General features: G+C 41.5%; 2 protein-coding genes across 6 annotated transcripts; one reads left to right on the plus strand and one right to left on the minus strand.

Moving 5' to 3' along the window:
• Positions 1–8,731: 8,731 nt before the first annotated feature.
• Positions 8,732–91,190, plus strand: gpatch8 (G patch domain containing 8). Of its 5 annotated transcripts, none has more exons than XM_060902056.1 (9): positions 45,333–45,413; positions 46,301–46,336; positions 57,536–57,554; positions 59,903–59,975; positions 81,721–81,788; positions 81,888–81,974; positions 82,159–82,302; positions 85,826–85,956; positions 86,190–91,190. In XM_060902056.1, the coding sequence occupies exons 4-9, from the start codon at positions 59,969–59,971 to the stop codon at positions 90,064–90,066; spliced, it is 4,314 nt and encodes a 1,437-aa protein (XP_060758039.1). In that variant the 5' UTR covers positions 45,333–45,413; positions 46,301–46,336; positions 57,536–57,554; positions 59,903–59,968; the 3' UTR covers positions 90,067–91,190. The 5 variants fall into 5 exon arrangements, with proteins under 5 accessions (XP_060758035.1, XP_060758036.1, XP_060758039.1 ...); XM_060902057.1 differs by lacking the exon at positions 46,301–46,336 and adding an exon at positions 76,918–76,959; XM_060902052.1 differs by lacking the exons at positions 46,301–46,336; positions 57,536–57,554 and adding an exon at positions 8,732–8,820 and having other exon boundaries at positions 45,336–45,413.
• A 3,586-nt stretch (positions 91,191–94,776) lies between these two features.
• gosr2 (golgi SNAP receptor complex member 2) lies at positions 94,777–114,970 on the minus strand. The gene is made up of 6 exons (XM_060902070.1): positions 114,790–114,970; positions 109,631–109,695; positions 106,027–106,135; positions 99,657–99,789; positions 99,430–99,570; positions 94,777–97,835 (listed from the first exon to the last, which is right to left on the minus strand). Exons 1-6 carry the CDS (start codon positions 114,816–114,818, stop codon positions 97,674–97,676), a joined length of 639 nt encoding a protein of 212 aa, XP_060758053.1. The 5' UTR covers positions 114,819–114,970; the 3' UTR covers positions 94,777–97,673.
• Positions 114,971–144,179: the final 29,209 nt, after the last annotated feature.

Raw genomic sequence — 144,179 nt, forward strand, 5'->3', positions numbered from 1 at the left:
AAGGTGATGTGACCTCAGCATGAGTTCAATCACATTATCATATACATGCATGAGTAAGAATAAAGAAGAGAAAGGTCAAGAATTAATAACGAGTTCTGGAGAAAAAACAAGTGGTTCGATAAGAGGAAGTGTAACCTACACCAGACCGATGGAAAGAGGGAAGTGTGTAAAAAAAAACAACAACTATTACCTCACATGTAAAATATGTGACATTTGGCTGTCAGCTAAACTGTCTCAGTTTATGATTTACAACCCCGATTCCAAAAAAGTTGGGACAAAGTACAAATTGTAAATAAAAACGAAATGCAATCATTTACAAATCTCAAAAACTGATATTGTATTCACAATAGAACATAGACAACATATCAAATATCGAAAGTGAGACAATTTGAAATTTCATGACAGCAACACATCTCAAAAAAGTTGGGACAGGGGCAATAAGAGGCTGGAAAAGTTAAAGGTACAAAAAAGGAACAGCTGGAGGACCAAATTGCAACTCATTAGGTCAATTGGCAATAGGTCATTAACATGACTGGGTATAAAAAGAGCATCTTGGAGTGGCAGCGGCTCTCAGAAGTAAAGATGGGAAGAGGATCACCAATCCCCCTAATTCTGCGCCAACAAATAGTGGAGCAATATCAGAAAGGAGTTCGACAGTGTAAAATTGCAAAGAGTTTGAACATATCATCATCTACAGTGCATAATATCATCAAAAGATTCAGAGAATCTGGAAGAATCTCTGTGCGTAAGGGTCAAGGCCGGAAAACCATACTGGGTGGCCGTGATCTTCGGGCCCTTAGACGGCACTGCATCACATACAGGCACGCTTCTGTATTGGAAATCACAAAATGGGCTCAGGAATATTTCCGGAGAACATTATCTGTGAACACAATTCACTGTGCCATCCGCCGTTGCCAGCTAAAACTCTATAGTTCAAAGAAGAAGCCGTATCTAAACATGATCCAGAAGCGCAGACGTCTTCTCTGGACCAAGGCTCATTTAAAATGGACTGTGGCAAAGTGGAAAACTGTTCTGTGGTCAGATGAATCAAAATTTGAAGTTCTTTATGGAAATCAGGGACGCCGTGTCATTTGGACTAAAGAGGAGAAGGACGACCCAAGTTGTTATCAGCGCTCAGTTCAGAAGCCTGCATCTCTGATGGTATGGGGTTACATTAGTGCGTGTGGCATGGGCAGCTTACACATCTGGAAAGACACCATCAATGCTGAAAGGTATATCCAGGTTCTAGAGCAACATATGCTCCTATCCAGACGACATCTCTTTCAGGGAAGACCTTGCATTTTCCAACATGACAATGCCAAACCACATACTGCATCAATTACAGCATCATGGCTGCGTCGAAGAAGGGTCCGGGTACTGAACTGGCCAGCCTGCAGTCCAGATCTTTCACCCATAGAAAACATTTGGCGCATCATAAAACGGAAGATACGACAAAAAAGACCTAAGACAGTTGAGCAACTAGAATCCTACATTAGACAAGAATGGGTTAACATTCCTATCCCTAAACTTGAGCAACTTGTCTCCTCAGTCCCCAGACGTTTACAGACTGTTGTAAAGAGAAAAGGGGATGTCTCACAGTGGGAAACATGGCCTTGTCCCAACTTTTTTGAGATGTGTTGTTGTCATGAAATTTAAAATCACCTAATTTTTCTCTTTAAATTATACATTTTCTCAGTTTAAACATTTGATATGTCATCTATGTTCTATTCTGAATAAAACATGAAATTTTGAAACTTCCACATCATTGCATTCTGTTTTTATTTACAATTTGTACTTTGTCCCAACTTTTTTGGAATCGGGGTTGTATGATGATGTGACAAGCAGCAAACAATCACGAAATATACAGTATATGATACAAAACAGGGGTTCTAAAAGTTTTCGTACACTCTCAGAAAATAAAGTACATGACTACCTTTAGGGGAGCAACAGCTTGTACCCTCTAAGGTACTTATTTGTATCCTTTATATACTGCTTGGGAACATGTAAATACCTTTTTGGCCCTAAAAAGGTACACAGTTACTCCAAGGACCAATAATGAGCCCGAGGGGGTACAGTGGTGCTTGAAAGTTTGTGAACTCTTTAGAATTTTCTAAATTTCTGCATAAATACAACCTAAAACATCATCAGATTTTCACACAAGTCCTAAAAGTAGATAAAGAGAACCCAGTTAAACAAATGAGACAAAAATATTATACTTGGTCATTTATTTATTGAGGAAAATTATCCAATATTACATATCTGTGAGTGGCAGAAGTATGTGAACCTTTGCTTCCAGTATCTGGTGTGACCCCCTTGTGCAGCAATAACTGCAACTAAACGTTTGCGGTAACTGTTGATCAGTCCTGCACACCGGCTTGGAGGAATTTTAGCCCATTCCTCCGTACAGAACAGCTTCAACTCTGGGATGTTGGTGGGTTTCCTCACATGAACTGCTCGCTTCAGGTCCTTCCACAACATTTCAACTGGATTAAGGTCAGGACTTTGACTTGGCCATTCCAAAACATTAACTTTATTCTTCTTTAACCATTCTTTGGTAGAACGACTTGTGTGCTTAGGGTCGTTGTCTTGCTGCATGACCCACCTTCTCTTGAGATTCAGTTCATGGATAGATGTTCTGACATTTTCCTTTAGAATTCGCTGGTATAATTCAGAATTCATTGTTCCATCAATGATGGCAAGCCGTCCTGACCTAGATGCAGCAAAACAGGCCCAAACCATGATACTACCACCACCATGTTTCACAGATGGGATAAGGTTCTTATGCTGGAATGCAGTGTTTTCCCTTCTCCAAACATAACGCTTTTCATTTAAACCAAAAAATTCTATTTCGGTTTCATCGGTCCACAAAACTTTTTTCCAATAGCTTTCTGGCTTGTCCATGTGATCTTTAGCAAACTGCAGACGAGCAGCAATGTTCTTTTTGGAGAGCAGTGGCTTTCTCCTTGCGATCCTGCCATGCACACCGTTGTTGTTCAGTGTTCTCCTGATGGTGGACTCATGAACATTAACATTAGCCAATGTGAGAGAGGCCTTCAGTTGCTTAGAAGTTACCCTGGGGTCCTTTGTGACCTCGCCGACTATTACACGCCTTGCTGTTGGAGTGATCTTTGTTGGTCGACCACTCCTGGGGAGGGTAACAATGGTCTTGAATTTCCTCCATTTGTACACAACCTGTCTGACTGTGGATTGGTGGAGTCCAAACTCTTTAGAGATGGTTTTGTAACCTTTTCCAGCCTGATGAGCATCAACAATGCTTTTTCTGAGGTCCTCAGAAATCTCCTTTGTTTGTGCCATGATACACTTCCACAAACATGTGTTGTGAAGATCAGACTTTGATAGATCCCTGTTCTTTAAATAAAACAGGGTGCCCACTCACACCTGATTGTCATCCCATTGATTGAAAACACCTGACTCTAATTTCACCTTCAAATTAACTGCTAATCCTAGAGGTTCACATACTTTTGCCACTCACAGATATGTAATATTGGATCATTTTCCTCAATAAATAAATGACCAAGTATAATATTTTTGTCTCATTTGTTTAACTGGGTTCTCTTTATCTACTTTTAGGACTTGTGTGAAAATCTGATGATGTTTTAGGTCATATTTATGCAGAAATATAGAAAATTCTAAAGGGTTCACAATCTTTCAAGCACCACTGTACCTTGAGGGACAGAAATGGACTCCTACTGGACTCCTGTTTCTGACAGTGTGTGATAGCTTGTGTCCCCTAAGACAAAAATCCACTAACCTATCGGTCCAGATTTATGTCATGAACATTATTTAAATGTTTACAATAATACTTTGGATATTTATTGGAGCCATCGAGCTTTGTATTTCTGAACATCTCACCAACAGGATGCATTAGGTCCATGTTGACAGACCCCTATGGCTGTGCTTCATGGAGCCCAGGTTAAGAACCAGTGATATAAACACTTGAGTTTTCTTCAGACCCAAAGATTGGCTGGGCACCTGACCTGAAAGCTACTGAGCTTCATTCCACTTCCTGAGGGCACATCTCATGAGAAAACCACTGAAAGAAACAGGAAGTGAAAATAGCTGAATGATTCTAAATGTAACAGATGGTTACAGATGGTCATCATCAACAAAAGATATTTTATTTAAAATTATCTTCGTTTTCAGTTCCAGCAGAGATAGCAGCTCCAGACTCCTCACTCTCATAAAACCTTTACTGATACACCGTCTTGCGAAAATATTCATCCCCCTTGGTGTTTGTCCTGTTTTGTCGCATTACAAGCTGGAATTAAAATGGATTATTTGGGGGGTTAGCAGCATTTGATTTACACAACATGCCTACCAATTTAAAGGTGCAAATTTTGTTTTATTTTGACATAAAGAATAATTAAGGTGAACCCCCCCAGAAATCTAGAGTGTGCATAGGTATTCACCCCTTTCGTATGAAACCCCTAAATAAGAGCTGGTCCAACCAATTCACTTCATAAGTCACATAATTAGTTGATTAAGATCCACTTGTGTGCAATCAAAGTGTCACATGGTCTGTCACATGATGTCTGTATAAATCAACCTGTTCTAGAAGGACCCTGACTCTGCAACACTACTAAGCAAGCAACATGAAAACCAAGCAGCCTCCAAACAGGTCAGAGACAAAGTTGTGAAGAAGTATGGATCAGGGTTGGGTTATAAAAAATATCCCAAACTTTGAATATCCCAGGGTGCACCATTAAATGCAAAACATGGGTCAAAAGTGACCCGGCTGAGTTTTTATCTTCTATATCTTTGCAATAAATTAATTCCATCATTCAGTATTCAAGGTATTCCTCAAGTAACTTGTTTTTGATCATCATACATCCTTATTTTATTTTTTCCTTTCTTACTTTTTGAATAAAAACCCTTTTTTGTATCACTACCCTTCTAATGCACAACATGGGTCAAAAACGACCTGCATTCATTTTCCAGGTTATTTCATGTACGGCTGAGTGTTTCTATGATATACTTTTGAAATAAATTCATTTTGTCATTTACTTTTCCAAATATGCAGTAAATATCTTGTTTTTGTTTAGCACAAATCATCATTTTTATTTTTCCTTTCTTAAGTTATGAACAAGCACAGCTTTTGTAATTCTACATCACGTTTACACACATGGGTCAGAACCGACCCGCATGCATTTACTCCAGCGTTTGGTGGGAACTGTGAATTGTGCTTGTGTCAGACATTTCACAGCTCAGCACAGCGCCCTTTGCCCATCTAATACATGGAAGTAATGTTTTTCAATTGTTCTAACATTACCTTAGAAAAAAATGGATTATGTTTAGGTTCCCTTGAGAGTGAGTAGATTACTTGTCAGAAAGTTACAAGTAATTACTATTAGCTACCGAGCTGTTGACATATTCTACTTTAGTTAGCTAATTTTATTGTAGTTGGCTTCGCTAACTACATAGTTAATAAATAAATAACTGGCCCCATTCACTGCTAAAGTAATTACTTGAAACAAATTATTATTATAATATTAAGACATTTAATTTTAAATCACACTTGGATGACCCATGTGTAGTAATATAAAAAGTATTTTTGTTCATAAAGTAGGAAAGGAAAAAATTAAATGAATGATTTGTGGTAATTAAAAAGATATTTAAAGAATACTTGGAGCATTCAATCATAAAATAAATTGATTTCAAAAGATAGAGCAAAGAAAAAGTCAGCATGAAATAACCTGGAAAATGAATGCGGGTCATTTTTTACCCATGTTGTGCATTAGAAGGGGGGTGCATATGTTTTGCATCAAAGGGTAAAATCCATTATAGAAAAGTGGAAAGAATATGGCACCACAACAAACCTCACAAGAGAAGGCCCCACCCACCAAAACTCACAGACGGGCAAGGAGGGCATTAATCAGAGATTGTTAGGACTGGGACTGTTTTGGCCTCTAGAGGCCGCTGTTATTTCCTTTTCTTGTCATGTTTGTTTTGGCCTCTAGAGGCCGCCACTGTTCCTGTGTTTTGTGTTTGTCTTTATTGCCTGTTTTGTCTTCATTAGTGTCACCTGTGTTCAATTTATTTTGTGTATAAATACTCCTCTGTTTGTCCCCTAGTCAGAGAGTCTTTATGCTATGCTGTTAGTGCTAGTTCCCTCTGTCCCATGTACCTTGCCTGTGGCTTTGTATTCTTGGTTTTTGCTTCTTTCTTTTGGACTTTGTGGATTTTGTTTTGACCTTTGGATCTTCTGTGCGTTTGAGTTTTTGCCTCTTCTTTTCTCGTTTGGATTTTGGACTTTGAACCTTGGGATATTTTATTTCTGTTTATCTTCTGAGCTTTGGATTATTCTTTTTGTTTTTTTCCCTTGGATTGTACATATTGTAAATAAACTATTTTTGATACTCTACTTTCGCCTCACGCCTCTGCACTTGAGTTATCCCCCTGGTGGTCTTGTGGGGGTTTGCTGGATTATCACACCAGTGATCCGGGTTCAAATCCCAGCAAAACCCTATCAGAGATGCAATAAAGACACTGAAGTAACTGAAAGATCCACAGCGGAGATGGAAGTATCCCTTTAAGCCATACACTCCACTTTATGGACCACTTTAAGCCATACACTCCACAGAGTGAGGCTTTATGGAAGAATGGCCAGAAAAAAGTCATTGCTTAAAAAAATCACATTTGGAGTTTGCCCAACAGCATGTAGCAGACTCCCCAAACACCTGGAAGAAGATTCTCTGGTCAAATGAGACTAAAATTGGCCATCATGGGAAATGTCATGTATGGTACAAACCCAACAGCCTGAGAACACCATTCTTGCAGTGAAGCATGGTGGTGGCAGCATCATGCTGTGGGGATCTTTTTCATCTGCATGGACAGGAAAGCTGGTCAGGACGGAAGGAAAGATGGATGACACTAAATACAGGGCAATTCTGGAGGAAAAACCTGTTTGAGTCGGCCAGAAGTTTGAGACTGGGACGAAGGTTCACGTTCCAGCAGGACAATGACCCTAAACATACTGCTAAAGCTACAATGGTGTGGTTTAAAGGGAAATGTTTAAATATCTTGGAATGGCCTAGTCAAAGCCCAGACCTCAATCCAACTGAGAATCTATGGCATAACTTGAAGATTGCTGTACACCAACGCAACCCATTTAACTTGAAAGAGTTGGAGCAGTTTTGCCTTGAGGAATGGGCAAAAATCCCAGTGGCTAGATGTGCTAAGCTAATAGAGACATACCCCAAGAGACTTGTAGCTGTAATTGCAGCAAAAATACGGTATTGACTTTGGGGGTGAATACCTATGCACACTCCAGATTTGTTTTTTTCATCTTAATTATTGTTTGTGTCACAATAAATAAATAATTTTCACCTTTAAAGTTGTAGGCATGTTGTGTAAATCAAATGGTGCCTAACCCCCCCCCCCCCCCCCCCAAAAAAAAAAAAAAATCCATTTTAATTCCAGCTTGTAATGTGAAAAAACAGGACAAACACCAAGGGGGATGAATACTTTTGCAAGACACTGTACTTTTACCTCACAGTAGTTTAAAGGAGTTACAGCAGTTACTGTACAATATATCATTTAAATTAGCGACCATCGGATCTTCGTTCTCTTTTTATGAGATCTTTGCTATAACGATTTACAATTTTCGCAACTGTGTGTCTTATGGTAAAGTCTGTATTTCTGTATAGCTAAAAAAAAAAACCAACTGTCCACCTGAGCACTTAATACTTCATAAATACACCTTTCTTAAAAGTGAAACTTTTAATTCTGGCTTATTTTAGTTCCAGTTGTCTCTGTTATAGACTGATTAGATCAGTTATGATAAAATATTCTTTATTGATCTCCATGAGGGAAAATTCATGTGTTGCAGCAGCTCAAGTACAGAGTAAAATATAGATAAATGTAGGTTAAGTAATAAATAATATTATATTATAATAAAGACAGGGCAGGGTGGCACAGTGGTGTAGTGGTTAGCGCTGTCGCCTCACAGCAAGAAGGTCCGGGTTTGAGCCCCGTGGCCAGCGAGGGCCTTTCTGTGTGGAGCTTGTATGTTCTCCCCGTGTCCGCGTGGGTTTCCTCCGGGTGCTCCGGTTTCCCCCACAGTCCAAAGACATGCAGGTTAGGTTAACTGGTGACTCTAAATTGACCGTAGGTGTGAATGTGAGTGTGAATGGTTGTCTGTGTCTATGTGTCAGCCCTGTGATGACCTGGCGACTTGTCCAGGGTGTACCCCGCCTTTCGCCCGTAGTCAGCTGGGATAGGCTCCAGCTTGCCTGCGACCCTGTAGAACAGGATAAAGCGGCTACAGATAATGAGATGAGAATGAGACATGGTTTTTGTTTGTTTGTTTGTTTAGATTTAAATGGCACTCCATAGTTTTGTAATCTAAATGAAAGTGGTGTGTACACGCGCAAATCCACCACTAGGAGGCGCTCTATTCATACAGCTCAGCAACTCTATTTACACAGTGCAGCAAACATTTATCGAATTATTGACCAAATAACGGATAAAGACGAATGCTTTTTTAAGCGTACAATTCATAAAAATTGTAGATAAATACAATTCGTTATGAAATCGTTGCAGCAAGAGTTGAAACCGAGCATTTAAAACACATAAGACCGTTTAAATGACATAACACTATGTTAGTGTCAGCCATTCTATCTGTCGAATCTGATTGGACAATACGCCCATCAATCAACTTGACCCGCTCTGCCATTGGTCCTTTTTACCCTTCTGCTTGGTCTGTAGGCGTTCAGATTCAGAAACGAAGGAGAGAGAGAGGGGAGCTGAGACAAAATGGCTGACAGATTTTCAAGGTTCAACGAGGAACGTGATTTCCAGGTAAATACAACGAAAAGGTTGAGGGTATAAACTATGAATTGTGCGCGGTGATTGTTTTGCAGCCTCTATCTTTCTTTTGAGGTAATTTTTATCGCGTTGTAAGGAGTGAGACAGCTAGCTGTTAGCTCAAGTGTTTAGGTCGCTATGTGTGACAGACCTACAGCAGAGAAAGAGCTTCATAGCTAACGCGCTAATCGTTTTTTTTTTAAATATGTATTATTATCTTTAAAATAAATTATGCACTAAATTGAACCTTTTTAAATTTTTGCATTTAAAATTGTTATTGAGATGGATAGCGGCTAGCCTGCTTTTAATAGCCAGGTATGATAAGTGAGCTAAATTGGGTTTATTATATTTTAATAAACAATTAATACACTTTAACACACATATAAGACTGTTTTAATACCAATACCATCCCTCTATCTGCTTAGTGTTGTTTAAAAAAATATTCTCAAGTAAAAATAATAATAATTATAAAAAGCCGTCAGCTATGCTAACATGCTAATCCGTAAACACGCCCCACGGTTTGTCCTATTGTTGTTGCAAGTCGGAGGAAAAGTTTCATCCTAATTTGATGAGCTGTAATGTGCGATTTATGATTTGCAATTGGAAAACTAGGATGCCTGATTTATGAGTTGCTTCGTAATAAAGCGAGCTGGCGCGGAGGATTTGTGCGTGTTTGACCCGAGTGGTGGGAAAGACCGACAGTCTGCCTGGAGGTTTTTCTCCTTCCACGGTCTTTTCAGGGGAAAGTAGCTCATCCTGATCCCAGCAAGAGCTGGAAGTCGCTGCGTGACGTCATAAGCGTTTTTGCGTATTTACCAGATCCTCGTGCATATCATTTGCATATCATTACTTGAAGGTTTTATGGTGAAGGTGAATGTTATTCGAATTGGAGTTAACTTGTTTGTTTTAGACATAAGTCATCTTTGGGCACGGCACCATAAACGAGCTGCTTATGTATTTTTAATTTACTGTGTGTTCTAAAACACGAAGAATATAAATGGAGCTGGTGAGTGAGGGGTTGGGAAATGTTTATACTTTGTTAGGAAACGGTTACAGATGGAATCGCTTGCTAAGGGAAGTATCTTACTGGGCTGCGACAGCCCGCGACTAGTTGGAGACACAATTACGATAAAATATGCGAATAGTGACAGTTTTCACTTGGAATCACACTGAATTGATATTCGCATATTTTTACCGCAATTATTGTGTTTGCAACTAGTCGCAGCCTGGCTTTCCCTTGGCAGGCAGGGAACCTGACTTGAGAAGGGTTTGCGACGGCTTTGCGGCTGTTTTTATTTTTTTAAGATATTTTTTGGGGCTTTTTTCATCTTTGTTGGATAGGACAGTGTCGAGACAGGAAATGAGCGGGAGAGAGAGATGGGGAGGGATCGGGAAATGACCTCGGGTTGGAATCGAACCCGGGTCCCCGGATTTATGGTATGGCGCCTTATCCACCTGAGCCACAACGCCCCCATTTGCGGCTGTTTTGAGGGAAATTTTGTCGCATGAATTTTTTGAACATGTTCAAAATTTCAGCGACGAAGGAGCAACACTTTGCGAGGAAATTGAGAGGCCCCACGAATGTTTCAAGACACTTTTGAAAAACTCTCGCAAATGATGTTCGCAATTTGTTGCAGCCCAGTGAGGTACTGGTTTAAGAGAATGTGAGGGATGAATAACGGTGATCAGTGATTGGTTGTTGGGAAACAGTGGTGATCAGTTATAGGTTGTTGAGGAGAATAGTGGTCAGTGGTTGGTTGCTGGGAAACAACTGTGATTGTTGGAGTCAGTGATGGTTTGTTTAGAAAATGGTGATTCGTTAGTGGTCATTTGGAATGGTTGTGATTGGTCATTGGGAACCGTGGAGATCAATTGTTGGTTGTTGGAAATGATAGTGGTCAGTGATTGTTTTTTGGGAAACAATGGTGATCAGTTATGTGCTGGGAACAGTGATGATTAGTGATTGGTCTTTGGAAAAATAGTGGCCAGTGGTTGTTGGAAACAATGGTGATGAGTGGTTGTTGGAGTCAGTGGTGAGCAGTGATGGGTTGTTGGGGGGGAATGGTGATTGATGATTGGCCATTGGGAACAGCAGTTATTGGTCATTGAGAACAGTGGTGATTTGTGGTTGGTCATTGGGAACAGCTGTGATCAGTGGTTGGTTATTGGAAATGATAGTAGTCAGTGATTTTGTTGGAATCGATGGCAATTAGTTATAGGATGTTGAAAAAATAGTGTTCAATGATTGGTTGTTGGGAAACAATGGTGATTAATGATTGCTGGAATCAGTGGTGATTTAGTGAGCAGTCATTTGGAATAATGGTGATTAATGGTTGGTCATTGGGAACAGCTGTGATCAGTGGTTGGCTGTTGGAAATGAGAGTAGTCAGTGATTTGTTGGAATTGATGGTGATCAGTTATAGGTTGTTGAGGATAATGGTGATCAGTGATTGGCTGTTGAAAAAATAGTGGTCAATGATTGGGAGCCAATGGTGATTAATGATTAGAGTCAGTGGTGATCAGTGATGGGGTTGATTAGTTGGGGTGGTTAGTGAGCAGTAATTTGGAATAATAGTGATTGGTCATTGGGAGCAGTGGTCATCAGTCAGTACGTTTACATGCACATCCAAATCGAGCAAAGGGTCCCAGCAGGGGTGCCAGAGAAATCCAATCCTACATGCATACTGTGAAATCGATCCATTGAGTGAGGTGCATTGTGCACCCGAGCCACAGGTGGCGCTACACGCCCTATCGTGTTGGTACACTTCTGGTTGTCGTCATGAAGAAGAGCTATTCAAGAGTATAAACAAAGGGACTACAGGCGGAAATTAGCATGTACTGCTATAACCTGGTACAGATATCTGTCCTTACCACAAGGATAATGTTTAATTTGTACACTGTCCCTTTTAAAAATAAAATAAACTCTAAGAAGAGTGTTTGTAGTTTGTATGTACGAACAGAAGTGTTCCTAATAAAGTGGGTGGCTAAGGTGAAGTGTCATGCCGACCGAGGCTGTTGTGTTTCCCGCTTGTGGTCTCGTCACTTCCGGAAGGGGCAGTGCTGAAGTAAGTAGCTGGACTACGTAGCTCGATAGGGTTTACATGCACTAAGTAGCTCGGCAAAAATCGCATAATCTAGGTCGTGTAGCTCGATTGCGAGAAATCAACTTCGGTTCAATTTCAGCCTAGCTAAGGTGTTTACATGCCATTTAGAACTTCGATTTCAGACGAGCAATGGCAGAAATTCGATTTTCTCTATGTGCATGTAAACGCACTGAGTGATAGGTTGTTGGAAATGATAGTGGTCAGTGATTGGCTGTTGGCTTGCACAATTGCAGCTGACACTGGTGTTCTGAGCCTGCTTTCTCAACTCCTCTAACCAGTAGCAGTGATGGAAGCTGTAGAGCCGTATCGAGTTCAGGACGTGTGAATGTCTGCTCAAAACTCACTCCGTTTGTCATTAAACTGTTCTTTATTTTTTTTGGAATAAAGTTGCTTAAGAGGCCTAAAATTTGACCAGGCCAAGCGACAAAGGCACCGAGCTGGTAACTGTGGACGTAGTATAATTTAAAGCTTGGTGCTGTTTTATATGCTGAATGCGTCTCTCTTGGCTTTACCCAGCACAATGCCTCTCTTGTGTTCATGCTTTTGCATCACTAATTTGTAAGGTCGTGCTTATAAAGCTGGAATTGTCTTCCTTATGGCTCGTCCAGCAGATATTAAACTGGATTTATGTTTGGTTTTGTCAAAATGATTCGCTAGATCACGTCCATCACTTTGGCTCTCATGTTTATAGAAATACTGTGATTTTAAAAATCATAATTTCATCTTCTGTATTAAATATTAAATGTTTGGCTCAACGTTAACTATTTAATCCACTCGCCCAGTCAGACAAGCAGCAAGATTTCTCACTTATCCTGACCAGAACCTTTTTATTACTCTGTCTTTAGTAGTTCAATGAAAGGAAACTTTGTGGTTCACAAAGTTTATCAAAAGGCAGGTGTAATTATGATAATCATTACGCTTTTATGATTTATAATTTTTCAATTAAATCAAACTTTAACCGTAACAATAAACAAAAATTATCCAATATCCCATTATGGTGCGTGTGGTGGTGTAACCCATTACCTGATCTGCAGTTTTAAAAGTTGGAGTCGCCCAAATTCAAAGTTAAATCTTGATTTAGTCCAGTAAAACTTGATGTATAAATTAATTTAAAGAAAACAAGTTGAACGTCATCACGTTGCGAATGAAAACAAACCATGAGTGAGTTTGGCGCTGTCATAAAATCCACACAAAATATTTTACGACATTTGTGATGGTTAATGTGAATCATAAATCGAAAATTACAATGAATGAAATGAAGATTTGCCACAGATTTATTTTCTTGAGGTATTTGATTGCCATTTCTCTGATTTTGATGAATTCAGAGTCTAATAATCTATAATTAGAGATTACGACGTGGTTATTTTTACACACACCCCTGCTGTACTCGGCTTCCCTGGAATTTCGTGAACAATAACGCAGCTAGATCGCTGAGGTGATTGAACTAGTTTCTTTGGAACTTAAATTACACATGAGTAATTGCTATAAAAATGCTGGCTTTCTACAAATATTCAACTCGGACTGGCAGATGCAGATTTGACTTGTCCGGACCAAACATTTGGTTGTCCCGGACAGTCGGACTACCATTAATGTCGAACCCTGAGTAAAGACTGGGTTGATATTCTAACGTGTAGTAAAAAAAAACATTTTTTAACATTTTTGTGCTTGTTCTGCAGTGTGTGTTGCTTGGTTATCGGGCCACATGCTGACACGAGTTTGTAAATTCAGCTTTTCTGCCACCTACCTCATAGAAATGCCTTGATGAGATGCTGTTATCTGCAGACAGATGGTCTTTCACGTCGAACAAATGTTCAGCTCGGTTCTTCACAAAACGTATCTCTCTAATGGAGGAAACAGATGCTCTTTTCTGTGATGACCATAAAGTGTCCTTGGCACTTTAACAGTGAAGTTAATGATGTCCTAACATCTAAGCAAAGTTAAATCGTCACTTGCTATAGACGTAGAGAAGAGTCGTACGGTGTTTGACGGTTGGATGTTCTGTTCTGTTCTGTTGAGGAGAAATTTATTGCACTATGAAGCTATGGACTGCTTGAACCTTTTTTTTTTTTTTTTTAATTTTTTTAGCTTGGAGTGAAATAAGCTGAGCTGAGTGGAGTTAGTATTGTACCCATCCAGATTGTTTTGACATTTACGTTCAGGAGATTGAGTGGGTTCATTGCTGTTTATTTCTAAAAATGTTTTTAGTCAGTGCCTGAATAAATCTTCCAGCATGAGATTGAAGTTTTGTCATGATCAGGGATACGATTCGCTTGTCTTCACTGTGTACCTATTATCTGAATTTCACCGTTTACCAGAGCTGATAGCTAGAATACCAATCCACCGCTCCACTTTCCTCTCACGTCTGAGATTTGTGTGTGTGTTTGCGCATGTTTTTGTGCATATTTGCAATTCATATTTCGTTATTAACGTACCTCTGGTCCTCTGGCGCATTTCCAAAGCTTCGGTGATGCATCATCTGTTTAATTCGCAGGCATGTTTAAACTGTTTTTTACGTTATGGAAGACTGTTGGTTTTTATTTGGGCAGCTCGCTTGGAATTTATTGGTTCACCACTTGTCCAGAATGCTTGGCCTTTTTTTTTTTTTTTAAAAGTCTTGGATGACCTTGAATCCCGGGTCTCTATATTCAGTAGCAATGGATTTTGGTCTGTGGCATTCCTCAGGCAGGATGGTGGCCATGTTGACAGCTGTGGGTTCTACTCAGTCCGTGTGTGTGTGTGTGAGAGAGATTAGATCTGTGTTTTCCTCTCTCTGACCTTCTGTGACAGCAGTATGTCTGTCAGCTACGCGCGCACACAGTATCTAGACACATCAACAGTTGTTGTATGAATAAATAAAGTCCCGGCGCACTGACTGACAATGTTTATTTTTATTTTTATTTTTTCCTGCGTTTGTTTTTGAATTTGAAAACAAAACAGCAGCGTGATTGTCTCCGCTAATCACTCTTAAAAGGACACCCCACCCTGTTATGTGAAATTTAATTAACCGAATAGATTTGTAACAGTCCGTCAGCGAAGAAAGCATTTCGGGGACACATGATTTCGGAGAGCAGCCTGATGAGAAGGTGTTCGGTTGGGTCTCAAGCCTACGCTGAAACTTTAAGCTTGCTGAGCTTTTGAAAGTGCCTCCAGAAGGTCGGAGCAGGTCATTGCTTTCTGTCAAAGGCTTCTGCTGATTTTGTACTTTCTTCCTGTCTGGCCTTTTCAGTGTGCTCGGGTTTTCCGTCATGAGGCACACAGATGTACAGTAGGCTTGTGAGATTGTGTAAAACGCTGTCGTAATATCATGCCACCCAACTATTGATAATGATCAGTACCTGTAGCTTTCGGGGGAACAGAAGGGGGTGTGGCCAGAGATGCAGTGCATGCCATGTACACGTTGCATCATAAGAGAGCGCATACCTCCTCCGAGCCACATATTAGAATGTCCAGATGGGATGGGATGTGATTTGGTTTTTGGGAAACAATAGTGATCAGGCCATCCTTAAAAAAAAATCCGTTTCCTGTCCACCGGGTGGGCAGCAAAAATTTCAGTCGGGAGGGAGGGATGATTTTTTATTTATTTATTTATTTTTTTTAATATATGGATGGATAAGAAATCGCAATGCTGTGTTTGCTTTTACTTTCAGTACTTTTTTTTTTATTACAAAAGCAGACACATTGAATAAAATGACAGTTAAATCAACTGAAACTTGTACAAAAACTTTAAGTTAGCATTTTAAATGCTGACTGCAACATTTGCAAAACTTTTACAAAGGTACTTAAAATGTCCGACACACGGACTTTTTGTAGTTCTAAATCGAGCGTTAGGCCTAGTTCGGATGAAATTACACTATTAAAATGATCACTGAATGATTTATTTTTCTGAATCTTTACTATTTTGTTGTTCGCTAGAATACCATTTTGCGATTTCACACTTAAGCAAATGTTTGAAAACTCCAGATCTCCTTCCTTCATGGTGGCTGCCATTTTTTTGTGCCGCACGGCGCATGCGCAGAGCTGATTCGACAGGGCTTTCCACAAGCGCCGGCCACACAATTAAGTCCAGCCGGCTACTTTAATGACTATTTTTGTAGCCCACAGGCTCTAAATATTAATTTTCGATTTTAATAAAATTAAATGTTTATCTAACGGACTGACAATAATGTCAAACTGAACTGTTAATCAGGGGAGAGTAACTCATCCGCGCCCCGACATGCGGTGTGCGCGCGCACTCGGCGGAGGCAGTAGTGTGCTAAGTGGGCTAAGCCCCACTGCAGACCGTTGTCGTTGTTAATTCATAGCATGCCCAGCTGCGTGAATGTGTCATGCACCGAAAATAAGAGATTTACAAGCCAGGAACGCCTCATGATGCAATACGCAAGAAAAGAAAAGATTTACTGCCATTTTACTTTGTATTTGAGTAAAGTGAATAAATAAATGGTCTGTGGAAAATACACTTAACCCTGGGAACTGCGTGCACAGGAGTTTTTGTGTTTACCTCCCCCCTGGGCTGGCTACTTATTTGTCATGGCTGGCTAGTATGATCCTGAGTGGAAAGCCCTGGGAATGCGTAAATATCAAGTTCGATTTTAGATTTACGAACCCGAAAAAAAATGTCGAAAAACCGGCATTAAAAAAAAAAATTTCACCCGCACAAACGGCACTCACCCGGCCGGTGGACCGGAAACAGAACATTTTTTAATAATGGCCTCAGTTGTTGGGGATAATGGTGATCAGTGATTGGTCACTGGGAACAGTGGTTGTTGCAAACAACGGTGATGAGTGATGGTTGTTTTTTTGGGGGGGAATGGTGATTAGTGAGCGGCCATTTAGAATAATGGTGATTGGCCATTGTGAATAGTGTTGATTTGTGGTTGGTTGTTGGGAGCAGCGGATCAGTGGTTGGTTGTTGGAAATGATAGTCGTCAGTGGTTGTTGGAATCAGTGGTGAGACGTTATATAAGTTGTTGGGGATAATGGTGGTCAGTGATCGGTTGCTAGGAACAACGGTGATCAGTGGTTGGTTGTTGCAGTGTGTATGCACTGACAGTGAAATCAGACCAGTAGTTACCCTATTACAGTTTTCTGGATCCAGGATCCAGAAGATGATATGGATTACTTCCAAAAGTTGACCAGTTCAAAGCTGGGTTAGGACAAGTCTACACAGCAAATTTCATCAAAATCCATTTGGTACTTTTTGAGTGACGCTGGGAACAGACACAAGAATCCTGTATCCACATACATATCCGGATTTGTATCAAAATTTAATCAGTTGTTCCTTGGCCCATGGCTCACTTTTCATCTGAATTTGATCCAAATCCGTTCACTACTTATTGAGTTACGTTGAGAACAAATAAACAAACAGAGGCGAAAATATAACATCCTACAACAAAGTTGGCAGAGGTAAAAAGTACTGGATGTTCCTCGCGAGTCGGCTGTAGCTGCAAGTGTTAGTGTTTTGTCAGGTTTTTAGAATTGTTTACCCGTTAACTAGGTCACTAATGTTGCAGAAGTAAGGGCGGTAAATAATCACATGGTCTGTGAGGGATCTGTGTAAACCTTCAGTTGGATTACGAGCAGCTACGCCACTGAAATTAGACCCCCATCGCTTTTGAAGGACTCAGTAATTGTAAAGCTACTTTGGGTGTGAGACATTTATATTTATTAAATGGGAAGTATTATTAGCTCTTAGTAAGCTCATTATTAGGTGGCAAGTAAGCAGTCAGTTCTTGAAGATATGTTGGAAGCATGAAAAACGGGCAGGTGTCAGGTGAGCGACTTGGTCGTTTGACAGGGACCAAATTGCGATGGCTAGACGAGACGACTGGGTCAGAGCGTCTTCAGAACAGCAGGTCTTGCAGTGTATTCCTGCTATGCAGTGGTTAGGACAAGAGAAGTAATGGCACACAAGGCTCACTGATGAAGAACTGTCCAGGAATGGTTTGAGGAGCATGATGAAGCGTGTTGACTCAGCCTCCAAATTCCCCAAAACTAAATCTGATCGAGTGTCTGTGGGATGTGCTGGACAAACAAGTCTGATTCATGGAGGCTCCACTTCACAACTTGAATAACTTAAAGGTTCTGCTGCTAACGTCTGGGTGCCGGATACCACAGCACAACTTCAGAGATCTTTTGGAGTCCAGGCCTCGATGGATCAGAGCTGTTTTGGCAGCACAATATTGGGCAGGTGGTTTTAATGTTCTGGTTGATCGGTGTAGGATACAAACTAGATGGAAAGGAAACGCACATTAAGGAATGTAACACTATTAAAGCTGCAGACGCCACGTACTCCAACAAATATTTAAATCATCCAACTTCAAAGCCATCACGATTGTTGACTCGATAACGATCATAATTAGACATCCCAAACCTAGTTTACATTGCTGTACGAAAGTCTTTAGCATGTCTAAAGAAGTATATTAAGTCATCAATCAATGTTAAATCGACCTGCCATTTGCCTTTGTATTTTTAAAACTGTATAAATTCTCTTCAGTACCCAAGTCTTTTTCTTTCTTTTTTTTTTTTAATTTTGGATGTCGGAAGTTTTCTTTGCTATTGATGCCCAAGTGCAGCTGATGTAAAATAACCAGACGTGTATTTTCGAATCGGAGTACTGAAAGCTGTATTTGTTTGTTTCTTCGTGAAGACACCTCTGAAGGCTCCAGAGTGTTTGAGCAGCACTTTAAAGTCACTGTGAAGTAGAAACGTTTGACCTTGACTTTGTTTCCTCTGCAGCGACCGTTAGGGCAGGAGCTTTAACGACATAAAGATGTTTAACGAGAGTTTGTCATATGCAGTGTTTGGTCGTAGTGAAGGTGTAAGTGTAATCACTGACGTTTTAACAAAGTAGTTAAAGGTGTCCAACAACTCTTTTTAGGAAAAAAAATTGACAGGATTTGTAAACGTGAAATCGTGTGACATGGCAGCTTTTGTCCATCAGTCGAAATATTTAATATTTTGGCAACACGTTAGTCATTCGGCAGCTCTGTACTGTGTCTCTCCGGATTCATGTTGATTTCATGAGCAGGAAAGTTGTTTTGGCTTTGCCTTACGCAACAGGAACACTTCATACTCCAGACCACCATGGTTTCAGTCTAAAGCACTCTGTTTTCCACTTAGCTCGGAGTTTCTTTTTTTTTTTTCTTCTTCTTCTTCTTTCAGCAGTTTTAAAGCTCGGCTCCAGCTCATTTGCTCCGTCAGCGCGCACACGTATAGTCCCAGTTCTGTTAAAAAGGTATTGGTGTAAAATTCAGGCAGCAGGGAAATACCTTGAGCAAAAATATGGCTGTGGTCAGCTTGCCTCACACTTGCCCTTCTAGTGCATATCCTACTCATTTTTGCCAAGATCAGCATTCCTTCACCGCCGTTTTCCTTTCAGCCGTAAAGAGGATATCTGAACTGCTGTTTCTTAAAGCAGATACGCAGAGCCTTTATTTTTAAATACATTTCTGAGTGGATAGTATCTCCATCCTTGACTCTTGTATGCTGCATAAATGTGAATAATAAAAAAAATTAAAATTGACCGCAAAGTTGGTGTTCGAGCTGCCCCGCTGAGCCAGCCAGGTCTGAGTACGTGACGTCAATGCGGTAACCGGTTTTAACGCCGAGGCCTTTTACGGCTATAGACCAAAGTCATACAAATAAAAATTTATGCTGAAAGTAAGAAATACCGTCACCGACTTGCTCAACGAAGACTGATTTGACTTCATTGATTGTGGGTTGACTCTCATTAAAACAGGATGGGTGTTGTAACTTATGCAACATACATGTACATGCATGCATTTTCACTGATAAAACGTAAAAGGCTCATTTAAATAATCCGATGAACTGAGACAATAATAATAAATAATCTTATACCGATAACTTAAACACACAATACAAGTTACATGGATTAATCTAAATGCAGGTAAACAACGTGTTGTTTTGTATCCAAATGAGAGTCGGAGCTTACCCGTCTGTGTTCTTGCTTCTTGAAGGCCAATCTTGTGGCCGATTGTTTCAAAACAATCTGACTTTCAGTTCTTCATTCAGTTCTCCGTTCATTCACTTCTTCCACGTAAGGGCGAAATGGCAGCAATATCCAGTGTGGAAATAAGACGGCTGGTCCACTCATTCTCCATTCTTTCCATTACCGAGTACTCGGGCAATTACTAAAACCCGGGACGGAACGGGGCGTCACTGGTTTTAGCAGCAACCGCAGGGAGGTCATTGCCTGAGTGATATGTCCCATCCTGTTCCGTCCCGGGTTTTACCAACAACCCTCGGCTCACTCCGGGAGAACTGGTGTGCAACTGAACTCACTTTCCTAAAAAAAAAAAACCTTTCCTTTTCTTGTAGTTTTCTTTTCCTTTAATTGTTGATACTGCACCCTCCTTCAATACGGGCTTATAGCCAACGCTCCTCAACAGATCAGAGGTCTTGTACGAGTCTTCAGTAAAATGTGCAGAGCAGAGGAGAGACCACTTCGTAGGCGCCCAACGTGCCCGTGAAGAACTCATAAAACGCGTCCAAATCTTTGCAGTTTGAACATTCTTGGGCCTTGAATGCAACGTAAATCCACCTTCTGTCGTGTTGCTGCACCCTCCAGCAACACATCTGAGTGACATGGCGATAAATTAGCTCAAAATGGAGGCTCGGAGTTGCAGCCAGCTCTGTTTTAGTATAGCGGAAATGGCGATGAGACTGATAGACTTCCTGCTGTGATGTTACAGATGTCAAGGTCATTCACTCAGACCGCTACCTATATAAATCACTTAAATCGTAAAAATTACTATATTAGATTTATTGTTAACGCTTAAAACTATTCCTGTGCCATTCTTGAGGTCTCAAGGCATTTATAAATGAAAGTGAGGCCATGGTTCTGCGTATCTACTTTAACCTACGAAGAATTAAGATGTCATAGAAGTAGGGGTGTGCGATGTTACTGATTACAATTTTGAATTTTTTTTTTTGGTGCAATCTGCTGACTTCTAGAGCTGCAATTGAGCCTTAAAAAGCAATGAAAGAAAGCATTAATTTTAAGTGTGAATTATATTTTATTAGGCATTTAACACATTTTATTTACTAACTTGATAAAATGTTATAACAAAGTTTAAATTTAGTTTCTTATTCATTAACCAGAACTTTACAAATCGCTTTGCAACTTTACAAAGAAAATCTTCTACAAATTCCTCCAATAAAAGCAGAAACCTTAAATTATAAAAAAAAAAAAAATACAAATTGCTGCAATCGAGTCCTATTATACAGAATACGTCTTCACTACGTACAACAAAGATAACACATGAGATTCAGCCGACTGTGCAGGGCTCGACATTAACAGTAGCCCGATTGCCCGGGGCAACCATTCAATAGATTCGGACAACCAGACTCTCACAAATGCTTGCCCGATCGGGCAACTACCCAAATGTGTCAACTTGCGTGAAAAACGATGTTTATTCATTCATATTATGATGAAATTCCATCACAATTTGCGATTGTTTGACTCGGAAAGACCGCGTCCGTGTTATCATTACGGGATGTTCAACAACTAGCGGAATTCACATTTGCACATTGCGGGCTCGCAATGCAGTTTCCCATTGCTAATAATTATCGCGTAGTGCATATTCAGTGTTCTATTCAGACCCTCCAGGATGTTGCGATTTGCAACTTCAATGCAAATTCAACCAATCCCCGCTAATTCAGGGCGGTGTTGCAATTGTATCCAATCACTGCAACGTTGCCGCAAATTTGACCAGTCGTTGGCGTCGTCTTGAGGTGACGTCGACAAACTACCTTCCGCCTTACTTCCGTGTGTACGTTCAAGAGAAGCAGCATGTGTGCAGTGTTGCCAGATTGGGTGGTTTTAAGTGCATTTTGGCGGGGTTTGAACATATTTTGGGCTGGAAAACTTCAGCAGTATCTGGCAACATTGCATGATGCGCGAGTCAGTGTTTATATAGGCTTAAATTCTGTTACTAAAAGTGTGTTATGTTTACAGTGAAGGACTGTGTGCACTTTATTTTTTTTACTTAATACAAGAAATTAATGGATGCCAACATTTTTGCCAAAAAGGTATTTTATTTTCCATTGTTTAGGCAGCTTCAGCATCATACTGTGAGATTCTGTTCCAATTGTTTTGTTTTTTTTCTTCTATGAAGCCTGAGCCATTTATTTTATTAGTTTATAATTATTGTTTAATTTAGTATTCAGGAGAGACTGCCTGCACACAGTACTAGTATTAATAGTTTTTTTTTTTTCTTACATGAAAGCTGAGGCATTTATATTATATTTTAAGGTAACTTCATGTTGTGCTGTGAGGTTCTCTGCACTTTAACTTTTGAACCAACAGGTGCATTTGGATAAGTAAAGCCTATTTTTCTGCATTTTTGTAGTCCTGGTAATCTTTTATATTGGTCAAGTTGTTTATAGGACCATTTCTCAGTGTCTGTTTTTTTTTAATCAATAATAACTTAATATTTAACATATCACTCAATTTTAATCACAAAAAGAGAAAATCGCAACTTTCACTTCCTCCCGCAATGTAATCGCAACAAAAACCTAAAAAACACCGCAACTTTCATCACAATTTTTTGGAAAACCCCCCGCAACATCAGACATTTTAGCCCGCAACAATCACAAAAAAGGCCTGCGGAATCCTGGGGGGACTGAATATTGGTATGTCCTTCACTACATGACTAATTACCGCATTACTCGCACGGGGCGCTAGTGTCAATGCTTGTTGATACAGACAGCATCTGAGAAGGTTGAATAATAAATTAAAAAAAATTTAATATTTGGGCAACCATGTTCTGAGTTCGGGCAACCAGATTTCTACAAATGGTTGCCCGAATGGGCAACCATGTCTCAAAGTTAACGTAGATCCCTGCTCTGAAGATTAATGTTATGAAACATGTACGTCTGAAAATAATAGATACCTTCTGTAACAAGTTTTGATTTTACGAAATATACATAATGCTAATGTTACATCACAAAAATGTTAGGAATCATTTTGATTCTGTTAAGTGCAATAAACAGGAGTTGAAAATAAGCTACAAATGAAAGGAAATTTTCCTGTAGTTACTTGAAATGTAAATGTTGTAAACAAGACAAAATTCAATAATAACGGTAGTTTATGAAAGTACTATTTAAGATAATGTAATTCTTGGCAAAAAAGTGAAGGTGAATAATGCTGTTACCATAGGAACAGTCTTTTATGAATGTGGAAGTGGGCTCTCAGCGCGCCGAGTCCGGTGGGACTGAGGAAGGTGACAAGTTTTATGTTTCTTCTAATTTAGGTCATTTAAAAACTATATTATTATTATTTGGCAGTGGGCACATAGGAAAGTATAAAGTTTCTGTCTTGATCATGCTTGTATGACTTTTGCCCCTGAAGCTGACGGGCTTTGGGCTTTTTTGACCGTGAAACTGGCCAATAAATGGATAGGAAATGCTAAATCATTGTTAAAATCATTTTACAAAAAATTAACACATTCTTACTGTACATATCGTCTTTATTATCAATGTGAGACTCGTTTGACATTTCAGTTGAGACTCGTGTGCCTGTTGTGCCTCCCTGAATTAGTTATTTTTTTGTGTGTGTGAAAAATAAACGAACTTCCGTGCATAAACAAAATACCCAATTACAATAAATGCATACATTTTTTACAATACACATAATGTTAATTGGGTGAAACCACTCCAGTCCATGCACGAGCTGGTGCGTGTGCCCGAGACTGGCACTACAAAGCCACCCTGGCCTCTGTGGTTCGGGTCCTTTGACCCAGGAACCCGGAAGTCCTGCAGTAAACAACCACAGGGAAGCAACGGGAAAATGCAGCTCTCGCCTGCACAATCACAGATACGTAAAATAAAAGACCTGAACTTAACTAATGTGTGTGTGCTGTTATATGATTACTGTAAGTGTGTATGGTCAGAAAAGACGATAGATAAGCGGAACCGTTGCACAATAATGCTACAAACACCCGCAAAGTTATTTAGCTGCTAGCTAGCTACAGCTTCCAGCGTTCCTATGTGTCCGTATAGTGTAATGCGGTGCGGTGTAGTGTGACGCAGGGATAGACCCGTATGCATTTGTTTAATGGTCTTCTGCGTGTTAAAGGGGAATGGACATTAAAATTTGTCCTAAAACTGTTTCCATATCGCGATCTAGCATAAAATTTGCTTTCTTTTGATATACGGCAAGCTAGTATCCAAATCACAAAATCCAAGATATTTAACAATAACATCGGCAGTAATCGCTATCCCAGTTCGTTTTTTTTTTTTTTTGCTGCCATACGATAATCTGGGCGCCATATTGTGATGTCAGCGCAGTAATCCACTCCGTGTAAACAACAAGGAAAAGCAATGTCTGACTCGGATGTCAGTGAAATTAGCGTGGATTTGTCCGAATTTTCAGAAGAATTATCTGATGATAATGGGTTAGAAGAAAGAGAACTTTCACAGGTTCAACCTAGAGATATTCAACCATATCGATTTGAACCATATGTGCCAGATACAGAACTCGAAGTGTCTGATGATGATTTTTGCTCCATGCAGTCCATGCAATGTCCTTTCAGCCATGTTTTTGCTCCGTGTCATGGCTGAATCCTGAATGACTCCTATTTGTATAAATAGGGCACTACATAGGCAGCAGTGGTAGTTTCTTTTTCCCTGCCATGGAAGCGCACTTGTATACTGAGGAGGAAAGCAATTTGCATTACAGCCGTGAGGCGGCTCGGCTCGGTTTTCCCTTTCGGGCGCTCTCGTTTTCTGTTAGAATTTGGTAAAGAAAAAAATAAATAAATATTATTTACCAGCTTACTGGGTCCATGAACATAAATCTGACAGCTGACAAGGTCGGGATATAAACGAATCAAATACAAACCACCCGCCGGGACTCCTACTTATGCGGCTCCAGCTTATCCTTGAAGCTGGAGCCGCAGCCGGATGAAGCCGGCAGCGCGCAGTGATAAGAAGGGAGAGAAAATGGTGCCAAGCAATTGCGAGGTCTGACTTTTTATTTGGCAACGGTTTTGTGATGCAAATATGTCACTCTTTTGAACACATACTGTTTTGAGACGAAAAAAGTTTTACTTTCGTGACCCCAACAAACTTGCCGGACTACTTTCGTCTGGACCAAAACTGGGCAAGAACTGGACTCACAGGATGCTGTCGGGGGTAAGTCAGTGTGTTTGCACGACACTATTGATGGGGATGCTATACAGATTCATGTCAAAAATCCCGAACTATCCCTTTAACATAATATTTTGTGAATGTTACATTGAGCACGGGTTCGTTGTACTTGTTTTGTCCATAGATTCCTCATATGCGAGTCCTTTGGAAACCTAAAAAGTGTCACATTGTGACTAGGAATATTACAGCAACACATCGATTTGGCATTCTCACATAATATGTAGGGGAATCTACAACAAAAAAAACGATTCTGCAACTCAACGCATATAAAGGAATGTAAACATTCATCCGAGAATTTTCCTGGTTACTGCGCTGACGTCATATCCGGCTTCTTCCTGGCGAGTAGAACGGTTTTCGGCGGGGTGCTTGAATCTGTGATATTTCGAACTATTGTGTCGATTTGTAAAAAAACGATGTGTTTACTGATAAAAACTGCCGTGTATTGGTGGACAAAATATTATAATCTTTACGAATAAATGAACTTGTGTTGGTCCTTTCTGTATCCCTTTAAATAGTTACAAAGTTATAATAAAGCAAATACTTTACGATTTATTTGGTGTATACTCATGAAGTTACGCATTTTTATTTAAATTTTTTTGGCCAAGGGAAGGGCGGCGGGCCAGAATTATAATGTGTCGGTGCGCCACTTTAAAAGCACCCGTGGAGAACACTGAAGTCATTAAAGAAAATTTCCAGTCGAGTCCACTATTGATCTGAATCAAGTCCAAGACTCCAGTAGCACCATTCGATGGTGTCTGTTTCAGTGCCATTAACGTTCGTCTGTTCCTGAACATGACACATGAACAGGTGAATGTGCTTCTCTTTGTCAGGGAGCATGAAGTATTCTGTCAGAGATGGTTGGGAGATGGATGTGAGTGCAGAAGGTGTGTTTATTAATACAAGCGAAGACGGTAAACGACCCAGAACGGCAGGCAGAATCGTAAAACAGTGAAGCAGGCGATAGGTCGAGCGAGGCACAAACAAACTATTGTAGACTCGGCAGAATCAAAGACGAGAAACAGGAAATCAGGGATCAGGAAAGCAAACAAGGAAATGAGGCTCGGTAATGTATCAGCAACACAACTCAATACTTTGCAAAGTAAGCATGTTTTGACAGTTTTTATATAGGCGTGATGATTATGCCTTAATCCTGTGCAGGCGCGAGTCATTTACGGCGCATGCGCGAGAGTCCGCTAGGTGCGCACGCTGTCCGGAGCGCGCCCGAGAGTGTGTCTGATGCACAAGCCAAGTCGCGCAGGTGTGACGCACTCTTGCGTGAAATTGGTATAAAAATTAATGTAGACACAAATATCTTATGCCAAATTCTTATAGCATGTTACAAAAATGAATTAAAAAATCCAAGTCCTCGTCTCCAATTTACAAGTCCTGATGCAGTTAATGCATGAGTCCGAGTCATCAGTGCTCAAGTCCAAGCCTGATCGTGATATGTATTGTATCAGAGCTTCATTGCTGATACTCACCCCTACATAGAAGAGAAGAAGAGATTTTGCCACACCTTTAATCCATGATGATTTAGAAATACTTTTTCGCGGCCCGGTTTCCATCAAATCCTGCTCTCTGATTAGCTGGCGAGCCCCGGTTACGGACCTCTGGCAACTCGCTCGTTCACAACAACAAACATAGCATTTTTTGGGTCAACATTTATCTTTTTTTTTTTTTAAAAGATTTATTTATAAGGGGCGGCACGGTGGTGTAGTGGTTAGCGCTGTCGCCTCACAGCAAGAAGGTCCTGGGTTCGAGCCCCGGGGCCGGCGAGGGCCTTTCTGTGTGGAGTTTGCATGTTCTCCCCGTGTCCGCGTGGGTTTCCTCCGGGTGCTCCGGTTTCCCCCACAGTCCAAAGACATGCAGGTTAGGTTAACTGGTGGCTCTAAATTGACCGTAGGTGTGAATGTGAGTGTGAATGGTTGTCTGTGTCTATGTGTCAGCCCTGTGATGACCTGGCGACTTGTCCAGGGTGTACCCCGCCTTTCGCCCATAGTCAGCTGGGATAGGCTCCAGCTTGCCTGCGACCCTGTAGAAGGATAAAGCGGCTAGAGATAATGAGATGAGATGAGATGATTTATTTATAAGATTATCAAAAATCTTATAAATTTGCACCAGCATTTCTCAGGAGAACAGAATTAATTTTACAGCATGGATAGCGATAACGACAGTGTTCACAGCGAAAGCGAGTTTTACTACCCTGAGGAAGAAGAAATAAAAGAAAACATTTCAGGAGAAAGCTAAAAACCTGTAACTGTTGCTAACGCCGAGCAAAAACATGGCTGAATCCTGAATTACTCAGTTTTGTATAAATAGGGGACTACATAGGCGGCAAAATGTAGTTTTTTTTCCTGCCATGGAAGTGCACTTGTATACCGAGGAGGAAGCAATTTGCATTACAGCCGCAAATGAGGATTCAAAATGGCGGCTCGGCTCGGTTTTCCCTTTCGGGCGCTCTCGTTTTCTGTTAGGATTTGGTAAAGAAAAAAATAAATGTTATTTACCAGCTTAAGGTCGGTCCGTATGGTGAAATACCGTGACCTTGGCCTTGAATACTGACCTCGGCCCAGAGGACCTCGCTCAGTACTTTCAAGACCTCAGTCACGGTATTTCACCATACAGACCTCCCAGCTGGTAAATAACGCGTATATCTGTGACTGGATTAATGGGTATGATAAAATTCAAATACGGTGTAAATAGTTTGTTCTGATCGCGCTGAAGTGCTAACCTTTGTTGTCCTGGATGAAACCGTCTTCATTCACTGCGCCGATGATGCTTTTGTCCTGGCAGAACCCAGTCGCATGCGAACAGATGGTTTGTTTTCTGTTGTTCGCCACAGCAAGACAGTGACTAATAGCTCATGTTTCTGTAATGCACCGATAGAGCTTTGTTCTTCACCTTTGAAAGAGCGACGAATTCGTAGGTAGAGAGAGTCGAGAGACGCTTGTGAAAGTGCCCAGTGTTGTGGGAGGATATGGTGTTATGATAAAATCGCACACCATTAATCACTAAGTAAATCAGTCATTGCAGCTCACACTCAAAGTAATCATAATGGCTGTAATTATTTTTAAAAGCACACAATCCTACTGCCAGTTATGAAAAATGATCGTGTGCTTCATGTTCTGTGGAACGAAAGCAGTAGACGGTGGATTTAAGATGAGTTCTGCATGTTTTTGTTTTGTGTAAACCGCCTAGTTTCGTGTCTTGTTGTGCTATGGGTCGAGACACTCCTTGAACGTTTCGTACCGTGTTGTAAACGCACACAGCTGTATTGTTTAAGAGTGTTTGACATGCGGTGTTATTTCAGGTGACGCCCTGAGAAAATGTTTGCATCTCTCCTTTGTGATCTAGATCAGAAGTATGGCCTTAGTTAAAGCAGATACGCAGAATCTTTATTTTTAAATAAATTTGAGTGGATAGTATCTCCATCCTTGACTCTTGTATGCTGCATAAATGGGAATAAAAAAGATATTTTTGAGAGTTAAAATCGACCGCCAAGTTGGCGTTCGAGCTGCCCCGCTGAGCCAGCCAGCCCTGAGCGCGTGTCGTCACTGCGGTAACCGGTTTTAAGGCCGAAGCCTTTGACAGCTATAGACCAAAGTCATATAAATAAAAATTTATGCTGAAAGTAAGAAATACCGTTACCGACTTGCTCAACTAAGACTGATTTGACTAGACTGATTGTGGGTTGACTCTCATTAAAACAGGATGGGTGTTGTAACTTATGCAACATACATGTACACTACCGTTCAAAAGTTTGGGGTCACTTTGAAATGTCCTTATTTTTGAAAGAAAAGCACTGTTCTTTTCAATGAAGATGACTTTAAACTAATCAGAAATCCACTCTATACATTGCTAATGTGGTAAATGACTATTCTAGCTGCAAATGTGTGGTTTTTGGTGCAATATCTCCATAGGTGTATAGAGGCCCATTTCCAGCAACTCTCACTCCAGTGTTCTAATGGTACAATGTGTTTGCTCATTGCCTCAGAAGGCTAATGGATGATTAGAAAACCCTTGTACAATCATGTTAGCACAGCTGAAAACAGTTGAGCTCTTTAGAGAAGCTATAAAACTGACCTTCCTTTGAGCAGATTGAGGTGGGGTTTACATTAGACCGTATCAGCGGATCATCAGATTAACGTTTTTAAAAACGATTAGCGTGTACACAGCAACGCCAATACACGATTCGCGTGCACACAGCAACGCCAATACACGGATACGCTAATCACATGACTAATTCGGCACGTAAGTTGAAATGTGTCAGTGCGGCTCATCGCTTCCTCCTCAGCGGCTGCGCTCCAAATCACTCCGCCCTGAACAGCGAGTGCCCTCTGGAGGGTGCGCACTCCGGCCCTGCGCAGCTCACAGAGCGCGTGAGTGTAGTGCACGAGCAGTGATTCGGGACTGAGCCGCTGTGCGCAAGTCACTTACCACTTGCAAGTGGAAGGATGGCAAGCCTAAAGACAATCATAACTACACAATGGGCAGTATTTGCATCAGTATTTGCAGTATTTTCATACTTTTATACTCTTTAATGAAAGGTGATACAAGGCGGAAGTCCGCGCCGTTTTTCAGCAGTCGCGTCACATGACCAACGCCAGCGAATCAGGAAGGTGGATGTCACCGTGACGTTGTCCAATGACGACGCCAGCTAGAGCTCAGCACAGCGTATCCGCGTATTCTCAATGTTTACACAGCACCGGAGCTGACACGATCTAGATTGAATACGTGGACCCTGGCGGATTCCCGTTTCCCGGCGTTTCCAGGCGTTTTAATGTAAACGGACAGTGCATCCGCGAAGAAAACGAGACAGATACGGTCTAATGTAAACTTGGCCTGAGTTTCTGGAGCATCACATTTGTGGGGTCGATTAAATGCTCAAAATGGACAGAAAAATGTCTTGACTATATTTTCTATTCATTTTACAACTTATGGTGGTAAATAAAGGTGTGACTTTTCATGGAAAACACAAAATTGTCTGGGTGACCCCAAACTTTTGAATGGTAGTATACAGTTGAGGAAATAATTATTTGATCCCTTGCTGATTTTGTAAGTTTGCCCACTGGCAAAGATATGAACAGTCTTTAATTTTAAGGGTAGGTTTATTTTAACAGTGAGAGAATATCAAAAAGAAAATCACATTTGATAAAATATTGATTTGCATTTCGTTGAGTGAAATAAGTATTTGATTCCCTACTAACCATTAAGAGTTCTGGCTCCCACAGACCAGTTAGACACTCCTAATCAACTCGTTACCTGCATTAAAGACAGCTGTCTTAAATTGACACCTGTATAAAAGACACCTGTCCACAGAATCAATCAATCAGACTCCAACCTCTCCAACATGGGCAAGACCAAAGAGCTGTCTAAGGATGTCAGGGACAAGATTGTAAAGCTGGACTGGGCTACAAAACCATAAGCAAGAAGCTGGGTGAGAAGGAGACAACTGTTGGTGCAATAGTTCGAAAATGGAAGAAATACAAAATTACCATCAATCGACCTCGTTCTGGGGCCCCACGCAAGATCTCACCTCGTGGGCCATCAATGATCATGAGAAAGGTGAGAGATCAGCCTAGAACTACACGGGAGGAGCTTGTTAATGATCTTAAGGCAGCTGGGACCACAGTCACCAAGAAAACCATTGGTAACACATTATGCCATAATGGATTAAAATCCTGCAGTGCCCTCAAGGTCCCCCTGCTCAAGAAGGCACATGTGCAGGCCCGTCTGAAGTTTGCCAATGAATGCCTGAATGATTCTGAGAGTGATTTGGGAGAAGGTGCTGTGGTCAGATGAGACCAAAATCGAGCTCTTTGGCATTAACTCAACTCGCCGTGTTTGGAGGAAGAAAAATGCTGACTATGACCTGAGGAACACCATCCCCACTGTCAAGCATGGAGGTGGAAACATTATGCTTTGGGGGTGTTTCTCTGCTAAGGCCACAGGACTACTTCACCGCATCAACGGAAGAATGGACACGGCCATGTACCGTAAAATCCTGAGTGACAACCTCCTTCCCTCTGCCAGGACACTGAAAATGGGTCGTGGATGGGTCTTCCAGCATGACCGTGACCCAAAACATACAGCCAAGGCAACAATGGAGTAGCTCAAGAAGAAGCACATTAAGGTCATGGAGTGGCCTAGCCAGTCTCCGGACCTTAATCCCATAGAAAACTTATGGAGGGAGCTGAAGCTCCGAGTTGCAAAGCGACAGCCTCAAAACCTTAATGATCCAGAGATGATCTGCAAAGAGGAGCGGACCAAAAGTCCTCCTGACGTGCGCAAACCTGGTCATCAACTACAAGAAACGTCTGACCGCTGTGCTTGCCAACAAGGGTTTTGCCACCAAATACTAAGTCTTGTTTGCTAGAGGGTTCAAATACTTTTCACTCAAAGAAATGCAAATCAGTTTATATCTTTTCTATGAAGTTATTTTCTGGATTTTCTTTTTGATGTTTTGTCTCTCGCAGTTAAAATAAACCTACCGTTAAAATTATAGAATGTTCATTTCTTTGTCAGTGGACAAACTTACAAAATCAGCAAGGGATTAAATAATTATTTCCCTCACTGTACATGCATGCATTTTCACTGATAAAACGTAAAAGGCTCATTAAATAATCAGATGAACTGAAGCAAATTAAATAATCTAATACCGGTAACTTAAACACACAATACAAGTTACATGTATTAATCTAAATGCAGGTAAACAACGTGGTGTTGTTTTTGTTTTTTATTTATCCAAATGAGAGTCGGAGTTTCCCCGTCTGTGTTCTCGCTTCTTGAAGACGGATCTTGTGGCCGATTGTTTTGAAACAATCTGACTTTCAGTTGTTCGTTCAGTTCTCCGTTTGCTTGCTTCTTCCATGTAAGGGCGAGATGGCAGCAATATCCAGTTTAGAAATCAGGCAGCTACTCTACTCATTCTCTCCATACTGTGTACTCCGCCATTACTGCTCGGCTCAGGCAATTACTAAAACCTGGGACGGAACGAGATGACACCGGTTTTAGCAATAACCGCGGGGAGGTCACTGCCCGAGCGATATGTCCCGTCCCAGGTTTTCCCAACAACCCTCTGCTCACGCTCCAGGAGAACTAGTGCAACTGAACTCACTTGAAAATAAATAATTTTCTTTAATTGTTGGTACTGCACCGTCTTTTCAATACGGGCTTATAGCCAACGCTCCTCAACAGATCAGAGGTCTCGTACAAGTCTTCAGTAAAATGTACAGAGCAGAGGAAAGACCACTTCGTAGGTGCCCAATGTGCCCGTGAACTTCTCGCAAAACACGGAGTTGCACTCAGCTCTGTGTTTTAGTATAGCGGAAATGGCGATGAGACCAATAGACTTCCTGCTGTGACGTTACGGATGTCAAGGTCATTCACTCAGACCGCTTCCTATATGAATCACTTTAATCGTAAAAAATTACTATATTAGATTTATTCTTAACGCTTAAAACTGTTCCTGTGCCATTCTTGAGGTCTTGAGGCATTTATAAACGAAAGTGAGGCCATGGCTCTGCGTATATGCTTTAAGGAAGGAAGATGGCCGTGGATTGTGGGACCTCAATAAATATCTTTTACAAGACATGCCGTGTTTAATCTCTGCCCTGTGCTTATTTATAAGAGCTGTTGGCAGGCAGATTTCTAATTTAGAATAGACAAGGCCAGTCCTTTCACAAGCTCGGAGCGGTTTGCGATCACGATGAGACTGTTCACAAACTCGGACAAGGGTCTCCATGGAGCAGACCGCGACGCCGAGCCTAAACCGTGCTTCAGGGTTCTTTGTGTGTCAGTGCAGGAAGGTTCCGTGTCAGTGTGTTAAACCTCATTAATTTGTGGCCCTTGGCACCGTAATTCAGATGGAAAAATGGTAGCAGTTTAAAGTAATTATGACTCGCTCCTAGTATGTGGTGCAAGAGTGAGAGCTGGTTCGAGCCGTTTGAATGTAGATGAGATGAGGGCAGGGATTTGAATGACTGACTTGTCATTGGAATGTCATTGAGGTTCGGTTTTGCTGCCTGCAGCAAATTTGTATTTTTTTAATTAAAATTATCAGCTTTTTCATGGTGAGTGGTGTTTGCACTTTGTAAGCAAAACCTCAGTAAAAATAAATATCGTGGGACGTATCAGACATGCTGATAAATATGTATTGATGTAATATTTTCTGCTTTATATCAAACTGCCGTTGAAGTGTATAATTTTCTATCACGGCACTTCTGACAAGGAAATCGCAGGTTTATAGCCGTTAGTGCACTCTGTCAATCAGTGGCATTGCTTCTCTCGTAACAGCTTGCACAGGGCTCGATGGGGAACACACTACATCAGCTGATTATAAACGTGTAACTGTACATATGGCCAGGTTTTCTGGAAGGAGATGTTTATCATTAGAGAGAGAGAGCAGTAACTTTTACGTTTTCTGCTATAAGCTTTGCAGTTTATCTGTAATTCAACAAGCAACTTTTTGTTTGTTTGTCTTAAGCCCTATTCTGGCTGGATTAGTTTATCAATGGGGGACGTCTTTAACTCTTTACCCCTTAACGACGACCCTGCGTATATCCCATAATGACGACATATGACGCCTTGTCTAAAACCTTGTCAAAACTTTGTCTTTAGACTTGTAAATATGTTCTAAGGGTGAACAGTATATACTTGCCACCAAGGGTGGCTGTAGCAACTGCTTTAAAGTGCATATTCTGGACCAATTTCGTGTTTTGTTTTGTTTTTTTTTAAATATATGAAAGTATGTCCCTTTACACACTCATCCAGAAGGGTAATTTTGCACAAGGCCATCTGTCTACAGCAGAAAAAAATAAAATTACAAAACGCATCTGGAAAAATCCCAAGGGAGTCTGGAGCCAGATTCGTGACGTTACCTGCGGGAGCGCCAGCAGGCTGCGAGAGCTTTGCACGGTTTCAGTGCACAGCCTGTGTAGACCAAACCAAGCGCTCCCATTTCTCTCTCATTGTCCGGTCTTTTGGAAAACGATGAGTACTAATCCCATCAAGATTGGTGTTGCTACACCCTCCTACGATACATCTGTTAACCATTTTAATAATTACGCGATGACATTGAAGAACTTCCCGAGATACTTAAACTCCTCCACTTGAGGCAGAACTTCTCCACCAACCTTTGAGCTTTGAGCAACCATGAGCTTTGGGTAATGACCGAAAGGACAAGATCGCGGATACAAGCGGCCGAAATTAGTTTCCTTCGCAGGGTGGCTGGGCGCTCCCTTAGAGATAGGGTGAGAAGCACAGTCACTCGGGAGGAGCTCGGAGTAGAGCCGCTGCTGCTCCACATCGAGAGGAATCGGCTGAGGTGGCTCGGGCATCTTTTTCGGATGCCTCCTGGACGCCTCCCTGGGGAGGTGTTCCAGGCATGTCCCCCCGGGAGGAGGCCCCGGGGAAGACCCAGGACACGCTGGAGGGACTATGTCTCTCGGCTGGCCTGGGAACGCCTCGGTGTTCTTCCCGAGGAGCTGGCCGAGGTGTCTGGGGAAAGGGAAGTTTGGGCTTCCCTGCTTAGACTGCTGCCTCCGCGACCCGGTCCCGGATAAAGCGGAAGAAGACGAGACGAGACGAGACATTGAAGAACTTTGCAGAAAACCACCAGGTCGTTTTCTCATAAACAAACCAGCGCTGATGTAGGATTCAGAAGGAGGCGTCCCGCACGCGACATCACGAAAATCAATGTTTGCCGGGAAATCCAAACGCCATGTTTTTTCAGAGGCGGACCAATTCGCCTCAAATGGCTTGATTTCAACTGAATTTTTCTGGTATTGCGCAAAGTAAAAAAAAAAAAATTGCATAGAATGCAAAATGTGACAGACATTTGACCAAAGTTTAATGTACAGGGATGAGAATTTTCCGCCGATTGGCGGTTTTCCAACTTTTTCAGACCAAAATGATCGTTTTTGAGATCGATGTAAATCCGTTGAGAATTTTTTTTTTGGGGGGGGGGGCGGGGGGATGATTAATGATCTGTGGTCACCTTATAATGCAGACATCCCAAGTGTCCCGGGATTCTCCTGCATATTGATAGAAGCGAGCAAGAGCGTGCGCGCGCAATATTAAGGTCTGCATCACGCATCTTAGAATGTGCGCGCGTGAGGGAGACTGTGTGCAGTGTTGCCAGATATTGCTGACGTTTTCCAGCCCAAAATATGTTCAAGACCTGCCAAAATGCACTTAAAACCACCCAATCTGGCAACACTGCCTGTGTGCCTGTTCATGTAGCGCATGCCAGACAAAGAGCATCTTGATTGGGTTACTCAGCAAAATACGCCAATCAGCTTTCAGTGTGGGCGGGCTTTTATCTCTTTTCTCGAGGACCGGAGTTTTCAGTTGTATTGAGTCAGTGCAACCTACAGGATCGGCATGGCAGAGAGAGCGCACGCCCCAAAAAATATATATCAATTACATGTCATATATAAGTGTGTTTCTTTTATAAATGGGGTTAGCTTATCTAATGTAGCATGTTGGGGAGAATCATAGTATCGTATCTATATTTCTGATAAAATTTTAAGTATGATAGCATGTATAACTCTCCTACTTATTGCTCATTTCATGGGGGGGAATTGCTGGGATGTGCCGCGCGGGAGCGTCTGCCCAAACTTTTTAGGCCGAGATGAACTTAGAGTTTTTGATTTAAAAAAAATTTCCAGTATGTAATGCCCATTGTACACGCCTGTTCTTTAATTCAAACTCACCATCTTGATCTTCAAATTGACCATATGGTATCTGTATTACATTACACAGCATCCTGTCCAGATAAAACCTAGTTAGTCCACACAACAGTTGAAAGGGAAGTGATGTTGAATGTTGCCTGCTTAATATGCAAGACCTCCTGCTACCATGATGATAACATCAGAAGAAAGCTTAAGAGAATGATATGATAGAACTTTTTTCTGGTTTGCACTTCATTTTAAAGGATTAGAGTATTCAAAGACATGAATAGCTAAAATGCAGAAATATAATACTGTAGAGCTCGTTTATATTAAAAGGTGCATTGATTTTTTGAAATCATCAAATGTGAATTGATTAAAAACAAGTCTCTTGTACCTAATAATTTTCACCTGGTAGTCCACCAAGAAGGGGAATTTATTTCCAAATAAATTGCAAATTTTTGCTGATAAAATTAATGGTTTTGGGGTAAAAAAAAAAAAAATAGCCAAAAATTATTAGTCCCATGGGCCCTGCGCCCCGCCCCGGCTTTTTCAGACTTTTAAAATATTTTTCATTCTCATCCCTGAATATAAAATAGGAGAATTACATTGATCTTGCTCCTGAATTTACCCGTGAGATGCACTTTAAGGGGTAAAGAGTTAAAAATGTCCCACACGTCTCATCAGGGATGAAGCTCTCGCATCCGGACAGGAGGAGCGATTTTCTCATGAGGTGTATTTTCTATGAACCCGTTTTTTGTCCTCTGATAGTGAATGTTGATAAATTAATAACGGTGATTAAATGCAGTTGGAATATTAAATCATTTACAGTTTAAATTTATCAGTATTTAACGTTTATTAGAGGAGATATTTAACGAACTGTCCGTGATAGAAAGCTAAAAGTTGATGGTATTGTGCGTATTTGTAACTGTTTTATATCTGTAGCTGCTTTTGCACTTTTTTTTTCCTTTCTCCCCTTTAAATTGAGCAGTGTGTGTCGTCAAAGTTTATTTCCTAGACCAAGTATATAGTTCAGTGCCTCTTCTAAAGCATCCGTTTTTATCCCCCCGCTGGCCGAAAGGCCCGAAGGGGGATGATGTGGCGACGTCCGTCCATCCATCCGTCCCGGGAAGGGTGCTCACCTTCTGAAATCAACTCCTCTTGCAATTTTTGGAGCAATTTCACAAAACTTGGCAGGATTCTTTGTTACGTGTCGGTAATACGTATATTGCAGTTTCGTTAAATTCGGTCACATTTTACCAGAGTTACAGCCCTTGACTTAACAAAATTTATAATTTTGACAATTTCATGAGTGTTTTCCTTCTGAAATCAACTCCTCTCACATTTTGTGGAGGAATTTCACTCAACTTGGCAAAAGGCTTTGTTATATGTCGGTAGTACGCATGTTGTTTTGTTCAATTTGGTTGCTTTTTACCAGAGTTACAGTCCTCGATTAACAACCTTGTATTTTCACAATTTCCTGAAGGTGTGTTTGCCTTCTGACATCAACTCCTCTTAGAATTTTTGGACGAATTTCTCGAAGCTTGGTAAAAAGGCCTTGTTATATGACGGTAATACACATATTGCGATTTTAATTTCGTTTGTGAAAATTTTCCCAGAGTTTTGACCCTTGATTAAATAACTTTGACAATTTCTTGAGGGTGTACGTTCTTCTGAAATCAACTCCGCTCACAATTTCTGGAGGAATTTCACCAAATTTGGTAAAAGGCTTTGTTATATGACAGTTATACGCGTATTGAAATTTCGTTTAATTTGGGCAAATTTTACCAGAGTTATGCCCTTGATTATTAACAAACTTTGGCAATTTCATCAAGGTGTGCTCGCTTTCTGAAATCAACTTCCTTCACAATTTTTATTATCCCCCGCTGGCTGAAGGGCCCGAAGGGGGATTATGTCACGGCGATGTCCATCCCGAGAAGGGTACTTGCCTTCTGAATTCAACTCCTCTCTCAATTTTTTGAGGAATTTCACTAAACTTGACAATATTCTTTGTTACATGTCAGTAATGTGCATATTGCAATTTCGTTCAGTTCAGTCACGTTTTACCAGAGTTATGGCCGAGTTGCCAGCGGGGGATATTTGTGCTCTCAGAGCACTCGTTCATTTCATGATTCAGGAAGTGTGCAGTATCGACGGGAGGGTCACTGATGCACACTGAGATGAGTAGGGGAGACCGGGTATGGTTGTAACACATTTTTCTTCAGCACATAAAACTCTCATTTCTTTTTAAACTACAGTTGTAGAACTTTTAGGCAAAGTACCCACATTTGTCTACTGCAGTTTGCAACCATTTAAATCTCCTCAACTACATCACAAAATTTGTCTGATTGTGTCAAATACAGAGTGTACCTTTGTTACAACCTACCCCACTACTGGGGTAGGTTGCAACACGTATTGGGGTAGGTTGTAACAGGTAGTTAAAACACAGAAAAAAAACAACAGAAGTCCATTTCATATGCCGATTTATTGCATGAACATGGAAAATAGATTCACCAACTATGTTGTATGACATACAATCCACTCTCCATATTGAAAATTAAGATCATATTAATGTTATAAACAAAATATAAAAAGCATAATGTTTACACTGTGTATGTGTGTGCGTGTATTTATTGAAAAGTCACACACACAAAGATGAACTGAATGAGCATGTCTGTTAAGGGTAACATGGCAGATGCCATGGTTTCTTGCCACTGCCCTTACAGATGTACCTTTCCTAATCTCTTCTGCTGCTCTTTTTAGCAGTTTAGCATCCACTCCACGAGTTGTTTTCCTCACCCATGTTCTAGGCATTCTGCAGAATTATCAAAATCACAAAAAAATCTTTTTTGTATGTAAGGGGATGGTTGTAACACTTTCAAAAAACTTGTTACAACCTACCCCACCACTGTCATCCATTGCTTAGCTAGCTGTATTAGCATGGTGCTTTGACATTAGCAGGGGATAAGTACACCATTCTTTACCTTAGAGACTGTAGTTTGACCTGATATAACTCATACAACGTTACCTACAATGTGTAAAGCACTAGGAAAAAAAATAATATATTAAAAAAAGTTACTTTCTTACCTCAGACTTTGTTTTTTTCACTTCTCTCCATGAGAACTTGCGCCAACGATTTCCAAATGTCCATGCGTGGTCGAAAAGGAACTATGAAGAGATTCTAATTGCCACATGACTTGTATCTTATCCCTGATTGGTGGAATTAGTGGCGTTACAACTCCCCCCGTGTTACAACCATACCCGGTTTCCCCTACTGCGTTCCAGTTGAACTGGGAATTTGGAATTTCCGGCTTAGAAAGTTGAAAGGACGTCGCCAACCCCGGCCTCAAAATCCAGGATGGCTGCTTTGTACATCAGCAGTAAAAAGCTGGAGTGATCTCTTGCTTATTAGCACTTGTGTCTTATTTGTGTCTCGTTAAATCAGTCACACACAGAGTACGGTCCAGTTTCTATTTGTGGACAATCTGCTACGGCGTTTGAACCGCGAAGTAATGAATAATGCGTCGTCGTTAACTGGTAATGCTAAAAATGGCTAACCTGGCTAGAACTGGCATTGCTAACAATGGAGTCCATCTTGGTTTTCTGATTCATTGTACTGGAACCTGGTCAACTCAGGTGTGACGTCGTTCCCAGACATTGTTCCCAGACAATGCCAGGCAACAGCTTTGGAGAAAAATCACATCCAGAAGTGACTCAAATTGGATAGGTAATTCGGATTATAAGTTTCTCAGAGGAAGGCTAAGAAAAATACCGACATGGCCGATTGGACGGAAATAAACTCGCAGAGTAGCATCTGTAAGTTAGGAAGTCACCCCAGGACTCTTTGTAAACTTAATTCTGGCTGAATAGGGCTTTATTTAATTCAAGAGAAGGGGGAAAAAAAAAGGATGGTGAGGGGGAATTAGAGTTTATAGCTGCTGTAATGTAAGTGACTTGATTCACAGATGTTCCACAACATTAAAAAGGCTTCAAGCAGATTAAAAAGTACAAAGTATGGCACGTTGTTCTTTAATCAGTAGAACATTGTTAGCATGCAGGGCTCGACATTAACAGTAGCCCGATTGCCCGGGGCAACCATTCAATAGATTCGGACAACCAGACTCTCACAAATGCTTGCCCGATCGGGCAACTACCCAAATATGTCAACTTGCGTGAAAAACGATGTTTATTCATTCATATTATGATGAAATTCCATCACGATTTGGGATTGTTTGACTCGGAAGACCGCGTTCATGTTATCATTACGGGATGTTCAACAACTAGCGGAATTCACATTTGCACATCGCGGGCTCGCAATGCAGTTTCCCATTAGGGATGGCGAAAACTAAAAAAAATCTTGACCGACCACCGAGCCTCATTAGCCGGTTAAATTCGGTTAACCTATGAGTTTAAACAGGGATGCAAACGGCGCGCCTTTTTCACGGCTCGTGCAGATCCGATTTTTTTTTTAGGGGGGGGGCGTTGGAGTGTCTGAATAATTTCATCAGAGTAAATTCTGTATTAAAATTACTACATGAGCAAATGCCGTTACAGTCCACGAAAAAGCCGTGAAAAGTCGGCATCTGCACCTTTAGTTTGTGTGGAGAGATATGATCTGCAATAACATGCATTGTTGGCTACAGACCGAAACATACTTTCAGAATGCACTGGCCAAGGCAGGACTAAACTCGATGTGCCTTCTAATAATAATTAAAAAAAAAAACAGAATAGTAATTTGTAAGCTAAAAAGCCTGTCTACACTTTTTTTTTCTTTCGCCGAGTGGCAGCTGTGTTCAACTGGGGCGGGACATGACTGAATGGGTGTTTCTGATTTGTCAGCTGTCGTCCTTACACCACATGGCGTGCCCCAAGCGTTTACAACACAGAATTCCAGGTTCTCCGCTCCAAAATCGGCAGCTTCAAAACGATTTTTTTTTTTTTTTTCACTGACAACCAAAAAAAAATTAACCGGTTGACGTTGATACGATCATCGGTTAACATCCCTATTTCCCATTGTTAATAATTATTGCATAGTGCATATTCAGTGTTCTATTCAGACCCTCCAGGATTTCGCGATGTTGCGATTTGCAACTTCAAGGCAAATTCAACCAATCCCCGCGAATTCAGGGCGGTGTTGCAATTATATCCAATCACCGCAACTTTCCTGCAAATTTGACCAATCGCTGGCGTCGTCTTGAGGTGACGTCGGCAAACTACCTTCCGCCTTACTTCCGTGTATACATTCAAGAGAAGCAGCATGTGCGAGTCAGTGTTTATATAGGCTTAAATTCTGTTCCTGAAAGTGTGTTATGTTTACAGTGAAGGACTGTGCGCACTTTTTTTTTTTTTTTTTTTTACTTAATACAAGAAATTAATGGATACCAACATTTTTGCCAAAATGGTATTTTATTTTCCATTGTTTAGGCAGCTTCAGTATCATACTGTGAGATTCTGTTCAAATTATTATTTTTTTCTTCTATGAAGCCTGAGCCATTTATTTTATTAGTTCATAATTATTGTTCAATTTAGTCTTCAGGAGAGACTGCCTGCACACAGTACTAGTATTAAGTTTTTTTCTTACATGAAAGCTGAGGCATTTATATTATATTTTAAGGTAACTTCATGTTGTGCTGTGAGGTTCTCTGCACTTTAACTTTTGAACCAACAGGTGCATTTGGATAAGTAAAGCCTATTTTTCTGCATTTTTGTAGTCCTGGTAATCTTTTATATTGGTAAAGTTGTTTATAGGACCATTTCTCAGTGTCTGTTTTTTTTTTAATCAATAATAACTTAATATTTAACATATCAATTTTAATCACAAAAAGAGAAAATCGCAACAATTTCTCACAACTTTCACTTCCTCCCATAATGTAATCGCAACAAAAACCTAAACACCGCAACTTTCATCGCAATTTTTTGGAAAAACACCCCCGCAACATCAGACATTTTAGCCCGCAACAATCACAAAAATGGCCTGCGGAATCCTGGGGGGACTGAATATTGGTATGTCCTTCACTACATGACTAATTACCGCATTGACACTAGCGCCCCGTGCGAGTAATGCTTGTTGATACAGACAGCGTCTGAGAAGGTTGAATAATAAATAAATAAAAAAAATGTAATATTTGGGCAACCATGTTCTGAGTTCGGGCAACCAGATTTCTACAAATGGGCAACCATGTCTCAAAGTTAACGTAGAGCCCTGGCATGTGCACATTGTTGTGGAATAAGAGGACTAAAATGTTTTGGGATATTCTGTTATTAGAAAGTAATCAACTTTGGGGCTGTAACAGTGCTTTATCACGCCACCCTGATGTGGATTATTTTCGTGTTTGAGAACATGTATTTTGATCCAGTTGTGACTGAGGGAGTCTCTGATATCGTGACCTCTCTTCTCTAAGGAAAAAAGATGTGGTAATTTAGATCCTCCTTCTGAAGGTGCCCTTATTTGGGCTGATTATCTGGGTTGAGTATCTCAATACAGACTCTCATGCAAATGACTGAAGAAGTTCTGTCATACGGAATTGTGAATTCTTGCACAGTTTTCTGAATGAGTTGGATCTGAGATTTATAAAACAGAATGCTTTGTGTATCTCTTCCCATTGAAAGTGAGTAAATAGGAGAGATGCGTCTTTTTTTTCCTTCCTTTTTATTATACCAGTACTAGTATCGAAAACTTGAGTATTGGCTGATATTGATACTCATCAAGAAAAACTACATTGACGAAATCATTATTTGATTTCCCAATTCGGTTTATTCAGTTAAACCCTTGGAGACACATATAACTAGGACACTTGGAGAGCGCAGACCTCATTCCACCAGTGACGATAGTCAGCTCTTCTATGATCTGCAAATCTGCAGCCGTAACCAAGTCATACATACTGGCAATGATTCTACAGCCTGTTTGTTCCGCATCAAGACACATTTTGAAACCAGTGTCCCATGATATGTTTCTGTATTACATTTGTGCAGACACGTGCATCCCAGAGGACTACTAGTGCTCATGTAATAGTCATCGTACTTCTACGTTGATTGATTTGTTTTGCCTCTCTTGAACTTTTTACTACCATCTCCTACGTTTTAAGATGTATGGTAGTGTTGAGCACAGACTTCCACCAAGGATACATGTCATGTCTCGCAATGTTCTTGAAAGTGAAACTAAATTTGTGGATCTGCAACGTAACTCCAAAGTAGGGTTGGGCGGTATCCAAATTTTGATACCTTTAAACCGTCTCTGTGTTTTCCCGGGGTATACGGTATTACCGAGAAAAAAATATTTTGTTTCGGCCTACTGTGTAACGTGCGCCTATGCCTCAAATGTACTATTTAAAAGCAGCATAGCGAATTGTGTGCATTGTGGTATGGATTAAGCAGCAAAGTGAATTTTGTGCATTGATGAATGGATTAAGAGATATTTCAAAGCATCACGCAACTCTTCCTTCATCTTGAAAATAGCATTCAACTGTCGTTTACACGTCTGCGTTGAAACGCCATTTGCAGCACTATTTCACCTCCTCCATCAAAAAAAAGTACACGATGAGCAGGATCATACCCTTTCAAGCATGGGAAATAAAAAAAAGAAAAAGAATCAACCAACACCCAAGTCCGTTTAGACTGCGCGATAAACCATATTCTTCAGCGCAGATGAGGCGAACCTAATTCAAATGCGTGATAGCTGCACAAGGCAAAATCATATGGGCCCACGTCATGCCATGGCGGGGAAATTAATAATCAAATGGCCTTACCTTGCTTAAAACGTTGTCTTGATCACATAACTCCTTACAATTATTCCACTTAAATCCATACGGTTTAACACGCCCAACAAAGATAGCAAGCGCATTGCTAATTCCCACCAGAAACCTAACAGTTTACGCTACGATGTTTTCTTCCGTTTCTTCAGTAGAGGACATTTCAAACGTTTATTACCCACATCCCAAATGTCATACGTTATATTATTTTACCTTGTTGTTACTCATGTAACCTACTCAAAACACAACTCATTGGAGAGATCTCGTGGAAGTGGAGTACCCCAGGCTATGGTGTGCCTTAGGGGACATATTAGATTTTTCGTTTGGTTTGAAACCAAAATACTGCCACACTGCCGATGTTGTATTTTTTTTTTTTGCCACTAACTCGTTATCTTGACTTGCCATCTTTCAACCGCGGTCTCAGTCTCTTTTTTTTTTTTTTTTTTTTTTTTAGATAGGACAGTATAGAGAGACAGGAAATGAGCGGGGGAGAGAGAGACGGGATCGGGAAATAACCTCGGGTCAGAATCGAACCCGGGTCCCCGGATTTATGGTACGGTGCCTTAGCCATCTGAGCCATGACACCCCCGATCTCAGTCTCTTGCGAAGCTTTCTGTCAGACTCCAAAATGTCACGCAGGGTTGCCATGGTAACGACATAAACAACCCTGCACGCGATGAAAACTTCTTTAGGAAATTGATAGAATTAGTGAAAATACGATCACACAGTTATTCGGGATGATCTTCAATTTATTATTTTATATTATGACCTCATGTACTCCATATTTATTTAGATATTATATATTTTTTTAAAATGACGGTAATGAGACCGATACCGTTGGTACTTTTGGATACCTCGGGATACCTTCTTACCGTAATACCGCCCAACCCTACTCCAAAGTTTAATGGGTTCTTCCTTGGCCCAAGCTACACCCTTCCACCAAGTTTCATGGAAATAGGGTCTGTAGATTTTGTGCAATCCTGCTTGCATGGAAAGCATTACATCCTTGGCGGAGGTAATAATCCATAATTATTCTATGGCACAAGCTACTTCCGGTAAAATCGTGCGCTCTGATTGGTTTCTCGGCGAGCCGAATTTTCCCGTAATGCCAGTAGTTCAATCACAGACTTTCTCCCTAAGGCGCCGGCTTTCAATTTTGCAAAAAGAAAGACGAATTGGAAATCAAAACGGAATAAAAAATGTCCGAAAGACAAACGAATCACCGAGTTATTCAGAAACCACTAACCGCTAACAAATTCAGTTTTGAAACAGTTGTTTATTCTGAATGTGTGACTCAACTATGTTGCAAATATGACGTGACCTGAAAGCAGCCTCACGCCTCATTATAATGGCCGTCAATTTTAATCTAATAAATAAAAAAGCCAAATAATAAACTCCTGATTAACCTCGCTTGCTTGGTCTTTATGGGAAAATACCAGACCGAGGCCTTTTTTTTTTTTTTTTTTAAATATACAGACCTCATTTATGGCTTGGTCCGTACTGTCAAGACCTCGTAAAGACCGAGCAAGTGAGGTTAATATAGAATAAAATAATCCCCCCCCCCCCCCCCCCCCCAAAAAAAAAAAACCCCACAATTGTCAACACTTCTAGTTCCAAAAACAATCTTTTCCATTTGTCCCAACATCCAGTTCAAATTAGGGTTTTTTTCGTTGTATATCTAATCCACCGTTCTGGTTCAGCCGGATGCTGATCACCGGATCGGTTCCGTCTCTGGTAAGTAATTTTTCTCAGCATGCATGCTTTTTGTTTGTTGTTTTGTTTTGTTTTAAATTTGTCTCGACTCTTTGTGACCGCAGGGTGGGAATCACTTTGACCAGTATGACGAGGGCCAGTTGGAGTTGGAACAGGCCTCCCTGGACAAGCCCATAGAATCGGTAAGGTCGCGCCCCCCTCACCTCACGTCATCCCATTTGGATTAGATCCACGACTGATTGTGTGTGAGTGAATGATTGCTTGATTGGTGCAGTCAAGAGTTTATAGCCACACCTCCTCTGCTGTCAGCCCCACCCCTTTTCAGTATCAAGCTGCCCACTTTGTTTTAAAGACAGTTAAATCCTTTACTTTGTCCCTTCAGAGCCCCCCATAGAGCCCCTGAGTCCCTCCCAGCTCTCTCTCTTTCTCTCCCCCCTCCTTCAGTGTCGTTACCATAGTCACACGATGGAGGAGAGGAAAGCTGTCGGATTGTACCAATCACTGTGATCAACCCGCACATCAGTTTATTTTGATCACAGATATGAGAGGTGTGTGTGTGTGTGAGAGAAAGATGATGTTATCTGTAAGTGTGTACGGTCATGCTCATGACCTGTCTGTGTCATTGTGACGTGTATTCATTTTTTAAAAGCGTGGCGTGGATGACACACTGTCTCTCTTTATGTAATAATAAACACTCCTACCTGCATACGGACACTGTCGGATAAACTTGTTCAAGACTCGAAGACAATTTTATGTAAACAATACAATACAGCACTGCACTGATGAACGTTTTATATATTTCCATGTGACCGAAATCCGAGACTTTGTTTCGCAAAGGACGTTTACTTGGGTTGCATGATGCGTTCAGTGTGTTCTCCACGCCACAGCGAGAGCATGAGAGTACAAGTGTGTTCCGTGTGTGGTATGAAAAAAGGCTGTGTGTGTGTGTGAGATTGCACTCCAGTGATCTGTGTTTTTTGTTTTTGTGTTAGTGTCTGTGTAGGACAGTAATTTCAGATATTTACAGTATTGTACACAACTTGGGGTGTTCGACATTTCTCTCCTGCAGCGAATTGGCCCCAATTAGCTAAGCAGCTCTGACCCGGTTTGTATCTGCACGCTCTGCTCTCCTACTCCTGTCTCTTTAGGGGCTCCTTGTAACGCTTATCTCACTGTCTTTCTCTCTCTTTCTCTGTCTCTCTGTCTTTGTTCCTTGCACACACCTCTCTCTCTCTCTCTCTCTCTCTCTCTTCTTTCTATCACACGTTCTGTCTCTCTCTCTGTCTCTCCAACACAGTGATTCGGTGTACAGTACCCTCTGTCATTATGTGCTGGCATGGTGCTTGTGCAACTGGGACTGCATTATTCGCTGACTAGGCATGTAGATAATATTGCAGGCAGCTTTTTAAAAAAAATAATAATTAAAAATAATAATCAAAATCTCCTCTTTAGTCTTTCATTCAGAGTGGAGTATACCTGACTGAACGGCCTTCCTCATCTCTGTTTAGCTCTCTCTGCTATAGTATGTAAATTAAATCCTTTATAACTTGTAAATGCTTAAGTTTAAGAGTGTTGAAATCGAGCCCGAATATCGTTTACCGTGAAAAGTAAATTTCGTGCTTTCGGATGATACCTCGCCAGTATGCTTCCGTATTAAAACCCTTGAAGGCATTGAAATGTAGCGTGTTTGTTTTTTAACCTCGATATTAAACTAATACTTGTAGCTCAGTTTAGAACTGGGCAATGTGATAATATCGATATTGTCAAATTATGCTGGTATGTGTTTTTGAAATCTTTTCTAAAATTAGGAGTTGGTTTTTTTTTTTTTTTGGGGGGGGGGGGGGGTTAATGTACATTTTTTTTAAATAAATGTTATTTACCAGCTGGGAGGTCCGTATTGTGAAATACCGTGACCGAGGTCTTGAAAGTAGAGGGCCGAGATCACAGTATTTCACCATACGGACCGACCTTAAGCTGGTAAATAACACATTTATTTTTTTCTTCACCAAATTCTAACAGAAAACGAGAGCGCCCGAAAGGGAAAACCGAGCCGCCATTTTGAATCCTCATTCACGGCTGTGATGCAAATGGCTTCCTCCTCAGTATACAAGTGCACTTCCATGGCAGGAAAAAAAACTACATTTTGCTGCCTATGTAGTCCCCTATTTATACAAAATTGAGTCATTCAGGATTCAGCCATGTTTTTGCTCGGCGTTAGCAACAGTTACAGGTTTTTAGCTTTCTCCTGAAATGTTTTCTTTTATTTCTTCTTCCTCAGGGTAGTAAAACTCGCTTTCGCTGTGAACACTGTCGTTATCGCTATCCATGCTGTAAAATTAATGTTATTCTCCTGAGAAGTGCTGGTGCAAAAACTTATAAGATTTTTAATAATCTTATTTAAAAAAAAAAAGATAAATGTTGACAAAAAATGCTACTATGTTTGTTGTGAATGAGCGATTCGCCAGAGGTCCGTAACCGGGGTCGGTACCGTAGGATACAGACCCGCTCGCCAGCCAATCAGAGCACAGGATTTGATGGAAACCGGACCGTGAAAAAAAAAAAAGTTATCACTGAGCTGCTGCGTTGCTTTTAGTTTGTGAATAAATCTATAAATTGGGTGATGTAGCATAGAAATGATTTCGTGATATGTACAGAGATGCCAACATGGACGATTTGGGCGTAGCAGCTACGGATTTGAAGCACGACTGTGTGTAAACCTGAAAATAATGTTTTTCAACCGGTTTTACCGGTGTGTGTGTATCGATTGATTGATCGATTCAACTTATTTTTGCCGTTCGGACGTGTCCTTGTTTACGCTGATTCGGATCATTCCGGGAATTCCCGTGTACGTTAGCTGCGCTGTGATTGGCCGAGAGGTAACCCGATTCACGCTCTCAGCCAGTCACAGCGCGTCTTAAATGCAGTACGCAGTAGTGATGCGTAGTCGTCTTCCTGGAAGCAAACTGACTTCGTCGGTCGTGTTCCAGAACTGGAACTTCTGATTTCTCTCTCAAACTAGTGTCCGGTGTGAAGCGAAGACAGTCGTACAACAGAAGGACAACGGAGAAAGCAAAATCGGCTACATACAACAAATTATCTAAGCGTCTTCAGCATGCTCAGTGTAATTAAATGTTGTATAGTTGGGCATCTTTCAGTATTGACTTAATAAAGTCCAGTATTCTTGGGTTTCAGTCACGTGACTTTTCTTAGCGATTTCACTTCCGGTAAAACAGCTGGTGGTCGAGCAAACCAAAACGGCTGCCGTAATGCAAGCAACTAGCGATAACTTATCAGAGTACGCTCGTAATCTAGAAGCCGCTGCTCGCTTTAGATATATTCAGAAGATCGCTATGTGCAATGGAATCGACCCCTACAGTCTGGGAAAGAAGGATTTGTCATACGATTTTAAAAACTACCCTTCAGTCGAGTTCCCTGACATCTCGAACTATCTGGTGTTGCAGACGTCCTTCTACACCGCAAAACAGATGAAAGCGTGGAAGAGTATGGAGGCTTACGACTTTTTTTGTACGTGGCTGGGTAAAGGACTTCGGGATCACGTCGCTGCCGAATGAATCCTGGATTGTTTTTGCCTGTGTAAGTGTGGCGTTTAAGCTTTTCGTTCACGTCTTTACAACAAAGCGCTGCAAGTTGAAGTGTAAACAAACAACAGTTGGCTTGATTCTCACTTGTGTTGGCTTTGGCGCTTCGTGACTTAAAAAAAAAAGTACTGTAAAATCACACATAGCAAGAAAAGTACTTGGAAAACACTAAGGACAGAGCTGAGAGGGAGATACAAACCTTTCACCAAGTGAAACTCAAGCATGCTTTGATTTCAGCGAGAGGTTCAAAAGCCACCTTTCTCGACGTCTTTTTGTGAAACCGTGTGTTCGTTCACACTTTTTTTTTTTTTTTAATTAGTTCACGCGGAACCCTGAAGAAACTTATCAGTTTCATGGTTTGATTGATTCGAAGAACCTAAACCAACGCAAGCGTAAGGCGTTTTTCATGTGAGCAATGAACCTTCTCCGTACAAACACCTTTTTTTTTTTTTTGGTCAACTGAGGGCCCATTTACACGAGGACGCTGTCGGGTAAAAACGACTAAATATTTTATCGGAAGTGCCTTTCGTCTACACGGGGACGGCGTTTCCGAGGCTGAAAAACGGAAAAAATTGAAAACGCCTTCCAGAGTGGATAAGTTAAAAACACCCCCCGTTGCATATCCGTCTAAACTACCCAATACGCCAAACTCTGCTCGGATCTGCTCACGTCGGGTACGCGTTTACGTCATACATATGTCATATACTGTACATGCCAGCCCGGGAAGTAAGAAAGTAAGTAAAAAAGTAAGAGCATGTCTTATTACATCGATCCAACCGACCTTCAAGCTGCTCTGGCAGCTTTAATAAACGTCCAGGAGTCCTTCGAACATCTATACCGAATCCGCACATATACCGTTAATGAACAGAGGCGGGTATAGTATGCTCTTACTTTTTTACTTACTTTCTTACTTACCATAGCCAGAGTAGTCAAAGTTTTCGCGGCGCAGATGTACAGATCAGACAAGACGGAAGACGTTGCGCATGCGTGCGGAGGTCTTTCACAGCACCGCCTAGCCGCCTGGCATGCACATCCAATTGAATTCCACACATTTATGCGTCACCGTATAGACGCAGGTTTCCTCCTTGAAAACAGTCGTGTAGACGCGGAAAAAAGTGAGAACGAAAACGGACTTTTTTGTTTCAGACCGTCCCCGTGTAAAGTGGGCCTAAGCTTTGGTAGACCACCAGCTAAAGGTTTGAATAACTAATGAGGCGGCTGTGACGTTGCGTGAAACCCAAGAATTAGACCGGTGCACAGTCCAGGAAGTAAATACAGTCTTAGTTTTGTTATTGAAAGACTAATACATAAGTCAGTCAAAGACAAAAGATTTTTTTTTTTTTGATCATGATGAAACGACTGAAATACTGTTACAGTACAAGCTCAGTTACCCGAACCCCTTTTATCTGAACATCCTACTGGTTAAAGAGAGTTTGGATAATTGAGCTTATACTGTCCAGGGTTTTTTCTAGAAAAATCTAGTATGAGGGCGCTCACCATGGCGAGGGAGCAAAGCGGGGGGGGGGATGGTGCCGGTTGTCTCCCCCCCCCCCCCCCCCCGCCGTGCGAAGCCTTTGAAAAACTGAGGCTCCAATGGGACATTCTGAGGCTATCTGAGAGGGAAATTGTAACAAATTGTCTGTCAACATTGAAAAAGAAAGTAGTAATCTTATTCTGTTCCGGACAGTCTTTGGCTTTCTTCCTCTTCGTGCCGCAGGATGACGTCTTTAAATGCCCAAGTGTCAACAAAAACAACTCGCGAACCACTTCTGTCAAATGCTCCCGCGCCGGTGGGTGAAAGGTCATTCAGTCTCGGGAAATCTCGCTCTACAAGTCAGCCGACCTTGTATGTAACCCATGTCAAATCTCGCGAGAGCAGCCGCGACGAGTAAACAACATGGCGCCTCAGTCTGGAAAACGCCAATTCGGATTGTTTTTGCACCGTCTGGCGGTGTATCTACTATGATTGGAATATTTTTGGAGTAATTATAACGTATTTGATGATCAGACACATTGTCACGTGGTGTTGCTGGGATGTTTTCACAGAGAAAAGATCGTTTTGAGAAAGATTGCATGTTGTGCAGTAGCATATAAGTGCATGGCCTAAGTGTGACTTGGGGTTCAATCGGCATTTCGGTAAGAGGGCGCAGCGCCCCTGTTCCCCGGTTTAGACGAAAGCCTGATACTGTCATTAAACCTTGCATTTATTTTCCTCAAAAAAGTAGCTCAAAATGGCTGAGATTGCATCTCTGAGCTTCTGTGAAATTTGGTTTCTGGGGGCCTCGGCGGACCCCGGCCTAATCGGGGGTCATGAAATAACCCCCTGCGCTCTGAGATGCTACCTTTTTTTTTTTTTTTTTAATATATATTTTTAAAAACTCCGTTCAGTGTTCTTTCCGCCATACCTGAATTAAAGGATTTCTTTACTCACTAAAACAGTGCGTTTATGTTCATATTATTGTTCCTGTACTAGGAAACAGCCGGTAAATAGCACTCAGTACCGATTATTTTATTTTTTTAAATAAAACCGCCGGCAGCCGATATCTCTAAAAGCGAAAATGCAAGTTGATGCTCTTATGTTGCGGTTCGAGTGGATGGCAGAGAGAGCGAGAGAACAGAGATGTGGCCTGGCAGCTGCCTCACTGAACAGATTCATGCTCCTGCGCTATTGTCTATGGAGGGACGCAGACAGCAGAGTCATCACACACACACACCCCATATCTAATATATAAACTCACACACAGAAGGAATGATGCAGAGACTCTGCAGTGTCTGGTGTGATGACGGTCGCTGTGTTCTAAACCCAGACCTAATAAGGACTCCGTTCTGAGTTTGGCCCGATCAGTTAGTCTAATCTGCACGTTCGCACACTGAACATAGTGTCCTGCTCTGGAACCTGGAACCACAGCAGGGAGCGCCAGCACTAGTGCGACAGTGACGGCCATCCTCAAACGCTCGTGTGTGTGTGTGTGTCCTAGTCTTGCTTCTCTGCGCCCCTCTTATGCCGCACATTGTGTGTGATCTGTAGGCAGTTAGAGGTCTGTGGTTCTTAAATTGGAATATTTTTATTCAACTCTTTTTTTTTTTTTTTCTCTATTTGACGCTTTTATCTTTTTTTTCTAACATTTTTTTTTCTTTTGCATGTGTTATCTTGATAGCAGTCATACTTATATCTCATCTCCAGTTATATAACCCTCTCTCTTATGTTTGTCACCAATAACTTCACAAACCTGGGAGATGTGCACTGGGCAGCTACTGTCTTAGATCTCGTGTACACACACACACACACACACACAAACTGGTTAATTTCAGGTATCTGCACCTCCTCCTTTCTCTCTGTCTCTATCAGAGTACACACACACACACGGCTTCATTTTTATTTTTAATTGTGACTGGTTTAGGGAATCTGAGGCACTTTAAAGGACTGCACACAGCCCTGTTTCCGTGCAAAGATGCCCCACACAGCCTCACGTTCTCTGAATCAGCACGTTTTGAAAGGACTTGATTGATTAATTGACTTTTTAATAATTTAAGAGATGGTTGACGGATAATTCCAACATTTTGTCCGAGTGTTTCCAGGCATCTCATAAGAGTCAGTCTTGGTGACAGAGCTCGCATGAGGCTGGAAAGTCGTTTTGACACTCGTCCGAGAAACTTTATCGGTATTTAAACACTGCGTGTCATTGGCCCCTTGATGTCAAGGGGTGAATGTGATGCCAAGTCCTGGTGCTTTGAATCGGACTGAAGTTGACTTGTGCAAGGGAACTAAAATAAAACTTTGGATCTTAATTAATTTTTTTATTTTTATTTTAATGAAAATATTTAATAGTAAAATGTAATTCTGGCACTCAGAGTACAAATGCAAAGTGTCCGAGTTCAGATCAAGAGACACACACACACCCGTAGTGTGAAAGCTGAATCCAAGAATGTTCTGTAGAGGAAAGGTCAGAAGTTATTTTCTATCTGCTCTGGAAACTACATACTGGAGCTGGACCTGCCCTGTCCATCAGGACGTGCCAATTTGGGACGTTTTAGACTAAAATAAATGGTGCACAGAGGAAACCAGTATCTTTTTTTTTTTTTTTATTATTTATATGTATGAGAGAGAGGGTTAGAGAATTTACTCTTTTGTTGAAGTTTTTTTTTTCTTTGTGTGCGTTATTTTCTAAAGGTCTAAAGTGTTATTCCACAGCGATTTTACCAACAATTCCAGTGTTTCATTTATTAATGAATATATTGCACGTTTTAATATTAAGATTTCATGTTGTATGAAATCAAACTATGTCGAAGACGCAAGTTCGTTCCTGTTTTCACTTGCTTTCCGTTTCGTTTTCCAGAGAAACCTAAAAGCCTAAACTTCTCTGTCCTAAAGGCTTTCCCATGACCTCCGTGAAGCTGGCAGCCGATATAATGGGCATGTGAATAAAAGTATTTTGATTTGTTTGTGCATGCAAAATGTAAAAAAAAAAAAAAAAAAAAAATTGTGCTCAGTTTAAGTTAACCGTTCACTGTTTTAACACGGTTTTCATGACCCAGCACCCCATTAACGCCCGAATGACTCCAGACATGTCTGATTCGTTTGGGCACGCAAGATAAACATGTGTGCTTCATGATTTCTTCAGTTATTTAAATAATATTGGCTGGCGTTGAGTGGTCTATCAGATATATTCCATTATCAGGTAGCATGATATTGAGCAAGTAGCTGATTTGGAATATATCTGATGTACCGTGAAAAAAAGCCAGTCGTCGTCGTCTTATTATTATTATAATACATTCAATGGAACAATTATAGATTTTATGAAAAGTTAAAGGGATAGTTCGGGATTTTTGACATGAATCTATATGGTATCCCCGTCAGCAGTGTCGTGCATCCACACTGACTTACCCCCGACAGTGTTCTGTGAGCCTAGATATTGTACAGTGTTGGTCAGTGCACAAGTAGTTCCGGCAGGTTTCCTGGGGTCTGCAAAGTAACACGTTTTTCTTCTCAAAACAGCTCCTGTTCGAATGAGTGATTTATTAGCATAACAAAACCCTTGTAGTCCAAAAAGTCACACCTTGTAATTGCTTGGGGCTACTTTCTCTCAATAGCGATCAGTGCGCGCTGTCACTGTTAACAGTTGTGTGCGAGCTAGCCAACAACTTTCAGCAGCAAATTGCTTTCCTCCTCAGTATACAAGTGCGCTTCCATGGCAGGGAAAAAGAAACTACCACTGCTGCCTATGTAGTGCCCTATTTATACAAATAGGAGTCATTCAGGATTCAGCCATGTTTTTGCTCCGTGTCATGGCTGAATCCTGAATGACTCCTATTTGTATAAATAGGGCACTACATAGGCAGCAGTGGTAGTTTCTTTTTCCCTGCCATGGAAGCGCACTTGTATACTGAGGAGGAAAGCAATTTGCTGCTGAAAGTTGTTGGCTAGCTCGCACACAACTGTTAACAGTGACAGCGCGCACTGATCGCTATTGAGAGAAAGTAGCCCCAAGCAATTACAAGGTGTGACTTTTTGGACTACAAGGGTTTTGTTATGCTAATAAATCACTCATTCGAACAGGAGCTGTTTTGAGAAGAAAAACGTGTTACTTCGCAGACCCCAGGAAACCTGCCGGAACTACTTGTGCACTGACCAACACTGTACAATATCTAGGCTCACAGAACACTGTCGGGGGTAAGTCAGTGTGGATGCACGACACTGCTGACGGGGATACCATATAGATTCATGTCAAAAATCCCGAACTATCCCTTTAAGAACTGGGTTAACTCACCAATATCCAATGATGATTCTGATCCAACTTAATTTAAGTCTCCATCACTTTCCTTCACTTCTAAGTAGAATTTTAACAGTATTTGAGCTATTGCTCTTTTTTTTTTCCAGTTTCTTGATGTCCGTTGGTATGTTTTTCTCTTGTAAATATGCATGAAAAATATCTAATGAAGTTTTGGTAGTTGTTCGGGTGTTCACCGCGCCTTTCTCTTTCAAAATTCTCTCAAAATCTTCCATATTTAACGAAACGAAGCAAGCCTGGCGGCCATGTTTGTTTGTCACAGTCGCTCGCTAGCGCGGAAGTTTAGCATCTCCGACGTGTCTCTTTTCCAGTTTCTGTGTCCGTTAGTTTTTTTTTTTTTTCCACGTAAATATGCATGAAGAATACCTAATGAAGTTTTGTGAGCCTTTCGGGCGTTCAACGCGTCTTTCTCTTTCCCGGCGAACAAAGAAATGCTTCTGCGCATGCGCAGCAGAAAACTCTCTCATTGAATATTCGTCTCAGCACTGACGTGTGACGTCATGTTGTCTTGACGACCATGCAGTATCATAAACCATATTCAACGCTTGTTCTCCATTGGGTGAGTAGAGTGATGTAATACACGTAGGATACACGATATACTAACGATATTGCATGCTATCAAACCAAATGAACGGAACCCACTAGAGGGGAACAGAACACGTTTTTATTCCATTGAAAAAGTGTCCTGTATGTCTAATAATAATAATAAACGTTATTTTCTTGACGCGTGATGCATCACTCAGCACCCCGTTCATGAAGCTAGTGTTTATTTTGTGTGCACAAACGAACGGAGATGCTTTTATTCACGTTCTCATCATATGGGGTGGTTTTCCCGTACTGAGAGAATTTGCAAAGCACCGTGACTGTTACAAAGCGCTGACGCTCGAGAATCCTTCTCTAAACGTTAAATAAATGCTTTCTTAAGCAATGTGTGTAGGTTTTATTTATTTATTTATTTACTTTTTAAAAAAATCAGTTTGTTTTATCATTTCTATGACATGGAGCGCCCATCATACAAATCCCTGTGTATGAGCTGTTCCTATAGAAATGGTAACGTAATAGAAGAAGAGTATTACCAGAGAGCGAGAGCCGCAAGCATACGACCACTTCCTTGTTCGACTTTTGGAAGGGGGAGGGGGGGATTCATCCATCTTTATGCAGACCAGAACGATCCAACGCTCTGTTCCTGTCAGCGAGGTGGTCTGTTTGTGGCGCCTGCTCATAAGACTGGAACTGTTCCAGTTTCTCTCTCGTAGAGATGAATTAGGTCACTGTTCGAGCCGTGCCGTTACAATAAATAATGCACACCTTCTGACCAATCAGATTTGAGAATTGAACCATGCTGCTTGCTTATTTATTTTTTAAATATACAACTGTTTTCTAAATGTCAAATGATGAGAGATTTCAGTTTATATCGTTTTAACCCTCACAAGCTTATCCTTGCTAAGAGCATATGCCCTTCGTCTGTCGTTTCTTTTGTCTTTGCACTTTTTTTTTTTTAAATCCCTCGACGTATTTATCGTTTTCTTGGGGATTTGCAGTTAATCATCGAGAGGCATCAGAGTCGATGTTGAAGTGCATATTGCGGGTGAATTCAGGAGCAAGATCAATGTAATTCTCTTATTTTATATTAAACTTTGGTCAAATATCTGTAACATTCTGCCTTTTTTTTTTTTTTTTTTAAACCTTGCGCAATACCACAAAAATTCAGTTGAAATCAAGCCATTTGAGGCGAATTGGTCCGCCTCTGAAAAAACTTGCCGTTTGGATTTCCCGGCAAACATTGATTTTCGTGACGTCGCGTGCGGGACGCCTCCCTCTGAATCCTACGTCAGCGCTGGTTTGTTTATGAGAAAACGACCTGGTGGTTTTCTGCAAATTTCTTCTTCAACGTTATCGCGTAATTATTAAAATGGTTAACAGATGTATCGTCGGAGGGTGTAGCAGCACCGATCTTGATGGGATTAGTACTCATCGTTTTCCAAAAGACCGGACAATGAGAGAGAAATGGGGGCGCTTGGTTTGGTCTACACAGGCTGTGCACTGAAACCGTGCAAAGCTCTCGCAGCCAACGTCACGAATCTGGCTCCAGACTCCCTTGGGATTTTTCCAGATGCGTTTTGTTGTTTTATTTTTTTTTTTCTGCTGTAGACAGACGGCCTTGTGCAAAAATTACCCTTCTGGATGAGTGTGTAAAGGGACATACTTTCATATAAAAAAAAAAAACCACGAATTTGGTCCAGAATATGCACTTTAAGCGTTTTAAAGTTTCAGCGTTGAGCTCCCATGAGCCAGGTGAAATAGGGGGCCACGTTTAGCTCCTTGAGTTTTGACAAATGTGGTCCTCTTATTTATTTATTTAAAAATTTTTTTTTTGATGTAACCTGTAATGTTGATCCTGTAATGATTACTGAACCAAGAAGCCATGTTGAACCAGGTGGATTAACACACACACACACCACACACACACAGCTTTTTAAAGTTCCAGGAACACACCTGCTGCCATGTCGTGTCTCCCCCCGTTGTTTCAGTTTCCTAAAACCCCCCCTTGTTCCTTTCTCCCCACTTCCCCTCTCTCTGAGTTATTAGCAGCACATTGCACACCTCCCTCTCTCTGTCTCCACCAAACACTCCATCTTTGTCGGAGTGTACCTGTTTGGACAATATAACATTTTGTCCTTTTTATTTATTTTCCCTTTTTTTTTTTTTTTTTTCTTTTTATCTGTACAACTACAGACTGACAGTGGGTTTGTGTATGTCTGACACTGTCACTGTCATAATGTAGTGGGGGAAAAAAAAACCAAAACCCATTTGCACTAGCTTATAAAATCTTAAGTCAGTGTGAATAGTAGAGAGATGTAGAGTCTGGCCGTTTTTTCTTCCGTTTTGTGTGACGTTTGACTGTTCTTTTGACAGGCCAGGGTTTAAAAGCCAGGTTCGTATGGACATGTTTTCACTCCACTTGCACTGCTGTTGGACTCTTTGGCGTTGTCGCTTCTCATCTGTCTGTTTTTATTTTAGCGCATTCATCTGTTCATCCGCCCAAAACCCGCCTCGCTCATCCCGGTCACATCGCGAAACATCTGCTCGTCAGTGCCTAACTCCTGATTGGCTACTCAGAAATTTACATCAGCCTTTTCTTCCTTCGATTGGATTAGGGATTGAGAGGTAATGTGAGGTCATTTTTGCCCTCTCCTATTTCAAATGCTGTTCCTGTCCTACTGACGGCATCGTGTGTGTGTGTGTGCGCTGCGCTGCAGAGCTACTGCATTGCAGGCCGTTTGGGCAGGGCTTGCTGCAAGCACGTGTGCACAGCTGATCAAAGAAAAAAAGGTGCCACGATGCCGGTCTTCCTTCTGTACACCGAATGCATAAATGCAGGAAGATTTGGTCTTGATGGCAGGATGTTAACTCGTTAGCGATTCGGTCCGTCATAGTCTCTGTTAGTCCCCTTTCTTGAAAGGCTGCAGCGTAGATCTATAATGGGAAATCTTCCCAGCTCCCCCCTCTCTCTCTCTCTCTCTCTCTCCCTTTCCTTTTTCTCGAGCTTGTAATTTGATCCAGACATATTTGGAGAAAGTGCCTGGGTATCCTCAGCCATAAAGGGCGTGTAGGACAGGATTAGCCGAGCAAATCTGTATTTCTGAAATCATCCGGACACGTTTAACCAATTGCAATTTTGAACAGACTTGACCTCAGCTAGACTCGGTATCGGTGATATTTATGTGAAACGGTGCTGACGACGCAGAGGCGTGTTTTGAGCTGGTGACCATGTCCACCCAATCATCATGCACTAACTTTTGTTCTTGGTTCAGAGACACCCCCCCCCCCCCTCTCTCTCTCTCTCTCTCTCTCTCTCATGGCTCAGCCTGCTGCGGTTATCTAACCCCGTCCCTTTGCCTTTCTCCTCGCCTGTGTCCTCAGTTTAGAGAAGCTTGTGCGTTGCCTCGTCCTCATCACCTGTGCCTGCTCTCATCTCTAACCGTCATTCACGGGTCCCTTTTCCTCCCTGTATACGCTCCGTATACGCTCCGTACTAACACCGCCGTCTCCTTTTTGTTAAAGTGGTTTTAACAAAAAGCTGCATGCTGGTTTATGGTTTTGGTAATCACCTCTCTTTTTTTTTTTTTTGGTTCATGTTTCTCATATGATTATTTTTTTTGTTTGTAGCTTTTCATTTTTCCATTTCAATGTGCTTGGAATGATTAGCACAATTTTGTGGCTTGATTGTAGTTTGACGTAATGGTTGACGTAAAGTGTTTGCATTTTAATTTGTTTCCCAATATCAAGTGTTAGAACAGTATCTTATCCCGACACTTTCTCTCTCCTTTTTTTTGTTTTGTTTGTTTCTCCCACGCACACACACGTGCACATACAACGGGCCTCCGAATGGTAACCTGAGGCCTCTGTTTCTTTCTTTCTCTCTCTCTGTCTCTCTTTCCATTTCTTTCTTTTTCTTGCTTTCTGTCTGTCTCACTCTCTTGTTGGCTGCATACTGTGTGTTTCGTGGTGGTTCTGTTGTCATGGTGAACTCACAGAAAAGCTTGTGGAAGTTATGTTGTATTGCTTCTATTTATTTATTTTTTTTTCTTCTTCTTTCGTTTGTTTGCTCCTAGTCGTTTGTGTATTAATCTCTCTCTCCGAAGCGGCTTATGTATGTATGTATGCAACTGCACATATATAACCGTGCGTTCCCCTTTCCTTACTCTGAGGCTGAAGGTGAATCAGTCGACTCAGAGCTTTTTCTTTCTTTTTTTTTTTTTTTAAATTCCGCCCTTACAGTTTGTGTGCTGGCTGTTTTTAAGTCCACTGTTTTTGGTGAATGAAAAATGCCTCATTTACTGTGTTTAGGCTTTAGAGCGAGCACTTGAAGAAAAATTCTCACCCCTTGTTTGTTTAGTTTAGCTGAGAGCATTCTTATAATGGTAACACAACCCACTCCCCCCCCACCCACTCAAACCACGATCATTTAGGGTACTTTAACAGCAGAGAACCCTGTGACTTGTCCTTTTACTCGTTCTCTCATTCCTTGTTCCACTTTTCCTGTCTCTCTTTCTTTCCTTTCTCTGACAAGGAGTTCTGATTTTTAAAGAATTAGAAGATTATGATAAAGCTCAAGAGGAGAGTCAAGAATTTTCGTAAAGTAGTCTTACTGCCAGGTGTGCTTGTGTCGTGTGTGTGTGAGAGAGAGAGAGAATGTGAGGGTGTGAAAAGCGCTTCTTATTATTGGAATATTTTTGGTTTTTCTTCCCTTTTTTTTTTTTCTTTTTTTCCTCCCACTAGGATAATATCGGCCATCGGCTACTTCAGAAACATGGCTGGAAGCTGGGACAAGGCCTTGGCAAAACGATGCAGGGTAAGGAACCACACACACACCAAATCCTCTTCTCTTCTCTCTTATACGTGGTTTTATAATTTAATACATATATTTTCATTACCTTCACACCCTTTTCCGATCTCATTCTACATTCCTGTGGAGGAGTCGTTTGCGTAGCCGGTTATTTTTCGTGTATAAATGCTCAGCCGATGTAGCGGGGCGAGGATTTGTCAGGTCTTTGCTTGTGGGAATAACTTGCTGGTAATGACGTGAGAAAGAAGCTGATGGCAGGATAAACAGGAGGAAGGAAGCAAGAGGACGGCGGTGGGGTGAATGAATAAGGGAAAAATTAAAAGCCTCTCAGGATGTGTTTTGACCTACAGCACTGATCAAACTGAAGCAGAAAATGATGCTGGTTTGCGATGTACAAAAGGACCCAAACGCATAAGAAATCTCCGGGTTAGATCATGAAGGAAAGATATTATCTGATCCAAAATATCCTCGTTTCTCAGTCTTTATTTTTTCTCTCTTGTTCCTCTTTTTTTTTTTTTAACTCCCTTCCCAGCTTTTCTGTCTCCTTTTCTCTTGAAAATCGAATGTAAATCATCCTTCGTTAGCATGGAGCTGTTCACTGGTTGCAAGGCTCATGTATGTATGCTAATAGGAGGGACATGAGAATGCGTCTCTCTCTCTCACTCACACACATGTATATACAGCATGTCCTCGTCTCTAAGAATAAGCAGCTGCTTTGAGATGCAAGCAAGCGATAGCATTGGCTGGCTGCTTGCTTCCATGAAGGAATGAAGGCATATTCCTCGGACTTAAACGAAGATAATGTTTCAGCAGTAGCAAACCGTTGCTATCAGAGCTGAGCTAAAACTTAGCCAGACACCAAAAAAACAACAGGGTAAAGGATTTTGTAAAGGGTTAGCGGCAGGCTGCCGGGTCGCTCTGTTGTGTGTAGCTGTCGATGTTGATTTTAAAAGTAACTCCGTAAATTACACAGGGAAATGAATACGCAAGTCCGAGTGAAAAATACTGTCGTGAGCGTGCAGCGTGGAAGAAGAGTCTGGAGACAGAAATCTAAAGCTGTGTTCACATATATACCGGTACGATAGTGGTATAACTGTATTGATACAAAGTATACCGGTACAGTTTAGTGCATCTGTCCACACTAGCGAGAAATGTTTGCGGTTTTCTTTCACGGTAGTTGAAATGCGCGTGCGCGAAATGTTTCCATGGTTACCGAGTAACTTCCTTCCGAGAATATGGCGGATGAAACAACGTGTGTGCGCTTTTTGTTGTCAGTGTACAGTCTGTATTTCTGGCGGTCATTTATTCAGTCCAATCGTATAAAACGCGCGAGGCAGTTGAGAAAGAAACAAAGAAAACGAATCTCCGTTCTTCACGATTTTTTTCAGCGAAGACATCGATTGAGGTGTGTGACTTTGCGCGTTATATTTGTATCGATACAGAGCCGCTTCATCTGTCCACACTACAGCGAAGCGCTACAGTACCGATACTGTACCGGTACGAAACCCATACATTTGTTGGTTTCGTACCGATACAGTCATACCGCTACAGTACCGGTATAGTTGCTAGTGTGGACTGGTGTTGCGGTACGAAAGTAGTTTCGTATCAGTACAAAATCCCTAGTGTGGACAGGGTATTAGTTTCTCGGTCGTTAGCCTGTAGCTCTCAATAGCACTGATTTGCTTTATTAGCATTCGCGAACACTACTGATGAATGCTACACCGGCTGGAAACTGACTTCACTGCTGCGCTGACTGCGCCGAGTCACGGTTAAAGGGGAAGAAAGGGCAATATATACGGTTGCTGATGTGACAAAGTAACGTATTCTATCAAATTTATGTACTAGAAACCAACGAAATATCTTGGTAATTGTAAATATAACAGTCGGTACGCTAAACCGCACAAGAGTCGCCATTTTTAAAAGACCGTGACGTCAGCCCTACCCACTGCACTAGGAGAGAAGCGTGTAATTATGGCGTCGGGCGCATCAACTGAAAGCGACAGCTCTGTCAAATCGTACGAAGAGATCCCGCAAGACACACTGCAAGCAGGCTATGGCTTAGAAGGGTACCAGTTTGAACCTAGGAGAGGTACTCTCGACTCCGGTGATGACGAAAGAAGAGAAGAAAGCTCGTTTTTCAGCGGAAACGAGTGAAAAGACACGTCTGGAGGATCGTTATGCTTTCCATCGGTCCTGTTAATACACCCGAAAGCAACACACTGTGGCATTGTGTGGCCGATCACTTACAATTCATCCTACTTTCCGATTCACACGTGCTATTCCCAACCTCAATGAGCCAACACAGCTGGGCACATACATACGTCATGAGTGTTATGCAGAGAAAATGAACGTGCATTCTGATTGGATAAAATTAATATCATGGCGGGCTGTTCAAACTGCGGAAATAGTTTGCTCGAGCTACTTTCAAAACACTATAACTTTCCAACCTTAGAACAAAAAACTTTTGTAAGTCTTGAATGTTTGTCAATGTGTGTTTTATTGTTATATATTGCCCTTTCTTCCCCTTTAAGCTCGCGTTGGCCTTCGAGAAGGCCAAAGGTGATTTTTAAAATTTTTTGGTCCCGCCGACTATAAATCAAAATCTGATTGGTTAATTCATCTGTCACTTCCTGTATAAACATACACTGCTATGGCCTTCTGTCCCAACAATGAAGTCCTAACCAATGAGTGAGCAGCTCTAAACTCTTCTCAGCCTAGAAGGTGTAACAAACAAAAAAAATCATCTCATTGGATAACACTCTTTTAATGTTTTCTGGACGGTAACCCTTTCATTTCTGATTAGAAAATGAGAATAATTATCATGAAAGAAATTAAATATAACATTTGAAATGCTGATATGTTTGGACCTTCTCTGAAGGCCTAGATCGGGGTAGGCAATTATTTTTTCCATGAGGCCACATGAGAAACAGAAAATTTTGTGGAGGGCCGGACCAAAAGGCTGAACTAAATTCTGCGTAATATTAATTGTATTTCTTTATATAAAGTAGTAAATAAATTTTTTTTTTTACAAGCTGGTAAGAGTCTGGAAAAAACGAGGTTGCCTTACAAAAAAATGTCATTTATTCAGTCAAATTCCCCAAAACAATGGTTAACAAAATGTGAACGTTTGTACCTTTTTTTTTTTTTTCCCCCCCCAGTCACATTCACCCCAAAACACAATAAAGACATGACAATATTGTCTTTCTACTCCAAATATCAAGCAAGATATATCATATTATAATAATGATACCGTGTCGATTCGGTGTAGGTATCAGATCGGCTCGGGCTCCGGCGCTTGCTGGTGACGTCACACTATGTGATTGGCTGGACCGTTTGAAGGATGACGTACAAGTTTGTGGTTGGTCTGGACAAATTACGGAAGTAGTTATCGCGGAATTAGGTTTCGTGGGATGTCATGTTCATGTCGCGCTCATTGCGTTTTTGTTGAACACAACTTCAAAATAAAAGCAATGCACATTCAGTCCATGCATGAGGTAAAATTAGAAAATACGTTTATTTTGTAATTTCTAATTAACCTTACGCGGGCCGGTCAGAATGAACCAAAGGGCCGTAATGCGGCCCGCGGGCCGTAAAATGCCCAGGTCTGGCCTAGATGGTTCTCCTCCGCATTTCAGTAGTGGATGGGTTTTTTTTTTTTTTTTTTAAAACAAGAAGTCAAAAAGGTACCACTAAGGGGGGGGGAATTGAAACTGGTTCCAGCTGAGAATATAAAGTGTATAGCTGTTCTACTGGTTGTGACTGGATGCTGTGAAAGTGATGGCTGTTATTTCACCAGCACAGGAAGATTAGGAAGGAACAAGACCACTTCTCTGACCCGAGTTTAGGAACGCTTTGTCAGATGTTTATGAAACAGTAGCTCTGAATAGATACTGCATAACTCTTCGTCTCTCCTCCAAACCATACATGGAGGACCCTGTGCAGAGATAAAAGATCTCGAATTACATGCAGTCACCAGCAAACATGACTTTATATAGTCGAGGTTTCACATTCTGCCACGTCGTCGTCAACACCTGCTTCAGATCAAGGATTCTGCCACTCGTTCACTTGCCTGGACACCAACACCGAAATGATTCGTGATGATCGTTCATTACTTCCAGTCAAACCATAATGTATCTGAAGTAATAATTCAAATTTGCACGAGTGGAGAAAATAGAGTGGATTGTTTCAAAAGCTTGTGTGTTTTTTCCCTCCAGCATTTGCTGAGGTTTGAGATTCGAGCTAAGTTTGCGTATGGAAATCCCACAGCTCAAAATGGCGTTCTCGTGTCCTTGCTTGCCTCAGTAATGATGTCATCGCTGGCAGACAGTGTGTCTATTCAGCAATTGGACACCGAGGCCAGGGCCTTTAAACAATCATCAGCTTGCACAAACCCAGGACAAGTTTATTATGCCTTTTGCTAATTGAAAACATCCAAGTCCTGATGAGATGTACAAATTGGCACAATGTTCATATAAACAAATAAGGGCTGTCATTTTGATTTTTTTTTTTTTCCAAAATCTGATTGGTCTTGTTAAACTCGTATAGGTTGAAGCCTCAGTGCTCGTGTTTTGAGTGGGGTGAGGAAATTCTACATTTCGCTGGCCTATCAGGCAAGTAAAAGTTCTCATCGAGTCTCACGGAGACATTTGTTTGCCTGGACACCTTATTGATTTGGCTGAAATATAGCTAATGTAATAATGCATGGTGAGCTGTTTTGTGAGGGAAGGGCATTAATACGGACCAAGGGAAATATGATAACATGGCACATTTTGTATTTTCAACCTTGACAGAAATGGGCGTGTAACAATTCATTTGATTCACGATTCAATTTTCCCATGATGGTGTTTGGGGGAAAAAAAAATATGGAAAATGTTATCACTAAAAGATGTAAAATGTTGTAAAAGCTGGAGTAAATGTATATAATAGCCTATTAACCAAAATATTCCTTTTATTAAAATGGGGAAAAAAGTTAACAAATTAGGCCTTTTCTTAAAACTTAATGGACGTTTTACTACCTCTATTTTTCTTTTATTTATTTAGCTTTTGACAGAGTGCAAAAAGAGGGCACTGATTTTCTGTTTTTGCACAAAAGCTCTTATTTTAGATCTTTTTTTTTGTGCATTTTTGCAGTATGAGAGCTGTTACTTCCGCCTGTGTTGAAGTCACGTGTATTCCTGCTGTTTTGCCAAACGTGAAGTGAACATCGGTGAATAATAAGACAAAGTCGAGGTTATTATTCACCGATATTCACTGAGCCTGAGATGGGTAATTTTTTAGTATAAATACTCCGTGATTTTGAAATACATTTTTTTTAAAATTGTCTTTAAAAAATAATTTTTTTCAGACTTTAAAAGCAGCCTGCGAATGTCATGCACGCAGACTTGTGACTTATCTACGGCGACTCGTGTAAAATCCTTTGTATTGAAATGGATGAAATAAATCCCAATTCCACCTTAGCTTTGAATATTTTTTGACCAAACTTCGGAGCATCTTTAGTGCTTTTTAGGAACAGCGTTTTCTTTCATAATTTGTAATTCTTCCTCAGTTACAGGGACGAAGCGATTGACCGCCGTTTTGCTGAGTCGCTCGAGGCGATTATAAAAAAAAAAAAAAAAACAGTCCGAATCTCGCGACCAACTGGCGCACGTGATTTCCTATAATCACCTACGTATTTATACTAATGTATGGTATTCTGCCATCTGCTGTCTAAACAGCACAATTACAGCAAGGGAAAACCTAAGCGACTACGTAGCCTGATGATGATAATCACGGCTTTTTTTTTTTTTTTTTTTAATTTCATCAATTCAAATCGTCGTACACCTGTCTTGTGATTTATTGTTGCATGATATATCGTTACAAGATTTAGAAAATTGTTAGCCCATCTAGTCAGTGTTGTGTCCGGATATCGTCTTTAACGTTGAGCTGATATCTTCTTCAGGGATCCCAGACGTCCGCTATTTAGTGGAATTCCGCTATTTTTCTGTGTGCTTTTTTTTTTTTTTTTTTTTTTTTTTTTTAAATCTCTTGTATATCCGTTAAAAATTTGTTTAAGTAAAATGACCAGCAGAATGCGTTCTGATTTGGTTTGCTTGTTTAGCGATTGTTTTTGTCAGCTTCGTTTGTTCTCGTTGACATTCGGGAACACTCGGAAGTTAAATTGATTTAAATACCGCGAGACTGTACGCGATAGAACGAGAAAACAATATGGCTGCGCCCATTTGCTAGAAAACGTGTTTTAACTCCGTTCGTGCTTTTGTTTCTAATGCGATGAACTTTAATTCAATATGTCGTGGAAAAAAGATATCCTGCATAAAAGAGATAGCGGAACAGTGTCTGGGTTAGAAGTATATTCTTCAAAGCTACATTTTCATCTAATTTTTATAAAAAAAAATTTTTTTGCCACTTATGTCATTGATTATAAAATATGGCATCAAATAGATACACATTATTGTTAAATTCTGTTGCTTTTCTATGTTAAATCTATGTAAAAAATGTGTTCTATAGCATCTTTAAATGTTAAAATCTCAACAGCTTCAGGGGGCAAAGCCCCTTGTACCCCCAGCAGGGGCGCTGCCCCTGCACCCCGCAAGGGGCTTACAGCCCCCTTGACCCCTGCTGATAGTTTCTTACATTCCTCTATTTTTTTCAATTACTGCTGGGATCCCTGCTTCTTGTGCTAGCAGGAGTTTTATATGAGCGCTTTGTACTGCATTTTATTTTGTTTGATTGCCGGTGTTTCCACACAACTCTGTTCCTGATTCTGAAAAGATTCCGTCATCCACACCTCGTGTTAATCATCAGCCGATGTGTGTGGTGCAGCAGGCAGTTGGCTTGTGGTTTGGATTAAGTGCATTAATTTTCTATAAAACTCCTTCAGTAGCTTTTAGTTCTGAACATTAAATTGAAAGAGTTAAACTGTCAAAATGAAAATTTTCACTGAAAGATTTACATATTTTATTTATTTTTTTAAATTAAAGCGTCATCTTATCATTGGACTTAATGCGTAATGTATAAATCGTCTGTGAAATGAAATGCGCCTTTGAGTTTCGACACAGATTTACAAAGAAGCGATGAGCAAGCTCATTTCCTCAAACAGGTGTAGTGTGTGTGCGTGCGTGCTTCTGCTTTTGCAAGGCTACTGCGTGGTCTAACCTTCTAATCTGTGCTTAGTATGACAAATGTGTGGGTGCTTGTGTTACCCAAGAGCACAAAAACACCCTCTGTTGATCAGCTGTTGCGAGTGGCAAACTCCAATACATATGCTACGTTTACATCGTCTTGTACTTTCGCTTTCGAGCAGTTTGGCGGATCATGAATTACAAGCGCTGCACTCTTCTTTATGAATGTGCCAGGTTAAAATTTTGTGGCGCATCAGATTTACAGTATATAGATCTTTCAGCGTGCATCTTTTCTTCTCTAGGAAGAATGAAGCCGTGGTAGGAGCAGAGATTGTTTGTTTGTAAATTAGTTATTCTTTAGTATTTAAAAAAAAAAAAACAAGAAGAAGCACCACAACAATGTAATGGGAGTGTTTTCGGGTTTTGGTTTTATTGCAGCATTATCATATCCGCTGCAGCGAAAGGCTCGGAAAAGTTCGGCGTGTGTTCCATAACTGTGGATGAGACGAAGAGAAATTGATTAGCTTCATGTCCTCGTGGGAAAGGGAAAGTGCGGTTCCTGGTAATGCTGGGAATAAATTGCTTCATTCTTCCTAAGCTTGCATGTTTGGACTCTTAGTTATGGTATTGCTCAATGGATTCGGACCCGCAGGCTCCTCTTTTGTGAGTTACAAGGAAAAACTGCTAAGTACCAACTTCTTGACATGTGACCCTGAATGTAGTGAGGCGGTAATTCTTTGTTTGCCTCCTGGTTCATTGCCGGTTTCCCAGTGACGGGCAACAATCAGAGATGGCGTCCAAGCCAAATATGCGTCAGTCATCTTGTGGAAAACATTCTACATCTGACTGAACGGACTAGAAGCAAGAGAAAAATCAAGAAAAACTAGATTGGGACTAAAGTCACAGTAATTTGCACTAGCTGACTTTTGTCAGTTGAAGATCAAGGAAAAGTGTCACCCTGAACAAAATTAAAAAAAAAAAAAAAACCTAAATTTTCATGATTATTTTTTTCAGTTATAAGTGATTGGGGGGGAAAATAAAGCCTGTTTTTCTTGCATCGTTCCAGATCAGTGATCCAGATCAGCACCAAAAGTCACAGCAACGTAATTCAGCCCAGAGGTATTCTTCATGTGAAATTTGGTGATTATTGTTTGAGAAATGTCATCCTAAAAACCGTTAGGAGGATAAGAAGAAGAAAGTACAAAGATTCTGAGTAACAAGGGGTGTTCACATGGCACCTGTTTGCATCGATGCTGCACCGATGTATTTTGTTGCGATATATCTTACACCGGTGTAAATTTTGTGGAGCTTTCACACGTCACAAACCTGCTTACTAGAGAGAAGCGTGTTAGCACCGGTGCAGCCCCGCTTGCGTTCACACGGCAGTTTTTGCGACCGTGCTATACGATGGTGGTAATGCAGAAATGAAATAAGCGCATGCGTGAAAATGTACTTCCTTTTCCCGGTTGTCATGGCATCACCAAGCACCAGGAAAACAACGTGGATGAAGACACCAGTGTTGCCAGGTACTGCTGACGGTTTCCAGACCAAAATATGTTCAAATCCGCCAAAATGCACTTAAAACCGCCCAATCTGGCAACACTGGAAGACACGCAGTTCTGTTGTTGTTGATATTCGCCATTTTGGAAGCGCAAAATACCAGGATGCAAATTATGCAATGCCCGTATGTAATCAACTCTCCTCACGCGTAGCGAGTCTACCCCTGTAGCGTTCAGACGGCCCATTTTATAGGGGTGTTCACACGGCAACTTTTACTCCGGTGTAGCACCGGGGCTGCCCCGGTAGAGCGTTCACACGGTACAAAGTTATCCCGGTGTAGCCCCTGAAAGCTGCTTAAACCGGTGCAAATCTAACCCTGCTCGGGAGGTGGTTTAAGAAATTTACTCCGGAGTAAATGCTAGTTTGCGGGGCAGCACCGATTATAAAATGGGCCGTCTGAACGCTACAGGGGTAGACTCGCTACGCGTGAGGAGAGTTGATTACATACGGGCATTGCATAATTTGCATCCTGGTATTGTGCGCTTTCAAAATGGCGAATATCAACAACAACAGAACTGCGTGTCTTCCAGTGTTGCCAGATTGGACGGTTTTAAGTGCATTTTAGCGGATTTGAACATATTTTGGGCTGGAAACCGTCAGCAGTATCTGGCAACACTGGTGTCTTCATCCACGTTGTTTTCCCGGCGCTTGGTGATGCCATGACAACCGGGAAAAGGAAGTACATTTTCACGCATGCGCATATTTCATTTCCGCATTATTACTATCGTATAGCACGCTCGCAAAAACTGCCGTGTGAACGCAAGCGGGGCTGCACCGGTGCTAACACGCTTCTCTTTAGTAAGCAGGTTTGTGACATGTGAACGCTCCACAAAATTTACACCGGTGTAAGATATATCGCAACAAAATACATCGGTGCAGCATCGATGCAAACAGGTGCCATGTGAACACCCCTTTTATCAGTGCTGCCCCGCAAACTAGCATTTACTCCGGAGTAAATTTCTTAAACCACCTCCCGAGCAGGGTTAGATTTGCACCGGTTTAAGCAGCTTTCAGGGGCTACACCGGTATAACTTTGTACCGTGTGAACGCTCTACCGGGGCAGCCCCGGTGCTACACCCGAGTAAAAGTTGCCATGTGAACACCCCTACAATTTGCGCTAGTGCAAATTAAGTATAGTTATGTGATGGATCGTACCCCTACAGCTTAAAGACAGACTTTTCAACCGATTTCATCAACTTTCCAAATATGCGGTTTCCGGACATTTCCGATTATCTGGGAGTCCAAAGATGGTTTTACACGAAGAATCAAATGAAAGCTTTCACAAGTCTTGAAGCCTGTAACTTTTTCATTTGTGGCTGGATTCATGACATTGGAATAAGACTTCTAAAGGACAGCGAGGCTGAGTAACGAAACACAAGCCGAAGTGTTGTCTGTGATTCGAGTCGGAGCCGCTTGGACGCATTTTTGCAACGATAACTTCCATTTTATTTCATGACATATCAAACGTAGCTCAGGTTTACAACCTGAAAAAAAAAACTATCAGGTTTCATTCAAGGCTGACTGACAAACTAGACTACGTTCAGACTGCACCCTGAAACGACCCATATCCGATGTTTTTGCCCATATGCGACCTGTATCCGATTTGTTATTGACAATCTGAACGACACGGATCCGATTTTTTCACATGCGACCCAGGCCGCTTGGATATGTGGTCCTAAATCCGATGCATATCCGTTATTTTCACATGCGACTGCAGTCTGACCGGACAGGTCGCATTCATGCGACCTACACGTCATCAACAAGAGACAAACGCCACTATTCTGCGTTGGCTAATCCCGCCTCTTTGGTGGAAAACAACAACATTTGTACAGTTTTCAGAATTTAAATAGACTTTTATAGAATTGATCAAGCTAATGGTGGATTTGGTAGGGACCTGGATGTTAAATCATCCTGTATTACAAGATTGTTCTGGAAATTTCCAGTAATTTGACACCTTCGGTCTCATTAGTCTGCTGCCCACGTTAATCAGATTATTGTGCGAGTTCCGCCGCCGCCACAAAAACCACATCGCCAGGTCTCGCCTCATCTCCACGCTTTACTTGCAAACTTGAAGAGTGCGCTTTTTTTTTTTTTTTTACGTATTACGTAGATGTGCTTATTACGTGTCAATTTGCGCATGCGGGACACTTTTGGGTCGTTTTCCGTTCATATTGGAGATCGCATACAAGTCTCATATAATTGGTAATGTGAACGGCTTAACAAAAAAAATCGGATTTCACAACAAATCGGATATGGGTCGTTTCAGGTTGCAGTCTGAACATAGCGCTAGTTTCATCATTTTATCAACGGTTTGTTTTACGACATCCAAAATGTAAAAGAACGATCGCCACAAACACGGGCATGCAGACTCTTGATTCCTTTCAAACGCAGTGAAAGGTTTGCGAGAGATTTTTCGGTCTTTCACCCTTGTACACGACGACTTTTGGTATCCTGTAATATCTTTTTTTTTTTTTTTTTTTGGTCGATTTGATCAGTTTGAACATGAAAATAGCAGAGCAGCAATCTGGCATATTTGGAGGCGAAACACAAACTACTGCGAAGTGACTGTAAACAAATACGATTCCTGACCGTCAGCTGGAAATCTGAATACTTAATGAGGCGGATCATGACCGGAAGTGACGTCTATTGCGAGCAAAGAACTCCTTTCTTAATCTTTCATAATACCCTTTTGATGTTCCACAACATTAAACGTAACTATAAGTGGATAAGAAGTACGATCGTATGTTACTCGTCGGACATGTTGACAGGAAGGAGAAATCAGCCGCTGTGCTTTATGTTGCATGTTAAATGGCATTGTCAGTGTTTTACGTGGCGTGAAAGATTTATTGTACTGCTATACGGAGACTCTGGAAGATGGAAGTTGGCTTTAAGTCCTCATGGAACCTTCTGTTGAGAACATAACCTCACCACACACACACGTACTCTCCTGTCACTGTAATGAATTGTCTCCCGATGCTTTGAGTTTCCATTGTATTGACTGGTTTTTTTTACTCTTCTTTCTTTTTTTGCTCTTGTTTTTGTTTTTTTCTTTTTTTTTGTTTTGTAGGTAAGGTTTGTAGGAACCTCCCCTGCCCTTTTTTTGTGTCTGTATACGTGTGTGTGTGTGTGTGTTTTGCAAAAAAAAAAAAAAGACGATGTAGCTTAACGGCCTCTCTTAGTTCCCTCCTGTAAGCTTACAATCACTAAACTTTCTCTGCCAGAATGCCAGCGCTATGATTCCAAACTCACCCCAGATTAAAAATCAGCAATCGTGTACCTCACAGTAGGACCAATGACAGTCTTGTTGTTTTTGTTTTGTTTTTTTTTCGTTCACCCTCGATAGAGTCGTCATATTTGTCAGCGTTTCTGGCTGCCATGACGAGGGTGTTTCTTGATTTTTGATTGGCTGTGAACATGAGATTTTGGGTCCTCTGATTGGATTGGCTTTGAACTCTTCTCTGCCTTTTACCGCTCCCATGATGGGGTTTTTTTTTTTTTTGAATAGCCTGCAGAATGAGCCTGAATCTCTGCCCATTTCCCCTCCCTCTTCCTCCGCCTCTGAGCCGCTCTGTCGGTTTGCTTGTGTCCACTCTTGTGAAGTGACCGTACACGTGGTAATGTGGGTGTGGTATTTCCACGTGGATTGTGTGAGTGTGTGTGTGTGAGAGTGTCTCAGCGGTGAGGGGGTGGGAGGTTCAGGTGTTTGGCTTGCCAGGGTTAAAATAAAAAAAAAAAAGGAACACTCACCATCCTGTGCGCGCGCACGCATGCAAGTGTGTGAGAGAGCGTATTTAGAAATAAACACCCTGCCAACTTTTCTCCCCTCTCCTGCAAAGCATGCTGGTTATTAGCACTCAAACTGGCAAATCTCCAGTTTTTAAATCACCTGAAATGATTGAATAATATCGTCACGGTGAAGCTCATTGTGCTGCTTTACCCGAAAGTATGTTTGGCTCCTGTCTATCTGCTGTATGGTAATGCAAAACACATAAGAGTCGGTGTCTCTCTCAGTCACATGCATGAATAAACCATGACCCGCATGATGGATTGGGGAAAGAGGGAAGCAGTGGTCGTGTCCTAATTTGGTTTGGAAATTTGATCTAAAGGTAGAATGAAGGGGAGAAATAAGGGGCTGTATTTTTTTATTTATTTTATTTATTTTTAAATAATGAATAGGGACGCATTGATGCTGCACTCACATATTATTATACGATGCACGTTAAGGAGATTTGTTGTCGCACTAAAGAGCACACTCCACGAAATGACAGCCATCTGGATGTATTTCATGATTAATGATGGCACTCGAAGCAAAGCAGACCACAAACTGTGCTCTGAGGAAATCTCAAGAGAAACGGCAGCAGTTTTCCTCCTGATAAAACTCCTCGTGCGGCATCTAACGCTGGCGGAGTGAAAATATCAGCTCTTGCCCAGTACGATAACCAGCTGCTGTTGGTCATTGGCAATGAAGGATTCTGACGCAGTGAAAACCAGAGCGTCAGTGACGCGGTAGCTCGCGCGGCCGTACCATGAGAAACCAGACTTGTTTATAATTAGCAAAGGTGTTCTTCCTGAGGACAGAACAACTTGATCTTCCAAACAAAACAATCAAAATCCATTGAAAGCTCAGGGAGGGGTAGTGATTCCCCCCTTCCCCCCCCAAGTTCGTTAACCAGCAGCTTGTTTATGAGATCACAAAACCAGGGAGTAACTTTTGTGCAGACTGATTTAGATCTTCCAAACAAAACTATCAAAATCCATTGAAAACTCAGTGAGGAGTCACAATTTTTGTGACTCGTGGACGGACCGACAGACGACAGACGCCGTGTGATGGCAGTAACTCGTTGCCCGACGGCCAGTGAGCTAACTAGGGATGCATCATGATCTGATCCCTCCCATAACTGTTTGATTCGATTCATAGTAATGCGTTCATGATTGGGTTCAGAAGGAAATGTGTAATATTTAAAAAATAATAATAATAATAATAATCATGGGCATTTTTGTTCGCATAAGACTTAAGTAAATTAAAAAATGCTACAAACAGAGGTTTAATATTGTCAACAGGATGTATGACCGGTTCCGTGAATTTCAATAAATAACTTCTCTCCACAACTTTGATGGAATAATCAGTGTCTGAATTGGGGACTAACACAAAATGAGCTCTGTCGCAGAAATAAAGCTCCAAAGTCGGCTAAAGTGACCGTTTTCCATGGCCCCTTTCTCGCAGTTTTTGCATTGCCATGTCTCAATGTAGTGTCAAGACTTACCTGATCTGATGTAACAAATGTACCTAGCTCGTGCACTTAATTTAAACTCAAATCTCTGTTATAAAGAATGATTGATTGTGTGCTCTGTCATGACCACTATAGAGGACTTTCACATGACATCATCACAAGTGCAGATTTGTTTATGCGGCCATGTTGCCTGGTGAGCTTTGTGTTTGACGATGACCGGCACAAGTGTCGGCGAGTGATTGTAAGCCCAATTCAGTAAACGTCTACAGATAAACTTGTAGAAGTTCCATTTAAAAGAACAAGGCCAGAGACCTGGAGTGCTTTTGGATGTAATAACAGACGTAGAGATGAGCCTCGTTTAACTTTTCACCGCTTCCTGGAGAACCCAGAAAGGCGAGAAAAATAGTGAGGTGCAATTCAATGGGAAGAAAAGCATCCCCGTGTGTGTGGAAAACACTTTATATATTCGGTTAGTGTGAAAGCTCTGTGCAACGTTAAAATGTATTTCATGGATGTGGGCTTTGGACGCGATATATTTTATTAGACCTAATGCTTGGCGAGACTAGCAGCATGTTTATGTACTGATAATGTAGACTTTGCTAAACACCATAAAATATGCTAGATCTAGGCTCTGGCTTATTTATTACCGTTAGAAGTCCACATTTGAGCTTACCTTTGTCATAATAAGGTATTTTTCTTTATCAGGAATTTCCTATAACATTCCGGCATGAAACCTGCTTTGAAATATCAGTAGACATCTGTACGTTTGTTTTGCCTTTAGCATCTCTGGTGTATTTAGAAATCTCAAATACTAAATAGTTCAGGATGTCGTCGTGTCCCAAATCCGGTAGCTGAACACTTTAAGTGGAATAAATACATTTGTGGGCAAATTAAGAAGAAGCAGCCTTTATTTTTGCACGCATGCACAGACAGACAGAAAGAGAGAAGTATGCAGAATAAATAATAAATATGTTTGTAGGTAAATTATGATAAGGATCTGATATGCCTGCATGGTTCAGCTTTTGGATGTAATGCAATCTGCTGGTATAAAAGCCTTTTTTTTTTTTTGGTAATTGTTTCAGAGAGATTGTACTGACTGCAGTCATGTCGATTTCCTTCGTTATCTGTCGTGGCTGTGGTTCTTCGTTTGCCTGGCAATATGGCAGACGCTGCATGATGATGGATAAAAATATGTGAAGTCATTGAAAGTCCTCTGTTTAAACTGAGGGAACATGGATTTAAAAAAAAAAAAAAGTTCTGCGACGTCCCGGATTGATTAATACTATCGGGTCAGCCAAGATCAGATGGACCTTATAGGTTCCAAAATAACAAAAAACCCAAGGTTACCCAAAATGGTCAAAACTGTGATATTATGAGCTTGAACATATTGGGGTCCCATACCTAAAATTTCATGTAGCATTCTCTTTCCGTTTTGAAAATGTACCTCATTTTATACATGCCCCATTCTGCTAGGTTGTTGACGTTACGGACACTACATTAAAAGATATAACGGGATAGATCCACTTAAAACACCTCAAAAGCAAATGTTGATGGGGCAACGAACTGTTATGCCATAAAGTGCCCTGTCGAATGTTACAATTGAGTATAGTTACATATATTTGCTGGGTCTTCTAGTTATGTGACACGTTATCAGGGACCCCGATATTAGACAGAGAAACACAAAATTTCACAACACTTTATTAAAGCTCCAATTATTGGGCTCACAAAACATCATTTTATGCATAGTATCGGCTTATTATACTAGTTCCTTAATTAATTGACAGTTGGTTGTCCTTTCCATCAAAGATTACACAGCTTATATACTTGAACAATGTTACACATAACGTTACGGACACTACATATTGCAAATATATCTATTAATATAACAACTAAAGACGTATGAATATGTAACTAGAGCCCTACATGAGGCCAACAGGACCAATGCATGTCATGATCACCAAAAACGGTAAAAGATTCTGCAGCATTCTGTTACAGCAAGACCGTTACGGACACTACAGAAAACAACGGAAATGACGCGCAAAATCTTTGGCATGTGAATTTTGCAAACACATGCCCCCAGCAACAAGGTTTTTGTATCAAATCATATCACATACTACATAAAATATCTGTATTTAATTTAAAGTGTTTATTAAAATGCATTAAATAAGATTTCTCAGGCCATTTTCAACTTTGCAGTGACAAAGAAAACAAATTGGGTTCAGCACCCCCCCACTGACAAAACTATTGTGAAAGATTTCATTTTTATCAGAATTCTGTGATTCAGCTGTCAATTTGTTCCTCAAAAATCTGCTGATTTACTAAAACAGTTAGTGTTTGACAAATTATTGCCAAGTTTAAGCAGCAATGATGCATTCTGGGGTATTAAATCAAATGAACATGCGTTACATGGTGAAAATGTGCAATATGAAGAGTTTGTCTGATAAAAAAAAAAAAACTGAAACATGGATTCAGTGGTGGTAAATTATGATCTGGCTTTGAAACGTCATACATTGGCAATGATGGTCTACCATTACAACATGTGAAATAGTTTAATAAACATAAATAGAAGGCTGTTACATAATCTCAAACAAGTAGGTACATCTGATTGTGGCTGACCCGTATGTAGATTACTCATTTTGGTGTCAGTCTCAGGATCAAAACCATGTACTGGTACTGTCTAAACACAGTCTGGTACTTTTTATTTATTTAAAAAGGGAGGAATAAATGGTATCAATGCATCTCTATTATTTTTCGATCATCATTATCAGTCCTAGCTGCTGATGTGGTACCTATGGAAGAAATTAAAGTAATAATGGGACGCGATGAAACCTGGGCTTGTGTTTCTATGAATCAGCGACAGGATAATGTTAAAGGTGGAGAAGGATGCCGGGGGATGGTGAGAGTGCTTTCTTTCCCTGTCATCACCCAGAGCCTGAACCCCTTCAACCCCCAAGCCCTCACAGTTCACCCCTTGACCCCTGACCCCTCTCTGTGTTCCTCAATCTTCCTGCATAACCAATTGGTGTTTCTTTTTTGCAGCGTTATGATCCTGGCCATGTTGTGCTGATGGTAAACTTAGTGGTAAATGTTATTTTTCCCCCTGATTGAAATTGGTTACTTTTGTTGTTTATTTTATTTATTTGTCTTTTTATTTTACTCCTTGATATTTTGTTTTGCTTTTAATTTTAACCCTCCCACATAATATATATTTTTAATTTATACTTTCATCATCAGAGCACAAGTATTTAATAAGCTTCCACTGTTTCTACCTCTCTGTATTAGTTGTCATTCTGCTGCCTGTGTATCAGTGAAATTTACATCACTCTTCCTGAGCATTTCTCATCTTGTTTGTTTTCAGTTTTTTTTTTGTTTGTTTTTTTGTGCGTGATATAAAACTCCCCATTTTTGAAAATCACTGGAATGCATAAGGCTTGATGCTTTTATACCAGACAATAAGACTTTTAAGATCATTTAGCTTTGGGCTGATTTGGGATTCCATCCTACTTCTGGAGCAAAGCGAACAGTTTTTGTTGTCTGATACAGGAATAAATTAATTTCTATTTTGATTGGGGGATCAAGAGGCGCACCACTGGGTTGAAACTCTCGACTCTCACATAGGCAGCGCGAAGCAGCATTGTGGCTCAAAAACTGTCACGTTTTGCAAAAGGACTGGGAATTAATTAGGACTTGTCGGGAGTCCCCCCCTCCCTTTTTTTTTTTGGGGGGGGGGGGGGGGGAGGAGATAGTGTTTTTTTTTTTTATTATTATTATTACGATTTACAAAGAATAATCAGAAATTATTCTATCCACATTCATTGGATATGAGTAATCGTGCACTCGCACTACAAGGTTATCAGCTCATATACTGTGAGTAGAGAAAAATAAAATGGCGGCGCGTGTTGCTGAACCAACTGAGGACGAAATAAAAATGCGACTCGAAAACAAAACCCAAAAAAAGAAACAATATGGAATAAAAGTATTTGATGGTAAGAATGTATTTTTTTTTTATTATTTTTCAAGTATGATTATTATTATAATAGCGTTTTTCACAAATTGCTCCTGTCATTTCACCGGTTTGTTTACATTCTAAGCGGAAATGATTTCGTCGGACGTTTTGTATGAAGTTTTTATTTATCGAATTTGCAAAAAATAAAAACGCTCCGTTTCTCAAAATCCAGTGACTGTGGATAGAATAAAGCAGTTATTCCACTCCGTCTCGTCGTACACGACTCGATTTCGTGGAATAACTTAAATATTTACTCCTGTTTACAGTATGTCATGTTTGTTTATTAATAATAATAATAATAATAGGAATGATAGGTTTCTGATAAGGGACTGCAGCAGGGTTAGACTCCAGAGTTGAACATCTGGGGGGGGACAAAGATTAATTGTCTTTGTGGGGGAGGGAGTTTAATTCCTCGCTCTTAAGTTCTGTGAAAAACAACAGTCTTGGACTTTATGCTGCAATTAACTTAGTTGGTGCATATTATTATTATTGTTATTATTATTAAATTTTTTTTTATTTTCATGGGATTGCTTCAGCCCAAGGGTGTAAACTGACCCAGCATATAAAAATAAAGGTGGTGTTTACATTAGACCGTATCCGTCTCGTTTTCGTCACGGATGCACTGTCCGTGCACATTAAAACGCCGGGAAACGACTCCACAGGCGGAACAACTTGAATCCGCCAGGGCCCACGTATTCAACCCAGTTCGTATCTGATCCGGTGCTGTGTAAACATTGAGGAACGAGGAAACGCAGTGCTGAGCTCTAGTCGACATCGTCATTGGACAACGTCACTGTGACATCCACCTTCCTGATTCGCTGGCATTGGGATCTCACACACAGCGGCTCAGTCCCGAATCACTGCTCGTGCGCTTCACTCGCGCGCTCTGTGAGCTGTGCAGGGCCGGAGTGCACACCCTCCAGAGGGCACTCGCTGTTCAGGGCGGAGTGATTTGGAGCGCAGGAGGAAGCGCTGAGCCGTACTGAGGTTTATTTACACATTTCAACTTATTTACCTCCTTCAGGCGCTTAAACTCAGTGAGAACATGAACATCACAGCCAGGTGTGTTTATCTGCTGGAGAAGGTGTTCGCTTGCCATCCGTCCACTTGGAAGTGGTGAGTGACTTGCGCATGCCCGATATGCACTGGGATCATGTGACGTGCCGTCTAATTAGTCATGTGATTAGCGTATCCGTGTATTGGCGTTGCTGTGTGCACGCGAATCGTTTTAAAAACGTTAATCTGATGATCCGCTGATACGGTCTAATGTAAACACCACCAAAGCCAATTAACTTTTAATGACATAAAAAAGAAGAGGAGTTTGGAAAGAGGGGAAAAAAAAAACTGAAACCAAACCACATAACTGATTTTGAGTCTCTAATTGAATGTGACGTGGTGCCAGCCTTCGCAGCAGCAGTTTAGTATGACTTCTGTTCTTTTGCCTTTGTCTTATTTGAAACTGCCCCCCTCCCCCTCCCTATTTGTGTGTCTGTCTGTCTGTCTGTCTGTCCGTCCTCACCCCCTAACCCATTCCCACTCTCTCAGGTAAGTACACCTCCCAAAAACCTGCACTGTCACCATGGCAGCGTCTGGCCTGTGACATCACTCTGCTGCTGTAGCTCAGTGCTTGTATCATTCTTTCATGTCTCTCTCTCTCTCTCTCTCTCTCTCTCTCTCTCCTGCTTTGTTTGGCTGGTTATGAGTGGATTAAGCAATTATGTGTCAGTTTCCAAGTAGTTTTGATTTTTTTTTTTTGTTTTGTTTTTTTCCTTTTGATTCATCCTGGTTTTGTTCCCTTTTTTTCCGAAGTTAATTATTATTTGACCTAGCTCTTTTCACAGCTTGTGTTCCAATACACATGGCCAGATATACTTGCCATTCACAGAGCGGAAATGACAATTAAGACTTTTTTTTTTTTTTTTTTTAAATTTACACACATCTTTAGTGAGCTGTTCAGAAATTGCCCAGTGCTAAGGTTTGAAGAGGATGTAATTCCAGACTTGTCTACCTTTTTATCCGGTTTGTGTTGGAGCTTCTTGACGTTTTAAGATCGGACAACCAGAGTACGAGTTTACCTCCCTCCGTGCATTAATAATGGCAGATGATCCAGTCGACATATTAAACTAGAACGATTAATAATTAATAGGTGTTTGGAACTGTCCGGTATTAACTGACACCCTGGAAGCCCCGCCTCTTCCCCCACATCTCGCATTGAAGTATCTTTCAGCGAGCACTCTTGTCTCAACTTCTTTTTCCTTATTTAAAAATAAGCCGCCGTCACTTTTTACCTCGAGGTAAATGTAAAATATTTGGAGTTCAGTAATGCGAAATAAAATCCATTAGTGTATATTTGACTTGGTAAACCTTGTAATTTGACGTGCAGGCTGAAAATGTTGATTCGGGAGAAAAATGATTAAATAAGCCCATAACAAACTGTCAAATTTAACACCTTTACAAATCATTTTTAATTATCCTATACGTATTCACTGGATACGAGCAATCGCGCGCTCTGATTGGCTGCTCTACTACTAGGCTATCAGCTCGTATACTGTGAGTAGAGAAAAACAAAATGGCGGAGCGTGTTCTTGAACCAACCGAGGACGAAATAAAAAACTCGAAAACAAAACCCAAAAAAAAAAGCAACAAAATATGGATTTTTTTTTTTCATTAATTATTTATAGCATTTTTCACAAACTGCTCCTGTCATTTCACCGGTTTGTTTACATTCTAAACAGAAATTATTTTGTCGGACGTTTTGTATAAAAAGTTTTTATTTATTGAATTTGGAAAAAATAAAAATGCTCTGTATTTCAAAATCCAGTGAATGTGGGTAGAATAAAACAGTTATTCCACTCAATCTCGTCGTACACGGCTTAGAGCCAACTCGGTGCTACGCGCCTAATTGGCTGTCAGCTCATGTACGACTCGATTTCGTGGAATAACTATTAATTAACTGGCACCCTAGAAGCCCCGCCTCTTCCCCACGTCTCACATTTAAGTAACTTTCAGCTAGCACTCTTATCTCGACGACGACTTTTTCCTTTGTTAAAAATAAGCCGCCCTTGCTTTACCTCAAGGGAAATGTGAAATATTTGGAGTTTGGTAATGTGAACTAAAATCTATTAAGTGTATATTTGACTTGGTAAACATTCTAAGTTGAGATGCAGGCATGGTTTTATTTTGTTTTTTTAAAGTGAAGATGTAGACAGTGGAAATGTCCAAATGCTCCTCCCGTGGTGGCGCGATACATTAATCCTTTTTAGGGTTTGGCCGTCTGTAATTCACGTTGCACAATGCCTTTCAGAAAATCTCCAGGTCTCCTAAGAATTAGAAACACGACATTTTCGTATATCGTCACAGAGAAAGTAAGCGTCAACGAGACGGATCACCCCCCCCCAAACTGAGGACGCTTTAGGGACACTGCGACAAATTTAATCCAGTCAATATCAGCTTTCCTTCTTCCTCTCATAGCTTTAGCAGTGGGGTGCTTTTAAAACTCCTCCTCCTTTCATTTGCAGGGGCTATTTGAATAAAAATCTCTCATGCTCCATTAAGTGTGAAATGGCGCATACGATAGATAGCATCCCGTCCCACAATGTCAGTCACATTGCGGCACCGTTTACCGCAGAACGCCGCACATAAAGCTGTGAGAATGGCTAGCATTTGGTTCACTGTAGCTTTTCTGATCTCTTGCACTTGAAGGCAGTCTTTCTAACCCAGCACCCTGTGCTCTAAGCAGGCTGTCCCACTCTCGCTTCCCTGAAGGCTCTGTTCGGAATCTAACGTCTGCTGTCTTTCTCTTTCTCTCTATGTATTCCTCCTTCCTCACCTCACAGGACGCACCGACCCTGTACCCATCATCGTCAAATATGATGTCATGGGGATGGGACGCATGGAAATGGAGGTGAGTTTGTGTGACTTTGTGAACTACTTCCTCTGTCTTACTCCCCGACCCCAAGCCGTATGTTCGTGCGTCACCCTGACCTCTGCGTTTTGGTGACAGCTGGACTATGCAGAGGATGCAACAGAGAAGCGGCGCGCATTGGAGGTGGAAAAAGAGGACACCGAGGAGTTGCGGCAAAAATACAAGGTGACACGCGGGTGGAGAGACAAATTAGCTTGTAGCATTTATACCCCCTGGGGGGGGGGGGACACTTTACAGATATTGTTCTCTCTCTCCTTACATATTCCCACCCAAGTTTTCCTGTCTTCGACACAAATTTCACACCCGCGTCATCATCTCTTGTTCATACGTGCACAATGTGTGTTTTCAGGATTACGCAGAGAAAGAAAAAGCCATCGCGAAGGCTTTGGAAGACCTGAGAGCTAACTTTTACTGTGAGCTATGTGATAAGCAGTATCAGAAACACCAAGAGTTCGACAATCACATCAACTCTTATGACCATGCGCATAAACAGGTAAGAGAAATCATTACTTTTTTTTTTTAGCTCATGCGCCGTCGTCATGGCGTGGCGTCCGTCATCCACGATTCAGTTAAATCGGTTCTCCACGGGTTTCCGTTTCAAATTTTTCGCTAACAAGGTCGTCATTTAACATTTTCCAGGCCTGTCATTATTCGAATTGTATCTCCTCTCTGATTTCTCATCCGATTCTAGTTCTGATCGATGTTTTGGGTCGATCTTCCCTCGAGGAACCAAAGTTTGTTTGAATTTCTTATTGTAGGCAATTTATTTTCAGTTAAATCATTATATATACTGGGTGCGATTTGCTGGGGGGGATGGTGGGGATCATCCCCCCCTCTGGTTTTTATCTCTGCTGAAAAAAAAAATCCTCGGGGACAACCCCGTCAATAAAACAAACAAACCAACAAAAAAGTTGACATGACAGGCATGTTGTGAGACAGTTTTCTATGGTCTACATTGCACTCACTTTCAAAATGACCCGAAGTGGCAGCTTTGATGTTCACGAACGTCCCCAGCAAATAGATACATTGTAGATAATAACAATATCTTTGCGTTCTATGCAGGGATGCAAACAGCGCGCCTTTTGGCGGATGCCGCCTTTTTCACAGCCGTTTTTTTTTTTTTTTTTTTTTTAGGCGGGGCGTTGGAGTGTCTGATTATAGTTTCAAAGTAAATTCTGTATTAAAATTACTAAATAAGCAAATCCGTTACAGTCCATGAAACAGGAAGTATAAGGATGAGAAAAAAAAAAAGTTTAAATCGGAAAGCTGCGCACAATGTGAACTGCGCCATCAGAGCAAACTGTTCATTTAGTATTCATGTATTTCAGTGATTTTCGAGTCACTGTCCATTTAATCCGGAGGGAGAGAAACATCACAGCAACGCGACAAGCAATGCGAACTTTGTTGTGTTAGTGTTCATGTATTTAGTCAGAGAGATAGGAAGATGAATTTACTATCTCTGGTTTAGTGTTCGTTTTCATTTAGTGTTATTCATTTGATATCATCGGATGTTATTGAGCTGTTAGCCTATTGTTACCTTAATTTTGTGACGTTTCATGATAAAAAAAAAAAAAAAAAACATCCCCCCCCTTCTGGTTTTTTGACAAATCGCACCCTATGTATGTGTGTGTGTATATCTCCTCCATCAGTTCTCAATGGATTTCAGTTCTGCTTGTTTTATTTGAAAGAACTAGACCATGGGTGTCAAACTCTGTCCCGTGGGCCAAATTTGGCCCGCAGCGTAATTATATTTGGCCCGCTAGGCAATCCCAAATGATTACTCGTCGGATTTGTGTATACAGCGCATTCACCGCTAATACTAAAAAATCCCATAATGCTCTGCTGTTTTGGCGTGTCAATCAGGACAGGACCCAGAAACACAGTAGGACGTCCAAACGTTCAACAACAAACGGACAGTTGCCATAGCGACTTCACGCTACAACTTTCACCGTGCTACCCCTTCCCAAAAATGGTGAAAAGAGAGGCAGAAAACCGGAGCCTCAGCTCTGCTAGTCTGGCTAACGCGACTTCAAAGCTCTGCAAGCATTTGTTCTGGCAAAGATATTAAGCCCAACCGTTTCCCAGAGCCCGTGGTTGACCCGCCTCCCTGAAATGCCTGTTTGCTACTGGTCGAAGCCAGAAAAGGCTGTGACGAAGCTTAAACCAATCACATCACTCTTTCCTCTGACGTATGTGACGCGACGGGGCTAACTGGTAGATTAAACTCTTACCGAAGCCGGTGGGGAGCAAGGCGAAAACGTCCTTCCTTTCAATAAATACCTCCAGGGCTGCGCTTTGCTCCGTTTTCAATGAGAACTTGTTCCATGTTCGTAATGTTTCTAGTGAATGAAGCGCTTCCGGCATAGATTCTGTAAACAATCTATGGCTTCCGGTCGCAGTTCTACTGCGTTACTGCCTTGAACACGCCTCTACCCAGGGCCGTTGGAGATGCTCAAAGTTGATTGGCTCCCGATTTTTCAGGAGCTTGGAAGAGCTGTAGATAGCTTGCCTGGCCAGACTAAGCTCGCAACAGGCCCTCGTGTTGCGTCACGCTTAGGATGGGCGGGCCCAGGCTACAGCTCTGCACCCAAGCTGCTCAGATGCTCTCCATGTTCGGCAGCACTTATCTATGTGAGCAGCTTTTCTCCTCAATGAAGATGACCAAAACATCTCACAGGAGACGTCTGACTGATGAACACCTTCGCTCGATACTGAGGATTTCCTCAGCTCAGAGCCTGAGCCTAGACATTGATGAACTCGCATCCAAGAAGAGATGCCAGGTATCTGGCTTGGGCACATCAGATTAGCTCAGTGTGTAGCAAACTGAGCAATAATTAACCTTTTTTTTTATGCACTTTTTCTTGCTACTCCAAGGCATGGGCTTGAATGGTTGGTTGGTTGATTTATTATTGTTTTATTTTTAAAATTATTAGCCTGTGGAAAATTTTTGATATTTAAATCAGAAGGCTGCAAATAGAAAAGAGGCATACGATTTTTATTTAAATTCCATTTAATAAAATAATGCCTTTTTTTTTTGAAATTCGATTTAGCATGTCTGCACTATTGTTATATATTGTATAGTAATAAGCGTTGCTTGTTCCATATTCAATGTTAAAGCAAAACGTGTTTGGGTCCATCTTAAAAGGTTCATTTGTTCAATGTTGGCCTGTGACTTTGTTCAAGGTTTAAATTTTGGCCCACTGTGTATGAGTTTGACACCCCTGAACTAGACCTTCTGCACAAAACGCCATCACTATATTGTCAATTTTCTTGCTAACGTGTGGCGGCACGGTGGTGTAGTGGTTAGCGCTGTCGCCTCACAGCAAGAAGGTCCGGGTTCGAGCCCTGTGGCCGGCAAGGGCCTTTCTGTGCAGAGTTTGCATGTTCTCCCCGTGTCCGCGTGGGTTTCCTCCGGGTGCTCCGGTTTCCCCCACAGTCCAAAGACATGCAGGTTAGGTTAACTGGTGACTCTAAATTGACCGTGAGTGTGAATGGTTGTCTGTGATGACCTGGCGACTTGTCCAGGGTGTACCCCGCCTTTCGCCCGTAGTCAGCTGGGATAGGCTCCAGCTCGCCTGCGACCCTGTAGAACAGGATAAAGCGGCTACAGATGATGAGATGAGACTAGAACTGTATCTCCTCTTATTTATCATGTGAATTCAGTTCTGATCGATGTTTCGGGTCGATCTTCCCTCGGGTTACAAAATTTAGTCCTTTGTTGATGTTCCTGTGGTAAACAGTTTGTCATGGAGGTTGGTCCTCTGTCACATTTCAGTTCTGTCTGGTGGTTTTGATGGCAGGCCAGATGATCTACTACGTCCTTGACGTTCTGGTAATAATTTTCAGAGATTAAGGATTTTCTTGCCAAGTTTGGTATTCTCAGTGTGCAGGGCCGAATTATAATCGCGTCTGCGCTTGGCAATGATTTTCTCTTTCCCAATTTATTCACGTTTTCAGCTGTGGTGTCCGAAATTAGGAGATTCTTCTAACCTTTTTCTCTCCCCTCCCTCCTTCAGAGGCTGAAAGAGCTAAAGCAGAGGGAGTTTGCCCGGAATGTGTCCTCACGTTCCCGTAAGGATGGAAGAAAGCAGGAGAAGATGCTGCGCCGGATACACGAGCTGGCGGAGCAGAGGAAACAGCAGGACTGGTGAGTGAAACGGACACTACTGTCCTCTTGTGGCTCTAAGATGATCCTGCAACATGCTGGAATACAGTTTAACATGGCATGCATTTCAGTCTTCCGTGGACTTGGAGTGGTTCCGTTAAAAGTGCTTAAACCCTTATTATTATTGAGTTATTGTATATAGTACCACGTTTCACATGAACCTTCCATTCATTATCAGTAATTATTTATTAATGGTCGTATGATTCATTCTGCAGTGTACCTGGTAGCGGACCAATGTTCAAGCAAACCACAGTGGCAGTTGATGGAGAAGAAGGTGGCTTCTCCAGCATTGATGGTGTTCCTATGACCCCAGATAGTGGGATGGAGGAATCTTCCGGAGAGGATAAGGGAAATTCTGGTGGTTTTGGTCAAAGCTCCCCAAAACCGGGACCAACCATCAGTTTCTCACTTCGCAAGAACACTTCCTCACCTGTACCAAGTGGAGGATCCCACACTCCCAAAGTTAGCGTGTCCTTCTCCTTTGCCAAGAAAGCACCTGTTAAACTCGAGACAGCAGCCGCTGTGTTTGCAGACCATGGAGAAGAAGCGGTGGAAGGAGAAGAGGGCCAGGAAGAGGGAGTTGAGAAGATGGCAGGGGAGGAAGGAGGTACAACATCCAGCACTGACAGCCCACGTAGTGCATCAGGTGGTGTGGGTGGAGGAGGGGATGAGCAGGCACAGTCTGATGATGGAGGAACCCTGGCCTCCACCCTTAACAAGCTGAAGATGATGATGACGAAGGAGGAAGGTTACTCTGGTCAGGAGCCGCAATATTATCACTATATGCCTCCTGCACATTGCCGGGTAAAGCCTCATTTCCAGTTTCTGCTCTTCATGAAGGCGTCTGACCAGTGTGGTAGTCGGGAGGAGGAAGAGGATGGGGAGGAGGAGCCGAAAGCAGAACAGGCGGAAGGAGACGCAGGACAAAAAGAGGCTAAAGACAACGATTGCAAATCGGAGAAAGGCGCTGCGAAGGAGCCGAGTACAAATTCTGCTTCGTCGCCCAATGTAAAAACGGAAGAGGTATCGGATAACGTCCCAGGAATAGTGAGCAATGCGGCTTCCTCAAGCGCGGCTTCCTCGAGCGCGGCTTCTCAGCCCACTGAAGCTAAGCAAGGGTCGTCTGAGCCTCAAGACACTGGCCCTCGCATGCCAACAGGACCCTTTTTTCCTGTTTTGAGTAAGGATGAGAGCACAACCTTACAGTGGCCCTCCGAACTCCTGGAGTTCACCAAGGCCCAGCCTTCGCTGTCCTACAGTTGCAACCCTCTTTATTTTGATTTTAAGCTTTCCCGGAATAAAGGCAACCGAGGGGTCAAGGCAAACAAAGTTGGTAAACCAGCGAACGCTGATGGTGGAGAGGGATCCAAGCCAGAAGATACCACCAACACTGCAGCCACAAGTAGAGAAACTAGCACAGCACCACCACCACCACCACCAGGTGCCAACACTGACAAAAAAGATGAATCTTCCTCGAAGGGAAAGACTGCAGAGGATGAGAACAAAGACAAGAAGCTAGAAAACGCTGAAGATGGAGTTGGAGGATCTAAGAAAAAGAAAAAGAAGAAGAAACACAAGAAGTCAAGCAAGAGGGCCAAACGAAAAGAGAAAGCCGAAGGGGAGATGGAGATGGAGACAGACACACCAGGGGAGAAGACCAAAAAGAAAAAGAAACACAAACGAAAGAAAAACAAAAATAAAGTATGCGCCGAGGAAGATGACAAAGCAGGAGAAAGCAAAGAACAGAAAGACACGGATGACAAAGGCGGAACCAATTCCTCTGTCCAGCCCACTTTGACTTCAGATGGAGGAAAGAGAAAACGGCTACATAAAGAAGTGTCGCAAAGGGCAGTACCTCAAGAGGGCAGCACAGCAAAGCCCAATTCGTCAGAGGAGCACAGCGGTACAAAACGTCCCAAACCTGACCCAAGCACGTCAGTGGCGTCCTGCTCTGCTTCTGCCCAGAAGAGCCCTGTGGGTGGTCGACCACCGACGAGCGAAAGTGACGACGAAGATGGAGGCTCTGCATCTCGGCACTCACGCCGTCTTCACCGCCACGCGACCCCTCCGCGTGAACGACGTCGCAACAGTGAAGACTCTGGAAAGTCCGGTCGCTCACGTAGTCCTTCCTCTCGCAGAGGTGATCGTAATCATCGGCGTAATAGAGGTCAAACGTCTTGTAGTCGGTCGTATTCAAGTAGCTCTGAGCATTCCTCGGCAGGAAGTAGTGCTTACAGTCGCCGCAGCCACAGCTACTCGGACAGCTATAGTGACTACAGCGATGGAGAACATCACCGCAGGACAAAAAGACGGTCTTCAGACTCTGAATACGAGAGGAGAGGCGGTGGACGGTCACGCAGACGGCATTACTCCTCCTCGTCTTCAGGAGAGGACTCTCGTTCGCGGTCACGGTCACACAGCCGCAGAAAGCACCATAGACGGAGACGTCGTCGCAGCAGCAGCCGCAGTTACAGTCGTAGCAGCAGGAGCAGCAGTGCTCGATCTTACCGACACAGCAGCTACAGCCGCAGTCGCAGCTCTGCCAGTCGCTCGTCCAGCTCCCCCAAAGGCTCGCCGCACCGGCACGGTCACAGCCGACGGGCTGATAGCTCTTCACGTCGACGTGATTTTAATCGCTCTCGTATCTACCGATCACAGTCACCGAGGTCTTCCTCGTCCCGTGCACAGCCACGAACCAACAACTCGACACAAGCAACTAGGGGAAGTGGGGGAGGAGGAGGCGCTTCAGAGCATCGGAATTCGCTCACAGCACGACAGCTTCTCGAAAAAGTACAGTCTCGCAAGGGCGGTGACGATTCTGGAACAGGAAGCAAACCGGGCACCAAAATTAAGGATCCTCCACAGGGCTACTTTGGGCCCAAGCTACCCCCTGTACTTGGAAACAAGAACATGTTGCCCCTTTTTGGTAAGCTGCAAGCAGGAAAGAAACCTCCATTACTTTCTGTCATGCGAACAGACGATGGGGAAAAGTCAGGGCTTGGAAAGGCTTCCGATACAAGTAATGAGGTGATTCTGGTGGAGCCCATTCGTGAGTTTCCTCCACCACCCCCACCACCACCTCCACCAGTCCAGCAGCAACAGGTGGAAGAGCCCATCTCGACTACCGCGGCCTCGGACGAGGCCCGAAACCAAGTCTCAGAACCCCAAGTGCTCCATGAATCACGGCCAGCGTTTGAGCAGGATTCGGCTAAAGTTATGCCCGCGTACCAAGGTGATCCTGGACAAGACCCCAACAACCCAATGATGGACGGATGTATTTTGGGATCCGACATGGGCCAACAAACAGCCATGCACGCCTATCAAGCCTACCCGGTGCCCACTATGGAAGAGGAGGACATTGGCATGGAGGCTGAAGAGGACGGCCTGGCACCACTGGAAAGCCAGCCCATCACGTTTACCCCAGAGGAGATGGAGAAATACAGCAAGCTTCAGCAAGCAGCGCAGCAACACATCCAGCAACAGCTTCTGGCAAAACAGGTGAAAACGTTCCCCTCGGCCGCGGCCGCTGCAGCAGCAGCTAACTTAGCAGCTGCCGTCAGCCTTGCCCCCGCACCTCCTCCGCCACCTGCTGCTCTACAACCGATCCACATACAACAGCCTGCTGTGTCTGCAACTTCAGCCACATCCATTACAACGGTACAGCATGCCATACTGCAGCATCATGCAGCTGCAATGGGCATCCACCCTCACACTCCACACCACGCCCATCCGGCTCACGCTCAGCTCGCCCAAGTACACCATATACCCCAACACCACCTTACCCCCATTTCTTTATCACCTTTGGGCCATACTTTAGGCCACGCTTTAGGCCACTCCTTAGGGCACACTGGCCTGATCCCAGCTCACCATTCTGCCTTTCTCCCTGGGCAGCCAATCCACATCATCCCAGCGTCTGCGCTCCACCACGCCCCATTAGCTTTGCATCACATCCCCCACGCAGCCCTTTACCCAACCCTCTTCGCACCGCGACCAGCCACTGCAGCTGCAGCAGCAGCTCTGCAGCTCCACCCTCTTCTTCATCCCATTTTCTCAGGGCAAGACCTTCAGCACCCTCCTAATCACGGCTCCTGAGACGAAGCGCATTCTTTCTCGACAAAGAGAAGTCCTTCCTTCTGTAAGGAGTCTGAGGGGTAGCCTCGCTTCTGGGTATCATCCCTTTTTACCCCCATCAGTGGTTGCCTCTCAAACGTTGCATCAGTTGGACAGATAAAAGGACCATAAACGTAATTGTAGGAAATCCTGGCTTCTTTATAATGGAAAAGTAAAGGAGGAGGAAGCTGTGTGAGACGTAGTCCCAAGAAACCGTTTCTGAACAATTGTACTTTTGACGATTTAAGTTCTCTTTTTAACCAGCTGTTAAGCCCACCACTGGAGGGGTTTTTTTTTTTTTTTTTTTGGGTAATAGTCCGTTAAACTATTCTTGATCCTATTTTAACCCTGCAACCAAAGAGACTTACTGTGGATAGTAACGCACGTGGTGCAGGCATATAATCAAGAATTCTCGTCAACCTATTTTCTTCTCCAAGTGAAGAACCAAACCAAGAACAGGAATTACGTGAGAGGGATTGAAGCCATATTTCATACCTAATGCAACTTTAAATTTTGTTTGTGGTGAATCCACGATGAAGAAACGTGAACACGGCTGAGGCGCTTAACAAAACCTCGATGTCGGATGATGTTGACGTTCGTTCTGTTACACTGTCTCGGGTCGCTCGTACGCTCTGACGGACCTAAGTTGCACTGAAAAACGGACATCACGATGCTGCTTTTGCATCATGTAAGAACTGTATGATTGTAGTATTCTGCAATAATTTTATTTTTTATTTGATTTTAAATTATTTTCCAGTTTTTTGAGCTTTCCCTTGTGTAATTAAATCTTTGTAAATAGTTATCATAAAGTATTGTAAAATAAGACGCCTTTGTAACTGTTTAAAATTAGTACGAAAGAATGAATGGGAGGGGGAAAAAAAAAGAGGGCATGAAAATGGATAATTTCGATTAGAGCTGGGACAATAGCACGTGAACCTGCTGTAACTGGAGTGGTCAACGGGTGAGGTGGTATGGTATATGATATGATATATGGAGGGACTGGTTTGGGGCTTTTGCTGCATCATGAATGGAGTAAATAGAAGCAACAATATTTACTTTTTTATTCTTTATTGATGTGTCAGAAAATAAAGCATTTTGAGACCTAATCGTCTGTCTGCGTTCTTTGTATGTATTGTATTCGTACCAGGCCGCAGTACACCCTGTATAGGACCGCATGCAACCCGCATTCACACCTATGGGCAGTTTAGCATGTCCAGTCGACTGACTGGTTTGTTTATTGTGGGAGGAAACCCTGGAGTGATTGCAGTGTCCGCACACAATGGTGTGGTTGCAGTCTGAACTAGCGTTCAGTTCAGCCATGATTCACAGCTTGGTGTCACAGTAAACACTTCGGCCCAATCCCAATTCTAATTTCTACCCCTTCCCCTCCCCCTTGAAACTGAGCTACAAGGGATAGGGCTTGAAATTCAACCCTTACGTATTGGGATAGCCCTTCAACGATCGCATACGTCATCGCGTACCTCCGTCAGCGTTTACGTTAGCAAAACGCGACCAAATGCGTCATTGGCTGCGACCAGCCGCTCCAGTCAGAGCCAGAACCAGAAATCTCTGCTGGCAGGGTGTGATTTGTTAACTAACACCACTGAATGGGATATCTTTGGCGCTTCGTGCACCACATCCGACAGAATGAGGTGTCAGAACACTCATGTAAACAATAAAAGCGAGAATAACAGAACAAAACGTACGCAGTCAAGCAACCGAAAACAATACTCACTCCCAAAGCTTTTTAGCAGCAGCTTGGATTTCAGAAATCGCTGCTCATTCTCAGCTCGAAAGCGAATCAAGCGGCGTGTTTCCTCTGGATAACAACTTAAAACACGTAAATAATGGAGAAAATACATTTATGACAATCTTTCGCCGCGGGAACCGCCATCTTTCTGAAATCCGCATGGCATTGTGGGAAATCACTCAAACCCCTTCGTTCGGAGTCAGCTCCAGGAAAATCTCCGTTTGGAGGGGTACAGAAGCCCTCCCCCTTCCCCTACCCCTCCGCGTTAACTGGGATTGGGATACCCCTACCCCTTCACATGAATGCGCAAAATGGAGGGGAAGGGCCAAGGGGTGAAATGGGATTCAGCCTTCTCTAATTTAAAAAAAAAAAAAGACCTTGATGCTCATAGTGAAGGTCCTTTACACGTCACATCATACCGTTTGACCTTATCGTACACACTACCGTTCAAAAGTTTGGGGTCACTTTGAAATGTCCTTATTTTTGAAAGAAAAGCACTGTTCTTTTCAATGAAGCTCACTTTAAACTAATCAGAAATCCACTCTATACATTGCTAATGTGGTAAATGACTATTCTAGCTGCAAATGTCTGGTTTTTGGTGCAATATCTCCATAGGTGTATAGAGGCCCATTTCCAGCAACTCTCACTCCAGTGTTCTAATGGTACAATGTGTTTGCTCATTGCCTCAGAAGGCTAATGGATGATTAGAAAACCCTTGTACAATCATGTTAGCACAGCTGAAAACAGTTGAGCTCTTTAGAGAAGCTATAAAACTGACCTTCCTTTGAGCAGATTGAGTTTCTGGAGCATCACATTTGTGGGGTCGATTAAATGCTCAGAAAAATGTCTTGACTATATTTTCTATTCATTTTACAACTTATGGTGGGAAATAAAAGTGTGACTTTTCATGGAAAACACAAAATTGTCTGGGTGACCCCAAACTTTTGAACGGTAGTGTACGTCTATGGAAGAAATGAATGACTGGTAGCCGGTTCCCGTTTTAGTTTGGTTCCTCTAAAGGTTTCTTCGTTATCTAATGGCTGACCTGCTCATTAGGAATCAAAAGCTAAACTTGTCAAGCTGCTTTGTATAAAGGATCATTTAGGTTAACATGGGGCAGCCTTGGGCTGAAGTGACCTGGAGCATGGCTATCCACTGCTCACTGCTTCAGATGGGTTAAATGCAGAGGATGAATTTCACCGTGCTCGTGCAAAATCAAGGCTGCTTCTTCATCCGTGTCACAGCACTCTGAGAGACCTTGTACCCTGTGGATGGAGGCAGGGTCGATCTGTGGTGACTCGTTCCTTTTCAGGACACGAGTCGAGCCAGACCATGGCAGCAAACGTAAAGCGTCCTCTGATCGATATCGCTTTTTTGTTTGGTAGAGCAGTGCCTGTGGTTTGTGTCACACTGAAAATGTGCTTGTCGTGAACTTGTGACATGCTGGGGCAGCTACGGCTTGAGGAAAACTTAAGCGCACGCTCATTGCATTGAACCCATCTGAAGCAGAGGTGAACTTTCACTGTGCTCGAGTGTAACACAGACTTCTTAGCAGTACTAGATTGAGCCACGAGGTGGCGCTCATTGAGCTCTCAATGACTAGTGCTTGTTCCTGTTCATTCGGATCCAGGGTGTAAATGGAAATTTCAATTTTTACTCAAAGCTTAAGCTATTTGTTTCTAAGACGGCTATAAAGAGTGACGTTAATGCTATGTTTATAGATAAAAGAAATTGATTAACTTCATGAACTGTATTTCATCTAGAAATTAAGAGCAGTGATGACTCAACTTGCGTAGGAAAATTAAGAAAAGTTTCCTGGACGAAACCGTTTCAGATGTCAACGGTATTCAAAGCTTCATCAGGAAGACCGTTAAGAATTTTAAATATATTTCCAGGATGTTTATAGTTGTAAAAACAGAGAGAACTCTTTCAGGAACAGGTGTCCAAACTTGATTTAGTTCATACTCCGAGCCTTAGATGGTCCAGCATACATCCTGGGAACGATGAGTCTCAATCAGGGGTGGGTTCCCTAAAAACCTCTTACTGCTAAGGAGAGAGTGAGTTATGGTGCTCACTCTACCATTTAATGGTTATCTTTGTGACACAATGCTTTTAGGAAACTCGGCCCAGGTCGGTGTATATAGTATACTCAGCAAAAATAAAAACTTGACACTCGTTATTTTTCAAATAGTGTTTAGAAACTTTTCTTGAAAGAGTTCTTGTTGTGATTATGGTCAAAGGCATTACGTCACACATTCATTCTACTGGTCGGGCCTACGTAGCACGTGCGAGAGCACTGCATGCTAAAATCACGTTTCCACGTGACAAGACCTATTGATACACGTGCAATTGATCTCACAGTAGCAGAGTAGAGTGTCATCTCAGAAAAACAAGGTTTTATGGTTAATTAGCAATGCCACGACTGTCAAACATTCAGTGTGAACGTGCCATTGGCATGCTGAATACGGGCACATCCGTCACTGACGTTGCGAGGGTTATGGGATGCAGTCGACAGACCATCCATAATCTCCAGACACGTCTCCATCGAACTGGCACCACAGGCGACCGTAAGGAACCCTCCACAGAACTTGCAGGAGCTTGGTGCCATGTTGGTACAAATATGGCGGCGCATTCCCCAAGTTGTGTTCAGACGCATCATCCAATCCATGAGGAGACGTTGTATCGCAGTTCTGAACACCCATGGAGGACACACCCGATATTGACATGATTTCATTAAGTTGTGACTCACAGTTTTTGATCATGGACATTGTCGTCGCATTTCCGATGGAACCGATTCCATGACAAACATGATCTGTATGCTATAGCATCTTTAATGACAAGATAATTGAATACAATCGTTGTTTCAAACCTATTTTCCAAATGTTCAAATTATTGACTTTGAAATGAGTGTAAAGTTTGAGTATATTTGAGAATGAGCATAGTTTCAAGAGGTCAAAGTTTATTTGTATCATGCTTTTAATAAGACAGTCACAGAGCAGCTTTACAGAAAATTAAAAAGACTTAAATTAATTCATGTTATCCCCCATGAGCATGACGGTGGCAAGGAAAAACTCCCTCCGATGACTCGGGGAACCAGACTCCAAAGGGAACCCATCCTCATCTGGGTAATAGACAGTGTGATTATAGAGTTGGAGTATTTCTATAACTGCTCATATCCTGGGATTTTCACACACACACACACACAAGCAACAGTTTCTAAAATCAAGAACATCCAGTTGAGGTGGGGGAAGTGTCCTGTACCCAGAAACATGTTCTTGAGAGGTCACAAGTGAATACCTAGACTGGTCTGAGCTCACTGAAAGACTGCAGGAACGCTGATCACCACTATAAAATTGAGGTGAGCAGAAAAGCATCTTAGAATACACGACATCAAACCTTGATGTGGAAGGGCTATAATAGCAGAAGACCATGTTGAGTTCCACTTTGGTCAGCTAAGGACAGAAAGTTGAGGATGTAGTCAGCACGGGCTCGCCAAAAATGGACAGCTGAAGACTTAAACGCAGCTTCTTTTGATGAATCTTACTTTCTCCTGAAGCACACATGATGGGGTCTGAATTTGGCACCAACAACATGACTCTATGGCCCAGAATTACCTTGGGTCAACAGTCGAGGCTGGTGGAGGTGGTGTAGGGAATATTGGTTTTCTTGGCACACTTTAGACCTGTTAATACCAAATCAAATTATCACTTAAATGCCATAAGCAGGAATTGGTCACGTGTCAATTTTCCCCAAAGCAACAAACCCGTAGTGGGCAAGCTAACTTGACATTCCTTGCCAACCATAAGAGTTTGACTGGCGATGCAAAGCAAGCCATTTCTACTGTCTTTTTTTGACCTGAAATTGTGTACTTAGAAAAAGTTTGTGGTTTTAACTTTTGTCGTAAGTGAAAGTGAATCATTGGCTGTAAAAGAGTTTTTTGGACTCAAGTTGGTCACCACTGAAAGAAATTCAGTGCAAAATGGCGGATTTCTTAGGTATGACTTAAAAAGGTAGAAAAGGAGAAAGTTAAACATACTTGAGAAATCGACCAACTTGAGTCTTAAAAAAAAAAAAACCTTTTACAGCCAATGATTCGTTTTAACTTGTGACAGACGTTAAAACCACAAACTTTTTCCAAGTACACGTGAAAATTCAGGTTAAAAAGGTAAAAACAGCTATTATAGAAATGGATTGCTTTGCATCGCCAGTCAGTCAAACTCTTATGATTGTCAAGGAATGTCAAGTTAGCTTACCCACCACAGACTTGTTGCTTTGGGGAAAGTTGACACGTGACCAATTCCTGCAAATGGCCTATTGTGGCTGACCATGTGCTTCCCTTCATAGCCACAGTTTAGTATCTTCTAGTAGCTACTTTCACCCTGATACCACACCAAAGTCATCTCAGTTTCCACCAACAGGAACTGGGTTCCTTTCTTTTGAACCATTCAGAGCATTTCGACCAAAAATAATGGCTGGTTTTTCCAGCCCAAACCATGATGACATCAGGGGCCGTCTCATTAGTTTGGAAAGTACAGGGCATTTCAAAAAAAACCTTGATCTCCGTTCACAATCTAATAACTTTACCAATTCTCGTTCGATTGATGTCAAAATAGTTTCTTTTTAGGTATAGAAAAATGTCATTCACTGGAAAAGAAAAGGCGTTGGTGTGTTGGAGTACACTCGAACAAGCCTGTGCAGCGTGTATTTGAGAGAATTTTCTAAAAATGTACCAACTGCGATGCAGATTTAGACACGTTTTAAAGAGGAAGGCTGTTACCAAAAGACATGCTGCAGCGCGTTTTGCAGGAGCTGGACGCCCGACTTGATGTGGATATTGAAAATTTGTGAGTTTCTCATTCCAATTTGGAAGAATAAATCTTGTATTGCTCAACGTTAAGCCTGTTCAGTTCCATTTACCTGGACTGGAGTTTCTGGGATATTTACATCTCCAATAATATAAAAATTTTTTGAAAAAAAAAAAAAAGACAGGAAAAATCAGCAATAAGAGAACAAAAGCTCACAGGTAAATCAATATCCACTACCATCTCGCAACTACCGTTTCCTCCCACTGTGAATTGTGCAACACCCTCCGTTCATCACGCATCCTTATTTACAACAGTTCTGCTCAAAACTAGTGAAAACGTGGCCTGAGCATCCTGAATGGAACTGGTTCAAGAACCCGCTCCCTGCTGGTTCAAAAGGGTTAAAAATGACTTCATGAACATGACTGCGAGTTCAAACCTGAATCTAACAGAACACCTTGGGGATGTGGTAGAACAGGAGATTTCACAGCATCTGAAAAATATGCAGGAGTTGCGTGATCCGATCACGGGCCAGAATTTCAAATTAACATATCCAACATCTTGTAGAACCCGGCTTTGACCGCAAACTACGAAAGGTCCCAATAAAGTGCAGTGTGTACAGTCCTGTGAATGTGCTGGTCCATTTTAAATTATTTTTAGCTGCGGCATTCTTTCAAAAGACTAAAAGCACATTAATGACTCTTTTACATATACATACAACAACATGAAAGAAAGAAAGGGAGAAAAAAACCCCCACCGATGATTCTGGATAAATGATGAAAGTCTCTTTCTTTCTCAGTCATCCTTAAACAGGATACTAGAGATGAGAATTTAGATTGAAGGAAAAAACAAAAAACTGAGAAGGAAGAGTCGTCAAGATTTTCCATTTCAAATATCTGCTTGAACACAGTAACAGTTTATCACAAAGTTGAGCTCAGGAGTCAAAGAGATTTAATCCCAAGCCAATGTGGAGTAATCGGACCTGGATTAACACCACCACCACCGCTCCTCTTTTAGTCCGTTTCAGGTAAGAAGGTTCAGCTCAGGTACGTGACTACCAGGAACATGACGACGCAGGTGATCACCATGCCGCCTACCATGATAAACTTATCCTGAGTGGCTCGTTTCTCGATCAGACGCATCACCGTGTTGGACAAACCCAACATGTTGGCCACGTCCAGCATCTTCTTATGAGTACCCTGTCATCCAAGATGAAGGAAGATTAGCAAAGCTTACTGATCATCACAGGCTAACCAAAAACAAATTTAAAATCATAAATACCTGATGCTCCTAAACGCACTCGATCCTATGTGAGAAAGCTTTTATACGTAAATGGGTCCGTCTCAGAAACTGCTCTCTCATTTGGGACATTATGGTCAAAAAATAAAATTTTCTAATTTTTTTTTTTTGCATTTACCGAACACTCAATGTTTTTGTCATGTTTAATAAGAATAAAGATAGTATCTTGCTTTATCTGGCCTCCACTGTGGAAAATGTTTCATATAAAAACTCCATCATGAAGAATTAAAGCCCCTCCCTTACAGATGAGTGAAAATATTAAACAAATTTCCTCTTTTTGATTGCTTGGGTTAAAAATGCCAAGTTATGATGACTGAATTGATTATTCACTTAAATATGATACATTTTGGGTATTTGATATGGCGAAATAGGACACAATGGAAAAAATCAAGAACACACCGGAAAGATGAGAATAACGGCGGTGGTAAAAGAACAGTGACTGTACCGGCTGAAGGTCACGCGGACAACGGGACATCACTACCGGACGGAGCGGGGGCGGGGTAAAATGACAGAATCTACAGCCAATCAAAAGTTCGATCTAAATTGACCATGGTTGCAAAATATTGGACAAAAATACACAAACACTACGAAATATGAAAGATGAAAAAGAAACATTCTATTGCCTTATACTGCAAGACTAAAACAAAATAAAACACCTTTTCAGCGATAACGTCCGAACAGATCACCCGCGTAACAGAAAGACCGCAAATGGAAGCGCGATCAACTTCTAACTGTTGGAGAGGAAAATTCCATTCTACACATGCAGATTGTTAATGTGTGTCCTTCCCCGCACACAAATAACACGCTACGCTAAAAAATAGACCACGACTCATTTTATAGCTCAGAAATTCATACAAGACCAGCTACCATCGTAACATATTCTATACCTAACTTTCAGCTTTCGTTTTAAAAAACAAAATCGCAGATTTATAACTAAATGTTTATATGGCATAGTGATTTTAAGTTCCTACTTTTGGTGAGGTCGTGACCTCGACCCTGAGGCTTTCCGTTTAGATCGAAACACACGATCGTATTGGTTTTGCGGAAAATGGAGTTACGACGGCGATCAAATATTTTGCGTGATGTTTTATTACGGTTATGATTATTCTGTGAGCGCACCAATCCTTAGGTGGATAAAGTTACAACTTAAAATACAATTAGTGATAACTGTAGACTTTTCAGTGGACTACAAGCTTTTTAAGGGAATGCGATGTAGTCGACCGTTTATCATGTCCCAGATCAAGCCGCCATTTTTCCACAAATTAGCAGAATTTTTGCCAAATCCTGAATATTCACATCAAAGATTTAGTTTTATCTGTATTATTTTTCCATCATTTTATTTCAAATTAAAACCAACATCACCATTCAAAACCGTATAGTTTATTGACCGAGTACATTTAGTGTTACCCCCCACAGTACCCAGTTTCTGAGACAGACCCATACACTTGTCAGAAATATAAAACTGGTGCTTGATGTTTCCCCACCCCCACACACCTTCAGCGTGCTTCTCTGGTCGCGGAGACCGTTCAGAATGCTTGATCCGGAGCCGAGAAGGTCATCCATGTTTCTGTGTGCATTGTGTAGACTGGAATTAAACTGAAGAGTGTCATCTATGGGGATGGAAGTATCTGCATCCTACATACACATCAAGTCGTAAAATTAGAATACGTTTTGGATATACGTCAGCATGTCTTTGCGTGTGTGCGCGTGCGTGCACTGACGTTGGTGGTGAAAGTACGACTCATGAGCTCCTCCCTTTCTTTCTCCTGAGCCTCGCGTGTGTATCGTCTGTGCTGGAAGTTCTTCAGGGCTGAGTGCAAATGCTGCACATCATACTTCAGCTGCTCCACACGCCTGTGGCCAGATAAGGAACAAAAAAAAAAAAAAAAGTGACTCATCGCCTGTGCGTCACAGTTTCAGCTTGTTAACAAAAGTAGCATTAAAATAAAGGAAGAGGAGAGAACAGATAGTTTAGATAACCTATGGGGGGGGAAAAAAACCAAACCTGCAAGTTGAAGTAAAATTAATGATATCTGAACATCCAAATCAACAACTTCTTAACATAACCAGTAAAGTATCAGGCCTGACATGGTATCTGGATGCGTCTCAGTGGCATACAGCACCCTGAAAGAGTGGATGAGAACTCGCAGGTGTGCAAGAGAGACTATACATGCATGTATCTCAGTTCCTTAGCCTGAGGTCTGTTTACGAAGTATTGTAGCCCGGCTGTGGCGATGACGGAACCTTACGTAGAGTCGAGGTTCTGTATGGACATGCGTGGCCAAAATATAAAGAAAAGGCACTGTTGAAACATTCCGACTCGAGATGTTCCTTCGAGGTCATCGGTCCAGGAATTTGGTGCTGATGACGGAAGCCATGAGCTGCCTCTTTCTGCATGAACTCACGTCTTGGCTGATACTTATGACACATTATTGTCCTGATTCCACCATCAGGAGTTGAGCTGCTTCTCCTCGCCTCGATGACAAACATACCTTTCGACTGAGTTTGACCACAGGTCACGAGTGTATAAAGAACCCTGCAGCAGGTTCATTCCAAGATTTAGTCCCAATCCTATTCCAAGTGCAGATGGAGTCTGGACGGGAGAACATTCAGCATTCAGCGCATAGCAGTTTTTATTGCCCAGGTGTGTGTTTATAATAAAGCATGAAGGTTACATCATCTTGTTATGGAGGTATGAGAACTGGAAAGTATCTGGAATCCAGGTTATCAGGCTGCTTTGACATCTGCAGGGTTTTTTCGTTCCTCGTAAGTCAGTAACGAAATTGCGTCGGGGGAAAAAAAAAAAAAAAACCCTGAACTTTCAGTTCTTAAACCTCGCACCAAGATTTCTCTGAAGCGACGTTGCTATACTCGGGGTGGTGAAGAGTTTTACATATGGTCTTCAGTACATTTTGCCTTGGATTCCATACTTTAGCAATAATCACCGAGCTGACAAGTTAAGGCAATCTTAATAATTTCATCCTTTTGGCTTCTCTGCTGAAGAATTGCCCTGTAATTTCGCTTTCTGGGAGAGCACAGCACTCGGAAACCAAAACAACTCTTTCAGGAGAGAATTGGAGAGACAGATAAGGAGTGGGTTTCCCAAAAGCCTCTTAATGCTAAGAGCATCTTAACTAGGAGAGAGTGCGTTTTCATTGTGCTGCTCGCTCTAGCATTTAACGACGATCTTTGTGCTGCGATGCTTTTGGGGAAACTCAGGCTCATCTCAGTCTGCCTCCAAGTGAATCCAAGAAAGGGAAGGAAAAAAAAAAAAAAAGTTGCGCATTTGTCGTGATGAATATTATTTATTAAAAAGACGTGAACTGAGAAACTGAGGCACGAAGCACAAACTGTGCTAAATGACAGAGCTGTCGTGCTGCCATGCGTTCTGGATATTTGGACAAAAAACAGGAAACAAGTCCTGGATAAGATGCACAAAGTATGTTTTAAACCAGCCAGTTATATAATAATCCCCATGCTTTGGTCACTTAAGCGATTTTGACATGCACTTGGGTTTAAAAAAAAAAAAAAAAAAAAAATTTATTAAAGATGAAAGTGGAGCAAAGAAAAAAAAAAAAAAAAAATCCTGAACTTTTGAAAGTCAAACTAAGATTGGGGGCGGGCGCAACGTCCCCTGAAAGCATTTTAATAACACCACACAAAACCCTGCATTCTAGTGCATTTTAGTACTTATTTTCACAAGTTATAACTTTTAAGCCTTTTTCTTTCATGTACACTAATGATTAACAAAAATATCAAGTTTAATTCCCCTAGTTAATGAGTAATTTTCAGGAGCGCATTTAGAAAACGCGGTGATTTTCCTGCTACACACTTCATTACTTTGGAAAAAGAAAAAAAAAAAAATAAAATAAATCAGACAGTTGAAGGTAAACTCAGCAAAATCCCAAAACAGTGCTGTTAAAAAGTAAAGGTCTGGTAGAGTTTCTAAAGCGTTCAGGTTTCAATGTTGGGGACGTTGAGCCTCGTTTATCAATCTTTCAGTAGAGTTGTGCGTTTGCAGAAGCTAAAGTGAACTAAACATTTCCAATTCAGATTTATGCCAGTTGAAGCCAATTGTTTACATTAGTTCATATTGTCTGTAAATTTAAACACACCAATGAAAACCAAATTTCTCATGTAAATCAGGGGCGTAGCGAGGATTTTTCAGGGTGTGTGTGTGTCTGTCTCACACACTGACTGGCAGCTTGAGTGCATTATGTAATAAAAAATAAATTCCCATTGCTAGTTTTAGACAGCTTAGAAACCGGCTCTTCCATTATTGCTGTTTCTTCCACGTTTTCTTGATGTTGTGTTCTAGAAACGGCACTAAAACTTAGCTTCGAAGCCACAAAATGCAACTTTGATGGAAAAATAAAATTATATATAAAATAAATTGCTTACCTCTCTTCACGTCGAAAGGAGAAGGAAAGTTTTGCTTGTTTTGACCTGGCGAATTATTAACACGAGGAAATACTTGTAATTCGCAACTAAAAAGACTGCAGCTACACCGGCAGCTTGAACATGCTTCCTAGTGCGATTGTGTTGCGCTTGCACAGAACGGTGTCAGTCCTGCGCGCCTAAGCTCATAAGTATTTCCTCGTGTTAATAATTCGCCAGGTCAAAACAAGCAAAACTTTCCTTCTCCTTTCGACGTGAAGAGAGGTAAGCAATTTATTTATTTTTATATATATATATATATATATATATATATATATATATATATATATATATATATATATATATATATATATATATATATTTTTTTTTTTTTCCCCATCAAAGTTGCATTTTGTGGTTTCGAAGCTGAGTTTTAGTGCCGTTTCTAGAACACATCATCAAGAAAACGTGGAAGAAACAGCAATAATGGAAGAGCCGGTTTCTAAGCTGTCTAAAACTAGCAATGGGAATTTATTTTTTATTACATAATGCACTCAAGCTGCCAGTCAGTGTGTGAGACAGACACACACACACCCTGAAAAATCCTCGCTACGCCCCTGATTTACATGAGAAATTTGGGATTCATTGGTGTGTTTAAATTTACAGACAATATGAACTAATGTAAACAATTGGCTTCAACTCGCATAAATCTGAATTGGAAATGTTTAGTTCACTTTAGCTTCTGCAAACGCACAACTCGACTAAAAGATTGATAAACGAGGCTCAACGTCCTCGTTTTGCTTGTTTTGACCTGGCGAATTATTAACACGAGGAAATACTTGTAATTCGCAACTAAAAAGACTGCAGCTACACCGGCAGCTTGAACATGCTTTCTAGTGCGATTGTGTTGCGCTTGCGCAGAACGGTGTCAGTCCTGCGCACCTAAGCACGTGCACCTGAAGGTGCGCCTTGGGCACGCGCGCCGTTAAAGAACACCTGTCTTTAATCAATGAACTATGTTTGGGCAATTTAAGGACCACGCCCATGCAAGAACGATGCGAAGTATTACGCCGTGTCCAAGAATGTGAAAAATCCAAGAAATACATTTCTCCATTCGGAAAACCAGAGATTTTCAAGAGTTTTGTCAAATATCCGGATAAATCCGGAAGACTTTCATCTATAGTTTACCTTTTTCCTTCACGGTCTGCATGATTTTTTTTTTTTTTGGCTTCACAGGCAGAGTGAAAGTGCAACCAATAGCAAATGAACGACCAATCACGGCTTTATTTATGGTCGATATCTCCAACGAGTCAAAGACTCAATAAATATCCATCCATTATCTGTAATGGCTTATCCTGTGCAGGGTCCAAGCCTTTCAATTACATAATTTGGGCTATTCTGCACACGCAAAGCCCCCCCGTGCTGTGGTTAAACCCACTGCTGCTTTTCTCACAACAAAGTTATGAATAAATAAAGAAATCTATGAATGTTATTTTTTACCTTTATTGCGAAATGTCTACAGCATTAATCCCGCTTGATGTACATGACAAAAATAATTAGAATACAGTTAGTTGTGTCCTGAATAGCTCTCTTTTATTCAGTCCTGATTTACCTGATTTAAATCATAAGACACTCGGTATCAGAGAGATGCTGCAGTTGAGGTCCGATAATGTAGGATATAGCTAGGGCTGTTTTTAAATGATACAGGAATTTAGAAGAATTTGGCACAATAGGGTAGCAAACATTCTGGTTCACACTCCAATCCAGAAGGTAGCGGTAATGCACCTAAAAGCTGTTTGCTAACCGCCATAAAACAATATAAAAAAAGAAAGCAGCTTTACCTAATGTGGAAATCCCGCTCTGGTCATTGGTACACGCGTCTCGCTCCTCCACGAAATCATGGCGTGCCGATCGCCGTTGATGTAGAATTCGTGCTCTGCACGAGGCTTACGGTAAATTCGGTGAACCCGGAACAACATGGGAATGGTGCGGATTTCGCGTCAATTACGAGAAATACATGCTAATTTCAGTGTTTTTAAAGAAGAGAGTCAAGACATTGGGTTTTTTGCAGCCAAGTTTATTTAATCAACATTTTTTAAAAAACTTTTGGGAGCATATTTTGGGCGCCTACGATGTTATCCATCGCAGGTTTCACGTAGGCCTGAGGCTCCAGCTTGCCTGTGACCTATCCCAGCTGACAACGGGCGAAAGGCGGGGTACACCTTGGACAAGTCGCCAGGTCATCGCAGGGCTGACACATAGACACAGACAACCATTCACACTCACATTCACACCTACGGTCAGTTTAGAGTCACCAGTTAACCTAACCTGCATGTCTTTGGACTGTGGGGGAAACCCAAGTAATACAAGTTACATGTATTAATCTAAATGCAGGTAAACAACATGGTGTTTTTGTTGTTTTGTATCCAAATGAGAGTCGGAGCTTACCTGTCTGTGTTCTCGCTTCTTGAAGGCCGACCTTGTGGCCGATTGTTTCGAAACAATCTGACTTTCAGTTGGCCATTCAGTTCTCCGTTCATTCGCTTCTTCCACGTAAGGGCGAGATGGCAGCGACATCCAGTTTAGAAATCAGACAGCTGGTCCATTTATTCTCTCCATACTGTGTACTCCGCCATTACTGCTCAGCTCAGGCAATTACTAAAACCCGGGACGGAACGGGATGCCACCGGTTTTAGCAACAACTGCAGGGAGGTCACTGCCCGAGTGATATGTCACATCTCGGGTTTTACCAACAACCCTCAGCTCACTCCAGGAGGACTGGTGCAACTGAACTCACTTTCCTTTTTGAAATAAATAAACGTCCTTTTCTTGTAGTTTTCCTTTTCTTTAATTGTTGGTACTGCACCCTCTTTCAATACGGGCTTATAGCCAACGCTCCTCAACAGATCAGAGGTCTCGTACGAGTCTTCAGTAAAATGTGCAGAGCAGAGGAGAGACCACTTCGTACCTGTAGGCGCCCAATGTACCCGTGAACAACTCATAAAACGCGTCCAAATCTTTGCAGTTTGAACATTCTTGGGCCATGAATGCAACGTAAATCCACCTCCTGTCGTGTTGCTGCACCCTCCAGCAACACATCTACGTGGCATGGCGATAAATTAGCTCAAAATGGAGGCTCGGAGTTGCAGCTAGCTCTGTGTTTTAGTATAGCGGAAATGGCGAGGAGACCGATAGACTTCCTGCTGTGACGTTACGGACGTCAAGGTCACTCACTCAGACCGCTACCTACTGTATATAAATCACTTTAATCATAAAAATTATGATATTAGATTTATTGTTAACGCTTAAAACTATTCCTGTGCCATTCTTGAGGTCTCAAGGCATTTATAAACTAAAGTGAGGCCATGGCTCTGCGTATATGCTTTAAGTGCCACAAGGCACAAACCCACGTATCCACGCACATTATATACCGATACTAACCTCACCATCTCATCATTACAGGCCATCATGTGGAAATGAGGCGTTTTTCCTAATTACACACTACACAACAGCAGGCGCTGTTCAACCACCCGAGTCTATAAAACTCCACACGGAGGAGCACGCGCTTGTTAGCAGGTCACAGTTTCAAAATCGGTTCCAAAATACTCACGGTCACATCACATTTTTATGAAAACAAAACGAATAGCCTGGCTCATTTTTCTCCGTACTCTTTACCAGAGTGGTTCTGGATTTACTCGAGAGGACGCAACTCACAGTTTGGCGTTCTGCCGCCGGTTTGGCGGTTCTTTCCCGACCAGCATCTCAAGCCGTTCCAGCTGACTGAAGACCTGCTCGATTCTGGCCTGCAGTTCATTTTCAACCACTGTGAAAGAGACGCGCACACAAAAAAAAAAAAACCCACAACATGCAGTCAGAACCTGTTTCACAGCGAAACAACACATTGTTCTTGATATTTATCGTGCGCAGTCATATCAAATACGACACAACACGTGTTTAGTTAAAGTGTCATTTCAGACCATGAAAAGCTACGTACAATAATTTAGTTGAATTATTTTCATGCTCATGAAACTACTAAAAGATGATCTCATTTAAAAAGAAGCAGGATGTACAAACATGCAAAAACATGCAAAAATATGCAAATTGGACCCAGCACTATGTCCGAAGTTTCCAAGCTGGCAGGATAGTTAACTAGTGACTAACTTAAGTCAAACCTGACAAAATGTACCGAAAACATCTTAAATCTCTAACACCAAAATTGTGTGGGTAAAACTTTTCAGAGTGTGAGCTCTAATTAAACTCGTATGTAAGGGAAATTTAACACTTTAATCAATCAATCAGTGAATCAGCTCATCCAAGAGCTGATTAAAAAAAAATCTATTAGGCTCCGAGGTATTTTGGCAGAGATAACCGTGAGCTGCGCCTTGTTCTCTCTGCGAACCCAAGGCTGATTGAGGACCAGGATGTGTGCCGTTTCCTGGGAGAGGCTCGAAAGCTGGTGGGAAACATTATCAGGACTTCGAGGGAGCTTAATGATGCACACAAACACTGAATCAGTCCAGCTCCGCACTCGTACACACAATCGTATGAGGTCACTAACACACGCAGGCGACGCCTTGGCCGAGACGCTTTTCTGTCCAAACTCATATCAAACCCAAACTTATCCCGAGCCTTTCTTCACCCACTTATCCCTGTCCTTCCTGCTAGGGCACCAGACTGTCGTTCGCTGCTCTCAGATCAGCCCCACCTCAATACGTCAGTCAGACTGTTTAAAAATAAATAAATAAAAAAAGTTTGAAAAAAAAATGTGGCAGCTAGAAATGCATTATTTACCACAGAAATATATTTAAAAAAAAAAAAAAAAGCAGCAACTTTGATAGTCGTAGTGTGGGCTGTAATTCAAACTAATTTCTTAGCTGCAGTATAAAGAAGCGTTTTTCTCGAACTGCAATCAACTTCAGGTTGGTACCAGTAACATCATTTTGTGTCGGTCTGCATCACACCATCCCGTTATTGATCGTTAGCTCATCCGGCCGACAGGTGATGAGTTTAATGCCAACGTGTTGTCTGTCGTCCGTCCGGCGGCGTCCACATTTCACGAAAATCACTTCTTCACTCTCGATTCTTCACGGCAGGAAGGTAGGTCTGCCTGGGGTGCATAGCGCTTCTACTGTAATTTGCATAAATGTAATTAATAATGAAGATATGGAGTAATTAATCAATCCCGAACAAGCAGTTTCCACACAAATTGCTTCTTCTCCCTCAATTCTTCACCGATTTTTATTCTTCACGGCAGGAAGATAGGTCTGCCTGGGGTGCATAGTGCTTCTACTAGGGGTGGGCAAAAATATCGATACGGCGATATATCGCGATACTTTGTCTTCCGATTCAATATCGATACTCAAAATTTGAATATCGATATTTTTTCAAATAATAAATCATGTTTCAGACGGGTTGTAAATCCAGTACGACTTCCGCACCTCCGCTCCGCAAGGTGTCACTGTGCCGCTACCTCACTGCAAGGCACACTTTGTCTTCTCTTTTTTTCCCCGGCGGTTGCAGTGAGGAAAAAAAACAAGCAAGCATGGCTGTTAACGTAAACCTAGAGACGCCGCCGAACTTTAAGGCAGATGTTTGGAGGCACTTTGGATTCCAAAGGAAAAGAGAAAAGAAAAAGTGAGCTGGACAAAGAGTACGCACTTTGCAAAACCTGTTTCGCTCCAATTAGATATTCAATTTCTACTGCAGGTGACATAATCAGCTCTCAGAGGAGCTGTCTCACCTCTGAGCATGCTGACCAGTTGCTCTTCCTGAAGAAGAACATGCAGTTTTGAAATGTGTGCTCACAGTACAGGTTTGGATTAAACTTTACACAAGTACTAAGCACAAGTTAAATGTTCTCAGGTATATGTTCTCAAGTTTACAAAGAACAAATTGATATTAGTGTTAGCACTGAAATGTATGTGCAGTCTGCAGTGCAAGTTTTCATAAAACAATTTGATTCTGCTTGTTAAGCAGCACTGATGTGTCCATGCTTACAGAAAAGTTGAGAATACTAGCACAGAAATGGGAATTTTCTGTATGTTGTAGTGAAGCAACTCTTGGTTTTGCCAGCAGTGGAATAGAGACAAATATGTCTGGCAAGAGTGTGTAGTTATGTATGTGAAATGTAATTTTACAGTGGTCAATAAATTCTGATTTTCTTCAGTGACACAGATATCGTGATGTGGTTGAAATTTCTTGCAATATATCGATTATCGCAGAATCGCTGTACCGTGATATTATCGTTATCGTGGGCAAAATATCGCCATAGTATCGTATCGTGAGGTATCTGGTGATACCCAGCCCTAACCACAGAAATATATTAAAATTAAAAAAAAAAAAAAGCAGCAACTTTGATAGTTGTAGTGTGGGCTGTAATTCAAACTAATTTCTTAGCTGCAGCATAAAGAAGCGCGGTTCGAGAAAATCAACTTCAGGTTGGTACCAGTAACATTTTGTGTCGGTCCGCATCACACCATCCCGTTTTTGATTATTAGCTCATCCGGCCGACAGGTGATGAGTTTAATGCCAACGTGTTGTCTGTCGTCCGTCCGTCCGGCGGCGTCCACATTTCACGAAAATCACTTCTTCGCTCTCAATTCTTCACGGCAGGAAGGTAGGTCTGCCTGGGGTGCATAGCGCTTCTACTGTACTTTGCATAAATGTAATTAATAATGAAGATATGGAGTAATTAATCAATCCCTAATGAGCAGTTTCCATACAAATCGCTTCTTCTCCCTCAATTCTTCACCGATTTTGATTCTTTCTGGCATGAAGATGGGGTACCTAGGCTGCATATAACTTCTACCCAGATTTGCATAATTACAATTATTAATGAAGTTATGGACTAATTAAGACTTAATGTCTTGCAGTTCAACAAAAATCGCTTCTTCTCGGGTCAATTCGTCGCCGTTTTGGACTCTTTCTGGCAAACAGATAGGCATTTCTAGGGTGGATATAGCTTCTATATATAGCCTGTAACATTTATTGCGCAAGATGGCCCACTTTAGATCGTTCCTTCCGGACTAGACGGGGCCGGTGTGAGCTACATTGTCATTTACGGTCCCGTTTCCTTTTAACGAGGTGTTTTTGATTGTATATACACTTAAATCAGACATGTCTAGCTGTTTGGTTAGTGTTGCGTTACACTGTGCATACGCTACACGTTGTGCTGTCGTCAGGACATGAAAAATTAGACGGCTATCCGAGACAGAATTCATACGGAACTATTACAAAACTGTGCTAGATCAGTCATCAGTTCCGATCTTCGGCAAGGTGTGTGTGAGAGATGAGTCACACAGATGACAGAATGACTTACGGTGCACTGACTGTCGATCTGTCGTCTCCAGTTGCCCCATACGAGACTGGATTTCCTGGATTTGTCTGGTAACAAGAGAGACGGACAAAATGAAACTCACAGAGCATGATCACTTGATTTTGCACAAACTCACTATGACTCTCTCATTCACAGATAATGACAAGATAACAACAACCCAAAGTATGTATAATAGATGAAAATAAAGATGAACAAAATGAGTCCTTAGATACAGTGGTGGTTAAGAGGCAGGGGCCCAAACCCATTTATGATCACACCCAGTTATGAGAACAGGATGTGACCTGTCACACAATGACTGCTATGCTGAGAATGATAACCAGCTCAACCATTTCCATTCAAAACAAAACAGATCAGATAAGATGAGATAAATGTCATCTTTTGAGCAATTCCAGCGTTATGGACGTGACACTTGAACTCAAAATGGCAACAAATGACCCAGTGCATGTTTTATTGTCCCCCAGTATTTAAACAGGTGTTGCATATTTTAAGGCTGTACCATACTGGAGAAGCGATAGAACAAGAACAATTCCCATAGTACATCTAGGGCATGCCAGAAAATGCCAATAAAAGATGCGTTATGGATGTGACAGAAAAAGTATCACTTTTCTTGGGTGACTGTACATTTTTATCAAACTCTGTGAAATTGTAAACCTAATGTCGAAATGGAGATATCCGTTTGATAGAGGGGTCCAAGGTGAATATTAAAAAAAAATCTTTGTTTAAAATATTTTGTATTTCATGCAGAGTTTCGGAAGGAAAAGTCAGCGTTATGGATGTGACGAAATTCCGTTATGGATGTGACGCGTCTGAAATAGACATGGCATATGTTTAGAAAATCAGCAATTTAACCACCATAACCCTTTGAAAAACTCTCTAAATATCAGCTAAAACTATCAAAGTTCTTAAATAATATTTAGGATGGCTATTGTTTTGCTGTTTTGTGGATTTTAGCATACATTTCTGTGGCTTGTGGGAATAATATAGAATTGTAGATGATCAAAGTTGATTTTAGCTTGGGGTTTACATTATAAGAAAGAAAGACTGACAGTGACATATTAGGTTGGTTACAAATTGGTTCAACTTATTCACATCTGTAAAATACAGGCCTAGGTGAGATCTCTGGGAGTGGTTTTGATGTATTACATGTTGCTTTATTTTTGCATGGTGAGGTTGACATTTACATGGAATTGCCCTTTTCCAAGTTCTATTCAAAAGGTGTTTAGGACTGAAGCAGAAATTCTTCATATGTAGTTTAAGAACTTATCCAATCCCACTAACTAACTACTGATCCAAGCATAACTATCAAATAACTACAAACAACTATGAGGAAGAGGATGATGATTAGCAGAAAACTAATCGCATCATTAAAAATGACAAAATGAGAAGACGACGGCATTTCTGGTTACATGTTAACAGATTCACGGAGTCTCCAGAACCCTGTGTGAGACACATGGACTAAATATTGAAATAATATTGGCTGGTGTTGACTATCAGATATATCCCATTCAGCTAGCATGATACTGAACGAGACAAAGACGAGTATCTCCGATATACCACAAACAAAAAGCCAGCCAATATTATTATTCATATACATTCCTTTCAGGTGTTCAACGTGTCTTTCACTTTCAAAATCTTCGGTATTTAACAAAGCAAACCTGTTGACCAAGTTTTGTTTACAAATTGTTTTCATTTCATTATCTGTAGCCGCTTTATCCTGTTCTACAGGGTCGCAGGCAAGCTGGAGCCTATCCCAGCTGACTATGGGCGAAAGGCGGGGTACACCCTGGACAAGTCGCCAGGTCATCACAGGGCTGACACATAGACACAGACAACCATTCACACTCACATTCACACCTACGGTCAATTTAGAGTCACCAGTTAACCTAACCTGCATGTCTTTGGGGGAAACTGTGGGGGAAACCGGAGCACCCGGAGGAAACCCACGCGGACACGGGGAGAACATGCAAACTCCGCACAGAAAGGCCCTCGCCGGCCACAGGGCTCGAACCCAGGACCTTCTTGCTGTGAGGCAACAGCGCTAACCACTACACCACCGTGCCGCCTCACATGTCAAATATAATATTTCAAATTAGAAGGATCATTCGGTTTTACTTATTCATTAAATACAGAATATCAAACGATGGAGTTCATTGCATCAAACATGTGGACACATTTGAAGGTAGCTTAATATGCATGCTCTTAGAAAATGCTCATTCTGCTTTATTTCTGGTCATACCAATTGGGGTTACCAATAATTGCTTTGATCTTTGTGTTTTGTGTTTGAATCCTTAAGCAAAGTGTGATTTCTTGATGTAGTCTGAACATTAAAAAAAAAAAAAACTGCTAGCAGCTTAATAATAAACGTATCACAGAAATTTCTGACATGAGAGATTGTGAGCTGAGTTCTGGAATCTAGATATTCTCAAGTTCTATCGCAATAGTGTAAAATGTTTCTGGCTTCTTTATGTCCTCTATATACAACCCCGATTCCAAAAAAGTTGGGACAAAGTACAAATTGTAAATAAAAACGGAATGCAATAATTTACAAAATCTCAAAAACTGATATTGTATTCACAATAGAACATAGACAACATATCAAATATTGAAAGTGAGACATTTTGAAATTTCATGCCAAATATTGGCTCATTTGAAATTTCATGACAGCAACACATCTCAAAAAAATTGGGACAGGGGCAATAAGAGGCTGGAAAAGTTAAAGGTACAAAAAAGGAACAGCTGGAGGACCAAATTGCAACTCATTAGGTCAATTGGCAATAGGTCATTAACATGACTGGGTATAAAAAGAGCATCTTGGAGTGGCAGCGGCTCTCAGAAGTAAAGATGGGAAGAGGATCACCAATCCCCCTAATTCTGCACCGACAAATAGTGGAGCAATATCAGAAAGGAGTTCGACAGTGTAAAATTGCAAAGAGTTTGAACATATCATCATCTACAGTGCATAATATCATCAAAAGATTCAGAGAATCTGGAAGAATCTCTGTGCGTAAGGGTCAAGGCCGGAAAACCATACTGGGTGCCCGTGATCTTCGGGCCCTTAGACGGCACTGCATCACATACAGGCATGCTTCTGTATTGGAAATCACAAAATGGGCTCAGGAATATTTCCAGAGAACATTATCTGTGAACACAATTCACCGTGCCATCCGTCGTTGCCAGCTAAAACTCTATAGTTCAAAGAAGAAGCCGCATCTAAACATGATCCAGAAGCGCAGACGTCTTCTCTGGGTCAAGGCTCATTTAAAATGGACTGTGGCAAAGTGGAAAACTGTTCTGTGGTCAGACGAATCAAAATTTGAAGTTCTTTATGGAAATCAGGGACGCCGTGTCATTCGGACTAAAGAGGAGAAGGACGACCCAAGTTGTTATCAGCGCTCAGTTCAGAAGCCTGCATCTCTGATGGTATGGGGTTGCATTAGTGCATGTGGCATGGGCAGCTTACACATCTGGAAAGACACCATCAATGCTGAAAGGTATATCCAGGTTCGAGAGCAACATATGCTCCCATCCAGACGACGTCTCTTTCAGGGAAGACCTTGCATTTTCCAACATGACAATGCCAAACCACATACTGCATCAATTACAGCATCATGGCTGCGTAGAAGAAGGGTCCGGGTACTGAACTGGCCAGCCTGCAGTCCAGATCTTTCACCCATAGAAAACATTTGGCGCATCATAAAACGGAAGATACGACAAAAAAGACCTAAGACAGTTGAGCAACTAGAATCCTACATTAGACAAGAATGGGTTAACATTCCTATCCCTAAACTTGAGCAACTTGTCTCCTCAGTCCCCAGACGTTTACAGACTGTTGTAAAGAGAAAAGGGGATGTCTCACAGTGGGAAACATGGCCTTGTCCCAACTTTTTTGAGATGTGTTGTTGTCATGAAATTTAAAATCACCTAATTTTTCTCTTTAAATGATACATTTTCTCAGTTTAAACATTTGATATGTCATCTATGTTCTATTCTGAATAAAATATGGAATTTTGAAACTTCCACATCATTGCATTCCGTTTTTATTTACAATTTGTACTTTGTCCCAACTTTTTTGGAATCGGGGTTGTACTTAAATGTCTCATTTTAAATTTAACTTGAGAATATCATGTAAATATATGATTTCTATTCACAAAGTTAGTGAACGGGTAATTAAAAAAAAAAAGACATGTTATAATGGACTTGAGTGATATGGATGTGTGGTTTTTTTTTTCCTTTTTACATGCGATATTTAACATTTCCTTTTTTTGGTGAAAATGGTGATTGCTGACATTACAACAAGTAAAAATAATTTGTTTCGGATGCAAATAAAAGGTTAATACCGAGAAACCAGACTTGGCAAATTTTGCAAAGCAGGTTACATCTACTCCCTGACGAAAACTCTCTCCTTGACCGACTTTGGACGTCATGTTGCCTTGACAATCATGCAATATCGTAAACCATATTCAACGCTCATTCTCCATTGGGTAGACGCACAGGATAAGCGATACGCTAACAATATCGCATGGTATCGAAACAAATGAATGAAACCTGCTGGAAGTGAATATAAACACACTTTTTATTCCATCGAAAAAGCATCCTGTATGGATAATAATTAATACAACGAAATGCATCAAAACAAAAATGCTTTCTCAGTGTTAAAGCTGAACTTATTCCAAATTATGAATTTAATAAAAACAAACAATTGTAGTATTATAGGCAAATAAAAGCCTAAATTAATTGGCAATATAAACATTTAAAAAAAAAAAGTTAAACCTGTACTTGAGGCATATTAATAAAATGATTATTCAATAATTAAAGAAGAATTAATAAAATAGAAATTTAATTAAAAACGAAACCCTTCACTAATAATAAAATGCAAATCCGATGACTGAACATTATCAAATATGAATATTTCATACTGTTTAGTATTAATGTGAAAGTTAATGCAACACATTACCATCTGTGACTGATGTTAAAACCTTTTTAAACGTTTTGACAATTTAGAGAAGAAGAAGCTGAGGAAAATTTATCCGGCGAGTTCTTCGTTATTAGCCAACAAGCTAACTATGCTAACACCCAGCTAGCTCCTGTTGCTAATTGATCAAAAACAGATCATTCCCGAATGTGCGCGTGCACTCACTCACTTGTTAGTTTGGTGGTAAAGCGTCTCCATTTTGGGACCGAACCGGAACCTGAACCGGACCTGTGAAAGACCTGGAACGAAATAAGCTCAAGAAAACTTCTTCCTTGTTGCTTTCGTTCTCCTCACTTTCATATTCCGAAGTGCAGCGTCTACAGACCACGTCCACAGGAACAAACCACTCTGCTCTGACACTCAACGACCCGGAAGTTCTTCTTCTTCTTTTTAATGGCCGATTATCACACTCTGTGTATACTGCCACCTACTGTACAGGAGTGTGTGAAGGGACTGGACAGATTCTATGTCAGATTACTAAACTCATCTCATCTCATCTCATCTCATCTCATCTCATTATCTCTAGCCGCTTTATCCTTCTACAGGGTCGCAGGCAAGCTGGAGCCTATCCCAGCTGACTACGGGCGAAAGGCGGGGTACACCCTGGACAAGTCGCCAGGTCATCACAGGGCTGACACATAGACACAGACAACCATTCACACTCGCATTCACACCTACGGTCAATTTTTAGAGTCACCAGTTAACCTAACCTGCATGTCTTTGGACTGTGGGGGAAACCGGAGCACCCGGAGGAAACCCACGCGGACACGGGGAGAACATGCAAACTCCACACAGAAAGGCCCTCGCCGGCCCCGGGGCTCGAACCCAGGACCTTCTTGCTGTGAGGCGACAGCGCTAACCACTACACCACCGTGCCGCCCAGATTACTAAACTGCCAAAAAAAATATATATATATTCTTTTCATTAGACCTGTATCATTAAGATAAATGATTAGTGCTTTAATTCTATTTCGCTGTATTCCTTCTTCCTTTAGTATGTTGTGAATGTCTGAACCTGCTTCAAGCTCCAACCATTTCTGTCTTTGATAACTGTATTTACTACAATGAAATAAAACATGCTCAACATCTTCCTTAACTCTACATCCTTGACAAAGACCATCACTTTTACCTAATATCTGTAATGTTGCGTTAGTGTCCCAGTCTTAATCTTGTATATACCAGAGGTGGGGACTTGAGACTTGGGGACTTGGACTCGAGTCGACTCAAGTCACTGTTTTCATGACTTGTGACTTGACTTGACAAAACATGAAAATACTTGAGACTTGACTCGGACTTGGAAGTTTAAGACTTGGGACTTGACTTGACTTGACACATGATGACTTGAGTGTTTTTCCATCGTGTTTTTATTGTGAAAATAAAATGTAATATGCACATACTTCAGTAATTTTGATTGCACTGCCGTTGTCACCGCCCTGTCCATCAGGCACGCTCTCTGCGTGGGCTATATACCGGCACGCCCCATGCCACGATGTGTTCACAGATTTCACATCATATCATCATGTCAGCCATCCCAAGAGTAATCACTTTCGGCTTCAAGAGCTACTGCCTAGAAGGTAAACGACGAACGGCGCAGTGCAAGATTTACAACGTGACGATTTCTGACAGCCAGACCACGACCTCCAATTTCGTCCGGCATTTGAAGATCCATTCTGCCCAGTAAGTTTATTAATGTGTTCTTATTTGGTGATAGCAGCTAAACTCCTCGTTAGCCAATGTTAGCCATGAGAGTGAGCGGTAGGAGGATTTTAGCCGTTGCAGATGTAGCTAGGGATTCAGTTTATTATTGTGAAATTCTTATGTGAATGCTGGTAAGCAATGTAGTATATACTACCTCCTCATTTCTGTTAAATCCCATTGACGTTATTCTTTTCCCCCATACCTGACTCTGCATATTAAAGTATTGTCTACCTTTGGGTTCTGTTTACGACCCGGAAGTAGTTTCTGGCAGCCATTTTATGTGTAGTCTGTCAGTATAAATAAAACAGACTTAATCAGTCAATTTCATCTCCTAATGAAAAAAAAACTCCAATAAATATTATTTCTAACATTTCCCCTAAAAGTATCTTCTCCTTCTTCTGGCTGCTCCTGGTTAGGGGTCTCCATTCATTCCTGAAACCACATATAGGAAGTTGGTATAAAAGTATTGCATCATTAATATGCAATTATTATATCAATAATAGGTGTTTTGTGGCACACAACCTTTTTACTCAGGTCAAAAACATGGTTCATACATTAAATACCCATTTAACCCGAAAAGGACCTAAACTACTGAGTGGGATCAGTTAGAACCTCAGAGGTGGTGTGGTGTGGTGTGCTGCTCAGTCTATTCAACTGACATAACTTTTTGCTTTTAGGAGTTTGTTACTCTACAGATCCTTTATCTAAAAGTATGTTTGTTTCAAGATTGATGGAGGGGAAAAAAAAAGTGTTTAACAAGGTGACTGATTTTCTGTTGGGGTCCCATAACTCAGATTTGTCGCAAAAGTTCGTCGCTTCTGTGTGTGTCTATCTTCGCCTAGCTGTACGTTTGCATGCTTGTCTCAGATGTCTGCCATAATGAAAAATATAACTCTTTCTTACAAATTGTAGATAACGAGTGAAACTCTTAGTTATAGAGTTACTGAAATGTCTGATGCTTATCTGTCCCGGAAGTAGTTTCTGGCAGCCATTTTATGTGTAGTCTGTCAGTATAAAGAAAACAGATTTAATCAGTCAATTTCATCTCCTAATTAAAAAAAAAAACTCCAATAAATATTATTTCTAATATTTCCCCTAAAAGTATCTTCTCCTTCTTCTGGCTGCTCCTGGTTAGGGGTCTCCATTCAGAGCATTTTTTAACATAGTTACTGGGAGACCAAATGGTCTCTAATGCCCCTTTTCCACCAAAGCAGTTCCAGGGCTGGTTCGGGGCCAGTGCTTAGTTTGGAACCGGGTTTTCTGTTTCCACTGACAAAGAACTGGCTCTGGGGCCAGAAAAACCGGTCCCAGGCTAGCACCAACTCTCTGCTGGGCCAGAGGAAAGAACCGCTTACGTCAGTGGGGGGGCGGAGTTGTTAAGACCAACAACAATAACAAGACCGCTAAAGATTGCCATTTTTAAGCAACGAGAGGCAGCAGCTGTACAAACGCGAAGTCATCCATTATTATTATTAATTATTATTATTATTATTATTATTATCAAGATATTGGGACATAAATATTAGAGACAACTAACACAAAGCTTACAGCCTTATATTTAAAAGCACTATGGAAGTAGTGGATTCTGAATTGTCAAAAAAAATGTCCTCTCCGAGAATCACTTCATTTGTTTCTCCCAGCCCTGCTTAAAGCTACACTTAATTTACTTAGAAAAAAACCCTAAATAGTTCATGAACATGCTATAACATTAGGTGAATGTTATGGACTACTAACAATTTCTTAACTGTTGGAATTTTATTTCTATCAGCTATTTTTTGACAAGGAGTCTTTGATAACATTTTTGCTACTTTTCTTTATCTTATAGCAGATTACACAAAACTACCACACTGTCAAAAAATTACCTGAAATCTGTTCTTTAACTTGTCCTTCACTTAAAAACTGGTACAAGAACCAGTTTGAATCAATTTGAATTTTGGACCCCTGTGACACAAACTTTGTACCCTGATTGTAAAACAACCCTTAAGATCTGTGCTTGGTAATTGCTCGTGATAGCTGTGTAGTCACTGTAGTGTGTTTTGTCTGTATGGTGATTGGTGAACCATTTTACATCACAGAATATGCTGTAGCGGTGCAGCCGCATGGACTCTGGGGCCTGTGATTGTATTGCCCAGACCAGTTGGTCTCCTAGTGGAAAATCCTTTAAAAACGCTCTGCTGTCTTCTGCATCCTTCTCTACCACACCTGCCACTTTCATGTCCTCTCTCACCACATCCATGTATCTCCTCTTTAGCCTTCTTTGTTTTCGTGTGCCCGGCAGCTCCATCCTGAACATTCTCCTTCCAACATCTCTTCTCAGGATGTTCCCGTACCATCTCTCTTAGCTTAATTCCCAAGCTCTTCACATGTGCCGTCCCTCTGATGTGCTCGTTCCTTATCCTGTTGGGTGGTGTAGTGGTTAGTGGTTGATACATGTGAAGTAAGTGTATTATTGCCCAGCGTTTTCGTGTTGTGTGTCAATAAAACTAGAAAAGCACTCGGAGAGCGCAGACCTCCGCCAAGAATCCTTTAAAAAATTCCGGGATCCAGAAGGTGATCCGGATCACCGCCAAAATTTAATGGATTGTTACTTGTGCCCAGTCACACCTCTGGAAAAAATTTCAGAGCAATCCGTTCATAACTTTTTCCGTAATGTTGCTAACAGACAAACCAACAAACAAACAAACCAACGCTACCGAAAACATAACCTTCTTGGTGGAGGTAATTATCCGTGTACCACACAAACACAGGAACACCTAATTTAGAGTATAGTCTCTCTTATTTCTTTCCCTGGCAACAGTCAACTTGTGAATTGCCGATTTTCTTGGTCTTTTTCTTGGCTCTGCTTGGTCCTCAGCTTTGAGGGCTTCAGTGGATGCAGCAGTTCGCCTTCTGTCAGGGGAGACGAACACGGCTGGCTCCTTTGGTGGTGCTGACACAGATGGAGACGGTGTTGCTTTGGGCATTCTAACAGGTAGAACTGCGTCTTTTTTCAGATCAGGATGCTTCTTGAAGCCCATTTCCCACTGCAAATAGTTCTCAAAGTCATCGGGCTTTATGAAGTGAGCCCCGCATATGATGCTGTGGTCCGTTGCATGTTGCCAGTATTTCCGGGTGCCTCGCACGAAGCGCTCCCATTTCTCTCTCATTGTCCGGTCTTTTGGAAAACGATGAGTACTAATCCCATCATGATTGGTGTTGCTACATCCTCCTACGATACAGCTGTTAACCATTTTAATAATTACATGATAACATTGAAGAAATTTGCAGAAAACCACCAGGTCGTTTTCTCATAAACAAACCAGAACTGACGTAGGATTCAGAAGGAGGCGTCCCGCACGTGATGTCACAAAAATCAATGTTTGCCGGGAAATCCAAATGCCAAGTTTTTTCAGAGGCGGACCAATTCGCCTCAAATGGCTTGATTTCAACTGAATTTTTCTGGTATTGCGCAAGGTAAAAAAAATTACACAAAATGCAAAATGTGACAGATATTTGACCAAAGTTTAATATAAAATAGGAGAATTACATTGATCTTGCTCCTAAATATACCCAAGATGTGCACTTTAAGTATACTTTCTGAGTATTTGTACTTTACTTGAATTTTTTTTTTTTTAAACTTATGACTTTAACTTCGGGGCGGCACGGCGGTGTAGTGGTTAGCACTGTCGCCTCACCGCAAGAAGGTCCTGGGTTCAAGCCCAGCGGCCAGCGAGGGCCTTTCTGTGTGGTGTTTGCCTGTTCTCCCCGTGTCCGCGTGGGTTTCCTCCGGGTGCTCCGGTTTCCCCCACAGTCCAAAGACATGCAGGTTAGGTTAACTGGTGACTCTAAATTGAGCGTAGGTGTGAATGTGAGTGTGAATGGTTGTCTGTGTCTATGTGTCAGCCCTGTGATGACCTGGCGACTTGTCCAGGGTGTACCCCGCCTTTCGCCCGTAGTCAGCTGGGATAGGCTCCAGCTTGCCTGCGACCCTGTAGAAGGATAAAGCGGCTAGAGATAATGAGATGAGATGAGACTGTAAGTTGCTTAACAGTCCGAATGCCAACAGTCTCTCACTGATCTCCTTGCCCTCTGAAGCGTGATCATTAAGCTTGCTTATTGGTTTGATGAACTCATTGTTGGTGGGAAATAATCTGTGAGCTACACCTGAATCAACACAAGACATCAGCAATCTATTTACCTTACTTGCCATAACATTACCACCATGTATGACTGTGTGATCACTGAAATTCCCCACATAGCTGACAGCTTTATTAATGAGCATATCACTCTCGCTGTAAACTGAATCATCCATCAGTTGTACTCTTTATAAAATCAAGTATTATTTTTCTCTCAGGACAAAATTGGCACCTGGAGTCCGAAGTGTTGACTTCACTGACAGGAAAGACTAATGACAGAGCATCTCCGGGCTAAATTTTGTCAACTCCAACACTCAACTTGTCTTTGACTAATTACATACGTTTCCGTAGTTCTGTGTCGAAGCTGCAAGGAGCTTTTTTGCCCCAAGTCACGGATTTGAGTGGTGACATCAAACCATCAAGCATAGGAAGGAGAGAGAGAGAGAGAGAGAGAGAGAGAGAGAGAACCATTAGGTGACAGATTGTTTGTTGACCTGCTTGACTGAGTTTTTGACATGACAGGAAGGAAGAAAGACATTGATTTCTCTACATTAAGAAGTTGTTGGGATTTTTGCCCTCCGGGAAAATATCAACTGTGCATTCTCAGGAGATTTCAATATCTTGCAATCGTTAGGACTTGTGAGTAAAAAAAGTAGGTGGTTCTCGGCTATGATTAGTGCCGAAAAGTAGCAGATGTCCTCATTATGGTGAAAAGTCAGACGTACCAGACTAATATGCGTCGTGGACAGTATGGACAGGGGTTTGGATGCAAGTTCATGTTTATTGATACAAATAGCAAAGCGGATAGATCCAAAGGGTAAAGATACAGTCCTGAAGAGACAGTGGTTCAGCTGATCAATAAATACGCTAGAAGAAGCAAAGCAAACTATACAAATAAACAGAATCAAAATGTTAATAGTGGGCGGCACGGTGGTGTAGTGGTTAGCGCTGTCGCCTCACAGCAAGAAAGTCCGGGTTCGAGCCCCGTGGCCGGCGAGGGCCTTTCTGTGCGGAGTTTGCATGTTCTCGCCGTGTCCACGTGGGTTTCCTCCGGGTGCTCCGGTTTCCCCCACAGTCCAAAGACATGCAGGTTAGGTTAACTGGTGACTCTAAATTGACCGTAGGTGTGAATGTGAGTGTGAATGGTTGTCTGTGTCTATGTGTCAGCCCTGTGATGACCTGGCGACTTGTCCAGGGTGTACCCCGCCTCTCGCCCGTAGTCAGCTGGGATAGGCTCCAGCTTGCCTGCGACCCTGTAGAACAGGATAACGCGTCTAGAGATAATGAGAATGAAAATGTTAGTAATGTTTCTAAGATGAATTATTCTGAGATGTTTATATAGCATTTTTTTTTAAGGAGCCTTCAGTGTCAGCACTTTGTACCAGTCAGAGCTGAGTTTTCTATCATGGGAATGTGTTTATAGGACAGAGGTAAAGGCTTTGCACTTTGTGTTTCTTGGTAACATGATAAGCTCTGTGTGTGTGTGTGTGTGTGTGTGTGTGTGTGTGTGTGTGTGTGTGTGTGTGTGTTTAATTACCTTTAAGAGAAAGGCTGACGTTCCACAACATTAAATGAAACTATAAATGGATAGAATGTACGATATGTTGTTCTTTAATAAATAAACCATTTAAAACAAAACCCGGAATAAAATAGTGTTGGCAAGTCGCTGTAGTTCAAGAGGAATAAATCACTTCACAGCATGCTGTCACTCAAAAAGTAACCCACTTTGCATTGAGCTGCATTATAGTACGCCGTCGTTAATTATTTTCCTATAACGCTATGTTCCTAAGTGCTTTATTCCTCACTTGGCGATGCATAAAATCAACATTATATAACTGTGTTAACATTCAAAACAATTAAAAATCCATCTAGCCATACCACTTTTCCCACTAAGGGTTGCAGGTGAGATGGAGCCACTCCCAGTTGACCTTGTGTGAGAGGTGGGGTACACCCTGGACAGATCATGGGGTCAAGCCAGAGAGACAAACAGCCAGAGGGGAACCGTCAGGGCCTTCGAGGCCTTCAGAGAAGTCCCAAACATATCAGCATTTCAAATGTTATATTTAATTTCTTCCATTCTTTAATTCTTTCATAATTTCATAATAATTATTCTCTTCTAATTCTAATTTGGCCTCATTTTCTATCAAATTTGCTTCAGAAATGAAAGGGTTACTGTCCTGAGAACATTAAAATCAAGTTATCCAATGAGCTTTTTGTTTGTTGTCTCCAGGCTAAGAGTTTAGAGCTGCTCACTCATTGGTTAGGACTTCATTGCCAGGACAGAAGGCCATGGCAGTGTATGTTTATGTAGGAAGTGACAGATGAATTAACCAATCAGATTTTGATTTATAGTGGGAGGGACTGAAAATGTATCGCCCTAGGCCTTCTCAAAGGCCAACACAAGCTTAACCATGAGTCGTTCATCAATAGTGTTAGCGAATGCTAATAAAGCGGTCAAGCCAGTGTTATCGGGAGCAAGTAGCAAAGGCTAACAACCGAGAAACTAAGATTTCTGTCTCCAGACTCTTCTTCCACGCTGGCTCACTCATTGGTTAGGATTTCATTGCCGGGACAGAAGGCTATGGCAGTGTATGTTTATGTAGAAAGTGACAGATGAATTAACCAATCAGATTTTGATTTATAGTGGGAGGGACCAAAAATTTATCATCCTTGGCCTGCGAGTCAGAGCAGCAATGAAGTCACCTTCCAGCCGGTGTAGCGTTCATCAGTAGTACTATCGAGAGCAAGTAGGACACGCTAACGACCGAGAAACTAAGATTTCTGCCTCCAGACTCTTCTTCCATGCTGCACGCTCGCTAAGGTATTTTTTCATTCAGGCTTAAGTATTCATTTCCCTGTGTAATTTGCTTAGTTACTTTTAAAATCAACATCGACAGCTACACACAACGGAGCTATCTTGCAGCCTGCCGCTAATCCTTTGCAAAATCCTTTGCCCTGTTGAGTTTTTGGTGTGTCTGGCTAAGTTTTGGCTGAGCTCAAGTCCCAGCTCTAATGCTGTGTTCACACTTATACCTGTACGATAGTGGTATAACTGTATCGATGCAAAGTATACCGGTACAGTTTAGCGCATCTGTCCACACTAGCGAGAAATGTTTGCGATTTTCTTTCATGGTAGTTGAAATGCGTGTGCGCGAAATGTTTCCGTGGTTACCGAGTAACTTCCTTCCGAGAATATGGCAGATGAAACAATGTGTGTGTGCTTTTTGTTGTCAATGTACAGTCTGTATTTCTGGTGGTCATTTATTCAGTCGAATCGTATAAAACGCGCGAGGCAGTTGAGAAAGAAACAAAGAAAACGAATCTCCCTTTCTCCCCCTCACTTTCTCCCTCTTCTCTTCCCCTCCCTTTCTCTCCCTTTTCCCCTCTTCCTCCTTTCTTCCTCCCTCCCTCCCCCTCCCTTTCTCCCCCCTTTCTTTGCTCCATGTAGCTCCACGGTCGTTTTGAGCCATTTTGACGTTTTATTTACAGCTGGAAAGCACGTGCGTATTGTATTGTATGAATAACCCGGAAGACGTAGGAATGGTTCATTGCGCTTGCGTATTATATTTGTATCGATACAGAACCGCTTCATCTGTCCACACTACAGCGAAGCGCTACAGTACCGATACTGTACCGGTACGAAACCCATACATTTGTGGGTTTCATACCGATACAGTTATACCGCTACAGTACCGGTATAGTTGCTAGTGTGGACAGGTGTTGCGGTACGAAAGTAGTTTCGTATAGAGATCTTGCAGTCACGTGACCGGAATGTAAACAGCCGCCATCTTGTCGGTAAAAAACACAGCTGAATACTGCTGCACTCGTATACAAAATGGATTAATTTCAACTGACGGACTACACGGCTCATTTTTCTAATGAACACATAACTAGATATATGTCTAAAATAAACGACCTACAGATTAGTGACCCTTATCGCTTACCGGACGTAGTTTTCATGACCGTGTCAGTGGATATTGAACTGCCAGAGGTGGAATACCCAGATGTGTATAATTACCTCATTAACTTTCTCTCGCTGTTCAGTGGTGAAGCACTGCGTGCTTATAAATCTCTGGACAGTTATCTTTACAGAAATTCAGGATTTGTCAGCGACTCAGATGTGGCATCTTGTAAACAAGAAAATAACAATCCTCATTGGACGGGTAAGTCACTTAAGTATTACTAGTACTGATACTAGATATATCAGTAGCATCTAGTATAGCACTGACCAGCCGATTATAGAATAGAATAGAATAAGGTAATTCCAGCTGTAATTCTAAATCGTCCATCTTGTTTACCATGGATCTGGCGTTGGAGAGGTAGAGGCTTGGCAGTGGAGATTTGAGTGGCTGTTTTCTGAGCTTAGTCAACAGGCCGGTTCTGCCTGCAGCCTCGCTTTTGCTTCCGCTCCCGACGCCGCCTCCTTCGCCTGCCAGACCCGATAACAATCCACGGAGACCCCGCTGGTCTCACTATCTCGTCCGGAATGTTGTGCATGCGATGGAAATCGCTACAAACCGTCATTTTCTGCTGGAAACCAATGTCCAGTAAGTCCATACGGTTGTAGTGGATATTGAAGTCCGGTACAGACGAACAACACGCAAAAATACACACAAAAAACATAAAAAACGTGCACAGGTAGGGAGAGCTTGTAGCCGCAGCCGTTGTAGTAGAATTGTATATAGTAGGGTTTTCCAGAAGAAAAGGTAGAAGTAGAACCAGAAGTAGAAGTAGAAGGCGGAAATATGGCGTTTGACCGACAAGATGGCGTCTGTTACAATCTGGATCGGCTGTGATGTCACATGCAAGATCTCTATAGGTACAAAATCCCTAGTGTGGACAGGGTACAATAGGGATCTTGCAGTCACGTGACCGGAAAGTACACAACCCCCATCTTATCGGTCAAAAACACAGCTGAATACTGCTGCACTCGTGTACAGAATGGATCAATTTCAACCGACGGACTACACGGCTCATTTTTCTAATGAACAGATAACTAGATATATGTCTAAAATAAACGATCTACAGATTAGTGACCCTTATGGCTTACCGGACGGAGTTTTCACGACCGTGTCAGTGGATATGGAACTGCCAGCGGAATACCCGGACGTGTATGATTACCTCATCAACTTTCCCTCGCTGTTCAGTGGTGAAGCACTGCGTGCTTATAAATCTCTGGACAGTTTTCTTTACAGAAATTCAGGATTTGTCAGCGACTCAGATGTGGCATCTTGTAAACAAGAAAATAATCCTCATTGGATGGGTAAGTCACTTAAGTATTGAGTATAGCACTGACCAGCCGATTATAGAATAGAATAAGGTAATTCCAGCTGTAATTTCAAATCGTCCGTCTTGTTTACCATGGATCTGGCGTTGGAGAGGTAGAGGCTTAGCAGTGGAGGTTTGAGTAGCTGTTTTCTGAGCTTAGTCAACAGGCCGGCTCTGCCTGTAGCCTCGCTTTTGCTTCTGCTTCTGCTCCCGGCGCCGCCTCCTTCGCTTTGCTTCCGATAACAATCCACGGAGACCCCGCTGGTCTCGCTGTCTCGTCCGGAATGTTTTTTTTTTTTTTTCTCGTCCGGAATATTGTGCATGCGATGGAAATCGCTACAAACCGTCATTTTCTGCTAGAAACCAATGTCCAGTAAGTCCATACGGTTGTAGTGGATATTGAAGTCCGGTACAGACGAACAACACGCAAAAATACACACAAAAAACATAAAAACCGTGCACAGGTAGGGAGAGCTTGTAGCCGCAGCCATTGTAGTAGAATTGTATATAGTAGGGTTTTCCAGAAGAAAAGGTAGAAGTAAAAGCAGAAGTAGAACCAGAAGTAGAAGTAGAAGGCGGAATATGGCGTTTGACTGACACGATGGCGTCTGTCACAATCTGGATCGGCTGTGACGTCACATGCAAGTGCTCCATAGTAACAGTTTGCCACTGCAAGCAGCCATTCAAACTCATATTCACACCTATGGGCAGTTTGGAGTAGCCAGTTAAGCTAATTTACATGTCTTTGGACTATGGGAGGAAACACAGGAAGCACAGGAAGAACACGCAAACTCCACACAGAAAGGCCCTAGTTGACTGGCAGGTTCGAACCAAGAACCTGTTGCTGTGAGGCGACAGCTATAATGTTGTGCGAAGCTAAAATTCTTTGCTGAGTTTAACATTGTTAACACAAATGATCAGACTGCAAAATAATTAAAAATGAATGAATGAATGAATGAATGAATGAATAAATAAATTTGCCCTCAGTATCCATCCTGCTTTGTGTCTGAACATCAGGAATGATCTAAGGTCAGTGTGTCTCAATGTGCCATAAATCCAGGCATGAGTGTATGTATGAGTGTATGTGTCGTACTGTATGTATGTTTGTGTGTATGCTGTATATCTTTGCAGCAGTTCAGACAGACGGCTTTGTCCAGAGGATCCTTGAAAATGCTCGTTGCTGGTTGATGCTTGCCTGCTGCTTCTCTGACGCTGTTCCTTCTCTGCCCTCCAGCCCTGACTTCATTCATGCTGCTTCTTGCTCTCGCTCTCTCACTCTCCATCTCTGTCTAAAATCCTTCTCCATCCTCGTGTCATAACACTCCCTGAGGCCAGCAGCAATATTTCACGAGGTAGACTGGAGTGTACTTATCAAAAATAATTTGGTATACAGATGTAAAATGAACCCAAGACAGATATTCAAACGAAACAGAGAACACTGACAAGCAGTGGTGCTTAGATTACTACCTGGCATATAAAAGTAACCCAGGTCGGACATGTCGGGAAATCTGCTGAAGGTTGCTTAAGCCTGAGTGACGTGTGTTATATTGGCGCCTTTTTTTCCCTCTTGGTCTGAGGTTACACGGGTCGACCTTTCCTGCCTTTCCTCCAGCGACAAGGCATCTTTCAGTCCTCTCCTATCATACACACGTATACACAAACACCTGAGTACCAGAGGCAGGACGTGGAGATACTGTCCAGGTGTGCTGAAAGTGTATCCAATGACCCTGTTGACCTAAAATTCCTTTTTTAAACATTATGGATAAGAAAATAGTAGAATAAAACATGGAAAATATCAGATCTCAGCTTCCTGGCTTGGGATGGCTTTCGTGGTTTGTGCATTTTCATATTATATAGTACAGAGATGCATTTTTTTTCCTCTCAGGAAGGTGATGGCAGTTTGGTGCAGATTGGTGATTTGTTCAGAATTCACATTCTTCATCCAGATCATTAAGCACTTTTAATCAGGAAGAAATAAAGGCAGTGAGGACATTCTGATCATCCCCTCCATGGCGTGATATCCAGGATCACCTTTAAGCAGTGCTTTATTCCATCACAGTGTTTGAAGAAGTGCTGTTGGGGATCTTTTCTGATATCCACATCATCTCAGAAGGCTTTCCTGCCCCAGTTTCTCAGAAAAGATAATATGGACAGACTATATATATATATATATATATATATATATATATATATATATATATATATATATATATATATATATATATATGTGTGTGTGTGTTATTTACCAGCTGGGAGGTCCGTATCATGAAATACCGTGACCGAGGTATTGAAAGTACTGACCGAGGTCCTCTGGACCGAGGTCAGTATTCAAGGCCGAGGTCACGGTATTTCACCATACGGACCGACCTTAAGGTGGTAAATAATATATTTATTTTTTTCTTTACCAAATTCTAACAGCAAACGAGAGCGCCCGAAAGGGAAAACCGAGCCGAGCCGTCATTTTGAATCCCCATTCATAGCTGTAATGCAAATTGCTTCCTCCTCGGTATACAAGTGCACTTCCATGGCAGGAAAAAAACTACATTTTGCCGCCTATGTAGTCCCCTATTTATACAAAATTGAGTCATTCAGGATTCAGTCATGTTTTTGCTCAGCGTTAGCAACAGTTAGAGGTTTTTAGCTTTCTCCTGAAATGCTTTCTTTTATTTCTTCTTCCTCAGGGTAGTAAAACTCGCTTTCGCTGTGAACACTGTCATTATCGCTATCCATGCTGTAAAATAAATGCTATTCTCCTGAGAAATGCTGGCAAAAATTTATAAGACTTTTGATAATCTTATAAATAAATCTTATAAAAAAGATAAATGTTGACAAAAAATGCTACTATGTTTGTTGTTGTTGTGAACGAGCGAGTCGCCAGAGGTCCATAACCGGGGTCCGTAACTCAGGTTCGTATCGTAGGATTTGAACCCGCTCTCCAGCCAATCAGAGCGCAGGATTTGATGGAAACCAGACCGTGAAAAAAACCAAAACAGTTATTAATCACTTGCAAAACATCGCTGCTTGTTTTTTATGGGTATTTTTTTGCAAACACTGATGTGAATCTTCCTGTACACTAAACCCAGATTGAATGTGAATGTTTCAGTCAATGTTCTGCATGCTGTTTGTGCCCTAATATCTTTGCACTGTGTGTATGTGCAAATATGTGTACTTCACGTTCTTCAGCGACTACAGTGTCCAGATTTCCCACTTTATATTTTGGTTAGGAACCTTTTCAGGAATTTGATGTGCATGATTTTATGCTCTGGTCACATGACAGCTCACCACGAGCTGGCCTAGTGGTTAGCGTGTCCACCTCTCGATTGGAAGATCACGAATTCTACTTGCGACCGGGTCATACCAAAGACCATCATAAAAATGGTACCTACTGCCATCTGGCAAGGCACGCTGCAATACAGATGCGAGTGGGGAGTCAAACTTTTGCGGTTACCAGAGGACCAGCCCCCGCACTGTAACCCTAGTTGTATAGGCAAGAGGCCAAGGGCTATAGATGCAGAGATCAGCACTGCCAGTGCACCTTAAGGGCCTGGTTAGTACTGGGATGGGAGACTGCCTGGGAAGACCAGGTCCTGGCATGGGAAGGACTTTGACTTTTTTTGACACGACGGCTTGTGATAGGTTTTGCAAATACTTGGTGATGAAAAAATTGGTAGCATCACCACCAATCTTGCGATGCACAGTGAATGTTCTTCAAGCTTTGCGAGTTGTTTTTTTGGATGTGTTTCCATCTTATGAGTGGCTAAAAACATTGTGAAAAATTTCAATGCATGCATGTATTGAAATTTGGTGGCGATGTTTTCGTTGGCAAACTAAGCGGCGAATACTCGCAGATAGATTTGGGAATACTTCCCAAAGCTCAGGGAAGCATCGCCACCAAACGCATCATTTTCATCGATAACTCATCGCAAAGCATCGCGAGCTGTAATGTGAGTGTAGCCTCAGTTCCTGAGCTGTAGTTCCATGAGTCCTTTCAATTATTTCATCAGAATAAGTACACTTTGATTAACCAGGAAGTTTGAGGATGCTCTCTGATTGGTTGATCACAAGCTTCAAAGAATGACCAACCCTCTTGAAAGAAAAAAAATAAACTGTAATAGCTAAAATCTTGTTTTGTATCCAAGGTAGGGCAACACAACTGACAAAGCAAAACATTTACTTAATTTTTAAAGATTTTTCAGTATTTTTAAAGGATATTTTGTACATTTTTCTAGTGGCATATGGAGACAGCAATGAACTCGGGATGTGGAATTGCTTGCCAGGGATCAGATTAACATCATATTTGTGCAACATATAAAATAATAACCTAACTTCCTCTATATTCACAAGCATATGTGTTTATGTAGAGTTTTTGCTGCATGCTGAAATGATATAATTTCTAAAGTATGATAAAATACAGTGGAAACACAAACCTGGAACTCGTCCAGGAGACTACCAGAACCTTTTAGCTCCAGAAAAGTTCAGTCATCATGCTGGAAATTCCCCTATTGTCTTGTCTTGTCTTGTTACTGCACAAACCGCCTTCATAAGTGGCTCTACACATGTAGACCATCATGCATGCATGGCTATAGTACTTATATTTTAATGCTGGCAAGCAGGTCCTGAAATGTAGGTACGTCTTTGGCAGTTTTAAAATGTGGGAGGAGTAAATTCCATTGTGGGATAGTTCTTGAATATAATAAGAAGCGGTAACAGTCCTTGTTTGTCTGAATATTATTGTAGTTTGATTTATGATGTTGACGTGTTTGTGGTTTGCTCCCATGGTTTACAAGTACTGAATGCAGTGGGACATTTTTGGACTGTGTCCCATTTCAGATCCTGGCTGATTGCTGCTACACTTGCGGTTTTGCTGGTGTTTTTAGTAACAAACCACCAAGTGTCGCTCTTATTTTGGACATTTTACAGATTATTGAGTAATTGCAATTAGGAATTAGAATGGCACTCGGTACAATGTATACCTTCGCCAAGCCACATATTTGGATTTCCATCAAAATCTAATCAATTGTTCCTTGGTCCATGAAACACCTTTCCTCCAAATTTCATCAAAATCTGTTCATGACTTTTTGAGTTATGTTGGGAAAAGGTGGGAAAAGGCGAAGAAAAAAATCCTGTATCCGTATACATATCTGGATGCTGGATCCACATACATATCCAGACTTGCATACAGGTGTAATCAATTATTCCTTGGCCCATGGCTCACCTTTCCTCCAAATTTCATCAAAATCCGATTACTACTTTGAGTTACATTGGAAACAGTCAGTTAGTAAATAAATAAATAACTAAATAAATAAAATCCTGGCTCTATATGCATATCTGGATTTGCATCAAAATCAAATCAATTGTTCCTTAGCTTATGGCTCACCTTTCCTCCAAATTTCATCAAAATCTGGTTACTACTTTTTGAGTTACATTGGAAACAGTCAGTAAGTAAGTAAGTAAATAAATAAATAAATAAATAAATAGGATCCTGGATCCACATACATATCTGGATTTGCATCAAAATCAAATCAATTGTTCTTTGGCTCATGGCTCACCTTTCCTCCAAATTTCATCAAAATCCAATCACTACTTTTTGAGTTATGTTGGGAAAAGGTGAAGAAAAAAAATCCTGTATCCATATACATATCTGGATCCTGGATCCACATACATATCCAGATTTGCATAAAAATCTAATCGATTGTTCCTTGTCCCATTGCTCACCTTGCCTCCAAATTTCATCAAAATCTGTTCACTACTTTTTGAGTTACACTGGAAACAGGCAGTAAATAAATAAATAAATAAATAGAATCCTGGATCTGTATACATATTTGGATCCTGGATTCACATACATATCTGGATTTGCATCAAAATCAAATCAGTTGTTCCTTGGCTCATGGCTCACTTTTCCTCCAAATTTCATCCAAATCCGTTCAATACTTTTTGAGTTACGTTGGGAACAGACAAACAAACAAACAACTGGAAGCAAAAATGTAACCTCCTCCAACAAAGTTGGCGGAGGTAATGAATGTGAAATAACCAGATGTGAAAAATCAAATCTAGTCAAACCTTGTAAACCTTTATATATTCCTCTCCTTGCTGTTCTCTCATGCTCTCTCGAAAATACTGTTTCCCTCTAAACATGAGGACTTTGCAGCTGCCAGCGACACACATAAACACATACTGGGCCCTGTGGCTATACCACCTGTGAGAAGGGACACCTTTGAGCCTCCAGCATCACCCTTCTAAAGAGATGAGCGATATTGTCTCATAATGCTCTCTCTCTCTCTCTCTCTCTCTCTCTCACTCACTCTCTCACACTGATGCTGTTGGATCCTGTGAGTTCTTTATAAAGAGTGTCTATTAATTGCCCACATAGTACAGTTAAAAAATCTTTTCCTCAGCAAGTCAAAATCTTATTAAAACTTTTCAAACTTATCAAAAAATATTGATGCAAATAGTAAAAGTTTATCAGTAGCTAGTTGGCTGCATAATGTGAGCTAACCGAATAAATTTGATGCAAACAGTGATTGACCACTGAGTATTGGATTGCAACTTGGTACAAGGTGGATATAGAGTGTGTACATGTGCATGTGCATGTGAAAAAGTGAATGTGTGTGTCTGTGTGAAGGGAACAGTCCGCTCCGGCTGGTATCTTTCCTTATCTCCTGCGCAGCTTGTTGATCTGGGAAAGTCTTGCTTTCACTGCTAATGGAGGTCAGGATTGAAGAGAGAAGTTGCTGCTTGTGTGTGTGTGTGTGTGTGTGTGTGTGTGTGTGTGTGTGTGTGTGTGTGTGTGAGATATAGATATATAAAGAGTTTGATCTTTAAATTTAAATATTACAATTTAAATTTTATGTTATCCATCCCTGAGCACAGCGTTGCCATGTGTGTGTTTACTCAGCAGAGGGCGCTAGTCTGGTGTGTTAAACCCTCTGGTAGCAGATAGTGTGTGCGTGGGGTGTGTGTGTGTGTTTTGTTCTGTTCTGGTGGATTCATGCTTCAAGCCTCCAGGTGTTTCTGTAGCAGTGCTGTGCATACGCTGATGGGAAATCCTCCCTCACTACTTTCCCAGCTCTCAGGCACCAAGATGGGATTGCTGGAAGACTTAACCCCAGATTATGTGTGTGTGTGTGTGTGTGTGTGTAAGAGGAATCAGAGACACTGGCTAAAGGATGACAGATCATGATTAAGCGTCCAAACACCTCAAATGAGACTACAGTGTTTCGGATAAAAGTATGCGACGTGGTGTTCTGTCATCATTTGATGTTTTGTGTCTTCTGAGATGCTTTTCTGTTCACCACGGTTGTAAAGAGTAGTTATTTGCATGACCTGTCAGCTCGAACCATTCTAGCCATTCTCCTCTGATCTCTCTCATTAACAAGGCGTTTCCGCTCGTAGAACCGCCCTCACCGGATTTTTCCTCGCCGTTCTGTCCGAACTCTCGAGAGACCGTTGTGTGTGGAAAATCCCAGGCGTATTTTCTGAAATACTCAAAACAGGTTGATTCAGTCTGGCACCAACAACCATGCAGCGGTCAAAGTCACTCCTTATTCTGATGTTTGATGTAAACATTAACTGAAGCTCTTTAACTGACGACTCTGTCCAGAAGAGTGCAGGCTTAGTTGGATCTAGTTATGAAGGGATAAAAGGATGAAGAGCAGTATGAAGGGCAAAATGAAAGGATATAGACACAAGAGTGTGCTATGAAGGATGAAGAGAGAAAGAGACGAATGACAAAGGTATGAAAGGAGCAATGTGAGGAATGTGAAGGTAGAGGGATGATGGGATGGAGGGACAGAGGTATGGAGGTGCTTAGCCCATGATAGCTCCAGGCTCTGGATGTTCTTTAGTTAGTCATTTCACATTTCAAATATCTCTCTCTCTCTCTCATCACCCTTATGCTGAAGGTACTGTACAATGGCCTTTGCCGTCAGGTTCATGGTTCATATTAACAAGGATTCGCTTCAGGCAGCAGCAGGCTAGCCGCTATGCTACGCTAAACATCTATGTGTACCAATCAGTGATGTATAAACCTGCAATCTACCTAAAAATATGTAACTTGCTACATGTAAAAGACTTTTCCTAAGCAACAGGGAATAATATTTATGAAAATGTCGAGAGTCAATGACCCGCTGACCTCAGCTCGAGGCCCCTTTAAAGAGAGAGGCGTAATCCTATGTGACTCGTTTGTGGTTGTCCATTTGCTTTTTAGTGCTTTTAATGTCTGCTAGTGTAACTATCAGTGGTTTCAAAAGGGGTTGAAGGACTATTATTTGGCATTAGCTCTCTCTCTCTCTCTCTCTCTCTCTCGTGTGTGTGTGTGTGTGTGTGTGTGTGTGTGTGTGTGTTTCCTGTTCGTTAGTCTAAAGATGGCAGATAAAGTGTCTCGTCCTGAGGGAGTAGCAGATTTATCTTCTTTACTCCGCTGAGAAAACAAGCTGGAGTTGTCACCACACACACACACACACACACACACACACACACACACACACACACACACACACACAGTTCCCTGGTGGGGGCCTCTGTCTTTGGGATGTGTGCGTGAGAAGTATACTATGTTCTCTGTGGATGCTCGGTTTTGGGGAAATGAAGGCTTTACTATTCATTATTAAACTAGCTCTGTGACAGCCTCTTCAGGCCCCATGAGGGTCACCGCACTGACCTCTACACACACACACACACACACACACACTGCTGTATCGAATGTATCGAGAAATGCAGCATTTACAGAAAATCTGACGTCTGACTTTATTGTCTTGGCTTCATAGTTTCTCTGTAAATCCTCATACTTTCGAGTTTGAATCAAAACCCCGACAGTGCTACAAGTACAGTGAGATCCGGATATGATTCCATTAAGTCTGAATCAACGACGACGCCATGGCTCCATGTCATTCCATGCTGTAGAAATGAAGCCAAAATCCCTTCTTCCTGTTGTCAAATTTGGAGCTGGAGTTTGTGCAGTAGAGATGAGACTCAAACTTGGGTACACCTACTCATTTCGTAGGCCACGCCTCTTTGTCTCAATACCAAAATCCAGCACGCGTGTCACCAATGCTGTCAGTCACTTCATTCCCAAGTGTATCCACGGCTTCTTCGATATAGCAGAATAACATTTTAAAAACTAATTTCTGGGGGAAATCCCCGTGGCCGGTGAGGGCCTTTCTGTGCGGAGTTTGCATGTTCTCCCCGTGTCCGTGTGGGTTTCCTCCGGGTGCTCCGGTTTCCCCCACAGTCCAAAGACATGCAGGTTAGGTTAACTGGTGACTCTAAATTGTCCGTAGGTGTGAATGTGAGTGTGAATGGTTGTCTGTGTCTATGTGTCAGCCCTGTGATGACCTGGCGACTTGTCCAGGGTGTACCCCGCCTTTCGCCCGTAGTCAGCTGGGATAGGCTCCAGCTTGCCTGCGACCCTGTAGAACAGGATAAAGCGGCTAGAGATGATGAGATGAAATGCACTATTTTGGCATTGAAGGACATGGGAATGGGCGGGGCTCCACACTATACTGCAGCCAGCCAGCAGGGGTGCTAGACCTGTGATTGCTTCATGTTTAAAGATGATTTAAGACAGCGTGTCCATGTTTTATTTATTTATTTGTTTGTTTGTTGTTTTGTTTGTTTGTTTTAGATGTGATTTAGGATCAAAGTCGAAGGTTCGTTTCACAGGTGTCATCCATATAGCCATGTCATTAACATAACATACTACAGGACCTTGGTTCTGTCATCTTATCTAGTTATACAGATCTTATCTACAGTTATACTGTAGACGGAAATGCACTTTAGATGAAAAAAGTGACATGGAGAATAGGCTATTTTGTCATTGAATCACATAGGAATGGGCTGGGCTACATATTATACTGCAGCCAGCCAGCAGGGGCGCTAGATAGTGTTGTAGTCGAGTTAACAAACCTCGAGTCCGAGTCCAGTCTCAAGTCCCCAGTGTTCAAGTCCAAGTCAAGTCCAAGTCATTAAAAAATTTTTCGAGTTGCGTCCAAGAACAAGACTCCAACTGCACCGTTTGACGGTGGCTGTTTTAGCGCCATTAACATGAGTTTGTTCCTGAACATGACGTATGAACAGGTGAATGTGCTTCTCTTTATCAGGGAGTGTGAACTATTCTGTCAGAGATGGTTGTGAGACGGATGTGACTGCAGAAGGTGTGTTTATTAATACAAGTGAAGACACGTAAACGATCCAGAACGGCAGGTAAAATCATAAAATGGTGAAACGGGCAATAGGTCGAGCGAGGCACAAGCAGACTATCGTAGATGAAGCAGAATCAAAGACGAGAAACAGGAAATCAGGGATCAGGAAACCAAACAAGGAAATAAGGCTTGGTAACGTGTCAGCAACGCAACTCAATACTTCGCAAAGTAAGTGTGTTTTCACAGTTTTTATATCGGCGCGCTGATTGCACCTTAATCCTATTCAGGTGCTAGTCATTTACGGTGCCAGCGCGAGAGTCTGCTTGGCGTGCAGAATGCTGTCCGGAGCGCGCCCGAGAGTCTATCTGATGCACGCACTAAGGCGCGCAGGTGTGACACTCTTGCATGAAATTAGTACAAAATGAATGTAGATATAAATATCTCATCTCATCTCATTATCTCTAGCCGCTTCATCCTGTTCTACAGGGTCGCAGGCAAGCTGGAGCCTATCCCAGCTGACTACGGGCGAGAGGCGGGGTACACCCTGGACAAGTCGCCAGGTCATCACATAGACACACACAACCATTCACACTCACACCTACGGTCAATTTAGAGTCACCAATTAGCCTAACCTGCATGTCTTTGGACTGTGGGGGAAACCGGAGCACCCGGAGGAAACCCACGCGGACACGGGGAGAACATGCAAACTCCGCACAGAAAGGCCCTCGTCGGCCACGGGGCTTGAACCCGGACCTTCTTGCTGTGAGGCAACAGCACTAACCCCTACACCACCGTGCTCTCATCTCATCTCATCTCATCTCATCTCATTATCTCTAGCCGCTTTATCCTTCTACAGGGTCGCAGGCAAGCTGGAGCCTATCCCAGCTGACTACGGGCGAGAGGCGGGGTACACCCTGGACAAGTCGCCAGGTCATCACAGGGCTGACACATAGACACAGACAACCATTCACACTCACACTCACACCTACAGTCAATTTAGAGTCACCAGTTAACCTAACCTGCATGTCTTTGGACTGTGGGGGAAACCGGAGCACCCGGAGGAAACCCACGCGGACACGGGGAGAACATGCAAACTCCGCACAGAAAGGCCCTTGCCGGCCCCGGGGCTCGAACCCAGGACCTTCTTGCTGTGAGGCGACAGCGCTAACCACTACACCACCGTGCTGCCCCAGATATAAATATCTTACGTCCAATTATTATGGCATGTTACAAAAAAAAAAAAAAATCCAAGTCCTCGTCTTCAATTTACAAGTCTGAATGCAGTTAATGCATGAGTCCATGTCCAAGTCCGAGTCATCCGTGCTCAAGTCCAAGTCAAGTCACGAGTCCTTAAAATTAGGACATGAGTCGGACTCGAGTACTACAAGCCTGGCGCGAGACTTGTCCTGTTTTCATCTTTTAATAGCATGATGGTGATGAGATTATGTTATGTTGTGTTGTTATGTTATGTATTTAATGTTGTGAGTTGTATTTATCATACTGTCCTCAGTATATATATATATATATATTGTCATATGTATAGCTTTGTCCAAGGTCCACTGCCGATTTTTTCCTTCTCATTTTGCACGACATGTTTGTCAGATTTGTTCACTGTTGTCACTTTATGTAATGTTGCACTAATGCTATTTTGTTCTACTGTATACGTGTAGATGGCTAGACTGACAACAAAGTTCGCTAATATCTAATCTAATCTAATCTAATCTAATCTAATCTAATCTAATCTAATCTAATCTAATTTGATCTCATCGAATATCCATAACATAAATGTATGATACTGTATTTGTAAACCTATAGCACTTCATTTTTAAAGTGTTTGGTCACTTTAATTGAATAGATATACTGTAAAATTACACCAGTCACACAACTCTAACATTCAGTAAGTTCACTATAATTTACTGTAAAAATTTACTCTAAAATTTACCACGACACACACATCACCGATGGTGCTTTTACTATGACACGATAGTCATTTTGGTTCAAATACCGACCTATGATACTATTACATAATTTGATAACTATGGTTAATATATGAGCTGTTTCGCAATCATGGTTGTCTTTCTGAATAACACCAACTAACTCCTGTAACTAGGTCCAGTATATTTATAGATATATCGACGCTGGAGTTTCTTCTACCTTATGTTACAGGGACACACCTACAGCCCGACCTACAGCACTAATGTCTCTTAAAAGTTCTTATAAATATGAGTCAAATGTGGCTCAGTTTTAACCTTGTGCTCATTTACTTTAATTATTACACTTAGAGTTTACTGGTTAAATTCAGAATTGCAATTTTCTTTTAGCACTAACTACTGTAGGTTTTACTTTGGGACGTATACAGCACTTTCATTCACAATAGAAAGATATTTCAGTGGGAGTTACATTTTCTTTTGTAAACTAAGTGCCTCTGACAGAATCCTTTATCCGTCAAAAATGTCCTCTCCAGAAATCATTCACCACATGATGGGGTTGTAAATGATTTTTGAAGAAAATATTTGTCTGTTTTGAAGCGGAATACTGTATTCTGTTGTTGCACAGTAAAAAAAAAACAGGACTTGAAACAGATGCGAGACACATTTGATTTGCAGCGGCGCTTCACATGTGGTTGAAATGTGAAAGTCAAAAAGTGTCCTCTCCAGAAAAACACAAGGATCGTCCTGACTTCAGTTGTTATTACAGTTACCAATGTGTACAAACATCGCTGCACAGGATATACTTGAAATTTTGTACTTAACATACATCACAGACATTTCAACAGTTTTTCATTTTGTATCCCTCACTCTTGTGGACTATAAGAAAGGTGGTCAGTTTTAGAAATACACTACATATATGCCGTCTTCTCACCACAACTAACACGCCCAGTATACGACCTGTAGCTCTGAAATTCTGCACTGTTCATTTCCGTCTCAAAAGGTCATTTTTGGCAGAAGAGAAACACAAAAACCTGAGGTTTGATTTCTGGACTATTGTGGACCTGAAAACTTTACGCTGATTGTGAAACAGCACTTATGTTAAATCATAATATTTCAAAAGCTGATTTGGAAAATGCAACACTAATATCCTGTGTAATGCTATAAAATGCATTGTAGCTGTCATAAAACATACTTTATTGGATAATTTTTTTTTTCAAATCCATTCATAATTACTGAGACATGATATAGTAAGTACTGTGCATAGTAATGTTATAGAACTAGTTTTCCATAAACTACCTAGATTATATTTTTGGCCAGGATTGAAAAGAAAAGTAAATTGCAATTTTAATAATAATAATAATAATAATAATAATAATCTCATTCTCATCTCATTATCTCTAGCCGCTTTATCCTTCTACAGGGTCGCAGGCAAGCTGGAGCCTATCCCAGCTGACTACGGGCGAAAGGCGGGGTACACCCTGGACAAGTCGCCAGGTCATCGCAGAGCAATAATAATAATAATAATAATAATAATAATAATAATAGAGAAACTAAAACTAAATTTAGTTGTTCACATCATACAAATGAATGGTTCAAATCTTTTAACACCTAGGGCTGTTTTTTTTCCCTTCTCTCCTTCAAAAGGTCAAGAATATAAAGCCTATAGCGTTAATATACAAATATGTTACATATTTTCTGAACGTGCTTAATATTTGAATCGTTTATACTTTTATAACTAACCGTGTGTGTGTGAGACATTTTTTGAAGTGAAGTTTGAGAGGTTTGCTGTAGGCCAGTGACCGTCTCTCTGCTTCATTAAATCTCTGGTTTGTGTGTTTGAGTTTGAGTTCGCGACGTCAAACAGTGACTCACCGTCTGTTGGAGATAGTCTCACATAGATACCGTACATAAAAGGTTTGGACCAAAAAACAGTTTATATCCAAGCCTCAGGGTTTGTTCACTGCTGCTGTAATCATAAATACTCATCCCAGGATTGTTATTCACAATCTGATCATAATGAACATCCTTTCAACACACTGTTTGATTTTATAGTATCGTGTACGGTATGTGTTCGTTCCTCATGCCGTTTCAGGTTCAGAGAATTTTTCCTTGCTGATAACGGCTCTGACTTGCAAGTTATGGATTCTGACCGTGTCCGAAACTATTCACTACTCACTATATAGTGGGCTATACGTATAGTGAGTTCGCCATTTTGTAGTGCTGTCCAAATATATTGTGAGAATTGTTACATGCTATATAGTGGACTCATAGTATCCCACAATGCATCATGAAAAGTAGCGTGCAATCGATGGTCATTTAAAGTGCCATTCCACCATTGGATGTATTCTTTGGCATAAAATACAATACATTGTATGACAACATGACTAGACAGAGAAATCTTTTAGCTTCAAAATGATATATCAAACATAATTTTTTGACAACGACAAGTATATTAATTTTGCGACCAAAGTCACCTACCCTTTTAATTTCCGCGCGGTAGTGAAACGTGATGTCATCGGCAGGTTCCCCTTCTTGTGTACCACGTGTCAGTCTATTTTTAGACCAGGAAACCCCCAAAGTGAGAGTCATTTCTCCTTGTATATGGGGGCCAAAAAAATTGCGAAAAATTTTGAGTTAATCTTTCAGTTAGCTAGATTTATTGGTATTAGCTAGATTTATTGGTATTATTTTTATCGCGTTCTATCCGCCATTGCTGATAATATGTGCCACGTCACACGTCACGTGGTACACAAGAAGGGGAACCTGCCGATGACATCACGCGTGGAAATTAAAAGGGTGGGTGACTTTGGTCGCAAAATTAATATACTTGTCGTTGTCAAAAAATTATGTTTGATATATCATTTTGAAGCTAAAAGATTTCTCTATCTAGTGATACCATTTATATATGTTGTCAAAATATATTGTATTTTATGCCAAAGAATACATCCAATGGTGGAATGGCACTTTAAAGCAATATATGTCATCATGTATTGTGGTTGCGCTGAAAGAAAAGCTGTAAAAGCTGTTTCATAAGGACTGTGAAGTATTTTAGATCAGAGGTGGACAAAGTACCCAACTTCATTACTTAAGTCAAAGTGCAGATCCCGCTGGTCAAATGTTACTCCGATACAAGTGAAAGTTGTCCAGTCAAATTTTTACTTAAGTTAAAGTACTGAAGTACTTGCTTTTAAAAATACTTAAGTATTAAAAGTACATTTTCTGTCAATGCATTGTTGTATGATTGCCACAACGCTTACAAAACCTAACGCCTCTGAAGCAACCGACTGGATTATTTTGTGAATTCACAAAATGAACACATGCTGTGCCATCATGGTGGTTTAACGTTAAGCTAGCTAGTCAGTGACGCTCCACCTGACATGCTAGCAAACTCTTTTCAAACTCGAAATCATATTGGGTAGCTAACGCTACTAGAAAAGAAAGATTTCTACATTCTGTTTATTTGGCAAGATTATGCTAAAACATATTCCTGAAAGGACTTCGGATAAGTTAACGGTATTCATGTTAGCGTAACTCCGTTTTTACATGCTAACTAATAGTGTCCAAGTTAACTTCTTAACGTTAGCCGTGGACAAGGCGGTGGCAACTTGGCGGGAAAATCCATAGAAAGTCATTTGACTAATCAAACTGCATAGCTATTGCAACGTTATCGCTAGCTCTAGAAGCACAAACTTCATTACAAGCTTTCTCTTGGAATAAAACATTTATATACCTCAGTATGCTTCCGCAGGTTGGACGGCGAGTTTTCGTAGGCCGTGATGTGGTTCGTTTTAGACAAACAAAGCAAATATTTAAAACGAAACAACTCTTTAATCCTTTCAGAAAACTGAAACATGGGTTCTAGGTAAAGCCACGGGTGCGTGCATTCTCCAGAAGAACCGCCTCCTTCCATTCTACCATCAACTGATCGTGTTCAAATAACACTGCGGAGAAATCATTGAACTTGATTTTATCCAGTCTATGGACGTGACGTGACCCTAGTGATTACTGATCGGCTGTCTTAGTGTCACCTGCGGAATAAACAATCACGTTTTAGAAAAGAAAAGAAAAAACATCCACTTTCAAAGCTGCTTCATAGTAAAGAGTAACGAGGACCTTGATAGAAATGTAGTGGAGGGAAAAGTACGATATTTGCCTTTCAAATGTAGTGAAGTAGAAGTCATAAGTTTCCAAAAAAAAATACTCAAGTAAAGTACAGATACTCAAAAAGTGTACTTAAGCACAGTACTCAAGTAAACGTACTTCGTTACTGTCCACCTCTGCTTTAGACTGAGTATTGCGGTCGCTTGTTTTTCCTTATGACAACAGGCACGAGACAAATTTGTAACTTGTGGCGTGAAAATGGCAATAATGTGTGTGTAGTGTGTCGGGGTGAACGGACGGAGGAAGAAACGCATTATAGACGGACATTCAAGTCCAATTAAAAATAGTAAGAGAATAGAAAATAAGCTAAGATAGAATAAGACAGGGGCGGCACGGTGGTGTAGTGGTTAGCGCTGTCGCCTCACAGCAAGAAGGTCCTGGGTTCGAGCCCCGTGGCCGGCGAGGGCCTTTCTGTGCGGAGTTTGCATGTTCTCCCCGTGGGTTTCCTCCGGGTGCTCCGGTTTCCCCCACAGTCCAAAGACATGCAGGTTAGGTTAACTGGTGACTCTAAATTGACCGTAGGTGTGAATGTGAGTGTGAGTGGTTGTCTGTGTCTATGTGTCAGCCCTGTGATGACCTGGCGACTTGTCCAGGGTGTACCCCGCCTTTCGCCCGTAGTCAGCTGGGATAGGCTCCAGCTTGCCTGCGACCCTGTAGAACAGGATAAAGCGGCTAGAGATAACGAGATGAGATGAGAATAAGACGGATAAAATACAAGAATAAAAGTTAGAGTTCAGAACGAGGAATTAATCAAAAGCCTCAAGTTTGATTTAATGAAAGGCAGAAAGAAAGTATTCAGCCTTGATTTAAAAGCACTGAAAGATGCAGCAGACACAAAGTACTTTGTATTTATTAATGTGGGAAATACGCTCAGTATAATATGGATTTATCACAGAAATACATGCCTGTATTTATTATTTTGAATGAAAACCCACCAGCCGACTGATCTGGCACCTTTTATTTGTGCGACAGTAATGACGTAAATAACAGTGCGACGGAGTAGTGTCCGAAAGTGGGTTTTTTTTTTATCTTTTCCATTTTACCAATGAGCTCACTATGTAGTCCTCTATATAGTAATTCCCTAGATAGTGAGTAGGGAGTAGTGGATGAGTGAGTGATTTCGGACACAGCTTGAGTCTATATCCTGCATCCTGGTTTCTGTAAAGTTGCTTTGTGGCAATTCAAAGCAGTTTGAACTGAATTGAATTGAACTGAAACCATAACATACAGTGGTGCTTGAAAGTTTGTGAACCCTTTAGAATTTTCTATATTTCTGTATAAATATGACCTAAAACATCATCAGATTTTCACACAAGTCCTAAAAGTAGATAAAGAGAACCCAGTTAAACAAATGAGACAAAAATATTATACTTGATCATTTATTTACTGAGGAAAATGATCCAATATTACATATCTGTGAGTGGCAAAAGTATGTGAACCTCTAGGATTAGCAGTTAATTTGAAGGTGAAATTAGAGTCAGGTGTTTTCAATCAATGGCATGACAATCAGGTGTGAGTGGGCAGCCTGTTTTATTTAAAGAACAGGGATCTATCAAAGTCTGATCTTCACAACACATGTTTGTGGAAGTGTATCATGGCACGAACAAAGGAGATTTCTGAGGACCTCAGAAAAAGCGTTGTTGATGCTCATTAGGCTGCAAAAGGTTACAAAACCAGCTCTAAAGAGTTTGGACTCCACCAATCCACAGTCAGACAGATTGTGTACAAATGGAGGAAATTCAAGACCATTGTTACCCTCCCCAGGAGTGGTCGACCAACAAAGATCACTCCAAGAGCAAGGTGTGTAATAGTCGGCAAGGTCACAAAGGACCCCAGGGTAACTTCTAAGCAACTGAAGGCCTCTCTCACATTAACATTAGCCAATGTTCATGAGTCCACCATCAGGAGAACACTGAACAACAATGGTGTGCATGGCAGGGTTGCAAGGAGAAAGCCACTGCTCTCCAAAAAGAACATTGCTGCTCATCTGCAGTTTGCGAAAGATCACATGGACAAGCCAGAAGGCTATTGGAAAAATGTTTTGCGGATGGATGAGACCAAAATAGAACTTTTTGGTTTAAATGAGAAGCATTATGTTTGGAGAAAAAAACCCACTGCATTCCAGCATAAGAACCTTATCCCATCTGTGAAACATGGTGGTGGTAGTATCATGGTTTGGGCCTGTTTTGCTGCATCTGGGCCAGGACGGCTTGCCATCATTGATGGAACAATGAATTCTGAATTATAC

This window comes from Neoarius graeffei, chromosome 20 (assembly GCF_027579695.1).
Source record: "Neoarius graeffei isolate fNeoGra1 chromosome 20, fNeoGra1.pri, whole genome shotgun sequence".
NCBI lineage: Eukaryota > Metazoa > Chordata > Actinopteri > Siluriformes > Ariidae > Neoarius > Neoarius graeffei.

What these genes read in the sequence shown, in the direction of transcription:
- gpatch8 (XM_060902052.1), top strand. Translation starts at nt 8,776, where the DNA reads ATGGCTGACAGATTTTCAAGGTTCAACGAGGAACGTGATTTCCAG. An exon ending in ATGACCATGCGCATAAACAG is followed by an intron (nt 82,303 to 85,825) that starts GTAAGAGAAATC and finishes TCCCTCCTTCAG; the next exon opens with AGGCTGAAAGAGCTAAAGCA. An exon ending in CAGAGGAAACAGCAGGACTG is followed by an intron (nt 85,957 to 86,189) that starts GTGAGTGAAACG and finishes TTCATTCTGCAG; the next exon opens with TGTACCTGGTAGCGGACCAA.
- gosr2 (XM_060902070.1), bottom strand. Translation starts at nt 114,818, where the DNA reads ATGGAGACGCTTTACCACCAAACTAACAA. An exon ending in GTCGTACTTTCACCACCAAC is followed by an intron (nt 99,571 to 99,656) that starts GTCAGTGCACGC and finishes ATGTGTATGTAG; the next exon opens with GATGCAGATACTTCCATCCC. An exon ending in ACCAGAGAAGCACGCTGAAG is followed by an intron (nt 97,836 to 99,429) that starts GTGTGTGGGGGT and finishes CTTGGATGACAG; the next exon opens with GGTACTCATAAGAAGATGCT.